At 52.5% G+C, this 138,802-nt stretch overlaps 1 protein-coding gene across 19 annotated transcripts; it reads left to right on the forward strand.

The window, feature by feature from the left end:
* Nucleotides 1-28,989: 28,989 nt before the first annotated feature.
* Nucleotides 28,990-120,663, forward strand: PTPRF (protein tyrosine phosphatase receptor type F). Of its 19 annotated transcripts, XM_032247241.1 has the most exons (37): nt 28,990-29,212; nt 36,553-36,632; nt 43,495-43,630; nt 52,184-52,329; nt 52,480-52,621; nt 67,455-67,643; nt 73,403-73,420; nt 76,281-76,391; nt 80,251-80,262; nt 85,888-86,157; nt 88,109-88,690; nt 88,948-89,084; nt 89,553-89,697; nt 94,597-94,902; nt 95,565-95,758; nt 98,930-98,956; nt 100,270-100,387; nt 100,465-101,043; nt 101,742-101,839; nt 102,035-102,288; nt 102,374-102,467; nt 103,087-103,305; nt 103,667-103,821; nt 106,199-106,314; nt 109,989-110,021; nt 110,866-110,963; nt 114,437-114,560; nt 114,722-114,897; nt 115,664-115,783; nt 116,087-116,241; nt 116,323-116,608; nt 116,715-116,893; nt 117,127-117,253; nt 117,487-117,612; nt 117,860-118,014; nt 118,111-118,246; nt 118,945-120,663. In XM_032247241.1, exons 3-37 carry the CDS (start codon nt 43,540-43,542, stop codon nt 119,011-119,013), a joined length of 5,787 nt encoding a protein of 1,928 aa, XP_032103132.1. In that variant the 5' UTR covers nt 28,990-29,212; nt 36,553-36,632; nt 43,495-43,539; the 3' UTR covers nt 119,014-120,663. The 19 variants fall into 19 exon arrangements, with proteins under 19 accessions (XP_032103132.1, XP_032103138.1, XP_032103136.1 ...); XM_032247247.1 differs by lacking the exon at nt 109,989-110,021; XM_032247245.1 differs by lacking the exon at nt 98,930-98,956.
* Nucleotides 120,664-138,802: the final 18,139 nt, after the last annotated feature.

Genomic DNA, 138,802 nt, shown 5'->3' on the forward strand with positions numbered 1-138,802 from the left:
CAGGGGAGATGGGTACTGACAGTTCCAAATTCACATATTCTCAGCTTAGCAACACCAGGGGAAAAAAAAAGAAAAGAAAAGCATTTGTTTCTCTCGGCATCTGTATATACACAGGGCCCAGACAGCTGGGGACTGCTCCAGCTTACATCCCCTGGCCCTTTTGCTCGGTCCAAAAGAAGAGAGCATTCTGATTGGCCAGGCCTGGGTGGTCCACCTCTCCCTGAGGGTCTGGGGAAGTCGGTGGGCAGGGCACCACCGTTGACCTTTGCCCCAGGATGTCTCAGAGTTCAGGAGGTATTCCCCAAAGGAAGAACAGGTATTACCAACAAGAAGAATGAAGTGTGCCACCTGGACAAACACAGTGGCACAAAAAATACCCTATGTTTTGGAGAATGGGCTTCTTGCCTTCCTTCCTTTCTACAGCCGGTGCTTTTCACATCTCCCTTCCTCTCAGCCTGTCCCTGCTGTCTTTTTGTTAGTGACTGTTTCCTGAAGGTGCTGGCCTCATGCTGAGGCTGAGCAATAGGGGAGTCCAAGCCACCCTGCACCTGCTCTACACGAAGCTACGTTCTGGGGACAGGGGCCTCAGGTGGCTTCTTTATACTTTGGGAAGCTCTGCAGTATGGGCACCATGGTAATGATCCACTGGAGAAGGCTCCACCAAGTCATTTTGCCCCCTAAGCCTGAAAAGCAGGTGAGTAGAGCCCCCCTCTCCCCTCACTCCCTGATTTCAGGTGTTGAGGAGCTAGCGTTTCACCTAGAGGGGGCTGCCCAGATACCCACTTCCCTGGCTGTGTTCAAGAGCCAAGGCACAGACTAGAGCTCCCCTTCGTGCATGCGCAGTGCCCTCGGCATTTGCTGTACCCGTTTAGAGGCTACAAGTCCCAAGGCCATGCTGTTTGAGCACACCACACACTGCTTTTGGGCAACATTGAGTTAGAATCTAGATTCAGATCATTATAAGCAGGTTTACACATTTGCATGAAAGTCCAGCACGATATTCCCGAGTCGGGCAGGCTATGGAGTGATTCTCCACTCTACAGGATCGTCCTGGACAGCCAGAGCACCCAGCGACCCTGGCCCCTGACCACTAAATGCCAATGGCACACCCCTTAATCATTGTGACCACCAAAAAGTGTCCCCCATAGTTTTCTAAGTGCTTGCTTGGGGACTGTCTCCACATGACTTCTCATCTTTGGAAGGCTTTGAACCTGGTTTACTGCTCCCCATACCCCAAGTCCTGCCCGAATCCTGAGCCACTTCACTCCCTCAAGGATCCCCTCCAGGAATTCGGCAACTACAATGCAGATCAAGGGAACAGTGACCTTTGTTTTGCTTAGAACTTTTCCAATAGTTGCTCAGCATTTAGGAAAACCACTGAGAGCAAAGCCCCTTGAGGTATTTTTGTGCCAACACATTACAGTGTCTCAGGCTGCATTTGTACCTGTGACGTTCAGGGATTGTACATCCATAAGATCAGCCTGCGGCCCCTTCATGATGTCTGCAGAGCTGTTGTGATGAGACCTCATCCTATAGCATTTCCCTTTATTTCTCCTTTGTTACGGTGGGCCCTTGTTTGGACATGTTGACATTTGAACATGTTGGATGTTTGAAACTATGTACATAGTAGGTTATATTATTTACACATTTCTTTCTTCTTCTTCTTCTTTTTTTTTTTTTTTTTTTGAGAGGGAGCCTTGCTCTGTGGCCCAGTCTGGAGTCTGGAATGTAGGGGTGTGATCTTGGCTCACTACAACCTCCGCCTCCTGGGTTCAAGCAATTCTCCTGCCTCAGCCTCCTGAGTAGCTGGAATTATAGGTGCCTGCCCCAATACCAGGCTAATTTTTGTCTTTTAGTAGAGATGGGATTTCACCATGTTGGTCAGGTTGGTCTCGAACTCCTGACCTCAAATGATCCACCTGCCTCAGCCTCCCAAAGTGCTGGGATTGCAGATGTGAGCCACCATGTCCAGTCTACTTATGCATTGATTTCAATGTGGTAAACAGAATGTTATTTGGTTTGTGCAAAACATTTGTTATAAATCCAAATTGGGTGTGCTAGACTTGAAAACAATAAGCCTAGAAGCTAGGCAGATGTCAACAACAAAAAGGAATATTTCGTGGTTGTTCAGAATGATCTTACTTTTCTTCTTTCTTTTTTTTGAAACAGAGTCTTGCTCTGTCACCCAGGCTGGAGTACAGTGGTGCAATCTCGGCTCACTGCAACCTCTACCTCCTGGGTTCAAGCGATTCTCCTGCCTCAGCCTCCCGAATAGTGTGCCACAACACAAAGCTAATTTTTTTGTATTTTTGTATTGTAATTTTTAATATATATATTTATTGGCAGAGACAGGGTTTCTCCATGTTGGCCAGGCTGGTCTCGAACTCTTGAGTTTGAGTGATTCACCAGTCTCGACGCAGTGCTGGGATTACAGGCATGAGCTACCACGCCCAGCCCAATCTTACTTTTCTATATAACAGATCCACAGCAAAGACATAGGACCTCCCTTCCACCAGGCATGTCAGCCTTTGAGACTGCTGGGGTCCCCACAGTACCATGCTTCCGATTTCTCCACCTGTTACTCTCCAAGCATCACACCGAGACATTTCTGCTTCCTGGTCGGCCAGCCCTGGAGACAGAGAGTCCTGGCAGTGACAGACTAGCCAGGTTTGGAGAGGGCCCCTCCTCCACTCAGCAGTGGCTTTATCACCTGCTCAAGGCCACTGCTTTTCCCAGGATCTCCCAGAGTCCCTCCATTTTTTCCTGAATCCTTTATAGCTGTGAAGGACTCATACTTGGTGGACATAGAATCAAATTCAAGACAGGCACTGGGGGTTCCCCAGTCCCCTTTTCCCCAGACACGGGTCCCCTGAAATATTCTCCAGACCAGGGCAGGCGGTCTGGCTGGGAGTGGTCTCCACATCAACCCAGCCCGCACTTCCCATCCATGCTAGAGAAGAGCTGGGCGCCTTCTCGGAATCCCGTAGCCGCTCTGTCCTAACCGTCCTCCCTCAGACTGCATGGAATCATGTTTGTTCTGGAAAACAGAGGAGCGGAAACAGGAGGTCTTCATTGGGATTCCAAGCACAAGGTCCTCTCTCACGTCCCACTTGAAACTTCTCTGGGTCTCGCTGGCTTATCATGTCGCCTGTGTGTGTGCTGTGCCGGGCTGGGCCTGCTCCTTCTCTGACAGCCCTGATGACAGTCCCTGCGTGTTGCTGCATCCCAAATAAATGGAATTCCAACTGCAAAGGCAGTGATGGGTCATGTGGATGTTTTACTGAAAGTTTTGGGAGACGACAGCAGAGTCATCATGCTCTCACAAGTTTGTTCCCTGACATTCCTTATCCACGGCAGCTGCACACGCCTCTCCTCACTCTCTGACCTTGCTTCCTTGCTTTCTCTTTCCGTGTGCTCCAGCCTCCTCCCTGACACCCTCTCAAAGTCAGCGTGTAAAACCTGGGCATCCTTAGCCAGAGGTCCCCTGGGAGGCCTTGGTTCATCTTCCCACCCTCTCCTGCTGGAAATACTCGTGGTCTTCAGCAAAGAGACGTGGGTGTGCTATCTCCAGCTCCAGCCCAGTCCCAAGGTACCCTCGTCCCCTCCCACCCCATCCATTGCCTTCAACTCTGAAATTTTGCTTAGGGATGTTCTTGCCAGCCCCAACCTGGCCCGCAGGGGACCCCAGTGATTACCACCAATGCCCTGGAGCCTGTGAGACTCAGTGGAGGGAAGTCCACAAGCCCTGGCATTCACCTGGAGCAGAGCCAGGCTGCCCAACCTTCTGCTCCATTCACCCACTATGGCACCACCACCCATCCCTCCCAGGGGAAGGGTCGTCTTTGCCAAGCTCTTTCTCCACGTCTTCGTCTGCCACAGATGGCTTTCACTGCCGTAAGCCATACAGGTTTGCAGGGCATGAGAAGGTGGAGCGTGCCACAAAGCCCTGGGCTGCTCTGGGCTGTCCCTGAGGCTGTGTGACCCTGGCCCCGCAATCCTAATGGACCAAACTTGCCCCCTCAGAGACGTACCAGGAGCAGTGTCCCACCAGGGCCAGGGGCTGGCAGACAGTCCTCAGAGCAGGGCCTTGTCTATTGAGATTGGGACCTGCTCACCTCCAGCTCCCCACATCCGTCTCCCCTCTGATCCCAACTCTGATTTGGGTTGCTTTCCTCTCTGCCCGCTCACTAAGGGCTGGAATGCAGGTGACCCTCCAGATTCTGGAGGGTCTGACATTGTGAGGAAACCCTGACTAAACGGTTCCCACTCCAGCTGGCTTCAGACATTCCAGATTCTCGAAGCTGCACAGTGCCCCTTGTCAAAAACGCCTCTGGAACTCGTGCACATGTGCAGAGCGCCTTCCCACACCTGCTGACCTGGGGTTACTAACTCAAGGCCTGGCCTCCCAGCCCTCTACCATCAGGGGTCAGAGCCCTCAGCTCACAGAGCCACAGGGGCAATGGCTTTAGCAGCTAGGAGGTTGATGTGGGTTCCTTCTTCAGAAGCAAATCCTGGAAGGAAGATTCGCATGCAGGTGATTTAAGAAGGGTTCCCAGGAAGAGCCAGTGGGAGAGTGAGGTGTGGAGACCAAGAAAGGAAGGGGACTGAGTAAGGGTGAGCTACTGAACAGTGTCCCACACAGGGTGACTTTGGCCTGGTCCCATCACAGGACTTGGAGGTTGGTGCGGTGCACATGTCAGATGGCCCTGTCCAGGGAGCAGTGGAGCCACAAGGTTTGTAGCCCAAGCCCCGTAGTCACTGGTAAAGGCTGCGCTTGCCCCACATAAATTCCCAGGCACTTGCACCCTCCTTGCATTTACTTAAAATGGGTTCTGGCCAGGCATGGTGGCTCACACCTATAATCCTAGCACTTTGGGAGGCCGAGGCAGGCGGATCATTTAAGGTCAGGTGTTCAAGACCAGCCTGATCAACATAATGAAACCCTGTCTCTGCTAAAAATACAAAAAATAACCAGGGATGGTGATGTGCACCTATAATCTCAGCTACTCAGGAAGCTGAGGCAGGAGAATCACTTGAACCCGAGAGGCGGAGGTTGCAGTGAGCCCAGATTGCACCATTGCGCTCCAGCCTGGGTGACAAGAGCAAAACTCAGTCTCAAAAAAAAAAAAAAAAAAAGTGTTCCAGGAGCCTGAGCTCAGCCTCTGGCAAAGATGGAGCGCAGGCTGTTAGAGGTGAAAGCACTCAAGTTGCTACTGTGCAAAACTGACCCAGGTATATAGGGGCAGACTGCAGAGAGCATTGGCTACAGAGTCACTCTGTAATCATTTCTCAGTGCAAACTCTTTCTATCCCAGACCTGCAAACCTCTCACGCTCCTCTGGCATTTCCAGCCTCCACTCTAAGTCTCTTCCCATCCTGGGAAGGGTCTCTCTTGCTTGCTGCAGGGTCTGTCCCCTGGCATCTGCCCACCAGCAGGTGAGGCAGACCTGGAGCCCAAACCAGTCCATGGGCCTCTGCTCCCAGCTCCTCTCCCCTCCAGGAAGGGATTCAATCCCTTAAGAAATGGGAAGTCTGTTGAGGTTGGAGTTTCCTATGTCCCTATAAAGGGAAATAGAAATCCCTTCCTCAATGAAGGGTAGCAAGGGCCTTGGGCATCCCACCTGCCCCACAGGAGGGAATCACTGGTCCTTCGATGCTCCCCTTTTCCTCTTCATTATATTTTGCTATCTCCAGATTAAATATGGTGGAGAGACTTTGGGAGGTTGAGGAGGGAGGATCACTTGAGGTCAGGAGTTTGAGACCAGCCTGGACAACATGGCAAAAACCCCATCTTTACTAAAAACACAAAAATTTGCCAGGTATGGTGGCACACGCCTGTGGTACCAGCTACTAAGGACGCCGAGGCACAAGAATCGCTTGAACCCAGGAGGTAGAGGCTACAGTGAGCCAAGATCACCCGACAGCACACCAGCCTGGGTGACAGAGCAAGACTCTGTCTCAAAAAAAAAAAAACAAAAAACCAAAGGGTGCAGTGGAGAGGGCTTCCCACAACCCCACAGATGTCTGGGTGTCTCACTCCAACCTGGGGTCAAGGTGTCACTGGGCTTTTATTTCAGAGGGTCACCGGTCAGCTTTGTCTCCCCATCCTCCTCCTCCCCATCCATTTCCTACTCACGCCTCATCAAAAAAGAAGGCTGGCTTTTCTTTGGTCTCATTGGGGCATTTCATGTTCAGTTTGGGGTGGGGGGATATGGTCAGTGTCCTCAGACAGGTGGATTCCCACTCCTCCAGATCTCTCTTGGGTAGCTGGCTGTTCCGACATCCCACCTTAACAGCCCTGGCCTCTGGCTGCATTTTAGAAACTGTCAGGAGTCCTGCCCCGTCCCCTCTCAGATATGGAATTTTCTCCATTGCTAAGCTATCCCTTGCCTATCTGGGGCCACCAAATCTATTTTGAAACTCAATCTCCAGTCTGCAACCCTGGCTCTACACCTGGATAAACTGTAAGAAATCTTTCAGTTGCATTAACAGAATACCAATTCAAATTATTACAGGGAAAAGGGGAGATTTACTGATTCATTCACTGAAAAGTCACAGAGGCAGTTAGCTTCAGGCTCAGCTGGATCCAGGTGCTTAAACAAAGAGTTGGTAAATGACAGCCAGCCTGTGAGCCAAATCTAGCCTGCCACTTGTTTTGCAAATAACTTTTTATTGGAACACAGTCATGCTTATTTGTTTGCATATTGTCTATGGCTGCCTATACCCCACAAACACAGAACTGAGTCGTTGCAACAGAGACCACAGGGCTCTCAAAGCTGAACATATTTACTATTGGCTCTTTATAGGAAAAGTCTGCCAACCCCGGGCCTAAACAGTACCATCAAGGATCTGCCTTTATATCTCATTGCCTAAAGGCTGTTGTTAGCCCCCTTGCCCTTGTCCCTGAATACAAAGACTGAGAGTGGCTGAAGTGTGACTCCCCAAGTGAAGACTGGGGAGAAGGATGCATGGCTTTGGAGCAGGCCAAAACAACAGGTGTCCGCTCTATGACTCTGATCTTGTCCTCTGTGCAATGACAAGCCATAAGTCACTTGGAGTTTATCCTTCAGCTTGGTGACATCCTGAATGAGCCTGTCCCTGTCTCCTTGTCAAGCCCAAAACAAAATCAACGAATGGTCGTGGCTACAGCCCAACTATCGTGATACAGAGTGCTCAGTCAGCAGCACCGTTCCGGGGGCAGCGTGTGGATGAGGACCTCTTCACACCAGCCTCACCGCCCTATCCGATCTGCATGGAGCGCGCCAAGCACATCTAATAATGTTCTGTTCAATCCCTTGGGCTGGGGAGGCCCCTTGGGGACAATCTAGCCTTGCCAATTGAAGTTCTGCAAGGAAAATAGTTCTTAAACTCTCGCAATTTTTTGGTGAGACGATCTCAAAACAGAAAATCCAAAAACTGCAAAGAACTTCTCCCATCACCGTCCTGCCACCAAGAATGCTCCTGGATCGTTGGTGGGGTAGCGGGCGCGGGAGGCAGTGCACCGTCCAGACTTTGGCTGTCCAGCTTCAGAAGACAACAACCAAGCAGGGCCATTTTCAAAGAGCATCCCACTCTGAGTCGCCTCCAGACGGACGGGTTGGTGGGCAGTGTTTTCCACGAACTGCACTGGGGCGCAGGTGTCACATTTTATTTGAACATCCTCTGCCATTTTGGGCCAGAGGAATCATGCCCTAATTAGCTCCAGCATCTGTTCCCTCCCCAAGGCCTAAAACCATCATGCGTGGACTCTGTGCCTTGAGGTAGCCTTTTTGAAACAGTACCAACTGCTTCCACAGTCCATTTATGAGGCACAAGGAATCCTGTACAATACCCAATAATTAGGGCAATTTCTGTCATTCCAAGAGAATGGCGTTCAGGCCATAAGAGGAGCTTTGTACCCTTCCTGCCAAGAGACCTACCTCTTCCCTTTCACTGTCAACCACAGCTCCACGTCTTCCTAGTAAAGCTCTTTGCCAGTTCCCCACATTCATCTGGGGCAGGGAGGTAGATTTGGGTTATATAATTCAAGGCTGTAAGTACAGCTTCTGAGTGTTGCCGTAGGCTGTCAGCCAAGCCTCTTTTCCAGACCCCTTTGCCATTCCAAATGACCTACGCTCCCTCATTAAAGATGGTCTCAGTGACCCGAGGACATCACCTTTGTAACATAACAGCTGCACCTTCAGAGCACATGAAAACAATGATGGAATTACAGGGCACTGGAGCATCCCTCCAGCATGCCTGCTAACACCCAATCAGTGCTGGTAAGTGAAGGGTGCTCCATATTCGCATTCCTTAGATGTATTCCGATAATTCATATCAGCATTAAAAATGCTGGTCTGGGCCAGATGCGGTGGCTAACACTCATAATCCCAGAACTTTGGGAGGCCAAAGCAGGAGGATCACTTGAGCCCAGGAGTTTAAGACCAGCCTGGGCAACATAGTGAGAACTCATCTCTACAAAAACTTTTAAAAAATTAGCTGTGTATGGTGGCATGCACCTGTAATCTGAGCTACTCAGGAGGCTGAGACAGAAGGATTGCTTGAGCCTGGGAGGTTGAGGCTGCAGTGAGCCATGATCAAGCCACTGTATTTCAGTATTTCAGTCTGGGTAACAGAACAAGACCCTGTCTCAAAAAAAAAAAAAAAAAAGTTCTGTGCGTGATGGCTCACACCTGTAATTCCAGCACTTTGGGAGGCCAAGGCAGGCAGATCACAAGGTCAAGAGATCAAGACCATCCTGGCCAACATGGTGAAACCCCGTCTCTACTAAAAATACAAAAATTAGCTGGGCGTGGTGGCACGTGCCTGTAGTCCCAGCTAGTAGGGAGGCTGAGGCAGGAGAATCACTTGAACCCAGGAAGTGGAAGTTGCTGTGAGCCAAAATCTCACCACTGCACTCTAGCCTGATAACAGCACAAGATTCTGTCTCCAAAAAAAAAAAAAGCTCATCTGTTTTTGGAGTATTGGGCCTTACTGCCAGATGGCCATTGATGAGTAACATCACAGCTTTATTATCTCCATCGACCTGGTATGGTATAATGCCACCTTCCATCTGTTTGTCCTAGATCAACATTGTCTGCTGCCATCCTTTCCTTTAGGGAACCACCCCTTCCTCATTCCATGTGGCTTAGGGGGCACTGATCCCCACTCAGTCCTCATCCCCAAGGCCCAAAGGTGGGTGTGTGATAAGAGCCTCCAAATCAGACTACTCTATTTCCAATCTCTAGCCATAGTGATTAGTTCAGGGATGGGTACATGACCAAGTTGAGCCAATCAGAATCTTCCCCGGGAGTTTTCTGTCAGAACAATCAAGAAAATGCTCCTGTATTCTCTGAGAATGGGAGATGGAGCTGCCTTGGTCATTTTCACTGTCCATGTGAAGAATAATTCTGCAATAGAAGAGAACGAGGCAAGCAAGCAATGTGAACCAAAGAATAAACCAAGATGAGGGATGGAGAGGGATAGAGACAGGCACAGAAATAAAGAGAAACCCCTGGACCCAGCCATTTCTGAATACCTAGTCTAAGCTTTGAGAAAATAAAATATTATAAGCCCCAGTCTATTGTTTTATCTTTGTTTAACATTGTAATTGAAACCAGAAGTTTCAATCCCAATAAATAAAGAATCTTCAGATAATGAGAAGTTATTGATGGAGTGCTTTTAAAAATGCAAAACAGGCTGGGCACAGTGGCTCATGCTTGTAATCCGAGCACTTTGGGAGGCCGAGGCAGGTGGATTACAAGGTCAGGAGTTCAAGACCGGCCTGGCCAAGATGGTGAAACCTCGTCTCCACTAAAAATACACACATGAACCCAGTGCGGTGTCAGGTGTGTCATCCCAGCTACTTGGGAGGCTGAGGCAGAGAACTGTTTGAACCCGGGAGGCAGAGGTTGCAGTGAGCTGAGATTGCGCCACTGCACTCCAGCCTGGGCAACAGAGTGAGACTGTCTCAAAAAAAAAAAAAAAAAAGAATGCAAAACATTGGACTGGACATAATTTTTTGTGTGGCAAAAATTAGGAGTAAGGTGAAAGGTACAAAGAACAGAGAAAGAGACACACACACACACACACACACACACACACACAGAATGTTAACCATATGGAGTTAAACTCTTATTTCAAATTACATTTATTCTTATTTTATACCTTGTCATCATGATATTGAGTAGTTTGTATGCATGAAGCTCTCCTCTGACATTCTACTCTAACTACAATGGTTTATTGTTTTATAACCCTTAACCCTGAGACTATGATGCTTGTTTATTGTAGAAAATGGTATTTACTCCTTGTAAGTTTGCTACAAGGAATTAAACTTTCCAGCAACCCTGTAATATTTCACCGGAGCTGAGTATGGCTTCAGTGCTCTTCTTTTATTTAAACCAACCAGCAGTATAAGACCGGTATAGTTTCTTGGCGTTGGGAAAAAAAGTATTTGTAAGGATTACCCCCCCAGCATAAGTTATACAAGAAAAACAAATACTGATTTTAACAGACTCATATTAAAAACACAATACACAATTTCAACTTTTTCTTCCACATCCTGGGCTTTTGAGTTACGTAAACCAATATACTGTCCTCTCTCATTCAGGTGCAATGGAAAGAATCCTGAGTAACGCACCTTCCGAGGGGGAGAGATGAGGGAGGCAAGGGCGAGGTGGATCAGCAGGGTGAGGCAGGAGGGTGGACTAGCTGATCCCTAGTGTTCTGGATACTCTACCCTCTTTCAGGGCCTGAGGATACCCTGGTCATTTTCAAGATTCCTGGACACCAGCTCTGAGCTAACACCGATTCCTAGAACTCCAGAATTCCACTGTGATGCACTGGTCAGAGTGGAAGTGTATGGGGTCAAGGTAAATGGAGCTGTTAACCTGAGTCCACACCACAGAAGGCCCTGTGCGAGGTCCCAACCCTATAGTGCATTCTCCTGGTTTCTGAAGGTGTGGAAATCCACAGCACCAGCAGTGCTGTATTCCTGCACCAGATCCCCAATTTCCATGGATTAAGAGCTTTTTTTTCCAGAGGAAGTACCTAGTGTGATCTCTTGCTTTCTCCTTCCCTAGCCAAACAAAACAGAAGCTATACTACCTCCCTGGGCTAATTAGAGATGTTAGTGAAACCACAAACAGCTTGAAATATACAGAATTAGTGATTCCTATCACATAACAGCTAATTCCCCAATCTGGCTGTAGCCAAAGAAAGACAGGCCTTGGAGAGTGGCAGTGGATCACCATATGGTGTGTTAGTGACAACCATTTGCAGCTGCTGCCCCAGACCTGGTTAGATCACGTGCGTCCCCATAGCTGTCTTCCCGGCTGCCTCTCCTAGAGGTTGTCTGTGGCTATCTGGTTGAACCATTGGTTCTCAACAGCCACATCCCCGGCAGCTCCAGTGCCAGGAGAGACTGCAGCCTCCCCCATGGGTAGCTTCTTGTTCCCCCTCACGCCAGATGCCCTTCGTTCCTCTGTGTGTTGCTCACCACGCCTCAGATGCCACCACGCTGGCTCAGTTCACAGATGTGATGGAATCTGGTCACAGCTGACACTGGCCTTGCTCTACACTTCTGGGTCATTTCACCCCAAGATACAATCTAAGCGTGGAAGGGAGGGAAAGTTTTCCCACAAACAACCATGTCACTCAAAAAATGCATACCTGAAGCATAGAAAAATGTACAAAATCCTGGACACAGAGGCTCACACCTGTAATCCCAGCACTTTGGAAGGCCAAGGCGGGAAGATCACTTGAGCTCAGGAATTTGAGACCAGCCGGGGCAACATAGTGAGATCACTTCTCTACAAAACAAAACAAAAAAACAAAAATTAGCCAAGTATGGTGGCACACGCCTGTAGTCCCAGCTACTCCAGAGGCTGAGGTGGGAGGATCAGTTGAGCCTGGGAAGTGGAGGCTGCAGTAAGGTGTGTTTGCACCACTGCATTCCAGCCTGGGTAGTAGAACAAGACTCTGTCTCAAAAAAAAATCAAAGAAAAATGTACAAAATCATTGTTGACATCTGACTTGCGTGTTTCTTTCAACCCATGAGAAGAGAGAAATGTTTTCAGAATGGCTGAAGCCAAACAGCACCTTCGTAAGCAAGGGCCTTTCCATGTGGGCGTGTAGTGCACCCCCAATGGCCACCTGCTCAAGGCCAGAAGGAGGAAAACCTCTTCCAACCCTCTAGCACTTTCTCTGGCTCGCCTGGTTGTCACCTCTAATCTCTTGCCTCTGCTCCTGCAGGAGTCCGCCTCTGCCTCCTTAGACTCTGGCACAAGCTATCAGTGGTTCAATCCCTCAGTTTCTCTCCAGATGAGGAAGGCCGGGGTGGAGATGGACGCCACTGGTTGGTGTAACATTGACAAGAAAGACAGACTTTTCATACTGCCAGGATCGATCCCCTCTTGGCAGGTGTCCTGTGTCATGATGTGGAAAGAGCTGTCGTCTGGTGACAAGTCAGATGACCACATGTCCCTTTTGTCACCCTGGTCGGCGTACATCCCGTGCTTCAGGGAGGCAGATATGAGCACAGAGAGGAACGTGCACCCCCATAGTTGTCATTTGTATCTCAGGGTGCTTGCCACCGTTTTCTCCTGATTTGGACTTGGTATTCCAAATTCCAGCCCCTCTCAGGCTGATCAATCTTCATTTCTTTGTGCTATAAATCTGCAAGCTTGGCAGTCCTACTGAAGTTACACTCTGGAGTTAGAAAAGAACCATTTAACGAAGATGCAACTGGGCATCACTCACAGGGAAAAATCCCAGACAAGGCCCAGCCTTTGACCCACACAAGCCTGGGTCCTTTTGAGCCATCGCTTCTGACACCCAAGACCAAACTTGGAGTCAGTCCCTACATACCATGAAATGCTTCTCAGTGCAAACCCAACTCCCAAGTGACTAAGCATTTCTTGAAGAGCTGGAGGAGAAGGTTCCGTGACCCTATGCATAGCAGAATCCCTTGAGAATCTCCTTCAAAGTCCGTCCCCCTTCAGCATCTCTCCCAAAGACATTAGCCACCCTTTTCGCCTTCTCATTCCCCGTCTCCCACCCACTGTCCACTCCACAGCCTCTCCCTGCCAGGCTGGCTCTGGCCCTCCTCTGTTTTGTATATAAAAATCCTGCCAGGCTGAATATACCATTCAGCAAAAGAGAAGCCAGCCAAAGGGTATTCTGCAAAACAAAAGCGCAGCCATCAGCTAAATAGCTCAACTAACCAAAACATTGTTCCCCGAGTGTGCCCTGATGGACCTCAGTTTATCCCACCACTCCACATCCAAAAGCCCAAATATAACTATGTTAAGCCTGTTCTATTTTTAAAAATAAAATTTCTACTCCTCTCCCCAACCCATCTTTCTGTAATGTTCTCAATGTGTGAGGTTATGAAAGTAAAGAGACAATATATGAAACTGTCAAAAAATATTGAAATTTTTAAATTCACCGTAGGCTGGGCAGTGTGGCTCAGGCTATAATTCCAGCACTTTGGAAGGCTGAGGCTGGCGGATCATCTGAGGTCAGGAGTTCAAGACCAACCTGACCAACACAGTGAAACCCCATCTCTACTAAAAATCCAAAAATTAGCCAGGCGTGGTGATGAGCATCTGAAATCACAGCTACTTGGGAGGCTGAGGCAGGAGAATTGCTTGAACCAAGGAGGTGGAGGTTGCAGTGAGCTGAGATCATGCCACTGCACTCCAGCCTGGGTGACAGAGTGAAACTCCATCTCAAAAACATAAATAAATAAAATAAATAAATTCACTGTAGGCTAGTATCCAGGACGTTCACTGTTCATGTATTATCCTCTCACTAGAAGAAATTTTTCTTAGGTCTAAGGAACTGAAAAAGCAAAACTGTTCCTTAACACCTAGTTTAGTTTAGTTTTTAATCTTAAGACACCTAGGAACCACATAATCAAGTCTGTTTCCCTTTTTCCTTTGGCTGTCAGGAAGCTCTGCCATTTTTAGAGTCCATCTCTACTATGAGTACCTTTGGATGCTAATATTACTGTTGGTTCCATTTCTTTTTTTTTACCCTGTTGTCTTTTTTAAAAAGTGTATCGTTCAATAATTTTTTTTTATTTATTTATTTTCCAAGATGGAGTCTCACTCTGTTGGCCAGGCTGGAGTGCAGTGGCATGATCTCAGCTCACTGCAGCCTGTTTCGCCTGCCCCGCCCCACCCTGGGTTTAAGCATTTCTCCTGCCTCAGTTTCCGGAGTAGCTGGGATTACAGGCACAAGCCACCGCGCCCAGTCAGTTCAGTAATTTTTAGTATATTTACAGAATTGTGCAACTATCACCACGATTTAGTTTAAAAACATTTTTATTTTTATCGTCCCCCAAAGAATCCTTGTGCTCATTTTCAGTCAGTTCCTTTTCCCAAAGTCAACCATTCATCAACTTTCTGTCTCTCTAGATTTTCTCTTCCTGGACATTTTATATAAATGGAATTATACAATATATGATCTTTTGCATCTAGTTTCTTTCATTGAGCATAATGTTTTTGAGGTTCATCTGTAGCATCTATCCATATTGCATTCCTTTTTATTGACAAATATTATTCTACTGTATGGATATAATACATTTTGTTTATCCAGTCACAGTTGATAAACACTTGGGTTGTTTCTACTGTTTGGCTATTATGAATAATGCTGCTATGAACATTCTCACATAAATCCGTCTGTGGACATATGTTTTCATTTCTCCTGGGCAGACAGATACCTAGGAGTGAAATTACCGGGTCATATGGTAAATTTTTGTGACAAATCTGACAAACTGTTTCCAAAGTATGGCACCATTTTACATTCCCGTAAGTGACGTATGAGGGTTCCAGTTTCTCTACATCCTCACCAACACGTGTTATTGCCGATTTCTTCTAGTATAGCCATTCCAGTGGGTGTGAAGCAGTATCTTGCTGGGATTTTAGTTTGCATTTCTCTAATGACTAATGATGTTGAGCATGTTTTCATGTGCTTATTGGCCATTTACACATGATCTTTGGTGAAATGTCTCTTCAGCTCTTATGCCTTATTTCATTTTATTTTATTTTTTGGGACGAGTCTCACTCTGTCGCCCAGGCTGGAGTGCAGTGGCACAATCTTGGCTCACTGCAACCTCCACTTCCTGGGTTCAAGCGATTCTTCTGCCTCAGCCTTCCCTGTAGCTGGGTTTACAGGTACCTGCCACCACACTTGGGTCATGTTTGTATTTTTAGTAGAGATCGGGTTTTTCACCTTGTTGGCCAGGCTGGCCTCAGACTCCTGACCTCAAGTGATCCACCCACCCCGGCCTCCCAAAGTACTGAGATTACAGGCATGAGCCACTGTGTCTGTCTGCAATTTTCTTAAATTTTAGTTTAAATTTTTATTTGTTTTTATATTATTTTATTATTATTATTTTTAGAAAAGTTCTTACTCTGCTGCCCATGCTGGAGTGCAATGGCACGATCTCAACTCACTGCAACCTGTGCCTCCGAGGCTCAAGCAAATCACCTGTTTCAGCCTCCCATTATTATTATTATTTTTTAAGACAAATGTCCTTCTTGTCGTCCAGGCTGGAGTGCAGTGGCGTGGTCTTGGCTCACTGCAACCTCTGCCTCCTGGGTTCAAGGGATTCTCCTGCCTCAGCCTCCCAAGTAGCTGGGATTACAGGTGCCCACCACCATGCCCAGCTATATATATATATATTTTTTATTTTTAGTAGAGACGGGGTTTCACCATGTAGGCCAGACTGCTCTCGAACTCCTGACCTCAAGTGATCCGCCTGCCTCAGCCTCCCAAAGTGCTGGGATTACAGGCACGAACCACTGCACCCGGCCGTCCCATGCAATTTTAAATTGAATTATTTGCCTTCTTATTAGTTGTTAAAAGTTCTTTACAAGTTCTGGGTACAAATCTTTTTATTAGGTACATGATTTATAAATATTTTCTCCCAGTCTGTGGTTTGTCTTTCCACTTTCCTAATGGTGTTCTTTGAATTGAGAAATTTTTAATCTTTATAAAGTCCAACTTTTCATTTTTTAAATTATTTGTGCTTTTTGGTATTTAATTAAGAACTCTTTGCCGGGCGTGGTGGCTCACGCCTGTAATCCAAGCACTCTGGAGGATAAGGCAGACGGATCACCTGAGGTCGGGAGTTCAAGACCAGCATGACCAACATGGTGAAACCCTGTCTTTAAAAAAAAAAAAAAAAAAAGAATGCTTTGCTTAACCCAAAGTCATGAAGAATTATTACTATGTTTTCTTCTAAGAGTTTTACAGTTTTGTCTCTTACATTTAGGTCTGTGACCCATTTCCAGTTAATTTTTACACATGGCATGAGACAAGAGTCTAAATTCATCTTTTTTTTGCATGTGGATATTCAATTGTGTCAGAGCCATGTGTTGAAAAGACTATCCTTTCCCATTGAATTTCCTTGGCACCTTTGTGGAAAATCAATTGACCATAACTGTAAGGGTTTATTTCTGGACTCTCATTTCTGTTCCATTGATTCGATGTCTATCCCATGCCAGTATCACACTGTCTTGATTCCTGTCCTTGTTTTCATTTTTTCTGTTTCTTCATATATTTATCTTTAATTTTATTTAGCTGGGAGAATAGGTCCTTCCCTTTCCCTTTCCCCACGTTGATATCGGCCCTTGGCAAGAATGTAATTGAGGCTCCCTAAAATCAAGCCATCAAAGCCTCCCTTGTGAAAATCATTGAGAAGTCATTAAAGGGACTATGACCATACTCTTATTCAAACAAACCCCGAAAGGGATCAAGAAACGAACAGACATCTACCCTTGCCACAATAATCGGATTTACTGATTCCCAGGGAATACAGAAGACACACTGGTAATTATGAGGCAATTAAGGAATTATTTCCTTTCTCAATATGGCTTTAGAACGTACTAGACCTAAGAAGTCATGTCTGTGTTTGTGCTATGGGTGCAAGTGCATGTTATTTAGCAGGTTCAATATGGAAAGAAGCCAATGGGAATGTTGACTATTGAAAAGAAAGCCCTATTAGTCCTCATCCATCTCGAAGGATGGGATGTCAAATGCCAACACCCTTCTCTACAAGAAGGATCTTGGGAGGAGGCTCCAGCTTGAGCATTACTGATGGATGCAACTTGACAAAGCCTGCAGACATGACTCCAGGGGAGTTATCCCGGCTAGGAGAATTACACAGGGGAAAGGAGGGATCCAGGAGACTGGTGGGGAAAGAAGGGATTTTCTGAAAGGGAAAAAACCTGCACTGGTGAGCTTGGGGGGTGTTGACGAAGAACGCAATTTGGAGAGAAGCCATCTAGCAGAGGGCAGGAGAGAGAAGACAGCACTTGATTCTCGAGGTACTTTTCTCTTTGGTCTCTGGGAAAATCCGAGTTATTACCCAGCTACCACATTCTCTTTCTGCATTATCATTCCTCTTTCAAGTTGCACTGCCCTTCGTTCAAGTAAATATGGCAGCCCAGTGTGGAGCGATGGTCTTACAGAGAATAAAAGGGGCTATGGTGAAGGGGCACAGAACCTGCCTCCTCCCCAGCTCTTCACTGGGACCCATGGAAATCCCTCCCAGCAGAGACAAACATGTGGCAGCCCTTAATATGCATCACATGCCCTTGTAATGATTTGCTTATAGAGTTTCTTATGGATAATAACCACAGCAAATATTTATTTTCTTGAGGTAGGATATTATAAGCCCCAGGTGGTGACCAGCATGATGAGATGTGATTCCCTGTGGAGCTGAGAAGAACATTGGAAATGGTGAGCCAGTTTCCAAGCGAACAACTCAAGAGAGGCAAAAGACTGGGTCTTCTACTTTTCTGTTTATGTTCCATGAAATCTGCCTCTGAAGGGGCACTGGAGAGAGGTGAACATCTATGTAACATTTCGAAGCGTATTCATCTATTCACAGCTAGATAGAGAGCCCTACTATGTGCCAGGCATCTTCTATTACATGTTTTTTTATAAATACCGAAATCTTTTCTGAAAGAAGGTAAGGTACAGAAATAGAGAGAAAGAGAAAAAAGCACTCAATAAATCTTAGTTGAATAAATGAATTGCAAGAGCCAGATGGCATGAGCCTTAAATGAGCAGGGATTTTTCCATGAGGCTGAAGGAATAATGATCTGGGAGTGGCTTTTGAGAGCGAGAAAGATGCTGCTCTGCCTCACTACTTTGTGGTTGTGGAATGGCGGCCTCCCCTGGAGGCAGCTGCTGTGTCCTCAGTGAGGCAGGAATTGCAGGGAGGAAGTTTGAATGGGCTGAGAGTTTAAGAGGCTGAGGAAGGAACACTGGGAAGCTGGATGGGGGAGGGCAGCCGCAGAAGAAGGTGGATGGATGATGAAATGGGCTCTCATCCAGACAGTCGGGGATTACCAGGATATGGGGCCTGGTGGGATTAGCTTTCAAATAGTTCTCCAAACTGGTGCTATTAGAGGCTTGATTATGCTAATTCTAATAATCATCAAATAGCTTCTATTTTCAAGAACCTACAATGTGCCAGGCTCTGATGAAGCTCTTTACAAACACAATTTCGTGTCTGTCCTATAATGCTGCGAAGTATTATCCCCTTTTTACAGAAGAGGAAACTGAGACATAGAGAAGTCCAAGACCACACAGCTAATAAGTGCCTTGGGTCTTATTCAGAGCCAGGGCCACGTTTTCCTAAATGCAAGGCCACCCTCTCGAAGCCTAGACTGCCCTCACTGAGGCCAGTTTAGCCTGAGGCACTGGGTGGTGTTGGTGGCCTGTGTGTGGGGAGGTGTCCGTGACATGCACCTATGCAGCTTCAAGCCCCTTCATACCTTTTTTTTTTTTTTAAAGAGGGAGTCCCACTCTGTCACCCAGGCTGGAGTGCAGTGGCGCAATCTCGGCTCACTGCAACCTCCACCTCCCGGGTTCAAGTGATTCTCCTGCCTCAGCCTCCTGACTAGCTGGGATTACAGATGCACGCCACCATACCTGGCTGATTTTTGTATTTTTAGTAGAAACGGGGTTTCACCATATTGGTCAGGCTGATCTATAACTTCTGACCTCATAATCCATCCACCTCGGCCTCCCAGAGTGCTGGGATTACAGACGTGAGCCACCACCACTGCCCCCCACCCACATATTTCTGAATCCCACTGCCCCCATGCCTGGATCCACCATGAGCTCCTTCCCAATTTCCACAAAGGGCTGGGGACCCACAGAAATACAAAGCCTTGGGGTGACGTCTGCTGCCTCAGAGGAGAGTTGACCCTGTATATCCCCTTCACAAGCACAACTGTTCAGGTCACATTCTGGCCCGCTGTACATACATCTGAAGTTACCTGCCTCTCACCCAGCTGAGTGCTCGGTGCATGTGCTTACTTCACTAAAGCATTCATTCAGAAAAGATGGATTGAGCATCTACTATGCGCCAAACACTGTTTTAGTGCTAGAGATCTGGTGAGGATAAAGTAGAGGAGATTTCTGCCCTCCTAGAGCTTAGAGTCTTGCAGCAGAAACAGTTATTAAACAAAAATGAAATCAAACTAACTACAGATTGTGCTAAATTCTATGAAGGAAATAGAGAGAGTGTTGTCGCTGTTATGGGAAACTATTTTAGACAGGGTGGTCGGCAAAGGCTTCTCTGAGAGGGTGACATTTCAACAGAGACACGGCAGACCCCTCAGATACCCTTCCAATCATTTTTGGTACGGGGGTGAGAGGTAGACATAGCCCCACCTTCAGCGTGCCTTGCCTTCCAGCAGCTGGCACCAGGTCTTTTGCGGATGATTGTCCTTCACTTCCTGGAGCCAATCTGTCTACATGCAAGCTAGAAAGGCACCGAAGTGGGTTCTGCGGGGCGCAGTGGCTCACGCTTTGGGAGGCCGAGGCGGGTGGATCACAAGGTCAGGAGATCAGGACCATCCTGGCTAACATGGTGAAACCCCATCTCTGCTAAAAATACAAAACATTAGCTGGGCGTGGTGGTGTGCGCTTGTAGTCCCAGCTACACGAGAGACTGAGGCAGGAGAATCACTCGAATCTGGGAGGCGGAGGTTGCAGTGAGTCGAGATCGCACCACTGCACTCCAGCCTGGGCAACAGAGCAAGACTGCGTCTCAACAGAAAAAAAAAGGCCCCAAAATGGGTTTACTCATCAGCCGCCATTCTCAGCCCCACTGTTGGCCCTCAAGAGATGACTAAGGAGGCCAGGAGGTATAAAGGCTCCAACGCCCTTGGCAGGGGTGGGGACAATCCTCAGGCATAAAATTCCACTCCGGGGTCCCCCTGAGGTCAGGCTGAAGCCACCCTTCCGAGAATGTGGCCTGAAATCCCCCCTTACCTGGCTTCTTCCCCTTGTCTGTTCCCCTTCCCCTTCTGCTTTGCCCGTTTCCCTGGGGAACGCTTCCTTAATAAATCACTGGCACATGAATCTTCATCTCAGGGTCTTCTTCTGGGGAACCTGACCTAAGACAGACATGAAAAATGAGAAGGAGCCAGCCATGCGAATATCTGGGAGAAGAGCTCCAGGTGCCACCGGAGGAGCTGAGGACGCGGCTTCTGAAGGGTGAGCCTGATAGACGGGAATGAGCGAAAGACTCACTCTCTCCCTGCTTTTCTTCTTTCCTTCCTGCTGACTGTTCCTTTTATCACTTTTTTGGGCTCTTCTGCCTTTCCTTGGTCTCCAGAGATTGAGAATAACAATAGCTAACATTTATTGAGTAGTTACTGGGCGCCAGACATTATTCCAGACACCTTATATGGATTTAACATACAGATGTTGAGTGAATGACATGGATGACAGACATCAATCCATTAAACGTGTAACAAGAAGTGTAAAGGAATGCTCCTGCAGAAAGCGACAGGGTCCTGTACTTATTCAGACTAAGGGTCAGGGAAGGCTGCCCCAAGGAAATGATGCCCAAGCCAAAAGTGAAGAATGGGAAGGAGGTGGGGTTGGAAAGTCTTCTAGAAAGAACGGGGAGAGGGAAGGGGAAGACGCAGCATGTTTGAGGAATTGAAAGGAAGCTGGTGCAGCTGCCGAGGACAGAGGTGGGAGCGGTATGCTGGAGGAGGTGGGAGGCAGGCGAAGGGAGGGCATTTCATCCACGTTGAAGAGCTGTCTCCTAATCCAGCTCCATGGAAGCCATTCAAAGGTGTTCATGGGGGAGTGGCATAACCCCATTTGCGGCTGCAGCGCGGAGATAAGATGGGAGAGGGGCAAAGCAGACGTAGTGAGATCAGTGAGAAGGCACTGTGGAGGTCCAGATAAGAGTTAACGGCAGCTTGGACCCGTGAGGCATCAGTGGAGTGGAAGAGGAGGGTGCAGATTAGAGAGGGGCTCTGCAGGTAAAATGAACAGGATTTGGTGATGGTTTCCAGGATTCTGGCTTGCCTCTAGATGGACAGTGGGGCCACTGACTGAGACCGAGAACTCGAAAAAGGAGTCAGGGAGTGAAGCTCCGGAGAGAGGTCTTGGGCATGCTGGGGCTGAGGTGCCTTCGGGACACAGGTGGAGATGTTGACTAGGCAGCTGGCCAGGCTCCTCTTCGTCAAGGGCTTACACCAGAGGTTCCCTGAATGAGAGTCATAAAGGTGTGACTCATCGGCTGACGGAGAGTACTCAGTGCTGTAGGCATGGATGAGATCACTGGGGACAGAGTCCACAGGAAGAAAGGGAAAGGCCAAGGCATGGACCTTGAGGGACGAAGCACTTAATGCATTGAGTGGAGGAGGATGACCCCGCCAAGGAGACCAATAGGAAGACCAAGGAGTTAAGAGGCAAACCAGGAGAGCATGGTGTCAAGGGAGCCAAAGAAGATAGTGTTCGAAGAATGCAATAGTCAAGACGTCTTAAAACATGCGTGCTGAAAAAAAAAATGGCCTTCACATTTTAAGACATGGAGATCATAGCACAAACATTGTGTTTGAGGGGAGATGCTGGGGGACGAGGGGGTAAAAGCCAGTTTGACCAAATGTTGGATGAAGTGAGTAGGAATGCCATCATGGCAAACAAAATACTCTCATGAAAGAAGAGGCTGGGGCCAGGCATGGTAGCTCATGCCTATAATCCCAGCACTTTGAGAGGCCAAGGTGGGCAGATCAGTTTGAGGCCAGGAGTTCAAGGCCAGCCTGGCCAACATGGCGAATCCCCTAAATCTGCTAACCAAAAAGAAGAGCAAAAAACATCAGCCAGGTATGGTGGGATGCACCTGTGGTCCCCGCTACTCGGAGGCTGAGGCACAAGAATTGCCTGAACTCGGGAGGTAGAGGTTGCAGTGAGCCGAGATCACGTCACTGAACTCCAGCCTGGTTGACAGCGAGACTCTGTCTAAAAGAAGAAAAAAAAATGAAAGAAAGAAAAAAGAAAGAAAGAAGAGAGGCCAGGAACTTAGGAATGGAAAACAAGTTTTCCGTACATCCTCACTTATAAACGGGAGCTAAGCTGTGGGTATGCAAAGGCAGACAGAGTGCGATGATGGGCTTTAGGGACTCAGAAGGAGGAGTTTGGGGGTGGTAAGGGGTACATATTGGGTACAATGTTCACTACTCAGACGACGGATGCACCAAAATCTCAGAATTCGACACTATATAATTCATCCATGTAACTAAAAAACACCTGTACTCCAAAAGCTATTGAAAGTTTTGAAATGTAAAAGAAAGAAAAGGTCAAGTGTTGTGGCTCACATCTGTAATCTCAGCACTTTGGGAGAGCAAGGTGGAAGCATCATTAGAGGCCAGGAGTTCGAGACCAGCCTGGGCAATATAGCGAGACCCCACCTCTACAAAAAATGAGATAAACAAAGAAAGTTGATGGAGAAAGGGAGGAGAAAGACAGGAGGGGGCAGCAAGGGGGCTGGAAGAAAGCACGCAGGGAGCAGTTTTATGGATGGCGCCAGTCGAGGGTTGAGGGTGGTGCTCAGGGAGAGCAGGGAGAGCAGGGACAGCGGATAGGTGAGGGACCTGAGCAGCAGGAGGGGCTAGGGAATCTAGGATTGGCAGAGACACTGGCCTGAGAGAGGAGGAGGGTGCTTTCTGTAAGGCAGCAGGAGAGAGGGCAGATGTAGGGAGGTGTATGAATGTGCCAGTAGAGAGCTGGGAAAGTTCTGTGGTGGCTTTAATCCTCTCTATAAAGAGGTGGCAAAGTCCCATCTGACAGCGAGGGGGAGATGGGCTGGCTGAAGGTGTAAAGAGATTGGGGAGGGCTGGAAATAGCGTTTACAGAGAGCGGGGTTCCAAGCTGACAGGAGAACTGTGAAGAGGGCCCCTATGCAGTGGGTGGCCCTGCTGTAAGGGCACATCTGTCTGACCTGTGGAGCCATGAGTTTGCTTGAGCACAGCCCTGTGACAGCAGACAGGAGGGCTCACTCAGAGCTGGCTTTTTGCCAGACAGATATGATAAAAAGGCAGAGAGGCCACAGGGCTTGGGATATTGACAAGAGTGTTATTCAAATGTTGGACCTTGGCATCTAAGTTGGACAGGAGAAAAGTGAAAAGGAGAGAGTTGACACACTAGGAAAACATGAGGTCACCAGCAGAGAGGTCTGATGAGACGGAGCAGTGATCGTGAGGTAGAGGGAGCAAGGTGGGAGTAGGAGAGGAACAGTTTGGGAAAAAGACAAGGCCCGCTATGGGACAATTGGAGTGGCTTGGGCAGCCTTCACGGGGCTGCCATTATGAGAGAGGTCCAGGAATTACCTTTCTGCATGGGTGCTGAAGTGACCCAGGCTGATGGCAGGGAGTAGCAAAGGCCACTAAGCTGGAAACAGAGTCCCAGCCATTGGCTGTAGCAAAATGGAGGGGAAGAGTCATTACATCAAGAGCAACAACAGGCCAGGCTCGGTGGCTCACGCCTGTAATCCCAGCACTTTGGGAGGCCGAGGTGGGCGGATCACTTGAGGTCAGGAGTTCGAGGCCAGTCTGGCCAACATGGTGAAACCCTGTCTCTACTGAAAAGACAAAAACTAGGTGGGCGTGGTGGCAGGCACCTATAATCCCAGCTACTTGGGACGCCAAGGCAGGAAAATCGCTTGAACCCAGGAGGCAGAGGTTGGAGTGAACTGAGATGGTGCCACTGCACTCCAGTCTGGGTGACAGAGCGAGACTCAGTCTCAAAAAAAAAAAAAAAAAGCAACATCAGTGAAAGCCAGAAAGCAGAGTTGTGGTGGGCTGGGGATCAAGTGGGAGATGGAGGAATAGAGGCATCCTGTAGAAATGGCTCTTGGGTTTGTGGGGAAGGAGAACAGAGAGGCACTCGAGTCTCTCCTACCCTGGAGAGGCGTATGGGGCCAAGGGAGGGAAGTTTTTTTAGGATGGGAGAGACATGCGCATGAGCAGATGGGAATGATAGAGCGAAGAGGGTGCAGCGGATGGGGGTGGAGGGCAAAGCTTGGATGCACCGGAGCACCCTGACCACAGGGGAGGCAGAACGGAAGGAGGACAGGTGTGTGGCTTTGCAGATATGGTAGTGGGAGATGAGGGAGTCTTCCTGTGGTGGCTTCTGTTTTCTCAGGAAACGTGAGGTGAGGTCATCAGCAGAGTGTTCATTGAGAAATTAACTCCTGTATCATTCCTTCTGACGCCCATGTGACTCATCAGGAAGAAATGAAAGTCATCAGCCAGGGCCAGGCACTGAGGCTCATGCTGCTGTAATCCCAGCACACTGGGAGGTTGAGGCTGGAGGATCTCCTGAGCCCAGGAGTTCGTGATCAGCCTGGGCAACATGATGAGATTTTTGTCCAAAAAAAAAAAAATTTTTTTTTTGAATTAGAAAAGCATTAGTCAGGCTTTTGTGTTCTAAGGCCTGGGCCTTTTTTCTCCCACCTCATACCTGAGAAAGTAAGCAGGCTGTTTTGTAGTTCCTGTGCCTGAGCTGAGAGGGAGAACACCACTGTGTCTTGGGGAATTGATTCTTTGGCATAGAAGAGAGGGGCAGAGGAACAGGTATTTTCCATCCCACCCTGACTGCCGCCACAAGAAAGTGATGCGAAATCCTAAGGACTAAACGCTGCAACTGTGGGGCTTGTGGGAGAGCCCCTGTTGAAAGAGCTGGAGTAGAGGGAGTAGAGGGTTATCTTCCCAAGGACCAGGTTGGACACGTGAGGCCCTGCAGATGGGAAAAGGTAGTAGAAGCCCTGTGACAGTGACCACGGATGTCTGCAACAGCAGCAGCAGCAGCTGCCTGAAAAATCCTTCCACCTTTCTTTTTAAGGCTGTGGAGCACGGACTGATCATCTCTGGGACTGTACAAACCCCTGGAGTTCATGGCTGATTGGAGGGAGGTGAAGGGTAGCCATGAGTGATAAGGAAATCTTGCTGATCTGGTGGGTGGAGACTCAAGCTGAATTTAATTTGGGTTAGACCAACTAAGGGATGACTAAGAGGTGTATTTACGTCATGAGTTTGCAGAGTGTCCAGTGGGCCCAGGACCTGGACAAAGGGCGAGCAGTGAGTGGGAGCTGACATCTGGCCCTCTCCTCACCCTGCACCCTAGGGCTGGAACACAGCAGACACAATGACCACGTGGTGCCACTCGGCCTTCACAGATGAGCACAAGGACATTCCTCCCCCCAGGCTAGGAGCAGGGCAGCAGGGCAGCCCCACAGTTTGGCAATCTGGACAGAGCCTTGGCTCTTCTCCTTTAGCAGCTATCTTGCTCTTGCAGGCCCAGCCACCTGAGCTTCTCATCCATGTGGCCTCAGCACCTAGGCCTCTGGTTTCATTACCTTGGATTTGTATCTAGTTCCAGATGCCACACATGCAGAGATCTGGGCAGGCTGCTTACAGGCATTCTCTTGCCCTGCCTCGGCAAACACTTTGCCACATGTGGGTGAATGAGAGGGCAGACACCGATGGGTTAGGATTCTGAGACCCCTGTGACCCTGTGGGGTTTGGAGCAAGAGCCTGACTGGCACAGCAGTGAGCACATCTGCTAACTTCAACCACAGGAAGCCAGGGGTCCCAACTCACCTACCTTCCAATACAGTGCTCACTAGGCTTGGCAATGCGGGGCAGAGGGAACAGGGATGCCAGAGCGTCAGGACTACCAAGGCCCAGGCTAGCAGGCACACAGGCTAGCAAATACCACAAGCTCCTCTTCTAGCGCTTGCCAGGGCCACAGAAGACTGGGGCTGGATGAGCTCTAACACTTGGTCAGGGAGCTGTTCCTTCACTTGGTCATTTACGCCTGACGGTTCCTTGAGCATAGATAGGAAAGTCAATCTTCATTCCTTTAACAAATATGTATCAAGTACCTATTGTGTGTCAGGACCCTGTGCTGGCCACTGGCATATGACAGGAGACAAGGTGGACTCATCTCTCCCAACTATGAGAAACCTGCTGTCCACAGGTGGGGGAGACAGGCAGTGGTGACAGCCAGGATGGCTTCCTGGAGGAAACAATGGCTCCCAACAGACAAAGTTGACTCTGAGGTGCCAAAACTTCACTAAAGGTAAAGAAAGTTTCTTTCTTTGAAACAGAGTCTGGCTCTGTGGCCCAGGCTGGAGTGCAGTGGAGCAATCTCAGCTCACTGCAAACTCTGCCTCCCAGGTTCAAGCAATTCTCTCGCCTCAGCTTCCCAAGTAGCTGGGATTACAGGTGTGGCCATCACACCTGGCTAATTTTTGTATTTTTTTTTTCAGTAGAGATAGGGTTTCATCATATTGGCCAGGCTGGTCTCAAACTCTTGACCTCAGGTGATCCACCCAATTCAGCCTCCCAAAGTACTGGGATTAGAGGCACTTGGCAGGTAGAGCAAGTCTTGAGGGGCATTATATTCTGACTGCATGCAAGAGGAGTTAGGACCAGCTTGGCCTTGTGTGTGTGGACTGAAACCCAAAAGCCAGAAACCCTCTGCATGTGTCCCTCATGGAGCCATGTGGTCTCTAGTCTCTATTTTTCAAAATTTGGAGGACTAATGACTGATTGGACAGTGGTTCAGGAGGGAAGGTCTCTGCATGTCAGTGACTAGGTGGCTGGGAGGCCACTGCCTGAGACGGGGAGTATCTGGAGTGGGCGGGACAGAGGAGGCTCTTAGTTAAACGGATCTGGAGCTCAGAGGAGCGCCCCAGACTGGAGACAGAGACTTGGAAGTCGTCGGCGTATGTTTGGTAGCGGTCAAGGTGGTCCAGGGGAAAGGGGCAGAGCAGGAGAAAAGAGGAGGCCTAGGCCAGAGTTCCGGAAGAGCAGAAGAGGAGGTGGTAAAGGAATCGGAGACAGTGGCCAGTGAGGAAAAGGGTGGGCCAATGAAGCCAAGGAAAGGACTGTTTTAATAACTTAGCAATGCGCAGGCTGAAAAGTATACTTTAAAAATTTGGGGGCCAAGAGGGAAATTCTAAATCCTCAAAGTTCTGGAAAAAAATGCTTAAAGATGCAGAAAAATTGCAATACCTCCCCCATGGTACACCAAAATTACCAATGGTGAAAAACCACTCACTGGAATTATTCATTTTTGATTTGTCATCCAAACCAAATTGTTTGTCCAGAATCACTGGAGCCGGTCCCATCCCCTCCTCACACACCAGGGGGCGCACATGCACTGTTTGTGAATCCAAGTTCAGGACAAAAACAGGCAGTGAATCAGGTGGTCACCAGAACTTGATCACTCAGCCCAGATCCCTGAACACTGCAGCAACCTTGCCCTGCACATGACCACGTGATCCCTGAATCCAGGCACCTCAACAATCTCCAAATTTCATTTCTCCCCTAACTCCAAACTCACAGGGTTATCAGAAAGAACCCACAGAAGAAACCCCACAGAGGAGAAACGTCATCTCTTCTTCTGCTCAGTTACCTGACCCAGGGCAGTGGGGGTAGGTTCCCCATACTTCGTAGTGAAGCCTAGCAGGGTGGGGGTAGACAGGAAAGACCTGGCGTGGCTTTGGCTGACTCTTAAGTGGTTGTAGCATGGATTGGGTGGCGCGGGGTCTGGAGGCAGGAGCTCTTGGGTTGGAATTCATCAAATCCCTCTGATCAGTAGGTCTTGGAATAAATCTTCAGGTAGTTTATTGGTTTCGCCTAGAAGTTTCTAGGATCATCATTTGAGTTTGGTATGAGGAGTCAAAACCTCAATCCTAAGATTTAAATTAGGCTTGGAGGGCATTATCACGTCTTTAGTTCAGAGGCCAATGTAAGGTTCACAGTTGGAATTGGTATAATATTGGGGTATTAGCCAGCCTCTGCTTGGGGTTGACACTGGGTCAGAGAAGGGGAGGGTGAGCATGAGGATAAAGGGGCTTTGTGTGGAGTTTCTGCAAAGCTAGTCTTATTTTGGGTTCCAAGATTATTATTAAAGCTGGGTTGGTTTAGGGTCCTAAATGGTCTCAAGGTTGGGTGGGGTTTGAGGTCAGTATCTGTGTTTAGCGGTCCTTTTCTGGTGACCCAATCTCAGCTCTGGAATCGAGAACCCCAATTCAGAGTGTGATGGTTTTGATCTGGGAATGGGAGAGCAGTACTGGAGTTTTATGTAAGGCTTGGAGTTCAAAAGAGAGAGAATTGGGGTCCATAGCAAGGTAGCTTTTGGACTTTGGGGTTCATTTACGGACTGGGGGCTGAGCATTGGTACAGGGTTCATTTAAGGTCTAGGGTTGGTGCCAGTGTCACTATCAAGGTTAGGGCAGGTAGCAGTAAGAAAGAGGTTTAGAGTCAGAATTGGTATTTGGGATCAGTACAGAGGTTCAGAACAAAATTACTACTTGTGCTAATTTGGGGGCAGATTAAGGGCTTTAGACTCAATATTGGGTTTAAGGCAAGGTATGGGCTCAGTATCAGGTTCAGATCTGTATGGGAAGTGGGGTCCTAGAATGGCATTAGGTTCATGCTAGGGCTGGGAGCCACTAGAAGGATCTGGACGTAGCATCTGAGTTTGAGCTGTCCATGTTCATTATTGGGTTTCGGGTTCAATATTGAGGTTCCGGTCGGTTTCGACTTGGCGTTGGGTTGTGGCCTCTCCAGGCCTCCGCGGCTCCGCGGCTCTATGAGCGAGAGTGCACGAGGGGAGGGGCGGCGCCGGGGGCGCGCACGGCAGGGGCAGGGGCGCGGGCGCGGGCGCGAGCGCGAGGGGAGCGCGCGGCTGGAGCTGGCGCGGGAGCGGCGGGATCGGTGGCGGCGGCGGCAGAGGCGGCGGCTCCAGCTCCGGCTCCGGGTCGGGCTCCGGCTCCAGCTCGGGTGGCCGTGGCGGGAGCGAGACCAGGTGGAGGCGGCGGCGGCAGAGGAGTGGGAGCAGCGGCCCCAGCGGCTTGCGGGGGGACATGCGGACCGACGGCCCCTGGATAGGCGGTGAGTGACCCCCGGGCCCCCCGCCAGCCCCCTCCGCACCCGTCCCTTCCCGGTTCTCCTTGCCCTCCCCCGGCGTCCACCAAGCTGAGCTGGGGGCGGTCCCGAGGGGACAAGGGAGCCGCTGAGGCCGGGCCGCGCCCCCACCTGCCGCACCCGCAGCCTCGGCGAAGCCCCCCCGCCGCGCCCCAGCCTGGCGGCTCCTCCCCGCTCACCCCGCGGCAGACGCGCCCCCAGTGCTGCCGGCTGGCTGGCTCCCCGCCGCCCCTCGCCGCCTCCCTCTCTCTCCGCCGCACCTTAGCCGCAGCCCTCGCCCCCCCCCCCCCTGCAAAGTTTCCCGTTTGCGTTCTTGCTCCCCCTCCTCGGTCCCGCCTTGTCCCCTCTTCTAGCGCGGAGGCGCTCCGGGGGCGGCCCTCAGCCCCCCCTCAGCCCTCGGCTCCGGGCGGGTCCTGGCCGCGCCCCCGCCCCCGCCGCACAGGCGCCCCCTCCCAGCCGGCGGGGGATCCGCAGCCGGCGCGCCCGGGTCTCGCTCGCGGCCCTGGCGCACGTGCGGTCCCGGGCTGCGCCGGGCGCGAGTTTGGAGCCCCCACCCCGACTGGTTCCCGAGCACGGGGTGGGGAGGGGCCGGGCAGGATGTACCCGCCCCCACCCGGCTGCAACGCCCTGGAGGCCCAGGAGCGACCTGTCCAGTGAGGACGTGGCCAGTCGGCCCCGCTCCGAAAGTTCACTCAGTGGCCGCCCCGCGTCCTGTCCCGTCCCGTCCCGTCCCGTGCCGGCTCCCCATCGCCGAGCCCACGTCGCTATCTTGACTGCTTTCTGTTTTCCTCGGCATCTCTGCCTCCCCGTGTCAGTTCCTCCCAATCTCACACCCCTGCAATCCCAGGGTCTCTCCGTTCTGTCTCCCTGGGTCGTCTTGTTCCCTGTCCCTGAGTCTCCCTGTTCTCTCCCCTTGGGTCTTTCTGTTTTCTCTCCCTGAGTCTCTGTCTCCCTCCCTAAGTCTCTCTGCTTCTTGTCTCTCACCCATCTCTTGGTGTCTCCGCACACTGTGCTAGGACCCCCCCCCCCCCATTTCTCTGGAATGCTGCCCCTCTGGTTCTTCCACCCCTGGGGGGGAGGGGCTAGACTTTCTCCCCATTTCAAGCTCCCCTGCCCCCCAGTGCGGACCCCTGAGTTGGAGCAGGTTGGGGGTGGGGAGCGCTACTTGCCTGAGCTGTGAAATGGGGGAGGGAGGCGTGGGGGTCGTCTGGATCTCCCTGAGGGGCCACAGCGCTGGGCCAGGAGGCTGGATTAGAAGTGCTGATGAGGAAGGCTCCACTTCTGAAGGAACAAGGGCAGGGATCCAGAGCGACCTGGTGCTGGATCTGGACTGAGAATCGGGGAAGTGCACTGGGGTGAGAGGCCTAGAAAAGGATGTGGGGTGGTGGTTCCAGGTGGGTGCTCCTGGGGAGGGATCTGCTGAGAAGGGAAGATCTGCTGGGGGATCCTTTGGGAGGCTTCGGGGATCTGAGGGATCCAGAAGAGAGTTCTGACAGGCTGTCTAAGGAAATTTCTGTGCTTAGCTCCTTATTAACTCTTGCTTCAGGGAGCATGAAAATCCCTGTTTTTTACTGATTATATGAATGAGCCTAGGGCTTCGAGAAAGAGCAGGTGTAACTTCCCAAGCACAGCCCCTACATTCTCAGCCCCAGGCACAGGCCACACTTGCCTTCATTTCCACACTCAGCTCACCCCCTCCGCCCCCACGCACACTCCCCATTCAGCGGCTTTCTTGCCCCTGCTCGAATACCTGGGCCCGCATGCCAGCCAGGGCTCATGAAATCTGTGCCTGCACACTCTCGCAGCACACCTGTGCACATGCACACTCATCCTTGTGCATTTTTGTGTATGTACTTTCTTGCACATTTTACTTGCTCAATTTCTCCCTTATCATTTGAAATCTTTATAGTTCTTTTTTAGTTTCCTTTATAGTTTCCTTTTCCAACTTCTCTTCCTCTTCCCTCTTTCTTTCCTTTAACAAGAAAATTAACATAATTTCTTCTTCCACCCTTCCTTCCTCTTGCAACTACTGAAACTTCCCCTCTATCCAGCTTTGTGTGCCTGTGCCGGTTGGCTTGGTGTACAGGGCTGCCAGGAGAGGAGGGGGGTTGGGTGGTGGTGATGAAATTTGGCGGGGCAGAGTTAGACTGCAGCAAATGTAAACTAGCTACAAATCTGTTATTGGGAATCGTATTGACATGCAGCAAAATACTAGTCCTGGCAGTTTGGGCACAGTCCACCCTTTTTCCCATCAGCCTGAACTATGGGAGTCTAGCTTTGAGGGTCCTCACTGGGGTTGGGGAGGAGGGGACCCAGACCTCCTGCAGTACAGTTTGTGATACACACCATGCCTCCTCCACTTTCCAGCTTCAGGCCTCAAAGAGGCCCCTTTCTCCCTGAGTCTCGATTTCACTCCCTGTAAAATGGGACAGCTAATCCAATCCGGACTGAGTCCCAGGGCTGTTGTAAGCATCCAAGGGAACTGTGTGCAGTGCATCGTCAGCAGTGGCAGTCCCTTCCCATGTGACTGACATTGCTGTGTGCTTGGTCCAAGCTCGAAGCCAGGGCCCTGCCCTCGAGAGGCTCATGGTCTCTGGGGCAGCAGGTTGCACCATGGGAATGCAAAAGCAATTCAGTTACCTGTTATTGATTACTAACGGTGTGCCAGACCCTGGAGTTGGCACTTTCGGCCCGGCTGCCTTGCTTCCTTTGGGACTAATAGCTATGTAGAAGAGGCAGCCCACCCCTAAGCTTCAGGCATCTGCTCAACGAAAGCAGCTGCAGTTCTGAGTTGGGTTAGAGGATTGGAAGAATTCCATAAGAGACACGGAAGAGTTCAGAGATCAGGGTGAGATGAGTCCCAGAGGAGACCAAGAAGGGGTGATCTGAACTGGGTTTGGAGAGATGAATAGGAGTTTAAAGAAGAGAGAAAGGAGTTGAGGTAGATAAAAGCCAGTATGAATAGAGACTGGAGGTGTTGTCACTTGTGAAGTACTCAGAGATCACAGAGGGGCTTCAGTGCCCTGTTACGAACCTATGATTTTACTCTGAGAACCCAGAGAGAAAACACCAAAGGTTTAAAGCTTGGGTAGGGAGGGTGGAGTGTGCTGTGGTCAGATAAATGAGAAAGGGATGGAGACAGGATGCCCAATGGGGCGGGAGGGTGCAGGTAAGTGAGGTGAGAGAAGATGCTGGCTTTGACAGGTGGTAGCATGGAGCTATGTTGAAGGCGCACTGGTCAGGGCACAATGATTTACTGGATGTGAGAGTGAAGGAAAGGAAGAGGAAGGAGTTCAGGTTCCTGGGAGTGGTTGGGTGAGCCTTCACTGGAGGCACTGAAGCTTCACTGAGTTAGGGACTTGGTGAGGAGGGGCAGAGAATAAGCTCTGTTGGACATGTGGCCTTTGAGGTACTTGGGGCATTTGAGGCTCAGTGGGGGAGGAACATCAGGAAGGGGCTTTGGTGTGAGGGTATGGGAAAGAAATGTGGGCCAGAGAAAGAGAAGCAAGAGCTATATGAGAGAGCATAGAGTTACGCAGATCGAGAGAAGATCACCTCCGGCAGTGGTAAAGAGCTGAGTTTTATACTGCTAGGACTGGACTCTGTTTACTAGCAGTGTGACTTTAAGCAAGTGGCTTAACCTCTGAATTCGTTTCCTCATTCGTCAGATGATTATAAAAACCCATGCCTTAGAAGGGTTGTTATGAAGATTAAAGGTGGTATGCATAAAGTGTGCCTAGCACAGGCCTTGGCATCTAGTGAGTGCGGTTATCTGTGTTTGCAGTTATTGTAATCATCCTCTACAGGGGTGTTGTAAACGCATCCTCCATCAGGGATCACACGGGGTTGCCTTTAATAAAAAGATGACTGCTAAGGTTAGGGTACCTGTCTGCCTAAGGTAGCTGCAATTCTGAGCTGAGATTAGCAGGTTGAGGAGCTCAACAAAGGGGGTGCCCAGCCCCCATTGTTATCGATGGGATCGCGTGTGTTGCTCAGGGGTTTGACTTTCAGGAGGGTTAGCGTGACAAGACTAGAGGTGAGGCCCTACGGAAGAGACTATGTTTAGGGTAGGCGGAAGGGAATTTTGAGTAGGGGCAGCCTTGGGGTGTTGAGTTCTCCATTTCCTCCCACCCTGCTTGGGCTGTGGGCTTCTGCTGAGGTTCTTTCTACCAGCATCTGCCTCTTTGGTCCAGATGCACCACATCTCTTTGTGACCGTGACTTCTAGGTCTGAGAATTCCAGTGTTAGCTCCTTAGCAGTATTTTAGCTGCTGTTTCTGGGGACTGTTCCTGGTGCAGCCACAGGGGCTTTCTGGGGGTTGCTCGAGAGGGTAGTTGTGCCTGAATTCCTCTGGATATCATCGACTTGCTCCCAACCCACTGTCAGGCCAGGTTTCAGGCCTGGCAGATGATGGGGAACTCTGCTGGGGCGAGCCCTGGGTTGTTGGTGCCAAGGGCTTTCTTTCTTGATATTGATCATGACTGTGGACTTCATCCCTTCGGAGGCCTTTCTAGGAGCCAAGCAGTGTGATTTCTTTCTTTCTTTCCTTTTCTTTTTTTTTTTTTTTTTGAAACAGGATCTCACCCTTTTGCCAAGGCTGGAGTATAGTGGTGGTGTGGCTCACTGCAGCCTCCACCTCCCAGGCTCAAGCAATCCTCCCACCTCAGCCTCCTGAGTAACTGGGACTGCAGGTGTGCACCACCACACCTGGCTAATTTTTGTATTTTTTGTAGAGACAGGGTTTTGCCATGTTGTCCAGGCTGCTCTTGAACTCCTGGGCTCAAGTGATCTGCCTGCCTTGGCTTCCCAAAGTGCCGGGATTACAGGGGTGAGCCACTGTGACTCGTGATTTCTAACCTGGGTCCTGTACCAGTCAGGCTCTTTCTGAGTAGCTTTCTAGTCGACCTTCCAGGTGTCAGCGCTGGCTCTGTTCTGGGGGTATATCTGGTTGTCCTGATTGTTCTGGGCTCCTTCCCAATGTGAGTGTAGAGTGGTTCTGGGAGCTGCTATTGGTGAATCTGAGTCTTTATTTGGTTGCCTGATAGGTTGTTTTGAGGCCACTTTGATCCCAGACTGATATGGCTCAAAGTTACAGTGTAGGCCGGGCGCGGTGGCTCAAGCCTGTAATCCCAGCACTTTGGGAGGCCGAGGCGGGTGGATCACGAGGTCAAGAGATCGAGACCATCCTGGTCAACATGGTGAAACCCCGTCTCTACTAAAAATACAAAAAATTAGCTGGGCATGGTGGCGCGTGCCTGTAATCCCAGCTACTCAGGAGGCTGAGGCAGGAGAATTGCCTGAACCCAGGAGGCGGAGGTTGCGGTGAGCCGAGATCGCGCCATTGCACTCCAGCCTGGGTAACAAGAGCGAAACTCCGTCTCAAAAAAAAAAAAAAAAAAAAAAAATGTTACAGTGTAGCTCCTCTAGGATCCTGCCCTTGTGCTGTTCTGTGTGCCTCAGGGTCTTTGCAAGTGTTTAGTCTTAGAAAATGGCCCCTGGCCACTTTGGGTACACACCTCTTTCCAGGTGTGGCTTCTGCTCCATGTAAAGCCTGTCTCAGTCTCCAAGCAGGAGACCCTGCTGTGGCCCTGGGTGTGGCAGCAGCGCCTGGCCAGCTTGGGGGTTCCCATTCCCTGGTTCCCTGCCTTGGACTCTGCCACTCTGCCCAGGGTCTCTGTGTAATGGTGTAGCCAAAAACCTCACTTGGATACTGTGAGGCCCTGCGGGCATCTCTAGACAAATGGGGCTTTAAGTTTGGGGCCTGGAAGCTGGTTTGTCTGGCCAAACCCGCTGGGCAGCCTGTGTGCTGGAAGCAGCAGCACTGGAAACTGGAGAAACTCAGCCTGGGGAGCGGGGAGGGAAGCGAACAGAGGTTCTGCTGCACAGTGCTGTGGGTTCTGGTGCAGGTAGGTGGGGCAGTGGAGGCTGGGTCGGAGAGCTGGCGAGGGCCATCTTGGGTCAGCTGGGTTGGCCTTCAGTTGCTGAGAACACCCCCATATTGGCAAAGGTGGTTAGTGCCACTTGAGGGTAATTGCCAGGTGCAGAGGTATGTCCTTGATTTCATGATGAGGGTCAGTCTTGGGTCGGTGAGGACATTCCCTTGCCCCCCCAGCCCCCGGCCCTGGTTTCTTTATGTCCATTATAGGAGAAGCCAAGGTGGCAGAGTGGTGTGGGGCGGGATCATTGTGCATGTGGGGGCTTGAGGTGAGAAGCCTCTTGCAAGGTGCAGCTTGCGTCAAGTGGGCCAAATAGCTGACCTTTGGTGAGGTGGTGATGAGGTGGTGTGGGTGTGTCTGACCCCCCACCCCCACCCAGGATGGTGCCCACGCTGGTGGGGGCTCAGTAATGGCTCTAGAAGGAAGGGGCTGGGCTCTGTCACTGCGTGTGTGCCAGCGGAGGAGGCATCCAGGGGCACACCTTTATTTTTAAAATTATAGAGAAGCAGAAACTCAAAAATAAATATTGCTTCTGAAGCTTCTTTGAAGATTGGCATGTATGTTGGGGTGTGTTCCTCCTGGCTGGGCTGTTTTCTTTGAACCCATTCATGCGTTCATCCACTCATTCAGAGTATGTTGACTGAGCACCTACTATGTGCCAGCTGTCTGCCAGGCGCTGGGGATATGGAGAGGAGCTGGGCAGCCACAGCCCATGCTCCTACCAAGCTTATGGTAGTGATTCAGTAATTGTAAAAATACATCAGTAGTCATGGTTTTGGTCACTGCTCCAAGCCAAGGTCCAGGCATGTAGTGTGGGACATTGTGGAAGGCTTCCCTGAGAAACTGCCATGGGATCTGAGATCCGAGGGTAAATTGGCCACAACAATATGGATAGCCTGCTCTAGGCAGTGGCATTCTGCACGGGCAAGGCTGGGAGACAAGAAGAAATTTGTTGGCACATTTGAGGATCAGAAGAGGAAGTTCCCATTCTGGCAGGAGGAGAACATGGGCAGGTGGGGCTGCAGAGGTGGGAGGGGCCAACTCTGCGTGGGTCCAGGGTCATGCTGAGGAGCTGGGCTACAGATTCTACTGCTGAGATCAGGAACTTGGTCTATGTGGCTCACAGCTCTATGGATGGTGCCTGGAAGGACGCCCAGCACATAGTAGGTGTTCAGGGAGTATCGAATGAGCAAGGGCATGAAGGGAAAAGATGGGCATTTTCACCAGATGGGGATGGTTCTCCATGAACATTTCCATAACCTGCTTTTTTTTTTCTGCATAAACAGCAAATTTTGAAAGTCTTTCTGTGTCAATACATATACTGCTATGATGAAATTCTTGATGTTTTCTCATGCTTTCCTTTCTGTCTAGGAAGGAGCGGAGGCCCTGGCGCCCTGCCCTTGGTGCTGATTGTCCAGCAAGAGTGACGGGGGTGAAGAAGTAAAGACCCGGTGAGTGTGCCCCAAGGAGTGGCCAGGAGCAGGGGTGCACAGGGGTCCTGTGGGCCAGGCTGAGCAGCTTGGATTTTGATGCAGGGTCAGTGGAGAGCCATAGAGGGGGTGTCAGCAGGGGGCATGACATGATCCAGTGTGTGCTGGTGAGAGATTGTGGAGGCCTGGACCAGAGAGGGAGTGACAGAAGTGGAGAGAAGGGACGTGAGTGCTATTTAGGGAGGTGGAATAGACAGGACATGCTGAAGGATTAAATGTGGGGCATGAGGGAGGGGAGGTGTCAAGGATGGTGGAGTTCCTGGCTGGAGTGGATGATAGAGGTGGGTGGGGAATGACATACAGCTCATCAGCTACTGTAGGTGTGAAATAGGCTTCTGGGTGACATCCTGGGACTTATACCAGGATCTGTCTTCTGCTTCTCCATTCACCACATTTCTGTAGAAAAGACTGTTCCCATCGACTGTAGGTTGTGGTAGAAGGAGCATGGTGCCTGCAGGATCTGAGCATATCCTCTGAAACTCTTTGAGGTTCCCTTGTCCTCCTCTCTGTCTGTTAGAAGCACAGAGTGGGTGGGCTGGAGTTGCAGGGAATGAGATTGGAGAGTTGGTTTAGTGTCAGCATCATGGGCCTCAGATGTCAAGCTAAAGACTTTAGACTTTTTCCTGAGGGCAATACAGCAACATTGAAGGTTCTTAAGCAGAGAAGCAATATCCATGCATTCATCTGTCCATTGCCCATCCCGTCATTCATTCATGGAACACTGTCTGAACGCCTGCTGTGGGATAAAGTGGCAAACAAAGTGCAGATTTGCATTTTTATGTGCTAAAACATGGTGTTGATCTGTGTGTAGGATGGGTTGGAAGGGACTAATTGGAGGCAGGAAGCCCACTGAAGAGGCAGGAAGTGATGAAGTCTTATTAACACCATGGCAGTGGGGATGGAGGCAGGACAGATTAAAACTTATTGATGGGTTAGATGTGTGGGATGAGGGCAAGAGAGCATTTAAGGAGGATTTGTGGGCTTGGCAACTGAGTGATGGCCCCAAGACTGGTCACCCTGGAGGAGGAGTGGGATTGGGGCAGATGAGATCTGTTTAGGCCATACTGAGCCAATAGCTCGGTGGGCCTGTTCACCCTCTATAAACTCCCCAAAGGCAGAGCCTGTGACTGTCTTGTTCATCACCCTTTCCACCGAGCATCTGGACAGGTGGCTGAACTAAGAAGGCTGTGGAAGAGATGGGTCTGGCCTGGGTATGGGAAGGAAATGTTCATGTCTTGGATGTCTGCTGGGGTTCAGGCCCTGCACTTGGTGAGATGGGCATTGGGGTTACATAGTGCAGCAACACGGGCTGTGTCACAGGCTAGAAAGGTCAGATGGGGAGGGTGGGTATGGGGGACACCATGTGTCTCTTCGCCTCTCCACCCTCAGATGATGGTCTGACCTACCTTGAAGCCCAGTCTTGCCAGAAGGGATACCTGAAAGTGGAGCCCTCTGTCCTCTGGGGAGGCCACACTCCGTGGGTACAAGGCCCAGGGTGCCCATAGGGGATTGGGTTCTGGGGCAAGGGCCAGGTCAGGCTCTAGTCTCAATTGGCAAAGGATCTTGTCTCTGTTGGGGTTTCTCAGCCTCAGCACTGGTGACATTTTGGATCCGATAACCCCTTATTGTGCGGGCTGGCCTGTTACTGTAGGGTATCTGGCAGCATCCCTCGTTTCTTCCCACTAGATGCCAGTAGCATCTCCCCGTTTTCCCTAGTCTTGATAATCAAAAATGTCTCCACTTGTTTGTAATGTCCCATGGGGGCAAAATTACCCTGAACTGAGAACCTCTGGTCTACATCCTCTCTTGCTGCTTTCACTATACTGTACAAACCTGGCAAACTGAGGAGGGTCAGTGGGGAAAATGGACAGTGATGAGCCATTTGAGCTGAGTTCTGAGTGAGTGGTGGGGGCAGGAGAAGAGCATTTTTCCCTGTAGAGAGAACAGCAAGTACAGAGGCCTTGAGGCAGCAAAGTTGGGGAACATTAATCCAAGAGGGACCCCAGCCCCAGGGGAAGGGGCCTGGAGGCTTAGAGGTTACAGCTGCAGGAAGATACCTCTGCCGCTCCCCTTTGGTCTTCTGCCCCCAGAGCTAGGCTCCTGCTGACTCTGCCACCTCCCAGTCTCTGTGATGCTCCTCCTCATCTCGCCCGCCAGATCTCCCCCTCCACTCCTCAGGGAGATGGAGAAGCTGAGAGCTACAGCAGGGTGGGACTCAGTCCAGCTGGTGGGAGCCCTGACACCAGCTGTGGGAGGGCGGGCTGTTCCTGGCCGTGCTCACAGATTCTGGCCAACTGGCTGGAGGAGTGAAGGCAGCCTCGTCCTCTTCCCCACAGGCCCCTCCTTCCCTGGGTTAGGGGTCCTGGCTGAGACTGTGATTTATTCCTGTCATCATCCAGTGGTTGGTTTGGTGAGAGTTGGAAACATGTTGGTTTTCCCTTCCCAAGTATAACAAGGCCTGTTTCCGCCTCCGTGGCCGCTACTGCAATGCCACGCGGTGAACTGTCCAGGACATGACAAAAGGGCTCAGTTAGCTGCCCACTGGTTAGAAGATGAACGGCTCTAAGCTCTCCCTGCCGACAGGCGCTTCCCGTTGCTCAAGCGCTGGCCTTTCCTCTTGGCCGTCTGCTCTGTGGGGTCCTGGATACCCCTCCTCCTGCTCCTGTCCATTTCTGGGCCCCAGGGTCCTGGTCTTGGGGGGTGAGGTGGGGGAGGGTGCAGGAACAGGTGGTATTTGGAGACTAATTAATATTTGTGAATAATAATGCATGACCAAGGAAAACAAATTAATCTGTTTGCATATTTATGAAGAGGACTCAGGAATGGTCCCAGCTGTTCTCCAGGGGAACCCCCCCATCGTTGGCGTTTCTTGGTTCCTTGGGCCCCCAGAGAGGCTGACAGGGTGGTTAGGGTGGGCTGCATGGAGGTGACACGGCTTCTGTGTTTTATGACATGAATATTCTGTGATGTTCACATGCGAACGCTGTGGCTTGGTCTGGTGCCTGCTTCTTCCTTTTCCCTCAAAGCAGAGATTCCCAGGCTCTTTGGTTTCACAAACCGATACGATTTCCAAAAGTACTCAAGGGCCAGACGTGAGGTTGGCAATTTTTTATTTTGCCAGGTAAAGACATTATAAAAAAACAACTGCTATCTGCTATCCCCATCATTTCATACTGAAAAGAACATTTTAACACCAAGGACAAAATTTGAGAATAAAGGACAGTTCTTCCCAAGAAAGGGCAGTTGGCAGCTTTACACTGACGTAGCAAAGGAGAAGGATATATTAAAATCATTCTGAATGTGGGAAAAATTGTGTCCAATTATATTCTGTAATATCATATGGTATGTAATTGTGTTCCTGCCCAAGTATGTCAGCTTGGCAGAACCGACGGTCCACGGCGCAATTCAGAGACGAGGTTGAGCGCCCAAGTGCTCCAGCCTTGTTTTTATCTTGGTTGGTGAAAGCCCAGGTTCACCCAGCCATGCTGTGAAGTGGGTGCTCTGCTGTGAACGCCGTTGGCATGGATTCACAAGGTGCTAAACCTTGCAACTGCAGCCAGGCTAACAGCAGCCCTGTTCCTCTCCCACCTTCTCCCCACTGGTGACTCTGGGACTCTGGGGACCGGTGTAGGGATAAGGTCTAGACTTGAGGGCAGGCCTTGGGAGCCAGGGCTGCTCTGCTCTGATGAGTGAGGTCCTGGAGCTGGGAGTGGCCTGAACTGCCTGACACCAGGGTAGGCTCTATGCCCGGAGTCTCGGGGGTGGGGGGAGAGGCAGCTTGCTCTTGCCAGGAGCTGGCGAGGGAGAGGCCCTGGCTCGTCCCACTGTGTGGTTGCCAGAGTATTTGCCTGAGAATGTGTTTGTGTATGTCCCTTGTGTTTCCCCATCTCCCTGGACATCTGTGTCCTGTGTCCATCATGGACCACTGGTAGAAGCTCTCTGTCATGCTTTCTGGATCTGAACAGTGTCCTGAGCACCACAACTCAGATACACGGGTTTGCTGGAGGCCCCCGGTTGGGGGTAGGGTTACCTGAGGACCAAGTTCTCTAACACCCATTGCCAGACTCTCATCCAAGCCTGTACCACATGGATGTCTATTCTGGGAGTTATACCCCTATGATGGCTATACTGGGGGCTCTGCCCCCATCATGATGTCTGTAGCAGCAAGTTACACCTCTGTGATAATGTACAGGGAGGTACACCCCTGTAACGTCCTTCTCAGGCAGCTACACTCCATGATGTCGGTGCCCTCTGTGTACACCACGTGATGTCTAGACCACACGGCTACCTCTCCATGATGCCTGCACCTGGGAGTTACATTGCTATGATTACTGTACCAAGGCGGCTGCAGGGGATTAAGCCTTTGTTCATTGTATTGGGGAGCTGTATCCTGTGATGACTGTGCTGTGCATTTTATTTTCATAGCAGGGAAATATGGTTGTGCTGGGGCCCTGTGTCCCTATGAAGCCTGCCTTAGGGCGGGGGGTATGTGCTTGGAATGCTTGTTCCTGGGAGTTAGCTTCTGTGACCATTATATTGTTATACCTCATGATGCTGGTATGAGGCCACTGTACCCTGTCCTTTGTTGTAATACTATTGTATTATATAAACTCAGGTGTCTCAATCAGGGGCTACAGGATGGTCCATCAGGGGACAATACCCCCATGATGACCTGGCCTGGCATGGGATACCAGATGTGCTCACAGGCCCTGGGAGGAAGAGCCACCCATAGGCCACCACCTGATGTCCGCTGGGAAGGTGCTTTATTGTTGGCTGCATGTGGCACCATAGCGCAAGCCCAGACGGGGCCTTAGTGATGTGTGACCTCCATCCCAACATGGCCTTGCAGGAGTCATGTGGTCTTAGCCACCTCAGTTCTGGGATCATGGAGCAGAACCCCCCAGCTTGGTGTAAATGGGGCTGGACACCTCTCATGCCCCTTCAACGTTCTTACTTTGGTGTTCAGCTCCTGACTCAGATTTTTGGTGAGATCCTGGGATAGGGGACAAGTCCCCTGCCTTTCCCTTTGTGTTTGGCCCCATCCCACTTTGAAGTCCTACCTGCTCTGTCCAACACCTTTGCTCACTTGATGCCCTCTGACCTCATGACCTTTGATTATCTCAGTTGAGATAAGGGTTCAAATTTCAGAAAGGACCAGAGCCACCTTTGAGCTCTGCTCTTCCTGTTCACCTACCCGGTCACCTTGCAAATTCTCTTACCATTGCAGGTCAGCGGGGACCTGGGTCTGATCACAGCTCCCCCACCAAAGTCCATAGGTGTCACTGCGGGGCCCCAAGGCATGCTTACCATCATGTACTTCCTGTTGTTCTCTGTTGTGTCTTCAGAGCATTCGTGAGGGATTGACCACGTCTCACCCCTCTGCCCAGAGCATGATGTGAGCAGAACTTGTGGGCACTTCCATACATCCTCTGGTGCCCCAGGTGAGGGGGCTGGGGAGTGATAGCAGCGTATCTCCCATGTACAGCGTAGCCACGCTAGAGGCTTCACCCAGGTGCCTGCAGACACTCCATGCCAGGAGCCTTGGGAGTAAAGGCCTAGAAGCAATCAGCCAGTCCCAGACGCCACTCAGTCTTCCCTGTGCATAGCTTCCTGCCTCAAATATCGGTCCTTGAGGTTCACATTCCATCCTCCCTATACTTGTTCAGCTCTGGGCTTCTGGGGCAAGGGCAGAAGTGTGAGGTTTGAATTCTAGGGTCCAGCACCCCCATTCCTGCCACCAGGCCTCCCTGTGGTTTCTCTGTAAAGTGGGAAGGTGCCATGGGAATTGGGTAGGACGAGGGTGGCCAGGCAGGGCAGCAGCAGCTTGTCAGGAGCACGTCCTGGCAAGCTCTGACGGGTTGTGGCTTTGGCTGGACGCCTCTGATACCTGGAGCTCGTCTTCTGCTAACAAGCCTGTGTTCTGAGGCCTGTGCTTAGTGTGCTTGTAGAGTCTGACCTCCCACCTTCTCCCTCGTGCTGGGGAGAGGAGGGGCAACAGGCTTCTTTCAGGGAGACCCCAGAGTTGGGTCTGCTTAGCCCCTCACTGCTCCCTGTCTCTGTCTTTTTTTTTTTTTTTTTTTAATGTAATGTTTATTTATTTATTTATTTTGAGACGGAGTTTCACTCTTGTTACCCAGGCTGGAGTGCAATGGCGCGATCTCGGCTCACCGCAACCTCCGCCTCCTGGGTTCAGGCAATTCTCCTGCCTCAGCCTCCTGAGTAGATGGGATTACAAGCAAGCGCCACCATGCCCTGCTGATTTTTTGTATTTTTTAGTAGAGACGGGGTTTCACCATGTTGACCAGGATAGTCTCGATCTCTTGACCTCGTGATCCACCCGCCTCGGCCTCCCAAAGTGCTGGGATTACAGGCTTGAGCCACCGCGCCCAGCTCTGTCTCTGTCTTGTCTCTCTGTCCTCTGTCCCACTTAAGTGTCTCTCTGACCCTGTTTCCGTGTCCTCTTATGGAGCTGAGTTGGAGCTCAAGGTCTGGAATGGAGCACACTATACATCCTCTGGTCTCAGCTGCTCCGTGTGTCCCCTACTCAGGTTTAGAGAATGGCCTGAAGGCCTCCTGCACTCTTTCTGCCTCCAGTGTGACTGTTGGGCTGTCCTTATGGGTGTTGGGAAATCAGTGAGGAACTTAGGTGGCCACTGGGGTCAGAAGGTCTAGGTGGTCATTGCACAGTCCAAGTGGGGGGGTTGTGTTGAACTAGGCTCTGGATAGTCAGTGAGGATGAGTGGGGGTCAGGAAGCAGCAGGGGTGGGCATTAGGGACACTGGTGACTACTAGCTAACTGGCTCTGCCCTTCTCTCCATTACAGGTTGATTGTCCTGGGCTGTGGCTGGCTGTGGAGCTAGAGCCCTGGATGGCCCCCGAGCCAGCCCCAGGGAGGACGATGGTACCCCTTGTACCTGCACTGGTGATGCTTGGTTTGGTAGCAGGCGCCCATGGTGACAGTAAGTCTGACCCCTCAAGGTGCAGATCTCCCAGCTTGAAAGGTGGCATCCTTCCCAGCAGCACTCCGGGATGGGGACAGACCAGCTACTGGGAGAGACAGAATGGCCGGAAACCCTTTAGACCTTCTGACCTAGAGAGCCCCACTGCTTGGAGAGTCTCTTTCTAAGGAATATCTGGGTACTTAAGAGCATCTTTAGGCAACAGAGCGGAGCAGTCGAATTGTGACCCTGTCTTTTGGGGCTGGGGTGAGACCTATTCTGGATTCATGTGGTCACTGTGTGATTGATGTGCCCGTGTGTATGCTGTGTCCAATGTTGCAGATCTGTGCTGAAGGCACAGTGTGAGCTACAGCCAGAGGGCGGCATGGCAATGGGGGGGAGGCACACAGGGCATGCATGCAGTTGTGTGTCCAGGATGCCAGGTGTGTCCATAGATCCAGGGAGGGTCAAAAGCAGGAACCACCAATAGGTCTTCCCCTAGGCTGGACCCTCAGGATCCAAGCGTGGGTATCTGAGCCCCTCCTTCTCCTTTCATGGGGACCTTCTAGGCAAAGGAGCATCCCCCCAACCCCAGCTCCTCAGCCCTAGAAATGGGGAGAAGATTGTGTTTGGCCGGCAGGAAGCTGAGCAATGCCCCTCTGTGTGTATTTGTGTTGGAGTGGGGTGGAATTGTCCCCATCCAGATCCAACTCTGAACTTTGGTCCCTTTCCTGCTGCCCTTCCCCCTGCCTGGCACTCTGAGACTGGCCTCAGCCCGCCCCATCACCATGGTTACCACTGCTTGGTTACTGGTGGGAGGCGGGGCACAGGGCAGATTTAGCCAATCTGCAGGCTGAGGAGGAGGGGCGAGGTCTGAGCCAAGGTCCCTGGGGGAAGGGGCTGTTCCTGGCCTGTCCAGAACCCAGGGGTGATCCAGGGCCAACCCCGGGGTCAGTCCATGGGTCAGCAGGCCATAGAGCTTCCCAACTTGCCTCTGTATCTGTGGGCACAGATCTCTTCCCTTGCCCCACCAGGGCTCTTTTTCCTAATGGCTCAATGGCTCATTAATTATTCAGAGTGGGGTGATTCTGGAGTGGGGTGGGACTGGCGTGGCCCCTCCCTTTGTCCTCAGGTGCTGGGTCCTAGGTGGAGCTAGAAGGGAAAGGAGAAGGGTCATGGGAGCACCAGGTGCCAAAGAGAGGGCTGGGCAGGTGACAGCAAGGAAGAAGACCAGTGGGGAATCACATGGGGAAGTGGGGCAGGGGATCTCCAGGCCTGGCTGGAGCCTGCATGGGCAGGTTGGAGTAGAAAGCCCTGTCAAGTGTGACCCAGGTAGTTGGCAGGAAGGTGAAGGCTTGTCCAGGTGTGGTCAGTAGCTCTTGGACATAAGTACTGTCCTTGCCCTCCACCCCCACCCCGGACACTCTCAGGGCCTTCAGACAGGAGCTCCAGGGTGGGAGGAGGATGGTCCAGCTGGGCTTCAACAGATAACACTTCCTCGGAGAAGAGCTGTCCTTTTCCTTCTGCCTCAGACCCAACACACCCCAGCCTATACCCCTCACTCTCATCCCCCAGCCTGCCGTCTTCCCGTGTTCCTCCCATGAAAGGCTTTACCACCCACCCGGTCACCCAAGTCAGAACCTGGGCCTCCTCCAGCCTCCTCCCTCCTTCATATCCCACATCGAATCCATCACCAAGTTCCGTTGCTTCTACCTTCTGAATATCTTTGGAATGCATCCACTTCTCTCTGCCGCCTTCATCCAAGCCACCCTCAGCTCTTGCTTGGGCTTTTGCACGCAACAGCCTCCTGACAGTTACCCTGCCTCCAATCTTTTCCTTCCTAATCCATTCTGCATTCCAAAGGAAGAGTCATGTCACAAGGTGAAAACATCATCATGTTACTCCTCAGTTTAGAATGCTTCATTCCCTCTGGCCCCCAGGGTCTAACCCTCCTCTAGGCTCTGCATTATCAAGCCTCTGTCAACCTCATCCCTGGCTGTCCCTGCCCCCCACACACCCGCCATGCTGACTTCTCTCAGTGGTTCACCAATTCTCGGTAGGAATTGGTAGGGGCAAGGCAGAACAGTTTTTAAAGCAAAGTCAAGAACCTCCATGCTGGCTTCTTAGGAACCAAAGCCCAAAGACCAGATCTTGAAGGTAGAAAGCAGCTGAAGAAGCTGAAATCCTGCCTCATCCAGGTGGGGATTCGGGGGACTCAGTCTTTCTCCCAGGCAGAGAGCCATGGGACAGAGCCTGGGCTGGGGGTCATGGTGACTGAGCCCCAGGAGCCAGGGTCTATCCCCCGGGCCTGTCTTACACTGCACATACTTTTGGATCTGTCCCTGCACTGTGGCCAAGCTCGGGCTGAGCTTGGGTGACTTCTAGTCAGGGCCAAGCGGCCATACATGGACAGGGCAGCTGCGGACCGTACGGTAGGCACCCCAGAGAATTGACTGCTGGGGCAGTGAAGCACGGAGAGGACAAATGTGTTTCAATAGGCCTCTTAACAAGACAAATGAATGGGGGCCCTGGCCTCTGAGGGAAGTGGAGAGAAGGGGGTGGAGAAGCAGCTGCCAAGAGTTAGTCCAGAGGCCCCAGCAGCAGTGCCACGGCAGCTCCAGTAGAGATCTGGGCATGCACTGGGGCTGGATCTCCCACAGCGCAGCTTCCCCAGCTGGGGCTTCGTGGCTTCTCAGGAGGGGAGGTTGTGGGGCCAGAGGTGTCCTGAGCCAGGGCAGAGGTGTTTGCTGATCTCAAGTGCGTGTTGGGTGCCTGCCTTCAGAGAGGACCTGCAGTGTGGAGGCACAGGGTTGTGAGCACTGATCATAGGGTATGCTGGGTGGGTGGCACTGACACAGGCCATGGCGGAAGCATCTTAAGAGGGGAGTTGGGAGGCTCCCTGGAGGATGAGTGGACCTTTGCTGATGGGGGGGATATTGCCTAATGAGGTGGGGTTGGGAGGAAGAAGCAGGAATGTGCCTGGTCTTCTCTATGGACTTAATGGGAGACCCACGGTGAGAACCTGATAGCATGGGACAGAGGTGGGGTCCCAGGACCAGGTGGGAGTGAGACCCTGGTTTTGGCCCAGTTACCCAGAATCCTAGGAGCCCAGAGCAGTATGCCCGCTGGCTGGAGGCTAGGTAGTTAGAGGTGGGCAGAGGTCTGAGGAGCTGGGCGTGTATCTGTTGTGTCATTTCCCTCCTCCCCAGAGCCTTTGGAGCACATGGGAGCTACTTGGTGCTCTCCCCTTCCTTCTATGGGGGGGGGCCTATCTAGACTCTGCTCCCTGTGGGACTTCCAGCAGATTCCGTTGCTTTCTCTCTCCAGGACTATTTTCCTATTGCACAGTGGGGATAAGCACTCCTACTTGGAAAGGTTAGTTGAGGTCACATGGACCAGGAGCCTGGAACCTAGTGTGTGCTCCCCTTATCTGAGGCCATGACCTGGGGCTCTCACTCTGTCCCTGGGAACCAGGCCTGTCTCTGAGTGGGCTCCAGGCAGCACCAGGAGCAGTTACAGGAGCTCACTGACTCCCAGCTCGTTAAGCTGCTCAGAGCCGGGAGATCTGCCTCTCCAGAAGCTTCCTGACCTGCCCTCACCAGCCCTCACTGCCCTGTGTCTGCCCTCTGCCTCCGTGTTCTCTTTGTGTACATGTGTATGTATACTCCACGGGAAAGCCACAGAATATCAGTCAGTCTCTCCACAGAAGAGCCTTGGCAGTGGCCCAGTTTGACTGTCCCTGGGGCTGGACCCCTACAGCCTCCCTAGGAGGTGTGTAGTCCCCTCCTTCAGCCAGTTCCACTTACTTCTTTCTTAGGCCACTTTCTCCTACCTTACATGGGCTTGGTGGCCCAAGAATGTTGCTGGGCATACCAGTGGGAGCTGTGTTCAAAGGGCTGTGTGGCCCATGACCACCGTGTGTGTCAAGAAGGGGGCATGCTCTCGTGGGGTGTCGGGCCAGTTGGCAGTGGGTAACTGGCAGAAAGTCCCTCCTGGTGTGCTCTAGGGACACCCTGTTGACCCCATCTCAGAAGTTGTGTTCATTCCCTTACTGAACACCCAGTGTGAGTCAGGCACTGGGCTCAGTAGTCAAAGTGGCTTGGGACCTGACACTGGGATGTGATCAGTGCTGGGATGGGAAGCCCCAGCACCTCCAGTCATGAGACACAGAGCAGGCTCCCACAGCAGCTTGGTGCGGTGGTACATTAGAGAGGGGCTGGGGTAGGCACGCACAAAAGCAGGGAGGAGCCTGTGGGCCTGCGCAGTCAGGGTGGCCTGGGTGGTGGGTCCAAGCTGTGTGCTCTGCACAGTGCCGGGCCTATACTATAGTAGGTGCTCAAAAAATACTTGTTGAAAGAGTAAAGCCGGGTGTGGTGGCTCACACCTGTAATCCCAGCACTTTGGAAGGCCAAGGCTCGTGGATCACTTGAGCTCAGGAGTTTGAGACCAGCCTGGGCAACATGGTGAAACCCTGTCTCTACCAAAAATACAAAAAATTAGCCAGGCATGGTGGTGAGCGCCTGTGATACCAGCCACTCGAGAGGCTGAGGTGGGAGGATTGCTTGAGAGGAGATGGAGGCAGAGTTTACAGTGAGCCAAGATCATGCCACTGCACTCCAACCTGGGTGGCAAACTGAGACCCCCTCTCAAAAAAAAAAAAAAAAAAAAGACTAAAGAACAGTGAGCCTGAGAGCTTAGGAGGAGCACATTTCCGAGGGGAGCGTAGAGAGGAGCATCAGGCCTGTTGGTAGCTGAGGAGAGGTGCGGTCAGATCCGTACTCCCCAAAGATCCTCTGCTGAACAAAAGGGGCAACGCCTCGTCTCTGGGGCTGTGTCCTGTGGATAGAGGTGGATTGGAGGGAAGCTGCGGGCGAGGCCTGGTTGAGGGGCGGGGGCCGCCTTCCCGGCCCCCTAGGCTGCACTGGGCCAGCCTGGCGAGTCTGTCGGGTGGGCGGGCAGGTTACGGGCTCCCCTCCAACCTCCAAGGGAGGGGAGTTGTTCAGCCTCCTCGATAGCCCCAGGCGTTGGGCAGAGCCCAGCCTCCCACGGCTCTCGGGCCCTCCCCCTTCCTGGCCGCCGGTGACCCACACCTGGCTCTCCTCCCCAGCGTCTCCTCTGGTTTCTTTGTGTAGAGTGGAGGCCCCGCCCCGCCCCGCCTCCAGGCGCACTCGCCCGGCCATTCTGGTTCAGCAGGTTCCAGCCTCCCGGTTTCTGCCACTGCACGTCCCGGCAGGAGCTGGAGGGGCACGTTCTCTCCGTGGTTTCTCTCACCTGGTGTAGCAGGGGCCGAAGTCCTCTTCCTCCTCAGCTCCGCTGTTCGGTCTTTCTTTAAATCTGCACCCCTGGGTGCCAGAAACTGGGTCAGACACTGGGACAGGAAACCAGACAAGCATGGTATCTGCCCTGCCCAGGTTATGTTCTAGGAGGGGAAGCAGCCATTAATCAACCAAAAATGTGCAAAAAGTAATAACCTCACACGTGTACATAATAAACCGTGAGTGAAAGTTATAAAAGCTCAGCTGGTACCTAACAAGCTAGGAGCAGTGCTGTGGGAGGCAAAGGAGTTACCGGGGAGTTTCAAACCAGGAACTGAGCTGATGAGCTGGGGGTAGGGGGACTCGAGGAGGTTTTCCGAGGCAGTAATATTTAAATGGTGAGCAGAAGGGTAAATGGGAGTTAAGAGGGTTTGGTGGAGGTTGGCAGAAGCAGCAGCTTATGCAAAGGCCCTGTGGCTGCAGGGAACACTGCATTGCTGCTTGAGAGGAGCCAAAGCTGGGGCTCTGGGGAGAGCAGCTGGATCAGACCCGGTGGCTTTGTCTACAGTAATAGGTATTCAGTCTTGTTTTGAGAGTGACTTGGGAGGCTTTTGGAGGGTTTTGATGAGGGCAGGGTGTCGAGGGAGTCTGTCACCTTACTCTGGACGATGAGTAGAGAACAGATGGGAGGCATGGTGCAAGCCTGGAGGCAGGGGATCCTGCATTGGGCCAGTGGGGTGCCCATCAATGGAAGGTAGCATCTGGACTAGGGTGTGGCAGCGAAGATGGAGAACCCTGAGCTGCTCTGTGGAGGGCTTCAAGTCAGCAGGGGGAGAGGGGCAGGAGACATCCCCCAGTGGGGCCTGAGTGGGAGAGTCATGTCTGAGAGGCCAACTTTGCAGACAGCCTGGAGCCTCCCGACTACAGGAGGGCACTCCGGAAGGGCAAGGCACGCTGGGGGGTTCTGGCCTTTCTGTGGTGTCCCCTTGTCTTTCTGGCCCCCACAGCCTCCCTGAGCTGGCTGCCTGAGCCTTTACCTAGGCACTCTAAGAGCATAATCAGTCAGTCCCAAGGCCTCCCCCCAGGGAAGGCCGGAGGTGAGCTTAGGAGTTAGACACCTGGATCAAACCCTGGCTCCACTCCCACATCACTCTGATTTGTCAGTCATTTCACCCTCTGAGCCTCTATTTCCCCATCTCTTAAATGGGGATAATAATACCACCTACCTCATTGGAATTGTTTTTTTTTTTTTTTTTGAGATAGAGTTTCACTCTTGTTACCCAGGCTGGAGTGCAATGGCACGATCTCAGCTCACCGCAACCTCCGCCTCCTGGGTTCAGGCAATTCTCCTGCCTCAGCCTCCTGAGTAGCTGGGATTACAGGCACACGCCACCATGCCCAGCTAATTTTTTGTAGTTTTAGTAGAGCCGGGGTTTCACTGTGTTGACCAGGATAGTCTCGATCCCTTGACCTCGTGATCCACCCGCCTCGGCCTCCCAAAGTACTGGGATTACAGGCGTGAGCCACCACGCCCAGCCTGGAATTGTTTTTAGGACTGATAATACTTCCCTCAGGGAAGGCCCACCATGTGGAGCAGTTTACAGACATCTCATTCCATCTGTGACGGAATCCTGGGTCACTGTGTTGCAGACGGGAAAACAGAGGCCCAGAGATGATGACTGACTTGCATAATAATTACATAAAACCCCCAGAGCCCCTGGAATTCTCAAAAGTTCCTTCCCTGCTGGTACCTGCAGCTGCCACTCCCTACCCTGCTCCCCTACACCCTCTTCTCCTGGGAGACTCTGCCCCATCTTACATCCCTTCTCAGCTGGATCAGCACCTTCTCCCTCTCTGCTAGCTCCCATCAGTATTTAAACATTGCCTTTCATATCTGTCTTCAAGAAAAAAAGAAACAAAAATTCACAAACCTCCCTCCCCCCTTATCCTTTCCAGCCGCCTGCTGTAAGTCACCTGTACTCTCCTGTCTCTCATCACCTCCCAGTCATTCTTAGGCCTTCTTTGGTCTGGCTTTGGCCCCCACCACTCCACTGACTCTGACCTTGACAAGGTCCCCGACAATCTTGTGTGATCTGTTTTGTACCAGGTGTTTTGCAGTCACACATGCCTGAATTCAAACGTCCCAGATGTGTCCCCCCCTGGTATGTGACCTTGGACAAGTGACTTGACCCCTCTGAGCCTGTAAACTGGGGATAATAGCAATAAAAGACTAAAGATAGAGCCTGGTGCAGAGGGAGTGCTTGGCAAAGGATTGTCATCATTGCACACGTTTCTGTGCCAGGGACCAGGCTGGGCCTGGGCTCCTGGGCACCGAACAGGTGGTCTGAAAGGTCATTTCTCATGGCACTACTGGCCTCTTTGGAGCTGTTCATTGGCCTGATTAATAGGAAATGGATCAGCTGTCAGGATTAAGGAGCTATTGCTACAAGATTGTAGCAAGTGGGTCGGGTTTCTCTGGGTTCATGACTCTAGGTGGTGAAATTCTTAGGGATAGAGGGTGCGAGTTGTCCCTGGTATGTGTACCAAGGGGATGAGGGTGCGGCAGTGCTGTGTCTGAGCCTCCACCTTTCTTTTCCTCCCTCTGCCTCCCTGTGGACACCTTGGGGAAACCGTCAGAAAGCAATAACCAAGTCAGTGGAGGAGGGGTGGGAGGGGCAGATTTACAGGAAAGTGTTCACCTGGGAAGACATCCAGAGATACTTAGGAGCTGGACTGTCTAGGCCTTTGGGACTGCTGCTGGTATGTGGGGGCCGGGAGAGAGGGAGGAGTCACGGTTCCTGGCTGGAGCCCCGGGGTGGATGACGGTGCCATCACTGAGATGGAGAGCAGGGGGAGGGACAGCTCTCAGAGAGAGCTGGAGCTCTTCCCAGCAGCTCTCCAGGACGCCTTTTTCCTGGAGCTTGGAATTGATGGGGGGGTGGGCAACAGAAGGGTGCAGTGGTCACAGTGCTCTCTAGCTCCCTCTCTGTTCAGAGGGAGCTAGAGAGGTTTTTGTGTTAAAACAAAACACCTGGGTTGAGATCTGAGCGCTGCCACTTACTTACCAGCTGTGTCATATTGGACAAATCCCTTAACCTCTCTGGGTCTCTAGAAACAAATACAGTTATAGCACCTGCCTCATATGCTTAAAAGAGTTAAGAAATGTGAAACTCTCCGAACAGTGCCTGGCACACACTAAGTGCTACATAAAGGTTAGGTGTCATTGTTTTCTTTGTAGGTTTTTCTGCCCCCATGACTGTCACCTACCTCATTGGCCGCTCCTGTAGTGATTGTGCTGTGGCATCTCCATCTCTTCCAGGCAAACCTGTCTTCATTAGAGTCCCTGAGGACCAGACTGGGCTGTCAGGAGGGGTAGCCTCCTTCGTGTGCCAAGCCACAGGGGAACCCAAGCCACGCATCACATGGATGAAGAAGGGGAAGAAAGTCAGCTCCCAGCGCTTTGAGGTACGTCCATAATGGAAAAGGGTAGGCAGAGCTCAGGGTCTGCCCACTCTGAGGTCTGGTCCCCCATCCTCTCCTTTCAGTCTCCCTCCCCCTGGGCCTTTGGGTCCTGTGTCCTGAGTGGGCTGTGACCCCATGTCTGTCCTCTGACAGGTAATTGAGTTTGACGATGGGGCAGGGTCAGTGCTGCGAATCCAGCCATTGCGGGTGCAGCGAGATGAAGCCATCTATGAGTGCACAGCCACCAACAGCCTGGGTGAGATCAACACTAGTGCCAAGCTCTCAGTGCTCGAAGGTACGTGCTAGGGAGACATGTGGCACAGTGGGCTGCTGGGCTGAGGTGTGGGAAGAGCCAGCCAGCCCTGATCCTGCCCTGGACCCATGCGTCTTTGATAGAAGGGGACTGGCCACCTTGGGGTTGGCAAAAGTCAGTGGTAGACAGGGATAGTCGTTGGATCTGGTCCGAATTGTGTGGCTTATGCTGAGGCCAGCTGTGTGAGGCATGGTGCCTTTGTATTATACTGCTAAGCCGGCTCTTCACTTGGGTGGGGTCTAGGGTCTGACTGGAGGTGTGGAGCTGCAGTTGTGTATCCCTTGTGTTACATGGCTGTGGCTGTGGCAGTGGACCTGATTTCCATTTGGAGCCTGGCCATAGGTGTCAGGTATGTTCCTTGTTGCCCGTGTGAGCTGAGGGCTGGGGCTCTCTGTGTCTGTGGATTTTAGTGTCTTCTCTCACTTGGTGGCTTCTCCATTCATTCACAAACACTACCTGGACCACCTTGAAGTCCTCTGAGCACTGAGGAGGAGGGAGCTGTGTCTAAGCCAAGTCTTGAGGACAGGTAGGAGTTGGGGGTGGCAGTTGGCAGCTAGGCAGGTGCCTAGGCCCAGAAACAAGAGAGAATGGAACTTTCAGAGAACTCTGAGTAGTTCAGTTTGGGTTTTCTGGAGGGCAGAGGGGGAGCTAGAGAGCACAGGAAGAAGGGGAAAGCAATTCAGCATGAGTCTGGAGAGGTTGGAGGCCAGATTACACAGGATCTGGCTGAGAAATGAACACTGTACTGGGGACATAGGAAGCCACAAACAGGGCAGGGGTGACATGATCAGACCCCAGCCGCAACAAATTCATCAGTCTGAATGTGTCTGTATTTTCTAAATATAGCATCAATTGTTGCTTTCCTTTTTTTGAGGAGTGGGAGTGGTTGGAGGGGACAAAGTCTTGCTCTTGTTGCCCAGGCTGGAGTGCAATGGCTTGATCTCGGTTCACTGCAGCCTTTACCTTCCAGGTTCAAGCAATTCTCCTGCCCCAGCCTCCGGAGTAGCTGGGACTACAGGCGAGTGACACCATGCCTGGCTAATTTTGTATTTTTAGTGGAAATGGGGTTTCACCATGTTGGTCAGGCTGGTCTTGAACTCCTGACCTCAGGTGATCCGCCTGCCTCAGCCTCCCAAAGTGGTAGGATTAAAGGCGTGAGCCACTGTGCCTGGCTGATTGTTGCTTTCTTTTAAATGTGATGTCAATACCTGTTCCTTTTTGAAAAATGGAAAAGTATAGAATAGCGCAGAAGAAAATATTAAAATGCCTCATTACCCTACCTCTACTAATAACATTTGGTTATTTTCTTGTGGCCCATTTTCTGTGCATGCATATATGCATATGTGAACAGAAATGGGATCACATACTGTTCAATGATTTGTAGACTGACTTTTAAATAAAACATAGGGCTAACATCTACCTTACCATTAAATATTCTTCCGTATCATTATTCGCTTTTATTTTTTTGAGACAGAGTCTGGCTCTGTCACCCAGGCTGGAGTGCAGTGGCGTGATCTCAGCTCACTGCAACCTCCACCTTCTGGGTTCAAGCAGTTCTCCTGCCTCAGCCTTCCGCGTAGCTGGGACTACAGGTGCATGCCGCTACACCTGGCTAATTTTCATATTTTTAGTAGAAATGGGGTTTCACCATATTGGCCAGACAGATCTCGAACTTCTGACCTCAGGTGATCTGCCCGCCTCAACCTCCCAAAATGTTGGGATTACGGGCGTGAGCCACCGAACCAGCCTGTATCATTATTCTTAATGGCTATGGGTAAGCTGTCTCATGGAAGTACCCTAATTTATTCAGCCACTCCCTTATTGTTGGACACATATGTTCCCAGTTTTTTGCTTCTATAAATAAAGTGCCATACACGTCTCTGCAGATGGATGTGTTCACCTTCCTGATTATTTCCTTATTCTAGATTCATGGAATTAAATTGCTGAGTCAAAGGGCACATGCATTTTTAAGCCTTTCAGTGTTTCCAGAAGATTGTGTCAGTTCATTCTCCTGCCAAGCAGGGCAGAAGAGGGCCTCTTTCCTGCACATCATTTTATCATTTTTAAAAATCTTGTTTTTTTTTCGTTTTGTTTGAGACGGAGTCTTACTCTGTCACCAGGCTGGAGTGCAATGGCACAATCTTGGCTCACTGCAACTTCCACCTCCTGGGTTCAAGCAATTCTCCTGCCTCAGCCTCCTGAGTAGCTGAGACTACAGGAGCGCACCACCACACCCAGCTAATTTTTGTACTTTTAGTAGAGATGGGGTTTTACCATGTTGGCCAGGATGGTCTCCATCTCTTGACCTCATGATCCGCCCACCTCACTCAACCTTCCAAAGTGCTGGGATTATAGGGATGAGCCACTGCGCCTGGCCAAAGAAAATCATTTTTGCCAAATTAATAGGCAAAAAATGGCATCTCAATTTAATTTGCATTTCTTTGATTACAAGAACAGCTGAACGTCTTTCCACATTGGCCATTTTTAGTCCGTGGCTTTATCTGTTCATACACGCATCTCCATTCGGTTACTCTTTTGCATCTGTCTCTCGTATGAGTCCATGGGTTCTACAAGTTTAGAGGGGCCGTGGAGGACAGTGGTTAAGACTCTGGACCACTCACTTCCCATGTGACCTTGGGCCAGTAACTATGCCTTTGAGCCTCATTTGCTCTATCTGTAAATGGATGTCATGCCTACCACCCAAGCTGATTTGGAAGGTTGAATGTTATGTATGAAGCTCTTCCCAGGAGTGTGAATGGTGGTTGCTGTGGGGCTGGAAGCTGTACATCTTGAGGCCTCACCATGTGAGCTGAAGGTGGTTGGCCTCTGTGCTGCCTGGCATCATCTGGTGGTGCAGCCCCACCGTCTGCTCCCACGGGGGACTTACCTGTGGAACAGGAACCCAGAGAACAGGCCCTGGGCCAGGATCACTGATGGCTGAGTGTTTTCAGGCTCCTCCCTGCCACTCCTGACCTCAGTTTCCCCACTCATGACCTGGGGGCAAGTATTTCGACACTGCCCATCCTCCTGTTGGCATCTGTCCTAGCAGGGAGCCATCTGCCCTGCCCTGGCATTTTGGAAGTGGCAGAAGGACCAGATGCCCCAGAGGGCTTATTTTCAGGCTCTCAGATTGGGGAACAGGGCCTCCTTGTTAGTGTTCAAAGAGAAGTCCTTAAAAAGCGCCTAAGCCCCAGGTCCTGTGTCAGGAGCTCTCTTACCTCTGCCACTGCCCTGGGCAGGCCTTATCTTTCAAAGGGTTGAGGAGGATGGAGGTAGTCTTTCAGGCCTGGGGTGAGAAGGACCCACTCAGACTGACAGGAGGGGGCTGGATGCGGTGGCTCACCCCTGTAATCACAGCACTTTGGGAGGCTGAGGCAGGCAGATCACTTGAGGTCAGGAGTTTGAGATCATCCCAGCCAACATGGCGAAACCCTGTCTCTACTAAAAAATACAAAATTAACCTGGCGTGATGGCACATGCCTGTAATCCCAGCTATTTTGGAGGCTAAGGCAGGAGAATTGCTTTAACCCAGAAGGAGGAGGTTGCAGTGAGCTTAGATTGTGCCACTGCACTCCAGCCTGGGCAACAGAAGACTCCATCTCAAAAAAAAATAGGACTGGCAGGAGGTGTCTCCATTGGGTTTCTCTACCAGGGACCAGCAGTATGTGTTTGTGCTTCTGGTGTGTGAGATGAGAAGTGTCTGATGAGGCTGGGGAGAATATGGGGCAAGTACGCAGACTCTGTCCATGCTCCGGGGAAGGGTGTGGAGCTGTGGGCCTGAGTGAGCCCCTCCTGCTTCTGAAACACAGCACCAGGAAGACAAAATGCTGACTTATCCTGTTGGTCTGTATAACCTTGACCAGCATGGGGCTTGACAGAAAGGCGTGCCAGGGGAGGGCCAGAGGGAGGCAGCCCAGAGGGTGAACACCTGCCCCCTGCCCGGCCCCACTCCTCCCCTGGTGGGAGGTTTGCCCTCCCTCCTAGGAGGGTCAGGAAAGCAGGGAGCCTACAGGAACTGGGTGAAAGGATGGCTGGACTGGAACTCTGGGGTGGCGATGGCAGGAGCCAGGGCCATTCTTGGGAGTCCACCACCAGTCTGAGGAGGGCTGGGGAGAGGACGGAGCTGGTTGGGGACTGAGGAGTAAGAGTCCAGCCCCCCTCCTGAGTTGCACACAGCTCTCCCTGTGAGCTGGGCTTCTTGGAGAGTGACTGAGGGCTGTCTGGGGTGAACTGGCTCAGGTGAAGATCAGTGTACCCTCAAAAAGGATCTCAGGCCTACAGTCTGTTCTGTGACCTCTGCTCTTGCCTCATGTCACACCAGGCCAGACTGCTTTGACTCCAGGGCCACTCCCACCACAGCCCGTGGGAGTGCCCCCCCCACAGCCATGTCCTTTGCACCCCGCTTCTGAGCAGGATTGTCATTCCCAGTGTGGCCTCCCCTCGACACCCCCGCCAGGACTGTACGATGTAGGGGTGCCCAGCACAAGCTGGCCGAGGTGAGCCCGTCCTGGCTGTGATGAGCTCGGGGCCCGCCGCCCAGTGTTCCTGTCTGAGTGGTAATTGAAGCCATTAGCGCGCCAGCCTCTCCCTCGCCGGGTAATGGCAGGAAAAGCTCTTCTCGCTCCGCACTCTTGAGGCGGCGGCTGAATCACTCCCCCTCCAACCCGCCCGCTGCCGCCACTGAGACAGGGAATCTGACATTTTCCCTCACCAGGGAGGGGGAGCCATGGGGGAGGGGAGGCAGGCCTGGATTCCTGGCCTTTCCATACAGGAGGCTGGGGGCCAGTGAAGGTCTTGGAGCCCAATCTGTAAGTCATGGGTTCAGCTGGTGCCACAGGTTTAAGGCCTGGAAGTACTGGCCAGGAAAGCCCCAGGAGGCCGCCAGACATTCAGTTGTACGGGGAGGGCACTGGTGACTTTGGGTAGGTTCTGGAAGGGACAAGGAGGCGGGAAGAAGAAAGAGGCCGTGGAGCAGGGATGAGCTGTTTTGGACTTGTCCTGGGGGGCCTGGCTCCAAGGATTCTGAGTGCAGGTGGCATTGTTTGTCTTGGGCTCATTGATAAGGTACACTGTGTGTGGTGTGGGTGCCCTGTGTGCTGTGTTTAAGGCACTGTGTGTATGAAGTGTGTGGTGCAGTGTATACAGCAGGGGTGCTGCTTTGCAAGCTGTGTGCACAGAACAGGATGTGCAGTAGACTGCACACATGAGTATCAGGCAGTGGGGAAGGGGGCAGTGTGTGCAGGAGGTACTGTGTGCTTTATGGGCTGCATGTGTAGCAGGCAGTGTCTGTACACACATGTGTGCTTCAGGCAGTGCATTGGGTGTACAGCAGGTGGTGTGTGCATCAGGCAGCGTGTGGGTGTGGTGTGTAAGTAGGTAGTGAATACCTTGTATACAGCAAGGGGTGTGCATCAGGCAGTATGTGGGCAGTAGGCAGTGTGTGTATGTGTGCAGTGTGCCCTGCAGCAGGCTACCTGTGTTTGTATCAGGCAGTGTGTTTACGTGCAGCAAGGGTATGCAACAGGTGGTGTGCAGTAGGCTGTTTGTGCAGCAGGCAGTGTGCATATATGTGTACAGCAGGGTGGTGTGCAGCAGGCAGTGTGTGTATGTATCATGCAATGTGTGATGTGTGTTTATGTGCAACATGCAGCAACTGTTTGTGGGGTGTACAGCAGGTGGTGTTCAGCCTGTGTGTATCAGGCTGTGTGTGTGTGTGTGTGTGTGTGTGTGTGTGTGTGTACAGCAGGTGGTGTGTAGCAGGCAGTTTGTGTTTCAGGCAGTGTGTGGTGTGTGTATGCGTGTTTATGTGCAGTGAGTAGTTTGTGGGGTGTGCAGCAGGTGGTGTGTAGCAGGCTATGTGTGTATGTGCAGCAGGCAGTGTGTTTGTGTGTGTGTACAGCAGGTGGTATGTACCAGGGTGTGTATGTATCAGGCAGTGTGTGCATGCACACACACATTTGCACAGCAGGTCGCTTGCAGGGGTATACAGTAGGCAGTGTTTGTGTGGGGTGTACAGCAGGTGATATGCAGCAAGCAGTGTGTGTGTGTGTGTGTGTGTGTGTGCGCGCGCGCGCAACAGGCAGTGTGTGTACAGCGGGTGGTATGCAGTGGGGCTGTGTGTGTGTGCACACGCGCGTGTGCGCAGCAGGCTGTGTGGTGTGCAGCAGGCTATGTGTGTGCATCAGGCTGTGTATGAGTGTGCAGCAAGCAGTGTGTGTGTACATATGCAGCAGGCAGTATATTTGTGTGTATAGCAGGTGTTGTGCAGCAGGCTGTGTGTGTAGGTGTACCACGGCAGTATGTGTGGGGTGGGAGTGGACAGCAGGTGGTGTGCATCTTACAAGCTGTGTGGACAGCAGCAGGAGTGGCCAGCAAGCAGCCCAAGCTGAAGTGTGGTGGAGTCAGTCTAGCACTGGCAGGAGGTCAGAGATGCCGTGTCTGGGCTTATTGTCTCTGGGACCTCGCAGGATCCCTGTTTGGACCTGTTGGTCAGCCAGGAAGCTGGACAGAGTTGGATGTGGCCAGAATGGTCTCGCTGAGCTGTTCTCTGCACCTACAGTGGTCCCTCAGCAGCTCCTCTGTAGCCAGGCCAGGAGGTGGGGTGCACCAGATAGGGATCCTGCCCAGACCTGCCTGCTGGAGGTCTTGGGACCCCTTTCCTCTCCCTCCCCTACCTCACCAAGCCCACAATCCCTTCTGTCTGTTCCCACCTGGCCTCAGTGTGCCAACCTGCCAGGACCATACCACCTACGCCATGCAGGCCAGGGAATCCAGGTGTCTGGATGGAGTTGGTGTTGCCAGCCTTGGAGCAGGCTCTGGGGAAGGGTTATCAGGCACATGAAGTAGTGGCCAGGGTGGGGGCAAGTCAGTGCTGTACTGGGCTTGGACCTCTGGGTTCTGCAGGAGCTCTAACCCTGACTGGCTTTGGGACCTGTAGGATGATGAGGGACCTCTTGCAGTACCCCCTGACCACTCCCTAACACAGTCCCTTTGGAAACAGCCCTAGGGACAGAGGGCCAGTGATCGACATATGACCCTGTCCTGAGGTATCCAGGAGCAGAACTAGTAAGGGAGCTTACATTTGTGAGATGGGTGCATGTTTTCTCAAGGAGTCATCTCTCTCTGTTCCACCTCCTTCCCTTCTCCAAACTTGTGTATTCCTTCCACCCATGGTGGAATGACTTGGCCCAGGCCTGACTTTGACAGCTGGGGAGTCTAGGTAAAGGGTTATTGCAGGCACAAGATGGCTTCCCAAGGGGCAAGATGTGAGCCCTTTCTATTGTCTACATGTGTGTCTACGTAACAGTCTGCTTTGGCAGAAGCTGGGCCTGTCACTCACCTGATTTGCAACACAGAGGATGTAGAAATGGCCCCAGAACCTGGAACCCAGGCCAGTTTCTACCCCCCTTAGCAACTGAGGCATGACCTGTATACCCCTGGTCCAGTTGCTGTGGTCCTGTGTGACCTGTCCTTCCACCCCCATGACCACAGTAGATTTCAGATCCACGCAGATATGAGGTTCTACAATCAGTTCCTGGAGGTTCTAGGCCCCAGGCATGGGGACGGAAGAGGTATTAAGTAAGTAGGCATTGCCAAGAGGGCCTTGAAGGTCAGACCCTGGTTTTCTTGGTACCTGGAGTTTCCTATTTTTATTAGCTGTGATCTGCCTTCAAGCGCCCAAGTGGACTCCCTTCTGAATGGGTGCTGCTGCTGAGTAGGTGGTACTCTTGCCTCTTCTGTTAGCCATCGACACTGGATACATCCCCTGCACCCAGCCTGGGCCCCTGCCCCTATAGTCATAGGTACTTGTAAGGCCTACTGTGTGTGTGGCCGTGCATCCTCTCCTCTTCCCTGGCCTCATGACCACAGTAGATCCAGTGGCTCTGGGAATAGGCTCACCAAGTTGGAGATTTAAATGCCCAAATGCCCTGCGTGTACACATTCTCCATCCTTGGTAAGGTGCTCCCTCTCGCTGCACTGGTTTGCTAAGAAGAAAGGACTGTTTTTTTTTTTCTTTTCTTTTCTTTTCTTTTTTTTTTTTTTTTTTTTTTTTTTGAGATGGAGTCTTACTCTGTCACCCAGGCTGGAGTGCAGTGGCCTAATCTCTGCTCACTGCAACCTCCACCTCCTGGGTTCAAGCGATTCTCATGTCTCAGCCTTCCCAGTAGCTAGAATTACAGGCATGCGCCACCACACGTGGCTAATTTTTTGTATTTTCAGTAGAGATGGGGTTTCACCATGTTGGCTGTTGGCCAGGCTAACCTTAAACTCCTGACCTGAAGTGATACACCCACCTCGGCCTCCCAAAGTGCTAGGATCACAGGGATGAGCCACCGCTCCCGATTGAATTTTAATCAGAGGAATGACACGATCAAACTTAAGCTTCAGAAAGGTCCCTGTGGGTGCATAGTTGGGGGTGGAAGGAAACCAGTAACAGGTTGTAGCAGTTCAGACAAGAGTTGGCATGGGTGCACATCTGGGTATGACAGGGGAAGAAAGGGGAATAGTTTACTAGAAGATTAGAAAGAGGCCAGGCACGGTGGCTCATACCTATAATCCTAGCACTTTGGGAGGCCAAGGTGGGCAGATCACTTGGGGTCAGGAGTTCGATTTGAAACCAGCCTGGCCACCATGGTGAAACCTTGTCTCTACTAAAATAAAAATTAGCTGGATGTGGTGGCATGCACCTGTAATCCCAGGTACTCGGGAGGCTGAGCATGAGAATTGCTTGAACCTAGGAGGCAGAGGTTGCAGGGAGATAATGGCCCCACCACACTCCAGCCTGGGCGACAGAGCTAGACTCCATCTCAAAAAAAAAAAAAAAGGTTAGAAAGAGTGGAGGACTGCCTGGCTACCTGTAGGATTGGGGAGGTGCAAGGCTCCAGGTTCCTGACCTTGGGGCTGGGTAGGTGGGGGTGCCATTTCTAAGATTCACGTATTGGAGGAGGACCAGGTTTGAGGAGGCGAGTTGGTGAGTCCCGTTAGAAATCTGTTGAGCCCCGTGTGCACAGGCATCCAGGGGAAGTGTTAAAGAGGCCTCGTACACATTTGCCTGGCACTCTGGGGGACATCTGGAGTTGGCATCTTGCAGGCTGAGAAATAGCAAATCTCAGGGAGCCAGAGCCAGGACAGGAGTCCCAGGAACCGACTCTTCACGTTGGGAGGAGGTTCCTGAGAGACTGGAGGGAAACCAGGCGAGTGTGTGAGGCCAAGAAGGTCAAGAGAAGAGTGCAAAGGAGGAGTGGTGAGCAGGGCAGGGTGCTGCTGAGAGACCTGCATGTGTCCTTAACAGTTAGTTTCGTGGAGCCATCATTGGCCTTGGTGTCAGGAGGCAGCAGGGTGCAGCTGGGCCTCAGGGCTCAGCAGTGAGAGGGAGGCTATCGGTGTCTAGAGTGACTGAAGCAGGGCCTGAACCTAGGGAGTGAATGGATGACAGGAGTCTCCCTGGAGTAGGACTGAGCTGGGAGAGCCACTGAAGGAGAGTCCAGTGTGGGCCCGAGTCCGGAAGTGCAGCGTGGGGCTGGTGTGTGTGCAGGGCATGGCCATTGGGTTCATGTGGTGGGGAGGCCTCACCAACCAGGTTGAGTAAGGCAATGTGGGGTGCCAGGGAAACCCGAGGAAGAAGGGGGAGATGACTGGGAACGGGAGGCCGCGCCTGCCAACGGGCCCCAAACAGCTCAGATTTAAAAACAAAACAGGCTTTTAAGATGCCAAGTTTGATGAAATCTGAGTGCTGGAAGAGGTGGGAGTTTGCTCTTGGAAAAACAGCTGAAAATCGAGACTGAAAGCTGCGAAGGGAGATGGGCCCAAGGCTCCCCAGGCCCCCCTTACTGCCTGAAAGCCTGGGGGTGGGGCTGGGCTCTCTGAGAGAGTGTGGGAGCCTGTGGATCTGGCAGCCTTTGACTTTTGGGGGGCATCTGGCCCTGGCCCTGCTGAGGATGGAACTGCTGGAGGTGGCCTTGGCTTCTGTGGAGAGGCTGAAGGGCAGGGGAAGCCAGCAGCCCTGCCCCCTACGAGGTTCCCACATGTGTCTCGTCCCTGCATGTGTCTCCTGGCGCACGTGTCTCGGCATAGGTGTGTCTGGCTCTGCATGTCTCCACATGTGTGTTTGCGTGTCTCTGCATGCACCGCCTCTGGATCTGCTTGCATGTGTCTGTTTCCACAGGTGCTTGTCACTGCAGGTGCCCCTCCATATGCACATGTAGGTTTCTGTTTTTACACCTGTCTCTCTCTCCATGTTTATTTCTGTGGGTTCCTGGCTGTGCATGTTTCTAGGTGTCTGTGTGTTGAGATACAAGGTGAGGCCAGGCCTAGCACTCACGCTTAGGGGAGGCAGTCAGGCTCACAGACGGTGCCACCCTAGGGAGCCTGTGTCTGTGTGTGCGGGTGCGTGCCTGCGTTTGCACGGAGACGGCACGAAGCTGGGTAAACACGGGTGAGAAGGTCATACTGACAGACGGTGCTGCCTGCCCCGGGACCCTGCAAGGCGTCTCCATCTGTCAGCTTCCCTGGTTCAGCCCCCTCCCTCTGGCCCAGAGACTCCCCTTCAGGCGTCCAAGGCTGAGCTGGACAAAGAGACCTATGTGTACTTTGTAGGGGGCCTCAGCAGCCTCCACCCCCATCCTAGGCTCATCTGTCAGGACCCCAACACATGCCCTAGCTCTCATCAGACTCGCCTTGCTACTGTTGTCCCACCACTCTCCCCACAGCGTTTACAAAGGCAGTTTCCACTCCCCTCCCTGGAAAGCTTTCTGCCTCCCATGCTCACGTGTTTCCTGTTCTTGAATCCCCCTCCTCCAGGAAGCCACCAAGATGGCAAGTGAGCTGTGGAGTCTAACTGATCAGCTCTAACACTGCTGTGGAAGGTTAACCCAGCTCCCACCTGCCTCTGAACCTTAAATTCCCGCCACCCTCCCCCCCTGCCCTGTCCCCCCCGCCCCGCCCTTGTCATCATCTTCTGCCCATGGGGCAACTGAACCTGTTCACTGAAGGGGACAGGTCTCCTTGCTGCAGTGGCTAAAGGCCAGTTAGGTGCAGGAGGCATTTGCGCACATGTGCACACTCCCTACCTCGCACACGGAGAGACCCCAGGGAATGTGTGTGCACGCTGCCGTGCATGCAGGTAGAATCCGCAAACGGTGTGGATATTCGGGCCCCTAGGTACCTCTGAAGGCCCCGTGGGCTTCTCTTTTCGTCCAGGGGATCAGGTGATGGCCCTGAGACGCATAGTGCGGATGCCCCCAGCGCTGAGGTTGCGGAGGCAGATGGCCCCTCCCTGCGTGGTGCGGGGCGGGGAGGGGGGGCACCCAGTTGGGGGTGGAGGGGAGGGCCGTTGTCGGGGAAGCGGGAAAGCCTAGTAGGAGGATTCCCTGGAATTTGGGAGCCCTTGCCTGGGTAGGGGTGCGGAGGCTCCACCCAGGCGGGGGCTGGAAGGGCAGCGCCCGGGCGGACAGCGGACGCGCGCGCCTGCCTGCACGTACTCGGGCACACGCAGCTCTGCCGCGGCTCCCGCCGCTCCGCCGTCGCCATGGCTACCGGCTGGCCTGGAGCGGGGAGGGGCCTTTCCTCCCCTTCGGCGCCAAGAGGATGTGATTTGAGGGGAATCGGCATGACTGGTGCATCCCGGGGTTGGAACGTGGGTGCGTGACTGCGATTGTCCACATGTGGGGGACCCGGGGTTTCGCTTTGCGGTAAACGCAAACGCCGTGGTGCAAGTGCGGGGCTCTGCAGTGAAGCCTGAGCCCCGCCGGCTAAGGGCGTGGTGTGGGGGAGGGCTGCCGGCCCTCGCTCTGCGGGGAGGGGGGTGTCCACGCCTAGAACGCTGAGGCTGGGGGCCTGCCATCTGGTCTCCTCCCAGCTCCACCTCTGATATAGCTATTTGACCTTGGGCAGGTGTCTAGATGTCTAGATTTCTCTAAGGCCGTGGTTGCTTATGTACCTCATAAGGCTTGGTAAAGATGTAAAGCATTTTAACGTAGTACTTGGAACTTAGTAAATGCTCCCTAAATCTTATTCTCCCTCATACCTGGGTCTCAGTTTTCCCAGTTGTTGATGGGTTTGGAGTGATCATGTGACATCAGCTGAGGAGTTGCCCAGGTCCTCAGCCTGAGTGTTCAGGCCTCGGTGGACCCAGCCCCTGCAGGTGCCTGTTGGGGAAGCTGGTCAGTGTGCCAGTCTGGCTGATAGGTCAGACACCAGGATGCCCAGTGCTCCACCGGGCCAGGCACGTGGTGGGTATCAGGAAAGGGCTGCTGTACTTGGCTGTGTTTGAATGTTCCAAGGCGCCTGGGCAGGAGAGAAGGAAGAGGCAGCAGTGGGTTGCTCCTGAGAGGCTGGAGCCGTCCTGTGAGACCCACTTTCCTCCCTGGGTGGCAGAGTGGCAGCCTTCCGAGTGCTGCCTAGAAGTCTAGTTGGCACAGGGGACTGGCTTTTGGGTCCCGCTGTTTTATGGACGGCTCTTCACACATGCTGGTTTTAGGCTCTGGCGGCGGTGCCTGAGGGATGATCTGAGCCAAGGACAGAGCCACTGAGGGTGTGATAATTGAGGGAAGAAAATTAATTGTCCCTAATTTGGCGTAAATCCCAAAGACCTTCCCCGTGTAAGGAATTCAGAGTAGATTCCGAGACACGCGGCTGCACACATTTGTACTTCCCTTCCCTTCCCTATCTGCGGGTAGAGATGGAGGCCACTTGACTCCTGGAGCCTGACTCTAGCAGGCCATGGCCATATCCTCCCCACGAGCTGAGCAGGTAGGAATGAGGTCTTAGAAGAACTAGACTGGTGCCCTGGAGGTCAGGATGGCCCTGGCAGCCCTGAGTGTCCCCAGCTCTTGGGGAGATGAGACCTGCACCTCATGGAAGCAAGCAGCAGCTGGGCCAAAGGAGGCTGCTCCACTGCCTGGTGCATCCCAGTCCTCTTCATTTCCGAGCTCCTTCCCTTCTCTTGCTACTGTTTAACATTTTACTTTTAAAAATCAAAGCTGAAAGGGCACTATGGGATCATATTTATAGCCAAGGAGACACTGGGTTTATATCCAGAATTTCTAGGGCTGTAGGTGGAGAAACACACAGCCAGCTCCCAGGAAAGGCTGGGGTGGCAAAGCCGTGCTGGGAGTCCTACTGCTCGCTAGCCTGAGACCCCTGCTCCTGATGGGCCACAGTCCCTTTGGGATGCCCCTGGCAGCTGGAGCCTTGGGGAGCACCCCCTGGGATCTGGCAGCAGGTAGGTAACTTGCTCCCACCTATTGGGGTTCCTCCAACTCCCTCTTCACCTGCCTACCAGTCGCTCTCCCCAGGTCTCCAAGAGGCTCCAGGGAGGGCTAGTTTCTGCCAGCCTTTAAATTATTCACATCCGAGGATGCCACGTGCCTTTTTTTCTGGCATAGAAGCCTGACTTCCCTTGGCACATGTTCCTACACACCCAAATTGTGCTGGGCTTGTGGAAGGTAGGTACAGAATGTTACTGGTCTCCCCCACCATAAGCCCAGCTCTCCCTACCGAGGAGACAAAGGACACATTTTCCCCTTGCCCCACATTCGTTGTACCTGGTGTCCACAGTGGGAGAGAGGCTCTGCTGAGGCCTTGAAAAGGCTTGGTGGTTTGGTCCTATTGGGAAGGGCCTGTCACCAGCCTAAGATGGAAAAGGGAGCTCCTAGCTCTAGTCTCAGCATCTGTCTGCCCCTTACTAGTTACACCAGCTAATATTCACTGGATGTGAATTCCGCATCAGATGCTCCACAACACTTTGCATGCGTGATCAGATATAATCCTCACAATTGCCTTGCGAGGTGGGCCCTTGAACCCCGTGTACAGATAGAAGCAGAAACACAGAATAAGTAACATGCCAGGCGCTAAATCTAGTTCATGGTGAAGGTGGGAGTCCCATTTGGTCTACACCAGTCCCGAGCCTGCCCTAGATTTTCATGCTTCCAAGGGGTGGGGAGTGGACAACCTTGCCCCACAGTCCCTCAGGGCAGATATGGGAGCCCATGTGCAGTGGGAATGGGTTTGCTGCTGACATCTGTTCCTGCGACTCCATGGCAGTGACTCCTTTATGAGCCGCCAGCCCCTGGCAAGCTGGGAGACGGCAGCCAGGAAGGGGTTTTGCCTCCCCCTACCAACTTTTGGTGTCTTTAGAGCTTTTTAATCTCCTTTGCCTCTGCATGCTCAGATGTGGTCCCCAGCCCTGACCATGACTCCCAGGGTCAGTACTGAGTGAGGGAGAAAGGTCAAGGTCAAGGTTGCAGTAGAAAATAGGTCAAGGTCAGGATCAGAGTTAGAAGGGGACCATTGGTAGGGCTGGGGATGCCCAGAGTCAGGGCTAGAGACCAGGCGGTGCCATGGTCATGGAGGAAACACTGTGTGTGCGGACAGGGGAGAAGGGACTGGACAGCACAGGGGCCCTCAGGCTGAGCTGTGGCTGTTGGATGCTACGTGAGCTCCCCACTAGCCCTCCCACCCACTGCAGCCCAGAATCCATACAGGGCTTTCTGCTGTGACCAGCAGAGCATTGATTCTCGTTCTTCTCAGAGCCTGGAGAGATTAAGTGCTGACGCCTTCAGTCTGAGGCATTGCTTCTCAGACCTAGAAACTCCCTGACATGGCAGGGATGGGCCCCACTGCAGCCTTTGCCCTGCCAAAGAGGCTCAGGACCCTGGTTCCTCACATTGGGGTAGGCTTCATGCTTAGAAGTCTGGGCTGGGGGAGGGGAGTCTTGAGGGCCCTGGCAAACCTGGAGCTGGGGAAGTTATCCCCAGAAGGGTTCTCAGGGGCAGGCAGAGCCAGCCCTAATACACACACTGCTCTTTGTCTGCAGAGGAACAGCTGCCCCCTGGGTTCCCTTCCATCGACATGGGGCCACAGCTGAAGGTGGTGGAGAAGGCACGCACAGCCACCATGCTATGTGCTGCAGGTGGAAATCCAGACCCTGAGATTACTTGGTTCAAGGACTTCCTTCCTGTAGACCCTGCCACGAGCAACGGCCGCATCAAGCAGCTGCGTTCAGGTGAGCAGAGGGCAGGGGTCAAGGGGCCATGCAGACCTCAGGACAGGCGTCTTGCTAAATCCCAGCATAGCCTACCCTCTTGGACCTGTGACCCTCCAAGGCTGACCGGAGGGCACCTGGTGGGGTGGGCTGGGTCTTACTGCAGGTGTGCCTGGCCCAGGGAAGAGAGCTCGTGGTTGGCTGTGCCTCTTTACCTTCTTGGGATTGTCAGACTCCAGACTTTGGGCCAGTTTGCCCCTCTCAGCACATGTAATGTGCCAATGTAGCAGACTCTTCTAGGGTGCTCTGTGGATGTCCATCTTTCGCTTTCCCTGTGGCCTGGCCTGAGACAGGGCCTGGATGATGATGCTTGCTTCCTCAGACAGCAGGGCTTAGATGGGAGAAGAGGCCAAAGGTGCCTGATTCTTTAGGCTTCAAAAGGCTGGATCTCAGGTGCCTGGAGCCAGGGGGACTTGCTGTTGTCCCTCAACAACCAGAGCCACCTGTCTCCTCTGGATGTCTCCGTTGAGCCAGCTCGGAGTCCTGGAAGCAAGGATGCCATTGTGTGGGAGGGAGGTGTCGCCCCACTGATCGATCTGCCTGTAAGGCTCCCGCCAGGATAATTGATTCAGTTTTTTGTGGGAACAGAGCAGGCGGGAAAAGAGGTTCAGAATCAGCTTGGCTGCATTCTGCCTCTGCTGCCAGCACAGCCTGGACCATAGTCTTTGCTTCAGAAGCCCTCCTGCTAGCTATGGGATGGTGGGCCTCCGGCAGGATGGCCAGCGCCGGCCAGAGCTCCTGCTGCCTGTCAGCTGTGATGTCAACACTGAAAAGCAGGACATGACTCCTGCCCCTTTCAGAGCCCTGCAGGCTTCAGAGGTGCTCTGCCACTCCCTGAGATGCCAGCCCCTCCCCATCAATTCCCATCAGGCACACAGCCCCTTGGTGCCCAGCAGGAGGAGGGAGAGACAAGCTGCCCAACAGGGCATGATTCTGGCCCCAGCTACGGCCGCCTGAGACAGCCTACGAAGTGTTAGCTCATTTAATTTAATTAAAACTCAACAAGATGGAGGCAGCTGTAGTGCAGTTAATTAAAACAGCCATAATCAAGGCGGCAAACGGCCGGCTGTGTTTGTGGCCGCTGCCCAGCGCTGCACATCAGCCGGCACGGTTCGGCTCCTCTGCGTTTCCTCACGGTTCCCCCAGGCAGGCTCCCAGGCGGCCAGACGCTCCTCCCTGCAGTCCTGGGCCCCTCCCCGGAAACACATGGAGTTGTCTGGCAGCAGCTCTGGGAAGACTCACTCACACGTTGGTTCAAGTAGTATTTATGCAGGGCTTGGGGTGCCTGGCCCTGGGCCACCCCTTTCTTGACTGTCAGTCCACTGGATGCCACTAAGGCCCCATCCTCCTCATCCTCTCGGCAGCAGCTAACATTCCTCCCTCCTTCCCAACCACTCTCCCATTTTTCCCTAGCCTTCCAGGGCCCTGTCTCTTGCGACTTCCCTCTTCCTAGAGCCCCTTCCCTATAGCAGCATCTTCCCTTCCTTCAACCAAGGAGCCTGGGAGCCCTGCCCTTGCCCCATGGACACAGCCTTGCCCTGGATGAGCTCAACCCTCCTAAAGTTCCAGCTGCCATCTCCTCACCTGCAGCTCTAGCTTCAGTCTTTCCAGCCCAAACCTCTTGCCTGAGCTCTGGATCCAAAAATCAATCTGCCTTCTGGTTGTCACCCTGACCAGTGATGACGAAGTGATGAGTGATGACCTTCCCAGACAGCCAGCCATACTCTCTTTCTGTAAGTGGCAGCCCCCAACCTAAGGAACTTGGCTCTCAAGTTGGTTTGATTTGAGAGCTCTCAAATTTATCACCCTCGTGGCTCTCAAATTGGTCCCCTGTCACCTCCTGCTGTGTCAGTCCGATCCCAGGCACCAGACGCTATTTTCCCTGTCTCCAGACCCTGCCGAGAAGCCACCGCCCTGCAGGCCAGGTTTGCTGCTCACATCCTGCCCGTGCTCTGACCACCTCAGTGGTGTTTCCTTGCCTGCCTGGTCAAGTACACACCCCCGCGTCTCATCAGGTCCTGGCTACACCCCTTACCGGCTCTCTGGCCTTGGTGGCTTAACTTTTTCATGTGTCAGTTTTCTCATGTTTGAAAAGGAGCTACAGTAAGCAGTGAGTGAGACAATGGCAGTCAAAGCTTGAGTTGGCGGCCTGGCCTCTGGTTAGGGCTTCATGGAGCTCTTTCTATTTTCTGTGCCCCCCACCCTCCTAACACCAAGCCATGCTGGCCTGTCCTTGGTCCTTGACCACCTCGGGCCCTCTGCTCACCTTCTGGCTGCTCCACTTGAAAGCCTCCACCCTGCCCAGCCTCTGGCTGCTTCCTCAGGCCTCACCTTGCTTTACATTGTCACCATCTGGGTCCGGTTTTGTTCAGCTGGGCCTTGCAGGGAGGGCCTGGGTCTGACCCCACTTGGTGAGGTCAGCTGTAGGACAGATCTTCTGAGCTCTTGAGTGAATTTATGAACTTCACCTTTGGCCCTTGTCCCTGTAGAGTAGTATCGGCTCTAGTGCTCCTGCTTTCCAGGTCCAAGGAAGACTTCCTTATTTGACTTTTCCTGTCACCTGGAAATTGTGACCTAAGGGTCGTGGGCCCAGGGTCCGGCTCCTGGGATGGAGCCAGATGGCACCTAAGAGGTCTCAACCATCCCACCTCTGTAGTAACAACTGGGCTCTCTCCCCTCCCTGCCTGACCTGGCCTGGGACCCTTGGCCTGAGTTGCTGCTGTCTTTATCCCATTATCATTTAGAAGGGTACTGAGGCTATTCCATGCACATGGCCCTTCATGGAGTGGACTCAGGCCCCTGAGCGCTCGGCTGTTTCCAGGGACCTTCACGGGTTTACGCATCACCGACAGTTTACAATAGAGCTTTCCCCCTTTTTGTTGCAGCTGATTCTCTTGCAACCCTGTGAAGTAGGACAGGCTGTGATTACCATGCCTCCTTCACAGCTGAGTTAAGGGAGTCACTTGGGGTCACACAGCGAGACTCGGCCTAGGAGCTCCCCTGGGAGATCACCCCAGGACCTAGTATCACACATAGCAAACCTGGGGGCCTGAGGAGCAACTAACCCTGCTGGGCTTCAAAGGTGCACATTCCCAGTTTCTGCAGACCCCAGGCCCCTACTGACCAGTACCCAGAAGTCCTCCACCATCTGTGACCCGAGCCACAGCACATCTAACCAGGCATGCCCCCCCACCCCAAAGCAGGAGCTGGACAGGAGGTACCTGGCAGCATGCACTGCCCAGATGTGAGCTCTGCTTGGCAAGCCTTTTCTTCTCTGTAGTGACATGACCTGCTGCCAAGACCGCCTCCTAGAGAATTTGAACTTCAGGTTGGGTTAGGCCCAGGAGGAACAGGAACAAGCTTGGAGAGTGGAAATGGATTAGTGAGCAGGGACTCAGAGGTCCTGCTGGGTCCTGAGAGGAGTTGTTGGCCTCAGGCTGTGGCCAGGCAGGACAGGGCCTGAGGAGATTCCCGCACTCCTGCTGTGGCCTGAGCATGTGAGCTGCCCTTGTAGAGGACAGCCTAACTCACTGAGTCCATGTGCTCATCCAGAGAGCAGCCTCTTCCCCACCCCCAGCACCCTGAGGCGAAACCTGAGGGTCTTAAAAGAGATGCAGCATCTGACTGCCAGAGGAGGCCTGTGGGTAGGATGCAGGGGGCTTGCAGCCCATCACCCTGCTTGACTGGCCCCAGCTCTGGCTGGTAGAGCCTGTCCCTACCCCACCCTGCTCCACCGTCTGCTGGGCCTGCCAGGAGGGTGCACTGCCAGTGCATGCTCACAGTTTCCCTTTGGCCCAGAGTACCCAGGCACCTCTTGGGCATGAGCACACCCCAGGGATGCTGACTTCTGGGCCCTGTCAGTCCCCCACACCCATCTTGTGAAATCTAAAAGGTAGATTCTCTGTTTGATGGGGAAATTACTGTTAGGTTCTTTCAGAACAGGTTAGGCTTTGGAAGAGCTGAGGTCAGGAGTGAGGGGTGCCAGTCCTGGACCATGTCCACTGCCCCCACCCACCACCGAGCCCTGGCCTGGATGATGGGAGATCAGCATTGTCAACTTTTTGGTCTCAGGGCCTCTATTTGTAAATATCAGAGAATCTCAAAGAGCTTTTGTTTGTGTGGGTTATTTTTGTTGATATTTACCTTATTAGATATTAAGACTGGAATTATTTTAAAATATTTATTAATCCATTTTAAAATAATTTAAAAACCCATTATAAGCATAAATAACATTTTTTAATGAAAAATAATTATATTTTCTAAAACAAAAAAATTTACCAAGGACATTGTTTTACCCTTATCACAAATCTCTTCAATTTGGGGCTTTATAGAAGGCAGCTGGATTTTCCTAGCTACTTCTGCATTTGGCCAATTGTGATCGCATGTGTCATGTAGCCTCTGAAAAACTCATGAGAGAAAGAGAGTGCGTAAAGCAAATAATTTCTGAATATTATAAAAATAGTTTTGACCTTGTGGACCTCCTGGAAAGGTCTCAGGAGGTCCCGCGATCACACTTGGAGAATCACTGTGCAGATTCTTCTCAAGTAACCCTCTTTCCCAGGTCCCAGCCTATGCCCTGTCCCCTGCCTCTGCATCTGCAGGACTGACAGCCTCATCCTGTGGGCAGGCTATAAGTTAGATGGACCTGGTCAGGTCCTTCCACTTCACTTACAGGCTGGTATGACCTTGGGCTTTGGGCAATTCCCTGAATGTCTCTCAGCCTGTTTTCTCATTTGAACTTAAAGATGAAGAATTCCTCTAGGTGCTGTTATCAAGTCCCACGAGACAGGGATTGGTGTTAGTTTTTCTGCACACTTCCCAATCCCTGGATGTGGGCAGGAAGAGGGCAGCGGGGCAGGGTAGATAGAGCTGGACCTGGGCCCGCCTATGGGCTGCTTACTCCTCTTGGGGAGGCATTGGTTGCACAGTGGGGCTTGAGCCTCGGAGAAGGTACCTGTTGGGGACGAAACCTGCCCAGACCCCGTAATAGGCCTGGATGTGGAAGGTGAGCACCTGGCCTTCTGGGTTACCAACCCTCAGGGTTATAAGGTGCTGAACAGGCAAAGGGTGGGCACTGGTCTCTGCCTCTTGCCAGCCAGGCCAAAGGAGGGAAGCTCAGTAGTCCCCCAGTTTTTAGCAGGATTGAGTGGGCGTTCTAGGGAGTCCGCCCCTGGGCTGTGACTTTGCTGCCCTACTGCCCGTTCTGCTGGGCTTGGCTGCGTGTTGTGGAAGGCCCAGTGTGCTAGTAGCCCATGGGCAAGCCCTCCCTTCAGCCTCTGTCCTTCTGCCTTAACACCAGGCTCTGTTTTGGTAAGTGCTTTGTTTTGGAATCTTACCACTGATGGGATCTGGGTGGCCCTGTGGGGTGGGGTTGCTACCTCTTTTCTTTACCTTCCCCCTCCATTGGCCCCAGCCAGTGGGGTCCGAAGGAGTCCTGACTCACCTCCCTGATTCCCATCAGCCCCAGCACCACTGCACCCCCTCCTTGTCCTCAGAGCAGAGCCAGTGACCTGAGACACAGCTTCACCCACACTCAGCCTGGCTCTGCCTGGTGCTTGCTCACACATCATCCGCGTCGGCCTAACTCAGGCCTCAATTTCTCCATGTATTTAAGGCCCTTTCTTATGTTTTATTTTACCTGATTTGGCTTTGTGTGGCTTTCCTTCCTTTTGTACTAATGCTTCTCTCTGATCTTATTTGCATTCAAATTACCTCGCCAGGTGGTTCACCAATCAGAGGTAAGAATGCTGTCCGTGCCTCTCGCCACACCACGCCTTGCCACTGCCGTCACCTCCACTCCATCCCGTCCAGTCTGTCACCTCCCCATCCCCATCCCAACCTCTTCAGCCTCCTCATCTCCAGCTCCAGCCCCCCAACACCACCGGCCACCACACACATCCACTCTCAGTCATTCCCTCTTGTGGACTCATCCATCGCCAAGTCTGAATTGTGGAGATACTCGCCGAGCCCCGCCCTGGACGGCAAGCCCTGCTGCTCAGGCCTTCCAGGCCATCCCCACAGAAGGGACCCCATCAGCTCCCACCGTGAAGCTTAGCCTGTCCCCAGGCTTCCGTAGACAGAAAAGCTTCCCTTGAGGTTAGGCAAGACTAAGCCCTGCCTTTTCTCTTGAGTCTCCTCTTTTGAGGGGACCTTAATTACTACTTGACTTTCCCTTTAGTATCCTGGCTCTGTAATGTAGTAGAATGAGGACCATCCCTTCAGCAGGCAAGGATTAGGGGGAACATTCACTTAAGACTTCTGTGTAGGCGCTGGGATGACAACAGGGAGGTAAACAGGCTCATGTGTAACTCCATCACCTGACCTCTCCGCTCAGACTCCCCGCTGGGCTGCCTCCATGAAGCAGGGCCCTGCAGCCCGCAAGTTAAAAGCAGAGATTTTGGACTCAGGAAGATCCGGGTTCAAGTTTGACTTACCACCTTTGTGATCTTCAGAAACTCAGTTCATCTCTCAGAAGTGTGTTTCCTCTTTAAGTTGGGGCACGGCCACCTGCCGCACAGGGTCATGAGAATTAGAGGGAAGGAGGATGTGTGTAGTGTCTGGCGCAGAGCAGACACCTGTAAAAACGGTGGCTTGTCTATTCACATCATTTTCTCCCCAGTTCTTTCAGTGTTATTCTGTGGGCACATCTAGACCTTCAGTGCTCAGGACCAGGATGGTCTCAGGAAAGAGCAGCTCCCTCCCTGGGTGGTATCTTGCCCATCACCCTGAGGCTGGCTCTCGCTTCACCTGGCAGCCCTCCAATCCCCCTGCCCATCCACTCAGCCTGTGCTGACTCTTTCCTGTCCCGGCTGCTGGTCCTGGTGTTGGTTCCAGATTTGGGGGATTCTGTATGCAAATAGGCACCCGGTCTTTGTTAGGTCTCCCGACCACTCTTAGGCTCTTGTTGCAGAGGAACCTCCTGTTTTCTAGGTCAAAAATTTCAGCCAGGCACCACTTTCTGCTCCAAGTCTATGGCACTAGCCACCAAATCTCCCCCACCCCACCCACACCCCCCTGCCTCACTGAGCTGACCTTAGGGCAGCTTCTCCCAGTCAGGGGCCTGAACCCCATCTGCTTAAATGAACATTTTCTGTAACAGTGTCCATCCATCCCATAAGCATGACCTGTTGGGTACCCGTCAGGGCTACCTCCTCTTGGAGGAGCTGGGTATTTGGCATGTGCACTGGGCCCTGATGTTCCCTGGCACCTCAGGGGAAGGGCTGAGGCCAGCACCGCAGAGGCAGGCTGGTCCTGCATTGGTGGCCTCTCATCTTCCTTCACCTCTAGCTCCCAGCCCCTCCTGCTGCCCTGGGTTAGATGGTGGAAGAGGGACGTCAGGCAGTGAAGGGACTATAGGTCAGGCCCTGGGTGGGCCCCAGCCATGAGAGCATGACTTGGAACTCTTCCTCTGGCTCCTGTCCAGTCCAGGCGGGGAGTCCGGCAGGTTCTGTCCATGTCCTGTGTGGGTGTGATGGTCCATCAGCCTGGGCCCTGGGAAGGTAGGGGCTGTCAGGTCAGGCTGGCTGTTCTGTGCAGGAGGTGGTTTTGTCAGACTGTGTCCTGTGGGGGTTCTTAACTGTTGGACTGTCCTGTGTGGGTGTAATTGTCTGTTGGATTGTTCCAGGGAGGGGTGTGCTGCCTGTGCTCGAGGGTATTTCTGTCACAGACAGCTTGCCCAGTGTGCTTTCGCAAGCAGTTTTTTCAAGTGTTTATTGATGGGGCCGGGGGATGGCCAAGTTGAGTGGGTCCTCCCCATCCCTGCCACTCTGCCTTGGCCTCCCCCACCTGGACCTGTCAGAACTGGCCTCAAGCCCAAGATTCCTCCACCCTCTGTGAGGGTCCTTTTGCTACCCACCACAATCCTGGCTCCTGTCTGTCCGTCTGCGGCCAGAGCAGCCCCTCAGGGCACTGGCCCGAGTGGGAGCCCCAGCCTCCATTAGCCTCCTGAATTATGCAGGAGCTGTGGTGGGTCGAAGCACTTTTGCAGGAGCAGGCTGAGGAGAGGAGCCGGAATGGGTGGGGCTGGCGGGGAGTGGGTGGAGTGGGAGGGGAAGATGGTGCTGGGAGCAGAGGCTGCTGGGCACCAGACCCCTAGGGCAAGCCCATTCCTTTCTGGTGGGCGGCACATTCTCAAGCTCCAGCCTGATGAGGGCATGACATGCTTGTGAATCCCAGGCCTGCCGTTCTGCAGTCTGCTCACACACCTGGCTCTGACGGGCCTAGCGGGGCTGTAGGGCCGGGAACACTAATGGGGACGTTGATTGGGAAACAGGCTCCAGTACTGACTGGCAGGAGTGTGGTGGAAACTGAGTGGAGCAGGGGGTTGGGGTACGGTCCCTGGCAGAGCAAAGACAGGTCTTGCTGGACTTTGTGGGGAACATGGGATTGTGCTCCAAAGCACAACCCTTGGTTCTAGCCAGGAGGCCACTGGGCTTATCAGCAAGAGCTTTCTGGAAGCAGCACGGCTGCCAGGGTGTGGCTTGGAAGAGCTTTGACATCTGGTCAACATCAGCCATAGGTGCTGTCAAGACCCCTCCCCGTGTTCCAGGCCACACTCAACATGGGCCATGCCTGAGCTCTTGCTTCATGTCCCTGCAGGTGCCTTGCAGATAGAGAGCAGTGAGGAATCCGACCAAGGCAAGTACGAGTGTGTGGCGACCAACTCGGCAGGCACACGTTACTCGGCCCCTGCGAACCTGTATGTGCGAGGTAAGGACTCAGGCAGTACCTGGCCCCTGTCACCGCGGAGCTGTGTTGCACCTGCCGGGCTTGCTGCCCAGAGCCCTTGGTGCAGACACGCAAGGGACTGCCGTAGGTCCAGTTTTTCCTCCCTCCTGCTTTCTGCAGCGGCGATAGCAGCAGCAGCTCCCACTGGGCAAGCTCCTGGTGTCTGCCACTACTTTGCCTTCCTTCCCTGCAGGCCCATGGGGAAGCAGCCACTCTTGGGAGCATTTGTATCTCTTGTAGGTCCCGCCGCGTGGGCCCAGAGCCTCATGGGAATTTGGAGCCTTCTAAGCAGACTTCTTGGTGTATATGCGTGTGTGTGCACACACAGGCACACTTACCTGTGTGTAAATGCATGCACACCTGGCCTGGCTTTCCTTTAGTATGTCCTCCTGCCTGCCACAGCACGGTGGGCTCCAGAACCACCCTGGCTCTGGGCTTTAGGGAAGTCAGGCCTCAGGAATGGACCGGGCCAAGGGAGCCTATCCTCTGGCCAGGTCTGCCTGGGGCCTTCCTGGAGGACCTCTTTTGTTCAGCTGTGAGCCGCCATGGTTATGTTGCCTCGGGTGAGCACCTGCTGTGTTCTAGGTATTCCTTGCTGGGAGCGAGTGGACAGTTTGCTTTCCGGAAGTCCAAGTACCGAGCAGAGAGGGGCCTGGGACTGTTTGGGTTTTTCCAGTGTCTGCTATGCTCACAGCCTAAGGGTGACTAAAGTTGGCCACCTTGCCCTTTCCTGAGAACACACTGGATCTAGCATACACATGCCCAGGAGGGGTCCTGGGAGCCCTTCTACCCTCATACTGTTCCCTCACTTAGCTCTCCTGCACAGGTGGATGTCATTGAAAGTTAAACTGTCTCCACCCAGGGGATGTGTAAAGGAAGGTGGACGTGGCTCCTTGCAGTGATGATTCCATCACGCCACACGCTTAGCACAGCTTCCTGAGGGCTGTTGTCTGACTCGCCACCCAGTATACTCGATGAGTGACAACAGTTCCCTGTCCCACTCTGAGGCCATGTGGTCAGACTTGCTTACTCAGAGCAGAGAGAATTAGGCTGTCAACCAAAACAAGGGGTTGCTATCTGTCAGGGGAGAGGGTGGTTCTGGAGAAGCCACAGAGTGCCAGCCCATTTGGTGACCAGTTGAGCTGTAGAGGAGCTATTCATGGTGGGCAAATTTTCCCTCAAAGACTATTAATGATGCTTCATGGGGTTCAGGGGCATGGGTGGGAGGTTCCCTCGCTTACTGTTAGGTGTCTTGCTCATCAAGGCTCAGGCCCCAGGTCAGCTCAGCTGTCTTCCGGAACAGGAGCCCAAAAACTTCCCAGATGGCCCAGAGGAGTGGAGTTGTAAATGCCATAGCCTTCACCCCACCTTGCCCCATGCAGAGTGTCTGGCAGGCACGGGGGCTGTCGAGTCCACTCCAACAGAGGAGCAGCTGGAATGACCCTTCTCAAAGACCTGCCTCCTCCCATCCTGACTATCCCAAATGCTGTGCTCTCTAGAGCTCTGCTCCCAAGACTGTAAGGTCGAGAGTGTGGCAGTTCAAGGCCTCAGCAAGGAAGCCTTTATCTGCATGCGGCTGCACCAGGAAGAGGAGGGGCCCAGCCAGAGCCACTGTCAACCCAAGCCAGCTGCAATGGCGTGACCTATGGGCACATTTCCTAGGGCAGAGCTACAGGAGGCAACATGAGGCAGGAGCAGGCCCAGACGTAGATGGACCCCTGAATTGTTCTCTTGGCTAGGCAGCATTCTCTGAAGTCACTGTTACAGTGGCCCTAGCCCTGGAGGCAGAGCAGTGGGTCTGTTTGGAGATGAGCTGAGCTCACTGCTGTGGCTGGCAGCTCGGGCACTGCCCAGGGAGCTCTTATGTGCAGCCCCTTGGAGCATCCCTGTCTGTGGGGCTCCCTGTTTACATGTGGTAGACTCAGGCAGGGCCCTGACTGGCTCCTGCCATGGCCCATCCCCTACCCCTACCAGCTCTTCCCGAATCTACTCTCCTGGCTCCATCCTCACATGCCTTTTGGTAGGAAACACAGGGGTTCCCTTAGTTCCAGGCTCACTTGCCAGGGACTCTAGAACAGCCAAACCTCTGACTTCTCTTGTCTCTATCACAGACACATACAACGTTCCTGTGGGCCCTGAAGTCTCAGGACCAGTTCTAAGCTCTCCCCAGGACCTGCCTCATATCTAGACCCTATCAGAATCTACACCTACCCTGCTTTGCCAAGAGCAACCTGCCCCATAGTTCCAGGATAGGCCCTACTGTCATAAGGACAGGACTTCTGTACACCTGAAAGGCCCTGCTCCCTGGGTCCCTTGCCTCTGGTGCCCCCACCCCTCCTCGTCTCATACCTGGCAAAGCCCCTGCCTTCTGCCCTCCGCAGTAGTAGGGGCCCTTCAGCCCCAGCGCCTGGGGACAGCCTGTGCTGGGCTGACCACCAGCTCTGCATCCTGAGCTCTACTTGTGGGTGGATGGCCATGGAGGAGCCCTCAGTGCTAGCCTGCTTGCTGGCCTGCACCCCGACCATCTCCCAGCAGAGCAGCTTTGAGGTTTCCTCCCACGGCAGGCTCCTGAGCCTCAGCCAGGTTGGCATGGGCCCTGGCCCTGGGCTTCTCAGCCGCCTCAGCACTGTTGGCATTTTGAGCTGGATGATTCTTAGTTGCAAGGAGCCATCCTGTGCCTTGTAGGATGTTTAGCAGCATCTCTAGCTCTCTAGATGCCAGTAGCACCCCTCGGTCAAAACCAGCATTGCCACATGTCACCTGGGGGAAATACTGGTAGCCTCCCGTTGTCATTGTCTTCACCCATCTGACGCTCTTCTCCTGTGTCCACGGGCTCCAAGGTTTCATCTCCTCATCAGATTTAGCTTCAGTGTCTACCTCACATATCCCTTCTGTCCCCCAAACTCTCAGGGCTCCCAGTGTCTCTCCAAGGCCATGCGGCTGCTACATTTGATGAGACAGTACGCATAAAACCCGATGTGGTGCCAGGCACGCAGGAAGCACTTGCTAGTCAGTAGCCTCTGTGGCCATCCGGATAGCGCTGTGGGGGGGATGTGTCATCCAGTTACATCTGACTTTGTTCACAGTTGCCCGCAGCTCCACCCACGGTCTGGCAGGCCCAGGCATGCTGGGTGGGCCAGCGCCTTTCTCCGTCACCACCTAACTCTCTCCCTGAGTGACTCATTCTCTCCTTCCATCCACAGCTCTCTGGGTGTACAGCTGCTGGGGCCAGGGTGGAGCCCTGCCCTCCTCAGAGCCTGGCCTACCTGTGCCAGGGCTACCAGCTTTCCCTTTCTCTCCAGGGACCTGGCTGCAGGGTCACCCCTGTCTAAAACAGGAACAGTGCCTTTCTCCCCACAGGTGCCCAGACGTGCTCCTCACGCTGGTGGTGTGTGTATTGGTGGGGCCTTCCCCAAGGTGGCCGGGCTCTAGTGGCTCGTGTACCTTGGCAGGTTTGGGGGCTGGGTGGGCCTTAACCCCAGAGCCCAGTCCACAGGGTTTGTCTGAGCTGTGGGGTGTGTGTGAGGCATGGGGGCCTGCCTGTGCCCCATTTCCACCCACCCCGGCCCCACTCTCAGCCCTCCTGGCACCTGCTGGCAGGCCTCAGCCCTGTCCACCATGTCCTCCATGAGTCCTGAGTCTTTTGTGAGCGATGTGGTTCGTGTGCTCCCGTGTGCATGTGTGTGCGCGAGGGGGCACAAGAGTCTTGTCTCGCCTCCATGCTGTGTGGGCAGATGAAGGTTGGCCTGTTTTTACTCTCTCTGTGTTTCTCCTTGTCTTTTTTTTATTCCCTCCTCATCTTCATCGCACTCTGCCATCAACCCAAACTCTCATCTCTCAGATCAGCGAGAAGGTTGGTCCTTTTCACTTCTTATCCATCTACAGTTCGCCCGTCGATGGGACGCGCCCGTCAGTAGGGCCCAGCGGGCTCGGTCAACTCCCTCAGGCTCGCTGCAGCCGTGCCTGCCCGCCAGTGTCTTGTTTGGGCCGGCGGGCAGGCAGGACCAGGGGTGGGTGGGCAGCCCCCTGACCTGCATGTTCCTGCTGCTTGAGTCCCTGGTGCACTATGTATGTGCATGTCCCCTTAGCCTGGCTCTCCAGCAAGGGTGGTGGGTCGGGCATGCTGCATGGCATGACACTGCACCCCACCTTTGCACCCAGGCCAGGCCAGCTGTCTGATCCAGGTGGTGCTCAGGGATGGTTGTGGGGGGCTGTGGTCAGAGAGGTGTAAGAGCTGTAGTGGTTTCTGTGCACCTGTGGGACCTTTCACCGTCCTCCCCTCCTAGAGACCCAGGCTCAGCCGAAACCACTGGAACACGAAGGGAAGAGGCTAGAGTAGGCTGTCCTCCCAATATCCTGTGGCACAGGTCAAAAGTCCTGCAGTGTCTACCCTATCCTTGAGGCCCTCAGGTCCTCCATCAGGGCTCAGTGGGGCAGCCAGCCTTGGTCTGCCTCAGGGAGCTTGGTGTCCATGGCACAGGGTGAGTAGCGTCATCTTGGCACACTGAGGAAGTCTCCCATAAGGTTGTCTTTTCCTTCTCCAGCCAGATCCAAATTAAGATCCTCCTACCTGCCCCAGGCCCCTCTGCCCAAGCTTCCAGCTAGCTCCCGTGTCTGTCTGAGGGTGGAATTTATTTAGCCCACCAGCCAGCTAACTGACATTCCTTAGCTTGGTACTTTGCATTCAGACTCAGGTTGCCTCTACCTGGAGTGACTAAATGGTCAACTGCAACTTAGCAAGGTCTATGTAGGAGCCTACAGGTGGCCCTTGACCACTGGTTGGGAAGGGTTTCCTGGAGACTGTCCTTGAGCCCGTTCCAGAGCAGACCTGTTTGGAGCTTGGTCTTCAGCCCCACCCTTGGAGCCAGACCTCCACCGCTGATGCTGGGGTTGGCAGCAGGGGCTAGTGGTCATTCATCTATCACATGGCCTGTGTGGTCAGAGGAGACTCGCCTGTCCACTGGGCTTTGGGGGTTCAGGGCAGAAATGTAGGACAGGCTGAGTGCCAGGGAGCAGACCCAGGCCATCCTGGTTCCCTCTGCCACATCCTCTGTGGCTCAAGTTTCCTCTGTGAGGGTGAGGGAGCCAGTCGAGAGGAGGGCTGCAGCCTCGACTCAGATATCAGCCCTGAGCATCCATCCTATGCACTCCTGAGCTCTAGGGCATTCGTTATACCATTTTGCTGACCGGGCAGATCTGCCAGGGTCTTCTGAAAACAGTCATCAGCAGAGACAGCCCCTGGCCCACAGCGGCTCCTTCCATGCCCCTTCCTCCACCCTCCTGGTCCCTCGTGCCCACCCTTCCCCCACCCCACCCCACCCTGTGGTCCCACCAAAAATGAGCACATGCACAAATATTTAGCGGGAAGGCAGAAAGGAGTTGCTAAGTATTCTGGGGGGATTTGCCGGGCTCGTAATTTGTTTGGTGCTGATAATTGCATCTTACATTTTTTCAGCTTTACTTAAAACTGTGTGCTGGGTATGCCGGCATTTAATTACTGCTCTGCGGCAGCCACAAGGTTATTTATTAAAGAGTTATTTTATCTTGATACAGTGGATCCTGCCCCTCATCCCCTCCTTAATGTTGTGTTATTTTCATCAGAGAAATTTCCCCGAGTGAATGCAGATTGCGGGGCTGCCTCCCCCTGCGATTAGGCTGTCACTCCACTGAATGCTGATGCCTCTGGGCGCCGCACCGCCCTATTATAGGGGGTTGTCAGCGCAAATAATTAGACTTAAAAGTTACAGCTGAAATATAATCCAGAAATGGCAGGGCCCTGTTTTGGAAATTGTCTATAAAATGTCAGTACTAAGGATGCACGGGGAACAGTAATAGACCGGCATTGTTGGAGCCTAAGATTAGACCCTAAGTGCATTTTTCCCAGCTCTAGTTTTTCCTTCCCTGCTGTTGCTTCTGTCAATAGACTGTCCAGGGTGAGGCCTGCTCCTTTTCGGAGGCCTGTGCCTGCAGCAGTGGGCGGAGGATGGTTGGGGCTGCTGCAGTGAGACGCCAGGCACTCCTGCCTATTGGCACGGGGGTGGCTGTCTGGGCAGGTCTAGGATGCAAGGCGCCATTGGCACTTGGGATCCCAGGAGGTTGTCCCTTGCCTCTGTTTCCCCTGCTCTTCCTCTATAGGCATACCGTGACCTCCCTCACATGGAAAATGTCTCAGCTGCAGGGAAGTGTCTGCATGGCTGAAGCCCAGGGTCCTTGTGAGAGTGAAGGTGGTGCACCCAGGAGCCTCTGGCCCTGAGGTCCTTGCCTGGCATTGCAGATGGCCCTAAAGACCACTGTTGACCTCTCACACTCATCCCTAGCCCCTGGAGTTCTCCCTGCCACCCGCATCTAAGAGGGAAAAAAATAAACACAACTGTTCTGTGTTCCTGAAGCGCCTCAATTTCCTGATAGCGTCAGGAGTTGGAGGCTTTAGAAGGCGTGGCTCAGGGCATTGGCCTCATCTCCAGGGCTGATGCATGAGGTCTGCCTTTTGGCCTGAAGACCCTGCCCTCCAGGGACTCTTTAGGGGTAAAGTCCAGTCAGGTTTCTAGGTTGGTGCCCAGAGTTTATTGGCCAAAGACCTACTTCCTTCTGCTGGGGCTCTTTGTCCTGGTATCCAACGACCTGATTAGGCCCCAGGATTCCACCACTGACTAGGGTAAAGCCTGCAGTCATGACCTCTCCCCTGGCACAGGCTGTCTAAGCGCCATCCTTCTGCCTGCTGGAGTAGCTTCCTCTCCTGCCAGCCTCTGCTAATTCTGATGCTTCTGCCCCTCAATAAAGAGTTTCTGGGTCTTTTTTTTTTTTCAGGCCTGTCAGCCAGGGCTCAAAAGTTTTTCATCACACAGACCAATTCCTACTATGTGTGGCTTGGTTTTAAATTAGTTCCCTTGACTATGAATGGGTGACGATAGCATCTACAGCATGGAAACCTTCTGTACCTAGTAGGTGCTTAAGAATAGCTTCCCTTCCCATGAAGAGAAGGAGATGGGGCACCCACTGGCCGGGATGACAGGAGAGATTTGGTTCATTAAGGCTGCTTGCTTCTCTGTGCTGCCCCCAGCCCCCTTCCGTGGCAGGCCTGAACCTGAACTGCAGGGAGACCTACCTGCCTGTGCCCGTCCCTGAGGCCCATCTCCAGAGCAAAGGGAGGGCACACACCGCCAGGCTGGGTGGTGGTCCTGGCTGAGCCTCCTGCTCTCACCTTGGACCATTTAGGGAGCATGCTCAGAGAGTCCTCTGTTGCCATGAGACACTTGCCAGCCATGCCCCAGGATCCACCTGTTCTGCCATAAGAACTGTGACTGTGCCATGCTGTCATCATTGGTAGAGACTGCTGGCACTAGAACAGATGACAGAAACCCACTTATGCCAGTATAAGCAAAACAAGGAACTCTTGTGTTACAAACCTGAAAAATGTAGTAGCCTCGGTGTTGGGCAGGGTGAGATCCAGGGACTTAAATAGGTTGACCAGGCATTTGTCTGTCTTTGTCTCTGAGCTCTCCTCTTGTCTGCCGACATCGTTGTTCTCAAGCAGCTTTTCCTGTGTGTTGGAAGAAGCAATCCCCAGCTGCTCGAAGCTTAGCTACCTCAGTAGAGAGAAGGCCGCTTTTCTAATAGTTTCTGCAGAAGTCCAAAGGCTGTTTCTCCACAGTCAGATGTCGGTCACACACCCCATGTACCAAGAATGGGGGTAGAAGTGGCTCCCTAAAGAAAATGGGGATGCTGATTGATTTGCGGAGAAGGCAGAACCCTGAATGTCTACAAGACACTCTCAAGCCCTAGGTGACCCTGGGGCACAGATCCAGCCCACAAGCACCGGTCAGTCAGGCCTGGCCTACTCGGGGGCGGGCAGTGTTTGGGTTCTGTCTGCAGCGCCGAAGTAAGGCAGGCTGTGGAAGGAGTCGAAGCAAGTGCTAAGTTAGGTAGGGGCTCGTAGTCTGGGCCGAGGAGTCACTGGGAGCCATGCAGGAGCTTGTTAAACAGGGAGTGGTATCAGATTTGCACCAGCTGTTTGTGGAGGGCCCATGAGCAGGAATTGAGGCAGGGGACGAGGCAGGACCACCAAGGCAGAACCCATTGCAGCAACCCAGGGAAGGACAATGGTGGCTTGGACTTCGGTAGTGGCAGTTGCCTGTGTGTCTGGAGAGATACATGGATTTGAAAAGTGTTTTAGACCACCCCGCCGACAGGACCTAGTGACATGCTGAATGTCTCATCTCTGGGCCTCAGTTTTGACCCCTGTACAGTGAGGTCAGACATTGGACCAGGTGGTCTCTGCAGTTGCTTCTAGCCCTGGTTCTGTGATTTGGGGCTGTGCGAGCCGCATAGTCTGGTACTTATAGTGGAGATGCTCCCAATGTGGTGCTGTGGGGTCTTTGCATGTCTGGGCTCCCTAGCGAGGATCCTCAGAGACCAGTGCTCTCAGCAGCGCTCTCAGGTACTGACTAGCCTACTGCCTGCCTCCTCCGGCCCTGCGTGTGAGAGTGCCCGTGTAGGACACACCCTGGCCTCTGCTCACCAGCTGCATGGCCCATCTGCATGCCAGGCATGCCTGTCCACGGCTGGGTCTTGTCACCTCCCTTCCCTCTGCATGCGCCTGCATCTGTGCCTCGCTTACAACTTCAGGGGGGTAGTATTAGTCTGTACCCTGGACTGAGAAGCTCAGAACAGCTTCTAGCCAGGGGAGTACAAGGCTGGAGGCTGTGGCCAGGCACAGCCACCCCTCCTCCCCTTGAGACCCTTGTTTGTTGGCGCAGGAAGCCGTCTGTTCGGCGCCCTCATCATGTTACTGCCATCGTCATGCCCATCCTGCCCGCGGACCACGTCCCTGGCCTGCCCTGACCCCTGCCCCTGCCCAGCCCTCCTAAAGGCAGCCCCTTTGCTTGGGTTCCCAGGTTGTGCCCTGAGCATGGCTGAGACCCGGGCAGGTGGCCCTTCCACTTCCCTTATTTCTTCCCATTAGGCCATGGCCTGGAGGGGGGAGGCAGTGACTCCACAGCAGATGGCTGTGTCCCTCTGGACTGACCTTCTGCCCCGCCCAGCCATGCTCTGAGGACCCTCCACCCTAGGGCCTGCTTTCTCTCCCTGGTGCCCCAGCCAGGAAGGAGGAGGCAGAGATGAGCCATAGAGGACAACCTGGGTTGTGGTCCTGACAAGGCCTGGCTTCTACTGAGTCCCTGTGTGACCCTGGGCAGACAAGACCTTCCTGGGCCTCAGCTTCCTAGGCTACAAATTGGGAGCTTGGTTGCAAGATCTCTCATTGTGTTCCAGACAGTCCCTCAATGTGGGAGCCACTTCTAGGCTGGAGTGGGTGGGGTAGGAGTTGATGGCGAGCTGGGGTCCGGCGGTGCCACCCCTCCTGTCTCTGAGTGTGGGTTTAGCTCTGCCCAGAGGGGCTTCATGGATGACGGGCCCCTGCCCTTCCATGCAGCCGCATGTCCTGCCCGGTCTGTGAGTGCCTCTCTCCCTCCTCCTGCAGTGCGCCGTGTGGCTCCTCGTTTCTCCATCCCTCCCAGCAGCCAAGAGGTGATGCCAGGCGGCAGCGTGAACCTGACATGCGTGGCAGTGGGTGCGCCCATGCCCTATGTGAAGTGGATGATGGGGGCCGAAGAACTCACCAAAGAGGATGAGATGCCAGTTGGCCGCAATGTCCTGGAGCTCAGCAATGTCGTCCGCTCTGCCAACTACACCTGTGTGGCCATCTCCTCACTGGGCATGATTGAGGCCACAGCCCAGGTCACAGTGAAAGGTGAGTGTGGCAGGTGCTGTGACCAGTGCCCTCCCTGTCATCCGGGAGGTCCTGTTGGCAGGTGAACCTGAGCTGGCTGCCATGAGCACAGGCATGGCTGAGGAATTCTTACCCTTTCCTGGGTGTCCCTTCCCTGGGGTCTTCCAGCCCTTAGAGGGAGGAATGGGTTTCCATTATTAGCCGCCTTAATGATAATAGTTAAGGCACATTGAGTTCCTCGGGCAGACGTCATGCTAGCAAACACAGTTTATTTTGTTTTTTAATATGTTACCCTGGGAGATAGGTGCTCTTATTATTTCCATTTTTCAAATGAGAGAACTGAGGCACAGAGAGGGTATATCACTTGCCCAGGGCCACACAAAAATAAATGATAGAGCAGGGAATTAAACCCAATGTGGTCTAGATCCATAGCTTACCCTCCTAACCACTACATAGCACCAGACCTTCAGGTTTAATAGCCTCCCAACAAGAAGGATGTGGTAAAATAGTAGGGGGAAATGGGTTGTCTCTGACCGAGGGGAACAGGCAAACATACATTACACATATGTTGCATATATATAACAGATTCTGGCCGGGCGAGTGGCTTACTCCTATAATCCTAGCACTTTGGGAGACAAGGCTCAGAAATTTGAGACCAGTCCGAGTAACATAGTGAGACCCATCTCTACCCAAAAAAAAAAAAAAAAAAAAAAAATAGCTAGGCTTGATGGCACACACCTGTGGTCTCACTTACTTGGGAGGCTGAGACAGGAGGATCACTTGAGCCCATGAGGTTGAGGCTGCAGCGATGCAGTAAGCCATGATCACACCACTGCACTCCAGCTTGAATGACAGAGGCAAGACCCTATCGAAAACCAAAAAAAGATTCCTTCCTGGTCTCCCTGCTTCAATTCTCAACAGCCTCTGATCCATGATCTATTTTGCAACTTGAGTGATCTTCAAAAACTGTAATTCAGGATCATGTCACTCCCTGTTAGGAAAGGGAGAAACGCTGTCCAGTGGCTTCCCGTTGGTTTTAGGACGCAGATCAGGGTCCTTACTGGGTCTCCCAGGGCCCCTGGCCTCCCACCCTGTCATGCACCAGCTGTGCAGACGCACGCTGCTTCCAGTTTCCCTTGATCCTTGCCCAGCGCCTTCTGTCACTGGCTCCATGTACCCCTCCAGGCCTCAGCTCATTGATGCTTTCCTTCCCTCATCACCCCATCCAAGGAGATTCCCTGGATTTTACTTCACCTCAGCACCCTAATTCCTGCTGTCCTTGCACATGCCAGAATCATGAGTACGACCGTCTCATTTATTGTCTGTCATACTGAGGTATAAACTCTGTGAGAGCAGGGATGTGACTATGTGGCATTGTAGCCCCAGCCCCAGTGCAGTGTCTGGCATTGAGTGAGTGCTTGTTCATTATTTGTTGAGTGATTGTGGACTCGGAACCTTTCCACTTAAATTTCAGCCAAGCCACAGGGTCTATGGGCCAGCATCCCTATCACTCCTCCTAAAACTCAGAGTTAGTCCCTTAGGAAATACCTCCCTTTTCCCTGCCTATTACACATACGCTCTACCAGGTGGGCTCAGGTGACCTGCAGAGACAGATATCTGCTACCCAGTCTGGGTGCCTTTCATCTGCATGGGACTGCAAGGGCCATGTCACCTCCAAGTCTATTTGTTAGATGAGTCGTGTGCTGATGTGAGGCTCCAGTGAGTCCCATTGATATGTGTACATACTCAATGACCGAAGGCCCAGGGGGCACTGACGGGCCTGGCTACCTTCTCCCACTTGTGCCTTCAGAGGTCACCATAAGCTTTTCCGGCCATTTTTCAAGGTAGGCTGTGTGTATGAACCACACTCCGGGGGACACCCCACCAGGTGTTGTGGATAATCCCCAAATATAGAGTTGGTTCCTGAGGATCTTGACCTCAGGCAGCCTTTAGCCTTCCACTTTCTCCCCAGCTCTGCCGAAGCCTCCAATTGATCTTGTGGTGACAGAGACAACTGCCACCAGCGTCACCCTGACCTGGGACTCTGGGAACTCGGAGCCCGTGTCCTACTATGGTATCCAGTACCGCGCAGCGGGCACAGAGGGCCCCTTCCAGGAGGTGGATGGTGTGGCCACCACCCGATACAGCATCGGTGGCCTCAGCCCTTTCTCAGAATATGCCTTCCGCGTGCTGGCGGTGAACAGCATCGGGCGAGGGCCGCCCAGCGAGGCAGTACGGGCACGCACAGGAGAACAGGCGCCCTCCAGCCCACCGCGCCGCGTACAGGCACGCATGCTGAGCGCCAGCACCATGCTGGTGCAGTGGGAGCCTCCCGAGGAGCCCAATGGCCTGGTGCGAGGATACCGTGTTTACTATACTCCGGACTCCCGCCGCCCACCGAGTGCCTGGCACAAGCACAACACTGATGCGGGGCTCCTCACGACCGTGGGCAGCCTGCTGCCTGGCATCACCTATAGCCTGCGTGTGCTTGCCTTCACCGCCGTGGGCGACGGCCCTCCCAGCCCCACCATCCAGGTCAAGACACAGCAGGGAGGTAGGTGGGGGCATGCTGGCTGGGCAGCCGATGGCAGAGGGAGTAGACTGAGATTGTGGTGGTGCCTCTCCTCCGCCCTCGGCTGTGAGGTTGGGGGCCCTTGGGAGGACCAAGGCGCCATATTCCATAGATGTGTAGTCTTTTGGGATGTAGGATAAGGGTGCGAGGTTAGGGCCTGCCTTCCTGGGCCCCGTCGTCCCTAGGCACCCCTGAACTCACTCAGATGAGGCTGACCTGCCTGGTGTGTGGTGTTGCAGTGCCTGCCCAGCCTGCGGACTTCCAGGCTGAGGTTGAGTCGGACACCAGGATCCAACTCTCGTGGCTGCTGCCCCCTCAGGAGCGGATCATCATGTACGAGCTGGTGTACTGGGCGGCAGAGGACGAAGACCAACAGGTGTGCAGCAGGCAGGGAACACAGGGGCTTCTGCGACCGGCTTAACCCAGGACGATGTTCTCTGGATTCTGTGGCGGGTGTGGGCACAGCCTCTAAGGTTTCTGCTGGATGCTTTGTGGCTCACGAGTACCAGGGCCCACGCAGCTTGTGCGATTCTGGAGTCATTGTTACCCAGTGCTAGGGGCAAAGTTCCCAGGGTCTGCCTTGGGTTTCCTAGGCTCTGTGGCTCGCATGACTGGCAGCGCCCTAAAGTTTCTCCAGAAGCCATGTGTCCCAAGTGACTCCTGTACCCATGTGGTCTGTGAGGCATGGGCTTAGCCCTGAGTTCCTTGGTGTGGGCTTATGGTGTGGAGCCAGTCCTGGAGCCATGGTGGGTCCAGAGGTGTCACATTGCAGCCCATGTTGGGGAATAACCTCTGAGTGATTTTTAAGCTCAGAGCTATCAGTGAGTGCTCCCTGCTCTTCCAGCACAAGGTGACCTTTGACCCGACCTCCTCCTACACACTAGAAGACCTGAAGCCCGACACACTCTACCACTTCCAGCTGGCTGCACGCTCGGATATGGGGGTGGGCGTCTTCACCCCCACCATTGAGGCCCGCACAGCACAGTCCAGTAAGTGTCTCCCGAGTCCACTGCCTGTTACACCTGGGCTGGGACACACACACACATACTTTCCTCTTGACCATATGGGTGGGATGGTCAGGTCTGCTGGGCCCCAAACTGGACTCTGGCCTGGGCTCTGAGCCTGGACCTCGGGAAAGGGCCAGGTAAGTGCCTCCCAGTCTGTCCAGTCCAGGCGGCTGCTGCCCTTCTTGCTCCCTGCCCAGCCTCCTGCCCCTCTTCCCGCCCTCCCCCACACGCTGCCCAGGTAAGTTCTGTGTCTGTGCCTCATCTCCGTCCCCACTCTGTGCTGGTCTACTATCTGATGGGCCATCCTCGGTGGGTCTGCCACATCCCAGACCTGCTTTGGCGACTGTTTCTCATCCCCATGGCCCTGCATCTCATCTCCCCATCACCCACATTCCCTTCCTCATACTCCCAATGAAAGTTACCTGGGAGCCATGTGATCACCTGAGCTAACTGCACTCGGGGACAGGTCTGAGAATGCAGCCGTGTGACCCAGGCTGCTCACATGTGCATTGCGACCATGTGTCCATGCAGGAGATTGTCTGCAAGGCTGTCTGTGTGATGACTCTGGTGTTGTGTGTTACCGTGTTCCTCGTATGTAAGACTCCGATGCTGCAGCTGTGTTGGTGGCACTGCCCGTGAGTGAGTGAGTGTGTGCGTGTGTGAATGTGACTGTACCTGACCACCTGGCCATGTAGCACCTGTTTACACACGCATCAGTGGATCTTGGGCAGGACCCTTGTCTTTGTGGGTGACTTTGTGGCCTGACCCTTTGACCGTGTTTGTGGGTCTCTGTAGCCCCTCAGATGGTAGACTGAGTGTGTGTTTGACTGAGTGCGTGTGTGGTTGCTGCTGGGCAGCACGCAGCCACAGTCAGCTGCTATGTGAGACTCTTGTGACTATGGCTGGGTAGCATTGTGGGGTTGAGATGGTGACCACATCTGATGTGGCCATGTGATGACCATGAATGTGGCGGTGTCTGAAGTGGTCCTTACGATGTGGGACCATGTGCATGTACCAGTGATGTCAAGAGTCTCTGTGTGTCCTTGTGTTCATGGATTCATTCCAGAAGCACCTGCTGTGCTCCTGCTGGGGGCCAGACCCCATGCACAGTACAGGGCTGGCAGCATGACCAGACACATGGCTCTTTGCCCATGGGGATCTCACAGTCCAGCAGGGCAGACGACATTACACCTATAATTACTCAAATGAACTTTTTAATTTTATTTTATCATTTAATTTTATTTATTTATTTGAGACAGAGTTTCACTCTTGTCACCCAGGCTAGGGTACAATGGCACCATCTTGGCTCACTGTAACTTCCACCTCCTGGGTTCAAGTGATTCTCCTATCTCAGCCTCCCAAGTAGCTGGGATTCCAGGTGAACACCACCACACCTGACTAATTTTTGTATTTTTAGTAAAGGCGAAGTTTTGCCATGTTGGCCAGGCTGGTCTCTAACTCCTGACCTCAGGTGAGCCGCCTGCCTCAGCCTCCCAAAGTGCTGGGACTGTAGGTGTCAGCCACGTCACCCGGCCTGCAAATGAGCTTATAGTGACATTTGTGTAAAGTGGGATGGAAGAGACGGGGTGGAGAAATGATGAGACCTCCTTTTGTCTGAGGGGTCAAAGAGGGCTGCCTTGGGGAGGTGACACTTCTCCGAGGCCTGAAGGAAGGCTGGGAGCCAACTTGTAAGTGAACAGGAGCAGGGAGCACACAGGCCTCAGGTAGAGTCTGCAGGCCTGAAGACCCTCCAGCTGCAAGGCATGTGGCTATGGTCACGGGGCAAGGAGCAGGCCAATGTGGCTGCAGTGGCTGCCAGAGGTATGGCAGTCAGGGCCTTGGCGACACAGGGTAGGCAGGAAGGCCGACTCTGGCTGCTCTGTGAGAATGGACAGAGATGGTGGCCCAGGTGAGGCGATGGCAGTGGATCTGAGAACTATCAGGGATGCTGACTGGTCAGACTTGGTGATGGGTTACAAACGGGGGCCCCGGGGGAGGGAAGTGGAGATGAATCTTGTTTCTGGTGTATTGACCAGGGAGGAGAATGGTGCTGGCATAGGATAGGAAATGGGGCAGAAGCAGGTGTGAAGAATACAGCTGGTGTCAGATACCCAACTTCAAGATGCGTGTGCCATCCACATGGCAGTGCTCGGCAGGCTGTGGGAATCCAGGGCTGGGCTCGAGCTGTAGGACCCTGAGAAGAAAGACTGCAGATGAGAGGAAATCAGGGGAAGGGGAAGGGAGCAACTTGGAGGTTGGAAGGAGAGAAAGTTTCAAGAAGTAGGTGAGATGCTGCTGCTGAGCGGTCAGGAGTACCTGTTGGACTGAGCAACGTGTGGCCCTGGACACGAAGCTTGGTGGCTGTTTCACGAGGCCTGTGGGTGATGAGGAAGTGGAGGCAGCAAGCCCAGACATTGCCAGAAAGTGTAGCTCTGAGCGAAGGAACCACTGTGGCTGTAGAGAGCTATGGGGCTGAGGGTGGGATTTTTCTTTTTTTTTTAATGTTTGAGACAAAGTCACTGTCTCCCAGGCTGGAGTGCAGTGGCACAATCTCAGCTTGCTGCAGCCTCTACCTCCCAGGTTCAGGTGATTCTCCTGCTCAGCCTCCCAAGTAGCTGGGACTATAGGCATCTGCCACCACACCCAACTAATTTTTGTATTTTTAGTAGAGACAGGGTTTCACCATGTTGGCTAAGCTGGTCTTGAACTCCTGACCTCAGGCGATCCCCTCCGCCTTGGCATCCCAAAGTGTTGGGATCACAGGCGTGAGCGACCGCGCCCAGCCTGGGGTTTTTCTTCTAAGATGGGGAAATCTCAAGCGTATTTAAATGCTGTTAGAAACAGTCAATAGGAAAAAAAGAAACCACGGAAAAGAGGGTAACTGGTGGAGTCTCGGGAGGTGGAGAGAAGGGGTGCGGTGTGGGCGGTGTGAGAGCTTAGCCTTGGACAGGGTGGCTCAACTCTCCATTCTAGTGCGTGGAAAGGAGAGAATCGCTGCAGATGCAGGCAGGGTGGGTGGTGTAGCAAGAGCTGGAGGGAGAAGCTGTGAAAACTCGGTCCTCTCTGCAGAGTGGGAGACGTGGCCATGCGCCGAGAGGAGGGAGGCAAAGGGAGCTGGAGATCTGGGGAGCGTGGGGGAAGGGAGACTGTGTTTTGTGTAAAGTGGCAGAGTGAGCTGGGCATGGGGCAGAAACAGGCAGCATGGAGGGTCCTGGAGGAGGAGGCCTCTGGGGATGTGTGCATAGGGTGCCAGCCTGCCCCAGTGCCACTGTAGAGAAGGCAGGGGAGAGTTGGATTCATCTAAGGCTTGGCACAGGCCAGAAAGGAGTATGGAAAGATCAGGAGGCGAGGGAGCTTGGGATATTGCTGAGAGTGTGGTAGGTGGTGGGCTGTGGAGGCTGAACATGGAGGCTGGAAAGGACAAGGTTGACAGACAGGCATCCCAAGGAGCTGGTGAGCAGGCACAGTGCTCCGGCCTTGAGTGAGTGACTGAGCTGGGACAAGGGGATGGTGCCGGCGAGTCCATGATTCTGGAAGGAGGGCCACCCCTGGTACTGGCAGCCTCCAGGGCATGACCACAGCTGTGTGGGGGAGGAAAAAGCCTGGAGATGAGGGGGCTCTGGTGCCAGTGGGTCAAGGACCTGCTGAAGTCCCCATGGCAGAGGGTGGTGACAGAACTTGAAGAGGAAACCTGTGCATTGCAGCAGAGTCCTCGGTGGGGGTGGAGTCTGGAAGTGTCACTGGGCACAAGGCGACACATGCCTGCCTTCTAATTCCCAAGGAACCTGTTGAATGAGGTCACCTCTTTTGGTGGGTGGTACTTCTCCACATGAGGCCATTGGCATTCATGTCTGGCCTCCAGTCAGTGGTTACCTGTGGCTCTGGCAAAGAGGCTGTGTCCAGGCAGGCACAGGGGAAGGCTGCCTTATGCCAAAAGGGCCGCTGGGGCCACTCCTCCTCAGAATAGCAGGACTGCAGGCACAGCAGACGGAGCAGTTCTCCATATGAGGCTGTGTGTGCAGGTGGCAGTGGGCTGGCCATGTGCTTGTGTGTATCTGCTATCGTGTATGTTTTGTGTGAGATGGTGTGTGTGTGGGAGAGAACCTGTGTGAGATAAACTGTGTCAGAACTCTGAGACACTGTGTGTGTATGAGAGACTGTGTGTGAGAGACACATGTGAGACACTGTATATGGCACTATGTTTATGTGTGAGACTGTGTGCCTAAGACACTGTGTATGTGACACGACGGATATGTGTGTGACTGTGAGACACTGTGACATGTATGTTTGTGAGACTGTAACTGTATGTGACACTGTGTATGTGATGTGTATGTTTGTGAGTCTGTGACTGTGTGTGACTGTGTGTATATGACACTATGTGTATGTGCGAGACTGTGAGAGACACTGTGAGACTCCAAGACAGTGTATGTATGAGACACCCTGGGTGTGTGACACAGTGCGTGACAGTGTGAGAGACGTGTGTGAGGCACTGTGTATATGACACTATGTGTGTGAGACTGTGAGACACCAAGACTATATGTATGAGACTCCCTGTTTGTGTGACATAGCATGTTACTGAGAGACGTGTGAGGCACTGAGACTGAGACACTGTGTGTGTGAGACCGTGTGTGTGAGAGTGTGTGTGATTGTGTGTATATCACCATGCGTGCAGGGGGCAGGGCAGGGAGGGAGGCAGTTCAGAGGGAGTCAGGTGTCCTTGGCGAGAGTGGTGGCAGCCTGCCTGGAGGGACCCTGGGATGGCCATTTCAGCACCTGAGGGGTAGCTGACCCGGGTGAGTCTCTAGTCCACTGTGACTCAGTCATTGTGCCTGTGATCCCCACCCTCCATCTGCTTGCTTCCCCCCCATTTGTCTTCCCCAGCCCCCTCTGCCCCTCCCCAGAAGGTGACGTGTGTGAGCACGGGCTCCACCACGGTCCGGGTAAGTTGGGTCCCGCCGCCGGCCGACAGCCGCAACGGCGTTATCACCCAGTACTCCGTGGCCTACGTGGCGGTGGACGGCGAGGACCGCGGGCGGCATGTGGTGGAAGGCATCAGCCGCGAGCACTCCAGCTGGGACCTGGTGGGCCTGGAGAAGTGGACGGAGTACCGGGTGTGGGTGCGGGCACACACAGACGTGGGCCCTGGCCCCGAGAGCAGCCCGGTGCTGGTGCGCACCGATGAGGACGGTAGGCAGTGCCACCGGGGCGGGAGGGAAGGCGTTCTGCCTCAGACACCACTCCCTAAGCACCCCAGACCTCCTTTCCCTCACACAGGCCCAGGTCGGCTCATCTTTCTGGTTCAGGCCTAATGGTCCAAAGTGAGAAGATGTCACTTACGGGATAACTTATGCCCAAATCCCAGCCTTTGGGGCTGTCTCCAAAGCAACTGAAACCTTCATAGGCTAAGATAGGAGAAGCAGCCTTAACTGAGATTTAAAAGGTCAAGATTGGGAAGATTGGTGTAAAAGATACTCAAAGTAGAATCAGCAAGATGCTGTTGGCTGGACAGTGGCATGATTTGGGGCCTAGCAAGTGTCAGGACAGGTTGCGCTGACTGGGGGTGGTCAAAGACCTGGTGCCCCACCTCCACCTGTTCTCCCATGTCGACCCTCCCCACCAAGTGAGAGGCCTGGGCCAGAGGGGTGGGCGGGGCCGGTCCTGGGCTCTTACTCCTGGCAGGCAGAGGGAACCTTCCGTGTTCCTCACCAGGGACAGATGACCTAAGGAAACTATATCAGGGCCTTTCCTAGGGGAGTGGGGTGCAGAGGCAGGGCCCTTGAGTTTGCTGTGACCACCTGAGTCAGGGTTAGTACCTCCAGGCCTGACTTCCTTCTCTGCCTGACCCCTAGTGCCCAGCGGGCCTCCAAGGAAGGTGGAGGTGGAGCCACTGAACTCCACTGCTGTGCGTGTCTACTGGAAGCTGCCTGTCCCCAGCAAGCAGCATGGCCAGATCCGAGGCTACCAGGTCACCTATGTGCGGCTGGAGAATGGCGAGCCCCGTGGACTCCCCATCATCCAAGACGTCATGCTAGCCGAGACCCAGGTGCCTCATTGGGTGGTGTTGGGGGGCAGGGTGAGCACAGACCAGCATACACAAGTTCCTTTTTGGGGCCCAGATATGTCCCTCTACCCCGTCTGCCCTCAGGAGTGCGGTGACGGCCTTACCTTGGTTGTGAGACCCGAGACGTTTGGCAGTGTCAGGGGTTAGGCTGGGGTTGTTTTTGTTGTGTTGTTTTGTTTTTGGAGGCAGAGTTTCACTCTTGTCGCCCAGGCTGGAGTGCGGTGGCATGATAGCTCCCTGCAACCTCCACCTCCTGGGTTCAAGCCCAGGCTAGAGTGCAGTGGTGCAATATAGGCTCACTGCAACCTCTGCCTCCCAGGTTCAAGCCATTCTCCTGTCTCAGCCTCCCGAGTAGCTGGGATTACAGGCATGTACCACCATGCCTGGCTAATTTTTGTATTTTTAGTAGAGACAGGGTTTCACCGTGTTGGCCAGGCAGGTCTTGAACTCCTGACCTCAGGTGATCCACCCTCCTCTGCCTCCCAAAGTGCTGGATTACTGGTGTGAGCTACCGAGCCCCACCAGGCTGGGTTTTGAGATGTGCCTTTTCCCTAGACAGTGCTGGGCTGGCATCTGCTTCTTCCACAGAAAGGGTAGGGAGAGTGCTCCGGGGCTCTTACCCCACTGCCAGCCATGGGTCCGTGGCTGCTGCAGACCTCTGTAAGTAGCCAGGCAGGGTGTTCCTGCTCCTGCCCCCCAGAGAATGGCTCAGCTCCCGATGTTCACTCCCAAGGGCTAGGCCTGCTGGCCAGCCTCACATCTCCCTCTTTATGTGTCTGTCTTCCTGGGAGGATGGTCCTGCTCGTGGGCTTAGGGTGAGGTCCCTGGGCTATTCTGAACATTGGTTGCTATTCAGATGAAGAACTTGGAATGCTGGGAGGTCATGAGAGTCGTTTGGAATTATTCAGCAAGTAGGTGGCTGCTCTTGGATAAGAAGCCATGTCTATGGACCCCTAGGAAACCCCTAGGAAAGGGCACTCGCAGCTGCTGTCATGAGCCTCCTCCCAAAAGACCTTGCTGGAGAGTCTCAACACCTGGTGTGGTGCTCTCAAGATCTCCCCATCCAGGAGTAGGGCCTGAGGGACCTACACACCCTCCCCATCCAGCCTTTCACCCCTGCCTAGGCGGAGAGCAGGGGTGCATGTACCACTCCATGCTGTACACATTGTGCAGAGGGGCGGGGCTGCCCACATAGACAGATGGGAGCCTCACCCCTCCAGCTGTGTTTAGCCATCTAAAGCAAAATTCCTTTCTGCCCAGAGGGTGCTCTCTTCCCCCTCTCAGCCTGCCCAGTACTAAGGTACCCAGGATGGAGGAGGCGGATGTGTGCACCCGCCTGCATTCCTGGGGCAGGTTGAGGGCTCCTCATGGAGCCTCAGTGAACACACCTACCCAGAAACATCCTGGGAATGGGTTCCCCCAGCTCCTCCTCTCTTAGGGGGCCAATGGCCACAGCTGTGGCCAGTGGGGTTCCAGAGAAGCCACTTCGAGTGCCCCCTTCTGGTCCCAGGAGGTTTGGAAGGGAGCTGGGCCAGAGGCTCAGGGACGCTGCTGTTTTAGCCTCAGACATCCCATCATGGGGGTGAACTAGAGTCTGGGCTCATGGAGGACACTGAAGATGGAGGCCTGCCCTTGTAGCCCCCTTGGGACTGGGTCATTCTGTTCCTCGCCAGTGGGAGAGCAGATGGGGCCTGGTCCTGAGCCTGGCCACGGGGCCCAGCTGTTCTGAGCTTCCATCAAGGGCACCACATCCTGTCCTTCACCCAACAGCACCATCTGCTCAGCTCAGGGCCCCCATCAGGCCTGAAAGAGCTATGTGGTGTGTGCCCTACCTCCACCTCGGAAGTGTGGAGCCAGCCCTGTCTCCTTTTATGCCTGATTCCATCTCCCTGCTTCCCTTCCCCTCTCATGGCCTTCATTTCTCTCCTTGCAGCCTCTGTTTTTCTTTTGTTTATTCTCTTCTCTCTTCCTCCTTCCCTCTTCCCTCTGCCATTCCTCTGACCCCTTCCTTTCATCTCCATTTGGTTTCATCCTCTGTCTTTCCCTTCTTTCTTGCCCTGCCCCTAGTGCAGGACAGGTTCCATATGAGAACCTCCGCTTGGTTGGGACAGCCCAAGTCTCCCCCCAGGCAAGGAGACTGGAACAGGGGTGGGCCAGCCGCACCCTATAGAGTCAGGACCATGCACTGTCCAGAGCCTCCTCTCATGTTCTGTTCCATGCTTCTCTCAAGGACTTTCCAACAGAGTGTCCCAGGACAGGAGGAATGTAGGCCACCCAGCATGGGGACCAGTGGACAGAGGCCACACTGGCACTGTGGGGGCGGTTGGGCCGGAGGACCCCAAGGTACCTCCAACTTGGAGACATCATGGACCGTCCCGTATGATGTTTCATGGAGACCTCACAGTCCCTCCACCTGTCCAGCCAGAATACCAACACGCACCAATGGCCTGCAACACTGCCAGCCCCGAAACGTTCCTTCCTGCCTTGATTCTCAGACACCCCGAGGAAGGAACAGGGTTATAGGTGGTTCCCCTTGCCTGTGGGCTGCAGCCCAGGCTCTAAGCTTGGCATTCACAGCCTTCATAGTCTTGCTGCTTGGCTTACCCTTTGGCCCACCCTAGCCACAGTACAGCTCTCACTGTTGTGGGACACTTCTGCTGCCTGTGTGATTATATAATGTATGATCACATCTGGGATGCTTTGCGGGGTGGCAGGAGACACTGAGTAATCATTCCATGGCTGCAAGCATAGGCCAGGACTGTCTGAGGCAAACCAGGGCATACGGGCACCCCATTCATCCCTCAGTATCTTCCTTCCCCTCAATCTGAGCTATTGAACCCACCCCCCACATCTGGCAGCTCCTCCTTCAAAGCACCTCTAGCTGCTTTGTGTTCCTGGGCCCCTCAGTCAGCAAGTCCTCTCCCTGGAGGCTGCCTGCCCTCCTGGTCTCCCTACCCTCCTCAGCCCTGGCACACACAGTTGGTGCCCAGTGAGGCAGGGACTCGAATCTTTGAACTGGGCATTGTCCTGGGGTGCTACCCCCATGGGTACTTCAAGACCCAAGCTCTCCCTCTGCTCTCCCTGGGCCAGTTCCCCTCCAGGTCAGAGTCCTTCACCATCCTGTCTCCCTTTCTCTCCCTCTTCCGCGGTCAGTGGCGGCCAGACGAGTCCGAGGACTATGTAAGTAACAGGTGTGCGAACGTGGACAAGACCTGGGTCAGGCTGGGCTCATGGGACACTCCCCCTCTCCCTCCTTTCCTGCCAGCCTGTGCTGCCAACATCCACAGGGCACCAGCCACATCTGGAGAAAATTGGCGTTTAGACGCCAGCACTGAGCTGAGCAGCGATTGGCATTTCCTCTAATCCTTACTTCTCGCCTGTCGAGCAGCAATTTGAGGCCAATGTTCATGATCGACCAGGGCCCGGCCCCTGCTCGGGCTAGACAGGGATGGAGTTAAATCCGATCCTGATCGTTAGGCCTTATTGATCCCTGGAGTGAAAAATCACCTGCTTCAGGGCCCAGGCTGGGAGGGCAGTCTGGGGAGTTGGGTTCTGGCATTGGTGCATTCTGGGGCCCCAACCCTGGGACTCTCCAGCTGGGGCAGGAGGGGCCCATGAGGGGGTGGTGGCGACTGCAGGGGCCCCACCTAAGGCCAGAGCTGGAGGGATACCAGGGTTGGTGACAGCTCTGTTCCCACTGCACGGTGGTCCCGGCCCTGCTTCCCACTTTTCTCTCTGTGTGGTGTGGCTTAAACCTCCCATGGTGTTTCTTGGCATGTCCAGAGATAATGGGTTTGCTGCAGAAGGGTATATGGGCAGGGTCTGCCAAGGTGGGAGGACATTGCCTGGTTGCTATCTGAGGCATCACTGGAAACAGATGTGGAAGCCAGTTCCCCAGGTGTGAAGGTTTTCTTATTCTCCTGGCCCCTCCCCCACCTTTCTTGAGATACTGCAGGGTGTAGATGTTCACAGAGTTAGTGGTGTATATGGTGGCAGGTGGAGTCCTGACTGGGTCCTATAAGATGGCACCTTAGCCCACCCCACTACCTTGCTCTGTGTGTGCATGCATACAGTCGTGTCCACAGGTGGCCTTACGCCTGCTTACGCAGGAACTGTAGGCTATGTTCATGTGGGTGCCAAGAGCCATGCAAGGTGCTGGGTGCGTGCGAGGCTGTGCCCTGTGTGTATCCTCAGCCACTGTTCCCAGTGGAGTGAGGGAAACAGTCTGGCCCTTTGTTCTTGTCTGAAAGGAATAATGAGCTGTCTGCCCCAGGCGTGCGGCTCCTGGGGTGGGCGGGTCCTCCTAGGCCTGTATCCCACCTGCCTGTTTCCTCTCCAGCAGAGACCAGCCTTGTACAGCCCCACCTTCCACAACCCCTGGCCTTGTATGTGTAACCAGGGGCTCCCCTCGAGCTGGGGTCCTGGGGTCCCTGACAGGGTCTGGCCTCTCTCTGCATTCCTGTGATGGGAATGGACCCCTCCTCCTCCCTCAGGAAACCACTATCAGCGGCCTGACCCCGGAGACCACCTACTCCATTACTGTCGCTGCCTATACCACCAAGGGGGATGGTGCCCGCAGCAAGCCCAAAATTGTTACAACAACAGGTGCAGGTGAGTGAGGGGTCAGGACAGAACTGAGGGCGGGGCAGCAGGAGGGCAGCGCGAGAGCCCAGCTCCTGGTCCTTCAGTCCCAGGCCGGCCCACCATGATGATCAGCACCACGGCCATGAACACTGCGCTGCTCCAGTGGCACCCACCCAAGGAGCTGCCTGGCGAGCTGCTAGGCTACCGGCTGCAGTACTGCCGGGCTGACGAGGCACGGCCCAACACCATAGATTTCAGCAAGGACGACCAGCACTTCACAGTCACCGGCCTGCACAAGGGGACCACCTACATCTTCCGGCTTGCTGCCAAGAACCGGGCTGGCCTGGGTGAGGAGTTCGAGAAGGAGATCAGGACCCCTGAGGGCCTGCCCAGCGGCTTCCCCCAAAACCTGCGTGTGACAGGACTGACCACATCTACCACGGAACTGGCCTGGGACCCGCCAGTGCTGGCAGAGAGGAACGGACGCATCACCAGCTACACTGTGGTGTTCCGAGACATCAACAGCCAGCAGGAGCTACAGAACGTCACGACAGACACTTGCTTTACCCTCACTGGCCTCAAGCCAGACACCACTTACGACATCAAGGTCCGCGCATGGACCAGCAAAGGCTCTGGCCCCCTCAGCCCCAGCATCCAGTCCCGGACCATGCCTGTGGAGCAAGGTGTGTGCTGTGGACATGGCAGCCCTACCCGAGCTTGGCTGCACCTGGGGGTCTCTGCTCTCCTTGACCCACTGACTTCTGGCAACCGTGATCCACCAGCCTCTGGGGTGTGACCTCCAATCTCTCATGACTGTGACCACTAACCTCTAGTGAATGGGCAGCACGTTCTTGATGCCCTGACCTCTGCTGTCCTTGACCTACTGACCTTTGCTGTGTGACCTTCTGATCTCTCGTGACCTTGACCCACTGATCTCTCTTGACTGTGTCACTATTCTTGGGTTGCAACCTTCTGATCTTTGGTGTGTGACACTAATCTCTTGGGGCCATGACCCGCCACCCTCTAGTGAACATGCTCTAGGGTCACATGCTTCTCATGACCGAAACCCACTGACCTCTGATCACTCTGGCCTGGTGTCCATCGGCTCAAGCTTTCACAGTCGTGTTTCTGGAGATTGTGACCCTGGTTGCCGTGGCATTCCCCACTCTGTTCACTGCTTGCTGTGGAAGAGCTTGGGCTGGGAGTTCAACTGTGCCATTTGAAGCTGGCTGGGAGTGGGGCACTTGGTACTCTGCAGCCATCCTTCAACCCCCCATTCCCCAACTGTTATCTCCTCCTGGCCATTCACCTTCCACCCTTCAGCCCATTCACCCCACCTCCTATACCCAGTAGAGCTGACACTCTCCTTCTGCCTCTGCAGTGTTTGCCAAGAACTTCCGGGTGGCAGCTGCAATGAAGACGTCTGTGCTGCTCAGCTGGGAGGTCCCTGACTCCTATAAGTCAGCTGTGCCCTTTAAGGTGAGTAAGGGCCATGGCCTGCTGAGCCCAGCACACACACAGGCCTGCTGAGTGCTGTCATTCCAGTCCTAACCCACGTGCACCTGGCTGTGGAGCAGGATTGTGGTTGTGGTTGTATATGCATGCACTGTGTCTTGCAGCCCATGGTAGGTCACGTCACCCAGAGGCAGGCATTGTCCCTTCTGTCCCCCACAGATTCTGTACAATGGGCAGAGTGTGGACGTGGATGGGCACTCGATGCGGAAGCTGATCGCAGACCTGCAGCCCAACACAGAGTACTCTTTTGTGCTGATGAACCGGGGCAGCAGCGCGGGGGGCCTGCAGCACCTGGTGTCCATCCGCACGGCCCCCGACCTCCTGCCACACAAGCCGCTGCCTGCCTCTGCCTACATAGAAGACGGCCGATTCGCCCTCTCCATGCCCCATGTGCAGGACCCCTCTCTCGTCAGGTGTGCACACGAGGCGTCAAAGGAGGCGGGGCAGGGCTGGAGGCGGATGGTGGTGACAGTCCTGATTCCTGCCCTGCCTACCCAGGTGGTTCTACATCGTGGTGGTGCCCATCGACCGTGTGGGCGGGAGCATGCTGGTGCCAAGGTGGAGCACACCTGAGGAGCTGGAGCTGGACGAGGTGCCTGGGGAGGGGATGGGGACACTGACAGCCCCATTGCAGTGATCGGCTGTGGCCTTCCTGCCCTGAGCACTGGGCCAGTGACTCCCAGATCCACTCCCCCAATTGAAATCTCTCTCCTGGCAGCTCTGGCTGTCAGACCAGCCCTCTCTGGAGAGAGAGACTCTGGGGAAACTGCCTAGGAGTATTCGCAGAACTCCGGGGGGCTTACCGAGAGGTGGGCATGGTGGAGATGCCTCTGCAGGTCTGGAGAATGCCTGCCCTGTAGACTTCGCAGAGTCTCGCAGATCTAGAGGCCATGGAGGGCTTGGTGAGCCCTGCGGCCAGGAGTCCCTGAAAGTTTGAAATCCTTTAGCCCTTTCTCACAGCCAGTGTGGAAGCAGCCTTCTCTGGTTAGGTTGGGGCAGCTTACCCACAGGGCTTTTTCTCGTGGGCTAGTGGGGAGGAGCGGCTTTGCAGTATCTGGCATTACTCTCTGGGGGTAGTGGGTTGGGCAGGTGTGGGCTCTTACACAGAAGGTGAGCCTTGATCTCGGCCCAGGGAGCCGACATCCCAGGCCACGGCTCTAGGGCCAGCATGCTCCAAGGCCCCGCATGACCCCCGTGCTCTGCTCTGCCAGCTTCTGGAAGCCATCGAGCAGGGCGGTGAGGAGCGGCGGCGGCGGCGGCGGCAGGCAGATCGTCTGAAGCCATATGTGGCTGCTCAATTGGATGTACTCCCCGAGACTTTCACCTTGGGGGACAAGAAGAACTACCGGGGCTTCTACAACCGGCCCCTGTCTCCGGACCTGAGCTACCAGTGCTTTGTGCTCGCCTCCTTGAAGGAACCAGTGGACCAGGTCTGCCTGAGCCACCTTGGCTCTCAGCACCCTGAGACCCCAGGCCTGGCCTGAGACTAGGCCAGTCTCAAACACCACCAGATCCCAGGTCTGCATCAGTCCGGGGGCTTCAAGATCCCCAGCCTGGGGCCAGCCCCAAAGACCCAAGACCTGTCACAGAGATCCTAAGATACACCCCTGGGACCCAAAGGCCAGACTTAGTGTGGCTCCAGAGACCCAGTCCTGCCAGGTCCACCTTGTAGGGTCTGGGAGACCAGGCCCAGGGTAACCCAGACCCAGAGCCCTTTCTCCAGGGATGGCAGGCAGAGGGTGGGGGACCTCCCTCTGAGCTCACAACTTGCTGTTCTCCACTGGGCCACAGAAGCGCTATGCCTCCAGCCCCTACTCGGATGAGATCGTGGTCCAAGTGACACCAGCCCAGCAGCAGGAGGAGCCTGAGATGCTGTGGGTGACGGGCCCCGTGCTGGCAGTCATCCTCATCATCCTTATTGTCATCGCCATCCTCTTGTTCAAAAGGTGAGCACTGCCCTCAGCGCTCCGGGGAGGGCCACCTGCCCTCGCCTTTTGGGCCCTCTCCGAGGGTGGTGCCTTGCATCCGGGACCCTGGGCCTCAGGCTCAGCAGGAAGGCAGGAAGGGTAGAAGCAGTGTGTGTCTCCCTACGTCTGCAGGCCTGCATCTGTCAGGTGAGGGAGCTTTTGTGTGGCAGTCTGGGTGTGAGGAGCTGAAGCCTCAGAGGGTTGTCCCATGTGCATCCCTGGCACGTCTATCTGTCTGTGTTACATGAGTGTGTCTGTCTCCTCTTCAGTTTTAAGACACCACCATCTCCTGGGCTCCTACCTCGAGTCCCTCCCTTCTGCCACCATTTCTGGATGATTCCCTGGCCCCGCTCTCCCACTTAGGCCTAGAGAGGTCGAGCTGTAGACCCACAGGCTGCGGATGCTCACTTAGCAGACATGATGGATGGCCTGCTGTGACCATGCCATTCGCTGCTGTCTCAGCCTCAGTGTGTCTCTCCCACTCAGTTCTCTCCCTCGGTAGTTGCAGGCACCCACCCTAGCAGTCTCCCCTTCCTATCCGTGCACCTCCAGCCCGAAAGGGATTTCCAAAGATTTAACTTTGTCACTCTTAGTTTAATACCTTTTGGTGGCTCCCAACATAAAGCCCAGCCTCTTCAGCTTGACAGCCTAACACCTGGCTAATCTGACCCGTCACCACTCCTGACACTCCTGACACTGTGACACTGAACTAATTCAGTGCTCAGGCCCACACAGGCTGTGCCCTCTGAGGATCTGCCTCCCCCTGCCCACCTGGCAACAACAACCTCATCATTGAGGACTCAAGTCCAGGCTCTGGTGCCTGCAAGGCCTTGCCCAGCCCCTACCCCTTCCTAGCACAGCCTTACATCTGCCCCCTATGGTGCTCACTGCAAACACAGCTGGGCCTGTGTGCCAAGCCTTCAGCCCCCAGCACTGGGCTGATCCCACAGGCATGTCAGTGAGCACCTGGCAGATGAAGACAGGCTGGTCTATGTCTGAGCACATCTCTGCGCCATGCAGGAGTGCCTATATTCTGTGCTCCTACCCTGGACCCACTGCCCCTTCCTCCCAGGGTAGATGGACCTGTGGGCGGGTCCCTGAAGAGCGTCGCACAGACACACTCATCCTTCCCACTTCCACCTGCATTCTGGGTCTGTCCAGAGAGGTGGATCCCCTCCCTGTGAATGTCACGTGGGTACCATATAAGGGGCCTGCAGGCTCCCCGTGTCATTAGAGGGCTAAGTGCTTGGTGGAAACTGTGACCGTTCCTTTCTTCTGTCCTTGCTTGTCTTTTGGGACCTAGTAAACAAGAAAGGTAGGAGTCATTCCTTCTCTCTTCACACACCTCCCCTCTACTTCCAATCCTTATGCACTTCTTGGGCCAACAGGGAGGGATGACGCTTTGACCAGAAGTCCCCCAACCTATGGCTTTAAGCAGCAAAATGTCCAGTCAGCTCAGCTGGCTCCCCGGTCCAGGACTGAGTCCTCATTGGTATGAGGAGGCAGGTTCTGTCTCTCTCTTGCCAGTTTAACTCTGCAGAGGATGCTCCTCTGGGGCACATGCATAATGCAGACTGCATTGCTTTCCCTGACCGTACAGAGCTCACCAGAGCTGCCACCGGGCTCCCAGTTCTCGGAGAAGCTGCCTAAGTGCTGCAAGAAACAGTCTTGCCTGTGTGCAAAGAGCACTCACTGTGTGGAACAGCAGAAGGCATGTCCTGGTTCACATCTGAGCACACTCACTCAAATTCTTCCCCAAGCACACACGTCTGCAGACCACAAGTGGCCTCTGGATCTTTGTTTGCAGCTGAACCCTATGATCTGTCTCTGACTCTGCCCTTGTAGCTGAGAAAACAGGCCAGTGAGAGAGGACTCTGGCCAGCTAGGGTGACGCCTTCCCCGTCCCTCCCCTGCTGCCCTGGGCATTTACCTTGATACTTTGAGGGCCAGAAAGCTGGGGTCTCCTGTGCTGTTTGTGTATTTTATGTGTCATTTGCATGTTTATTCTTCGTGGCTCCTGCTATTCAGCTGGGTGGCCTTGGGGATAGCAGCCACTGTCCTGCAGGACCTGCCTTCTATCCAAAGGAGCCGCCCGCCCCTGCGACCCATTCCTCCCTGCTGCACTGCTCCTCTGCTCACGCCACACTCCTGCTCTCCCCACCACTTCCCTGCCCTGTGTTCTCATGTCAAGGCTGCTCTGGTCCTGGCTCCTCTGTGCTCAGAGATCCTGGGAAGAGGTGGGGCAGTAGGAGGTCAGAGCCGTGGACATGGGGGCTCCTTGACAGCCAGCCATGCCATGCATCACAGCCTCAGCCTGAACCTCAGGTTCTCATCAGCCTCCCTTCTGTCTCTCTAGGAAAAGGACCCACTCCCCGTCCTCTAAAGATGAGCAGTCGATCGGGCTGAAGGACTCCTTGCTGGCCCACTCCTCCGACCCTGTAGAGATGCGGAGGCTCAACTATCAGACCCCAGGTAGGGTACTCCCATGGCCTGCGTGCCCCCAGTCCAGACCTGGCAGGCCTGTGGCTCCGTTCTGCAGGTCTTGGGGTCTCCACTGAAGTTCCTGGGCCGCATGCACCTGTTCCTGCTGCTTTCCCTCCTTTCTGCCCTTCTTTCTGTGCTCATCCACTTTGGATGGAATGACTGAGGGGCCCCCATATCCTGCAGCTAGACAGGTGCCCCAGGCCCAGAAGCCTCTCTGGTGGCAAAGCCACTTAGCCCCTGCCTCGTCTTGTCAGGGCCTCTGAATGTGGGCTGAGGACCTCCCAGAGCCCACATCTCTGCCACAGGGTGGCCAGTGTCTGGCCCGTACTCTGGCCCCTCCACATGAAAGAGGGGCTTGTTAGCAGTGGGAGATGCCTCCCTAGACACTCGTGGGGAGATGAAGTGCCTGCATCTGGGCCTTTGTGGAGGCCAACCCCGAGTTTACTGTGCCGTGTACCTGCCCCTTCTCCCAGCCACTCTCACAGGGCTGCCCAGCTCTTCTTTCTACTTGAAATGTCACTTCTCCCCACACCCAGCAGACAGAGCTCAGCCCTCCTAGGAGAAGCCCCCGCACAGGATTGGGTGTCTCCCTTTGGCCCTGGGACCCTCCCTCCTTCTTCTTTTTGATGCCTCTCACAGTGGGCTAGGATTGCCTTCGTGACATCTCTGAGCTCTGTGGTGCCAGGAACTGTGTCTTGTTCATACCCCATCCCTTGTATTCAGTACATGATGGGTTCTTGTTGAATGCCTGTGAAATGAACACACAGACAAATGAACGAATGAGTGAACTAATGCATACACACAGGGTTTGTGTATGTATGAGCTGGTTATTATTGCATATCAAATTACCCCAAAACTTAATTATGTATTATCTGTCACAGTTTTTGTGAGGCAGGAATTCAGACAGGGGCACAGCAGGAACAGCTTGTCTTTATTCCAGAAAGTCTGGGCCCTCAGCCGGAAGACTTGAAGGCTGGGAGTTAGAGTCGTTTAAAGCAGGGGTTGGCAAACTGTGGCCTCTGGCCAAGTACAGCCCACCACCTGTTTCTGTAAATAAATTTTTACTGGCCAGGCATGGTGGCTCACACCTGTAATCCCAGCACTTTGGCAGGCTGAGGTGAGTGGATCACCTGAGGTCAGGAGTTCAAGACCATCCTGACCAACGTGGTAAAACCCCATCTCTACTAAAAATACAAAAATTAGCCAGGCGTGGTGGCACCTGTAATCCCAGGTAGTCGGGAGGCTGAGGCAGGAGAATCATCTGAACACAGGAGGTGGAGGTTGCATAAGCCGAGATCGCGCCATCGCACTCCAGCCTGGGTGACAAAAGCAAAACTCCCTCTCATAAATAAATAAATGAATTAATTTTTACTGTAATAACCACACCTATTTATTTATATGCTATCTATCTATGGTTGCTTTTTCACTATAAAGGCAGAATTAAATAGATGTAATAGATACCAGATGTTCACAAAGCCTAAACTACACTCTGGCCTTTTATGGGAAAAGTTTGCCAACCCCTGGACTCTAAAGCCTCTTTCATTCATGTGACTGGTGGTTGATGAGCCAGCTCTGAGCCTTGCTGGGGCTGTCGGCTGGGATACCCACATGAGGCCTCTTCAGGTGGCCTGGGCTTCCTCACAACATGGTGACCGAGTTTCAGGAGTACATGTCTGGAGAGTGTGCCAGGCAGACCTAGCAGGCTATTGCAACCCAGCATGATTAGACCTCTGAAGGATCAAGCACCAGGATGCTGGGACCTGGAATGTAGAGAAGGCTCTTCGGAGATGGGATGCTGAGCCATGTGGGCAATGGTCAGGAGAAGAAGGGTGGGAGAGAGCTTCTCTCCGTGGAAGCATGTGCAGAAGCTTTGGCGTGTTGCGTGTGTATCCCGTTACGAGCACCTGAGTTTCTGCAGCATGACAGTTAGGGGCTGGGGGGAATACCGGGCCAAGAGAAGACTGGAGGACTAGGCAGAGGTCCAGTCAAGAGGACCTTGAGTGTCAGGCTAAGGGGCTTAGACTTCCTCTTGAGGATGCCAGGGAGGTATTACTTTCAGCAGGGGAGCCACATGGTCAGAACTATGCTTTAGAAATGTCACTATTGGCCAGGCACGGTGGCTCATGCCTATAATCCCAGCACTTTTGGGAGGCTAAGGCGAGTAGATCACCTGAGGTCAGGAGTTCAAGACCAGCCTGACCAACAGGGTGAAACCTCATCTCTAACAATATATATGTATATATATATACATGTTTCCTTATATACATATATTTCTGTATATATAATATATATATCATATATATAGACATTTCTATATTATATATTATGTATACAGAAATTTCTTTTTTTTTTTTTTTTTTTGAGAAGGAGTTTTGCTCTTTTTACCCAGGCTGGAGTGCATTGGCGCAATCTCGGCTCACCGCAACCTCCGCCTCCTGGGTTCAGGCAATTCTCCTGCCTCAGCCTCCTGAGTAGCTGGGATTACAGGCACGCGCCACCATGCCCAGCTAATTTTTTTGTATTTTTAGTAGAGACGGGGTTTCACCATGTTGACCAGGATGGTCTCGATCTCTTGACCTCGTAATCCACCCGCCTCGGCCTCCCAAAGTGCTGGGATTACAGGCTTGAGCCACCGCGCCCGGCCCATATACAGAAATTTCTATATTATATATATAGAAATGTTTATATTACATATATAAATTTCTATATAAAATAAATAGAATTTTATAGAATTATAATTATAATCTATAGAAATTTATATATAATATCTATATATATAGAAATTTCTATATTCTATATATAGAAATTTCTATGTTATAGAAATATATATATAAAGAAATATATGTAAAGACATTTCTTTATATATATATAAGGAACGAGGATGAGGACGGGAAGGAGGCAGGGACCAAAAAAGGAGCCCAGGGCAGGGAAGATGGTAAAGCGTTAAGGAAAGACAGATGAAGAGCAGCTAGGGAGGTGACGAAGGAGCAGCCATGGTGAGTGAAGAGCAGGGCCACAATGTCCCTGATGCCAGGGTGGTGGAAGTTGCACAGGGAGGAGAGGACTCAGTGAGCTAGGGCAGTGGGAGACCCAGTGGGAAGACCGTTGGCTTTGGCACATTGGGCCTTGGAGAGAGGGTAGTGGCCGTGTCCTGTGGGCAGAAGTGTTTCAGTGAGCAGTGTGGCGAGGAGGGGTCAGAAAGTGGAGAAACCCCTTTCAAAGACCCTGGGAAGAGGGAAGGCGGCAATGGGCAGGGCACAGTGAGAGAGGGGAGGGTGTGGGATCCAAGACAGAGGGCTCTTTTTTCCAACATGGAAATTGTCTGAAAATCGTCAAGGCCATATTTTGGTACCAAAAGGGGCAGGGCTGGTTTGGACTTAAGGATTTAATCATAGAAAGAGCCCCCCGAGGCTGCCTATGCCACTAGGCTTTAGAAGTGCTTGCCTCTGGGGGGTGGGACAGCCATCTGCATTACTGGGAGACAGGAGCCTTGACAGAGCTTGTCCGCAGCCCCAGCCCCTCTCCGCCCCGTCCTCTTCCTCCGCCAGCCCCTCTCAAGCCCACTCCACCCCTCCACTACATGTGACAGCTCTGTAAGCAGAAAAAGTTAACGGGCTCTCTTTTCTTGCCCCGTTGTTTTTTTGTTTTTGTTTTCTCTGCAGGTTCCAGTGTCCCCAGTTGCCCGAATACCTCAAGTTAGTTTTCAAAGTTCCCATGTTTGGGGGATACTTTGGCTTCTGTGTCTGTTTCCACCCCTTACTTTTGTTGACTCATCACCTCTGTCCTTCCTTGAATTCTCTCCACTTTCCACTCTTCTCCCACGTCCTGCTGTCTCCTGACCCCTTTCCTTCCCCACCCTCCCCTCTGCCCACCTTGCTTCCTCCAGGCCTGTTTTCTCTCTCACCAGGCCCGCCTCTGTCCCTGCCTCTCCGGCTTCCAGTCCCGGCCGGACACCCTTCCTTCTGCGTGCCTCTCCTCTCATCTCGTCTCTGTCTCACGCCTCCCTCCTGATAGCTGCCTCTCTCTCCGGGTTTCTCTGTGTTGCTCTGCCATTGTCTCTGTACTTTGTAACCACTCCATCTACACACTTGGGGCCCAGGATGACGACAGCCGTGAGTCTCCCATGGTGACTGCTGCCAGTAAGGGGCAGGAGGGCTCTCTGCAGGCAGGTGCGATGGAGCCCAGCCTCTGTCACGTCTGCTGCTACCAACCTGAGCATCCTGCCCCTCCTGGGAGGAAGGAAGCCTCTCCTCCCTCTTGAGAGACCTGCCAGGCAGGGCCTAGTGCCCCTACTCAGCACCACGCCAAGACAGGCTCCACGTGCTCATGGCATACCACCGCCCTCTGTCCTCTCCCACCCTCCAGCCACCTTGTGCTCCGTCATCCCTGTCGCCGCATGTGCTGCCGTCTCCATGCCACCACTGCCAGTCTTCCATGGTTACCTGTGTTCACATGTGCACATACATGCATCGGGGCTTTTTCTGCCACCCTGCTCAAGCCTCACGCTAACGCTGCCTGTGTGTGCCCTGCTTCCCCCAGGTATGCGAGACCACCCACCCATCCCCATCACTGACCTGGCAGACAACATCGAACGCCTCAAAGCCAACGATGGCCTCAAGTTCTCCCAGGAGTACGAGGTGAGGCGTTCCTGCCCCCAACCATGTGCCTGGCCCAGGCCTACCCCACGCCAGCTCCTGTGCTGTCCTAGATCCCGGCTGTGGTGGGTGAGAGAGGGGGTCCAGGTTTTTCAGGTGCACAGAGAGGAGGCTCGGCAGTGGCAAGGGTCAGCTGGGAACTGGGCACCTCAGATGCTGGGTCTGACCATAGCCTTGCCCAGCACCTTCTTGTGGTCACCCTTAAGAGATACTTGAGAAGGCTGTGAGTGCCGCCAGGGTCTGGACACTCAGACACATGCCCACATGCTCAGAGGCAGACACAAGACCACAGGCATGCGGACACAGATCAGTGAGAACAGCCACAAGAGCTGGCATCAAGAGCTTCCTGCAGGCCAGCGCCAGGCTAGGCACTTGGCATGCATTAACTCCTTTGGTTCCCCTCCTCCATCTTCTGAAATGGGGGCTGTTATAATCCCATCTTCCAGATGAGGAAGTAGAGGCTCAGAGAGGGGAAGTGACTTGTCCGAGGTCAAACAGCTGATGATAGTGGCACCAGGATTCAAACCCAGGCCTGCCTGCTGCCCCGTGCTCTGCATATGCTTGTGCTCACGCGTGCACTCACAGAGGGGGAGTCAGGGCCTCGAGACTGGCTGCTCAGGCTCCACAAGTCCTGCTTGGAGCCCTCCACATGCTCACCTTACTCTGGACTTAACTCCTAGGAGCCTGCTTTGGGCTCAGCCTTCAGAGTCTGAGGGTTTCCCGCCCACAGCTAGTGTCGGGGTGACTTTGAGCATCCCCAGGCTGCCCATCTAGGAAAGGGCTTTGTTAGAGAAGGAGGTGATTAAAGAAGAGACCCCTGGCCAGGCACAGTGGCTCATGTCTGTAATCTTAGCACTTTGGGAGGCTGAAGCAGGTGGATCACCTGAGGTCAGGAGTTCAAGACCAGCCTGGCCACCATGGCAAAACCCTATCTCTACTAAAAATACAAAAATGACCCAGGTGTGGTGGCGCATGCCTATAGTCCCAGCTACTCAGGAGGCTGAGGTGCCTCCCAGGGTTAAGGAGAATTGCTTAACCCCGAGAGGCAGAGGTTGCACTGAGCCAGGATCATGCCACTGCACTCCATCCTGGGCAACAGAGCGAGACTCCCTCTCAAGAAAGGAAGGGAGGGAGGGAAAAAGATGCCTAACCAAGAAAAAAAGAGAGACACCCCCCCCCCACCTTCTCTAAGAAGCAGCCTGTGCTTGTCTTTCTGCTCACAGTAGTCCCCTTCCATCTTCTACCTACTTTCCTCCTCTGATCAGAGCTCTCCTTACAAAGACCCTCCTCCTCCAGGAAGCCTTCTCAGGCTACCCAAGGTTGCCGTAGGCTCTCCCTCAGCCGGGATCCTGTAGCTCTGTGGTCTTTAAAGTTCAGTTAGTCATTGAGCATACATTTTCCATGTGTCATCCCCGTGTTGAGGATATGGAGACACATGCCCTCAGGGAGCCCAGTGGTGGGGAGCACGTGCAGACAGATAATCCGCATTGAGTCTGTGACTCTGACAGCATGCCCCGGTGCTGAATAGGACCGACAGGCGTGCAAAAGGTAGGCTGACAGCACCAAAGCAGCCGAGGGATGGGGTGTGCTGTAGGGTCTCACGGAAGCAGTCCTGCGGAGAGTAATGAGGCTGGGGACAACATATGGAGGACATCGCGTGCTGTGCTGAGAACTTGAGATTGTATCCATCTGGAAAATGTGAAGATAATAATGGAACCTGTCTCATATGAGAATTTGAGGAGGGAATACTTGCAAAGTGCTCACAGCGGTGCCAGGCACACTGCGGGTCCTCACTAAGGCTTTGCTATCATCATTATTGCTCTCTGAGGTGATGAAGAGCCACAGAAGGCCTTTAAGCAAGAAGCTGATATTCAGATCTGCATTTTGGAAGGATTGTCCTGGCTATGGGGCTGAGTGGGTCGGAGTAGGGCAAGAGGAAAGAGGCGGAAAGAGGCCAAGCCTGAATTGGTGCAGCCTGGCCCAGGGCAGTGGCAGCAGGTTGGAGAGGGCTGAGGGGGTGGGGCAGCACCAGAACCTGGTGACCGGTGGGGTGGATGGGATGGGGGGGACTGCAGGAATTTTGAGGTTGACTTGTAGGTTCTGGCCTGGCTCCTGGGTAAAGGGGTGATGGTGCCTTTCACTGAGGTGAAGGTGGAGTCCCAGCAGCGGCGCCAGGTTTGGAGGGGAAGCTGAGGTTGGGAGTTCGAGACCAGCCTGGCCACTATGACAAAACCCCATCTCTACTATAAATACAAAAATTAGGCTGGGCGCGGTGGCTCAAGCCTGTAATCCCAGCACTTTGGGAGGCCGAGGCGGGTGGATCACGAAGTCAACAGATCGAGACCATCCTGGTCAACGTGGTGAAACCCCGTCTCTACTAAAAATACAAAAAATTAGCTGGGCATGGAGGTGCGTGCTTGTAATCCCAGCTACTCAGGAGGCTGAGGCAGGAGAATTGCCTGAACCCAGGAGGCGGAGGTTGCGGTGAGCCGAGATCGCGCCATTGCACTCCAGCCTGGGTAACATGAGTGAAACTCCGTCTCAAAAAAAAAAAAAAAAAAAATACAAAAATTAGCCAGGTGTGGTGGCGCACACCTATAGTTACAGCTACTCGGGAGGCTGAGGCAGGAGAATCGCTTGAACCCAGGAGGCGGAGGTTGCAGTGAGAGCCAGGATCATGCCACTGCACTCCAGCCTGGGCAACAGAGTGAGACTCCCTCTCAAATAAATAAGAGACCCCTAACCAAATAGAGTGAGAGGGACCCCCACCTCCTCTAAGTGAACTCAGCTTTGAAAGGACTAAGGTTGAAAGACCTCCCGGTGGAGGTGTCAGGCTGCCGATTACTTAGGGGAGAGCTCTGGGGCTGCTGCTGGGGTTATGGGCAGCTCCAGCATATGGTTTAAGAATCAGGTGAGCAAATGAGGTCACCCAGGAAAGGCTGTAGAGAGACAAAAGGGCCTGGAAGGAACCCTGGAGGAGCTCTGTGTTCTGCCCACGGGAGGGGCAGGGGAGGGAGAGGAAACAGAGGAGCAGCCGGAAAGGGAGGAGGAGAGCCAAGCAGGGAGGCGCCCTGGGTGCTCAGAGTCCTGAGCAGTGTCTGGACTGCTCGAGAGGGTCCACCATCCCTTCCATCTGTCCTAGCTCATTTCATTAGGCGAGTGCAGGGTTTCAAGAGACCCTTCCCCTGCCCCTGACCCAGCTCAGACCACTCTCCCAAGCAAGGGCATTTGGTACCACGGTCAGAGGAGTCCCTAGTCCATCGCTTTTCTGATAGGTGATGGTGATGTGGCAAACTGTGAGCTCCATGGCTGGCACCATGAGGTAGAGGGCCTGGCTGTGGCATGTGGAGTGAAGGCAGGATGTGAACATCACCCGGAAGGCTGGGTCCCCTGCAGGAGAAGCAAGTCAACCTCGGCTCTTAGCCCACCCCACCTGCTTTCTCTGTTCTCTGTAGTCCATTGACCCTGGCCAGCAGTTCACATGGGAGAATTCAAACCTGGAGGTGAACAAGCCCAAGAACCGCTACGCGAATGTCATCGCCTACGACCACTCTCGAGTCATCCTCACCTCCATCGATGGTGAGCCAAGAGGGTGTCGCTCCTTTCCCCTTGCTCTCCTCCCCGTTGCTAGCTGGGACATGTCATCCTCCAGAGAATGTCCACAAGTCTCAACGGTGTACTGAGGCATGGTGGTTGGGGACCTTGGAGTAATGCCCTCCCACCTCCTTTTTTATCCATAGGTGTCCCCGGGAGTGACTACATCAATGCCAACTACATCGATGGCTACCGAAAGCAGAACGCCTACATCGCCACGCAGGGACCCCTGCCTGAGACCATGGGCGACTTCTGGAGGATGGTGTGGGAACAGCGCACGGCCACTGTGGTCATGATGACACGGCTGGAGGAGAAGTCCCGGGTGAGACTGCAGGGCCCTGCCAGGAGATGCCCATGGCCACAGGAGTGCCCATTTCCTGGCTCATGGCCAGGGAAATGCCCAGCCACAAGGCAACACAGAGCACCTTCTTCTATGCCTCCTCCTCCTGTGCAGGAAGTCACTCAAGGGATTCCCTAGATGCTATTACGTTTCTGGGGGGATTAAGCTCCCCAGATACTGGGGTGTTTCTGGGATAGAGCATGTTCCCCAGATGCTAGTGGGTTCCTAGGATGTTAATATGTTTCACCAAATGCTATCATTTTCTGAGAATGTTAATGTGTTCCCCGGTTGCTGGCATGTTCCCGGAGTGTTCACGTGTTCCCCAGATGCTGGCGTGTTCCTGGGGCATTAACACATCTCCTAAGTTAATTAGTGCAAAGAGCTGCTGTTATCTGTTTTTGCACTGCAAAGCATTGACTGGAACGTAAAATTTACAGAGCTTGAAAATGGCACATAAACATTATGGGTAAATTTGGCAGAAAATGTGCCTGGTGCGATCTGGCCTTGAATAAATAATTTTCAATTATGTCACTTACTCCACTAGCTAGGGCAGAGTGGTGACATAGCTTGAGGACCTGATGTGGCTTGTGGAGGACAAGGGGCAGTGGATCTGAGAGTTCGGGGCTCGGGGGGGCCTTTGTAGCCAGAAAGGGAGGTCTACAGTCAGGGAGTAGGCCAGCCTCCACTGAGGCCAAGCCCATCTGAGCCAGTGGGCTCACTTCAACCTGCCCTGTTTATCCCCCTGCAGATAAAATGTGATCAGTACTGGCCAGCCCGTGGCACCGAGACCTATGGCCTTATTCAGGTGACCCTGTTGGACACAGTGGAGCTGGCCACCTATACTGTGCGCACCTTTGCACTCCACAAGGTATGGCCCTTCCCCAGTGCTTATCTCTTGCCCTGACGCTATAAGGACAGTGGCTTGGGTGTGGTGTGCTGGATTGGGGGCAAGCCGGAGCCTGGGTGTTGAAGAGTCAGAGGCTCAGGTGTTTGAGTGTGGTGTGATGATCCATGTTATGGGAACAGTGCTAGGCGCTCCTTCAGGCTACTCTTTGTGGCTTCTGAGTCCTATCAGGGAGTGGCAGGTCTGACCTCGGCGTCAGGTCATTCTGCCCTGAGTCTGTGGCAGGCAGGCTCCTAGTTGCCACTATGTCCCCACTTTGTCCCCCAGAGTGGCTCCAGTGAGAAGCGTGAGTTGCGTCAGTTCCAGTTCATGGCCTGGCCAGACCATGGAGTTCCTGAGTACCCAACTCCCATCCTGGCCTTCCTGCGACGGGTCAAGGCCTGCAACCCCCTAGACGCAGGGCCTATGGTGGTGCACTGCAGGTGAGAGGGTACAGTGGCGCACAGAGGGGTGGGGTGGGAGGTGGGGGGGCCTATGCCTCAAGCCGAGCCGGTGTCCTGCAGTGCGGGTGTGGGCCGCACCGGCTGCTTCATCGTGATTGATGCCATGCTGGAGCGGATGAAGCACGAGAAGACGGTCGACATCTATGGCCACGTGACCTGCATGCGATCACAGAGGAACTACATGGTGCAGACGGAGGACCAGTATGTGTTCATCCACGAGGCACTGCTGGAGGCTGCCACATGCGGCCACACAGAGGTGCCTGCCCGCAACCTCTATGCCCACATCCAGAAGCTGGGCCAAGTGCCTCCAGGGGAGAGTGTGACCGCCATGGAGCTTGAGTTCAAGGTGGGGATCGGGTGTGCCTGCTTGGCTCCAGGGCCTGGACTGGGTCATGGGGATGACCCCCACCGCCACAGGAAACTTGGCCTGACCAACCCCTCCCTCCCAATAGTTGCTGGCCAGCTCCAAGGCCCACACGTCCCGCTTCATCAGCGCCAACCTGCCCTGCAACAAGTTCAAGAACCGGCTGGTGAACATCATGCCCTACGAATTGACCCGTGTGTGTCTGCAACCCATCCGTGGCGTGGAGGGCTCTGACTACATCAACGCCAGCTTCCTGGATGGTTATAGGTCAGCATGCTTGACACTACCCCACCATGTCCTACAGGGGCTAGGCCTGTGCCTAGGTGGTGGGGGTTGGCAGTAGAGTGGGACCAGCCTAGAAGACCAGAGGGCTGGGCAAAGCAGTGAGTACTTCCTGGAGGAGGGATGATCTGAGCAGGGCACCAAAGGGCTACGCAGCCTAAGGGGAGACTCTGGGGGCAGCAGCACCTCCAGCATGTCCAGTCTTATGTCCACCCCAGACAGCAGAAGGCCTACATAGCTACACAGGGGCCTCTGGCAGAGAGCACCGAGGACTTCTGGCGCATGCTCTGGGAGCACAATTCCACCATCATCGTCATGCTGACCAAGCTTCGGGAGATGGGCAGGGTGAGCCCACCCTTTCCCCCAGGGCCCGTGTCATACCTGGGAGAACACCAGCCACCCTTGGGAGAGCTGCCCCCTGTGTTACTGTCCCCTTTTGCACCCCAGCTGCTCATCAGCATAGCATCAGGCCCCCATTATTACCATCTGAGGTATCTGTCCCATAATCCTGTGAAGCCTGGCACCCCTTCCCCCATTCTTCCTCACCTGATCATGGGGGCCCGGCCGTCTATCCACAGGAGAAATGCCACCAGTACTGGCCAGCAGAGCGCTCTGCTCGCTACCAGTACTTTGTTGTTGACCCGATGGCTGAGTACAACATGCCCCAGTATATCCTGCGTGAGTTCAAGGTCACAGATGCCCGGGTGAGTAAGTGTGCCCATAACACTGCCCATACACACACACAGCAGGTGGCTGCCTGCTCAGTAACTTGGTTCAAGCTTCAGGAATCTGAGGCAGGGAGTGGGTATTAGGGTATGAGCATGTCTCCCCCTGGCCTTGGGTGCAGTGACACAGATGCATGCCTCTGTCATTGTACTACTCTGGTCTAGTCCAGAGGGGTGACAGCCTAAGGCATGAATCCTAATCATGTCCCCCACCCGTCTTTCCCAGGATGGGCAGTCAAGGACAATCCGGCAGTTCCAGTTCACAGACTGGCCGGAGCAAGGCGTGCCCAAGACGGGTGAGGGCTTCATAGACTTCATCGGGCAAGTGCACAAGACCAAGGAGCAGTTTGGACAGGATGGGCCCATCACGGTTCACTGCAGGTGGGGCTGTCCCTGTGGAGGGCTGGGGTGGGTGGGCCTGGCAGACCCACTGCGTGAGGCAAGCAGGACTCCTGACCCAACTGTGTTTCTGAGCAGTGCTGGTGTGGGCCGCACCGGGGTATTCATCACTCTGAGCATCGTCCTGGAACGCATGCGCTACGAGGGCGTGGTCGATATGTTTCAGACCGTGAAGACCCTGCGTACACAGCGTCCCGCCATGGTGCAGACAGAGGTAACGCAGAGCAGTCTGTAGGGCCGGGGTCTCAACAGCAGCCCTGCTGGCAACCCTAGGCTCCAGCTGCAGTTGGATGCACACAGGCCGTGTGTTCATTCATGCTGCCAACCCTTAACATTGCCTGTGATAGGCATGGTGGTGTGTGCTTGTGGTCCTACCTACTTGGGAGGCTGAGGTGGGAGGCTCACTTGAGGTCAGAAGTTCGAGGCTGTAGTGAGCTGTGATTACGCCACTGCACTCCAGCCTGGGTAACAGAGCAAGACTCTTTCTCTGAAAACAAAACAAAACAAATATGCTACAACATTGTGCTGCCTGGGAGCTCAGGGAGAGATGAGTGAGATGTTTTCTTTCAGCAGCTCTCTACTGAGCCCCAGTGGTGTGCCTGGCTCTGGGGCAAGGTTGTACATAATAATCCTTATGGGGTGCCCAGTCAGGAGCAGAGAAACATGATTGGGATGGCAGGTGGAAGGCAGGTAGATGTGGGGGCTTGGGAGAGTGAAAGGAGAGAGATGAGCCTTCAGAGGCTCTTCCAGGCTTCCCCGCATGCTGCCTGATATAGCTGCCAGGGTCCAGTGCCTGCTCTTGGCCAGCAGAGGCTAACTCCGTGGCCTGTGGCTGCAGTGTGAGTGTCCTCAGCTGTGTGGTGGGGCTGTCCACTGGCATGACCCATGCTGACCAGCCCCCTGTCCTGGCAGGACCAGTACCAGCTGTGCTACCGTGCAGCCCTGGAGTACCTCGGCAGCTTTGACCACTATGCAACGTAACTACCGCTCCCCTCTCCTCCGCTGCCCCCGCTGCGGGGCTCCGGAGGGGACCCAGCTCCTCTGAGCCATACCGACCATCGTCCAGCCCTCCTACGCAGATGCTGTCACTGGCAGAGCACAGCCCACGGGGACCACAGCGTTTCAGGAACATTGCCACACCAATCAGAGAGCCTAGAACATCCCTGGGCAAGTGGGTGGCCCGGCAAGCAGGCACTGTGGCCCTTCTGTCCACCAGGCCCACCTGGAGCCCGCTTCAAGCTCTCTGCTGCGCTGCCGTGCTTCTCATGCTTCTTCTCATGGGGTGGGGTTGGGGCAAAGCCTCCTTTTTTATACATTAGGTGGGGTAGACTGAGGGATTCTAGCCTCTCCCCTCTGATTTTTCCTTTCGTAAATCCATAACTGCAGAATGGGCCACTGTAGGGGTTGGGGTTTATTTTGGTTTTTTTGAGTTCACTTTGGATCCTTATTTTGTATGACTTCTGCTGAAGGACAGAACATTGCCTTCCTCGTGCAGAGCTGGGGCCGCCAGCCTGAGCGGAGGCTCGGCCGTGGGCTGGGAGGCAGCGCTGATCCGGCTGCTCCTCCAGCCCTTCAGACGAGATCCTGTTTCAGCTAAATGCAGGGAAACTCAATTTTTTTTTAAGTTTTGTTTTCCCTTAAAAGCCTTTTTTTAGGCTGCATCGACAGTGGTGGGCGGGGAGAAGATAGGGAACACTCATCCCCGGTCGTCTATCCCAGTGTGTGTTTAACATTCACAGCCCAGAACCACAGACATGTCTGGAAGAGCCTGACAAGGCGTTCCTCATCACCATCGTGTTTGCAAAAGTTAAAACAAAAACAAAAAAAACACAAAAATAAAAAACAAAAAAACAAAAAACCCAAGAAAAAAAAGAGTCAGCCCTTGGCTTCTGCTTCAAACCCTCAAGAGGGGAAGCAACTCCATGTGCCTGGGGTTCCCAAGGGAGCTGCTGGCTGGCCTGGGCCCGCAGAGCCTGGCTTCGGTCCCCAGCATTGCAGTATGGCGTGGTGTTTGTAGGCTGTGGGGTCCGGCTGTGTGGCCAAGGTGAATAGCACAGGTCAGGGTGTGTGCCACGCCCCATGCACCTCAGGGCCAAGTGGGGGCGTGGCTGGCCTTTTCAGGTCCAGGCCAGTGGGCCTGGTAGCACATGTCTGTCCTCAGAGCAGGGGCCAGATGATTTTCCTCCCTGGTTTGCAGCTGTTTTCAAAGCCCCCGAAAATCGCTCTTTTCCACTCCAAGATGCCCTCATAAACCAATGTGGCAAGACTACTGGACTTCTGTCAATAGTACTCTAATCAGTACTTATTATCCCAGCTTGCTGAGGGGCAGGGAGAGGGCCTCTTCCTCTGGGCAGCGCTATCTAGATAGGTAAGTGGGGGCGGGGAAAGATGCATAGCTGTTTTAGCTGAGGGACGTGGTGCAGACGTCCCCAAACCTAGCTAGGTGAAGTCAAGATCAACATTCCAGGGTTGGTAATGTTGGATGATGAAACATTCATTTTTACCTTGTGGATGCTAGTGCTGTAGAGTTCACTGTTGTACACAGTCTGTTTTCTATTTGTTAAGAAAAACTACAGCATCATTGCATAATTCTTGATGGTAATAAATTTGAATAATCAGATTTCTTACAAACCAGGCCTCTGTCTCAGCTGTTTCTGGAACCAAAGAGTCTGGGCCAAATCAGTAGCTAAGATGGGTTCCAGAGATTTCCTGCTCCTGAGGGGATGGGGAGGGCATCCTGAATATTTGTGACAGAGTAGTCTGCTGGCATGCTACCCACTTTCAGAAAGGAGTGGTTATAAACCCTGAAGACCGGGCCACCAAGAGCCAGCTAGGCGTGAGCCACCACTGCATGTGAGGAGCACCCTAGGCTGGGGAACATACCTTTTGCCTCTCTTCCCCCTTAAGATGCTCCTCCACCTTAGAGGAGAGGGATGGCCCTGTGGCAGTAGAAACTGTATGTGAATTGTTTAGTGAGGCCTCCTGTAATTCTTGCAATGTGGATAATGGTCACGGAAAACACAGTGTGTCCATCTGGCCCCTGGACACACAGGTGCATCACTCATGGAGCTGGACAGCTGCTCCACTGGTGAGCAGACAAGTCCTACCAGGTTGTCAAATTGTGGAATTCTAAGGATACAGATGAAGGAAACCCACAACAACCAGGGAAGAGAAATGCATAAGTCAGCAATGACTACACTGGAGAGAGTTGTAGCAGAACCTAACTCAGAGGTGCTGTGGGTACACTGAGACAGCACCTTCCCCAGGGAACGCTTCCTGGAGGAGGTGACATTCAGAGTGTTCCGTAGAATGAGTAGCAGTTAAGTTTTGTTTGTTTGTTTTTGAGATGGAGTCTCTGTCACCCAGGTTGGAGTGCAGTGGCGTAATCTTGGCTCACTGCAACCTCCACCTCCCGGGTTCAAGCAATTTTGCCTCAGCCTCCTGAGTAGCTGGAATTACAGGTGCGCACCACCATACCCGGATGGTTTTTGTATTTTTAGCAGAGATGGGGTTTCACCATGTTGGCCAGGCTGGTCTTGAACTCCTGACCTCAGGTGATTCATCCGCTTTAGCCTCCCAAAGTACTGGGATTACAGGTATGAGCCACCATGCCCAGCCAAGTAGCAGTTAAAAGGTAGGAAAAGCTTTTGCAATGGAATATGTTCAAAGCCTTGGAAGCATGAAACAGACCAACTCTGTGAGAAACCCCAGGAAGTGCATTATGACTGGAGTAGAGAGACATGGCTAGGAAGGTGGGCCGGATGGAGCCAGATAGTGTAGCTAAGGGGACTGAGACGGTGGTCAGAGGGCTGCAGGTATCCCTGGCAGATGAAGTGCTTCTGTTGGCAGCCATCTCCTTGGGGGCTGTGAGTGACTGAGGCCTGGCACCAAGTCTCTTCTGGGTATCCCCAGCACCTAACTCAGTGCCTGGCATATTTCTATTCAGAAAAAAGGCACCATCACATGGTTGTGAATGGTAGTAAATTTGATTAACTTTGTTAAATAAAAGAACAAGCCATTAAACATTTTCAAGTAAGGGATAAACACCAGGTGTTCACTTGAAGAAGGGCACTCAGAACTACCCCAGGTAGACTCTGTGCCAAGGGCGCATTGGGCCCACTCTCCAGGCCTCAGGAGCAGCTGACAGAGGATCCTGCTCTCCACTCACAGATGAGGAAACAGACTCATCAGAGACCACAGGGCAGGTAAGCGCCAGAGCTGGGGTCCACGTCAGCTATATCTGCTAGAGTCCCTGCCCTTTCCACTGCCAGTGTCAGCCTTCCCACCTAACTCCTCCCTGCAAGCCTGCTCCTCCTCCAGGGCCCCCCCTGTAGCGGTTGGCACCCCACCCACCCAGCATTCCAAGCAGGCATCTCTCGTGTGCTCGCCCCACCTACACTCACCACCATACCCTGCCTGCTTGGCCTCCACGGCTATTGTCTGCATCTCCACGATTGTCTCCCAGGCTGCTTTCCCTCTCATCTGGACTGCCACCGTGCTTCCTACCAGGCAGCCTGCCTCAGCACTGCCTGGGTCAGCCTGTTCCCAGTACAGCAGCTAGAGTGATTCTGCCTTGCAGGGCAGACATGACCAAGTCACTGTCCCAAGGAGACCCTGCTAGACCCTCACAGTCCCCATGGTTTTCCAGGCTGTGCAGGACCTGGCCTGTGTAGCCTCACCTTCCTTCTCCCCTTCGCCCCTGCCTTCCAGTCACACAAAGTCAATTCTTTAAGTTTTGTGCCTGCCTCACCTTTTTTTTTTTTTTTTTTTTCCTGAGACGGGAGTCTCGTTCTGTCACCCAGTTTGGAGTGCATTAATGCGATCTCAGTTCATTGCAACCTCTGCCTCCTGGGCTCAAGTGATTCTCCTGCTGCCTCAGCCTCCTGAGTATTCAGGATTACAGAGTAGCTGAGATCACAGGCATGTGCCACCACACCCGGCTAATTTTTGTATTTTTAGTAAAGATGGGGTTTCACCATGTTGGCCACACAGGTTTTGAACTCCTGACCTCAGATGATCCTCCTGCCTCGGCTTCCCAAAGTGCTAGGATTAGAGGCGTGAGCCACCACACCCAGCCTGAAGACTTAATATTTTAATTTAAAAAAACTTTTAAAATTGTTCAAGTGATCTTTATCAAAGCAACAACAGAAACCTTTTGAATAGGATCTGGGTGTGCAACATTGAAGTCCCCATTCTCTTCCCCCCAGCTCCCTGGAGGAGAGTCACTGTTAACAGTTTAGTCTGTATCCTCCTGGGCGTTTTCTATGAATATACAAACATGTATAAGAAACTTTATTTTTGGGCCGGGCGCGGTGGCTCAAGCCTGTAATCCCAGCACTTTGGGAGGCCGAGGCGGGTGGATCACGAGGTCAAGAGATCGAGACCATCCTGGTCAACATGGTGAAACCTCGTCTCTACTGAAAATACAAAAAATTAGCTGGGCATGGTGGTGCGTGCCTGTAATCCCAGCTACTCAGGAGGCTGAGGCAGGAGAATTGCCTGAACCCAGGAGGTGGAGGTTGCGGTGAGCCGAGATCGCGCCATTGCACTCCAGCCTGGGTAACAAGAGCGAAACTCCGTCTCAAAAAAAAAAAAAAGAAACTTTATTTTTTATGTAACTAGAATTAGATATTCATATATTGCTGCAAATTGCCCATTTCATTTAAATACATTGTGTACTACTTTCCATGTCAGGAGTTCATTTTTTTAACTGCTACATACTATTCTGTAACGGATGTCCCATAATTTTAAAAATGGTTATGATTATAGCTTTCTTTTTTTTATATATATATATAATTAAAAAAAAAATAAAGACGGGGTTTTACCATGTTGGTCAGGCTGGTCTTGAACTCCCGACCTCAGGTGATCTGCCCGCCTTGGCCTCCAAAATGCTTGGATTACAGGCGTGAGCCACCGCACCCGGCCTCTAGCTTTTTTATTATAGAAGTGGATGCACATGATAAAACAAAAATGATTCAGTCTTGAAGGGTCCAAAATAAAAGGTCAGCTTTTCTCCCTCCTCTCCCCAACTCTAGTTTCATTCCCTGCAATTTCTGATTTTAATTCTTCCAGTGGCAGCCATTCACATGCTGTTAGTGCCTGTTGGCTCCTTGGCTATAAAACGTGTGGAATTTAGTCAATTTACATATCTACCTCCTGATTTTGTTAGATATATTATTGCTTTTAATTCTTCTAGAGTTTCTTTCATGACTTTAAGCACTATATTTAAATATCCGTTTCTTGATTTACCACTTTTAGGCAGTATCTATTGATCGCCCTCTGTAAAGAATGAGAAAATTAGCTCACTTTCCTTGATTCTCTTCTCTCCCTCCTCCAACTACCATTTTTTGTTATTTCACATTGTCAAGGCTTCTAATACTTCTGTTCTGTTAACTAAGTCTTTCATTCTAAAAATTGAAAACCAATAAACAGCATTTTAATTGTATGTTTATGAAAAATCTTTCAAGCATCAATTTCAAACAAGTCCTCTTCTGATTTTTTCTCTATGTTCCTCACTTCTGGATCACGTTCAGCTGCCACCGCCACTCGCACCCTGTGTTCACCTTCCTTGGATGCTTTGCTCATGTTGGTAGAGTACTCCCCTTCACGTAATTTTTTCACAGAGCATTATAAACTTTCTGGTTCTTGCATGTCTGAAAATATCTTGTACATTCACACTCCATTTTAACTTCTTCTGGTCTGGGCTTCTTTATACAAGATAATTTTCCTCAGAAACTTTTGAAGACATTGTTCCTAGTTCTGTGTTAACCAGTTGTTGAAGGAGGAAGGTTGTTCAGCAACAAATCACCCTGATGTTTGTCCCATGGCCCACGCTGATTTTTTTTTTTTTTTTTTTTTTTTTTTTTTTTTTTGAGACGGAGTCTCGCTCTTGTTACCCAGGCTGGAGTGCAATGGCGCGATCTCGGCTCACCGCAACCTCCGCCTCCCGGGTTCAGGCAATTCTCCTGCCTCAGCCTCCTGAGTAGCTGGGAGTACAGGCACGCACCACCATGCCCAGCTAATTTTTTGTATTTTTAGTAGAGACGGGGTTTCACCATGTTGACCAGGATGGTCTCGATCTGTTGATCTCGTGATCCACCCGCCTCGGCCTCCCAAAGTGCTGGGATTACAGGCTTGAGCCACCGCGCCCGGCCTTTTTTTTTTTTTAGATGGAGTCTCACTCTGTCGCCCACGCTAGAGTGCAGTGATGCAATCTCAGCTCCCAGCAACCTCCGCCTCCCAGGCTCAAGTGATTCTCCCTCCTCAGCCTCCTGAGTAGCTGGGATTACAGGCACCCTCACCACACCCGGCTAATTTTTGTATTTTTAGTGGAGACAGGGTTTCACCATGTTGGTCAGGCTGGTCTCGAACTCCTGACCTCTGGTGATCCGCCCGCCTCAGACTCCCAACGTGCTGGGATTACAGGTGTTAGCCACCATGCCCGGTCCCATCTTGATTTTTTATTTGTAGATTCTGAGCTTTAAATCTGTTCAGGCCACTCTTGGAAAGAACCACCTTTGACTCAGATATCTTGGGTGGTGGTTTTCTCAGCTCTGATTTCTCCATCCATCTCATTCCATCTGTTTACTACGTTCCAGGATTCTTACTTTCAAAAATATTTTTGATGTATAGTTATGTGAGAATCTAAATTGTATGGTTTTGATTTTTTTTCCAAATAATTATTTATTGGGTCACATTTCTCCCTGCACTGATTTATAATACCACCTTTGAAAATCACATATGAGCTGGGCGTGGTAGCTCATGCCTGTAATCCCAGCACTTTGGGAGGCTGAGGCAGGTGGATCACCTGAGGTCAGGAGCTCGAAACCAGCCTGACCAATACGGTGAAATCCCGTCTTCAAAAAAAAAAAAAAGAAAGAAAAAAGAAAATCACATACGAAATTATTGGTCAGGTGTGGTGGCTCACACCTGTAATTCTAGCACTTTGGAAGGCCGAGGTGGGCGAATCACTTGAGGCCGGGAGTTCAAGACCAGCCTAGCCAACATAGTGAAACCGAATCTCTACTAAAAAAGACAAAAATATTTTTGGTGTATGGTTATGAGAGAATCTAAATTGTATGGTTTTGATTTTTTCCCAAATAATTATTTATTGGGTCACATTTCTCCCTGCACTGATTTGTTTTTTGTTTTTTTTTTTTTTAGTCTTTTTTTTTTCAGTTGTGGCATATACCTTTGCAAATAAGGTTTTAATACCTCCTTTGAAAATAACATATGAAATTATCGGTCAGGTGCGGTGGCTCATGCCTGTAATCCCAGCACTTTGGGAGGCCAAGGCAGGTGGATCACCTGAGGTCAAGAGTTCGAGACCAGCCTGGCCAACAAGGCAAAATCCTGTCTCTACTACAAATACAAAAAAATTAGCCAGGTGTGGTGAGGGGCACCTGTAATCCTAGCTACTCAAGAGGCTGAGGTAGGAGAATTGCTAGAACCCTGGGGGCAGAGGTTACAGTGAGCCAAGATTGCACCACAGCACTCCAGCCTGGGCAACAGAGTGAAACTCCATCTCAAAGAAAAAAAAAAAATAAGCCAGGTTTGGTGGCAGTTACCTGTAATCCCACTTACTTGGGAGACTGAGGCAGAATAATTGCTTAAACACAGGAGGCGGACATTGAAGTGAGCTAAAATCACACTGCTGCACCCCAGCCTGGGTGGCAGAGTGAGACACCATCGAAAAAAAAAAAAAAAAAGTTGTTATATGTACAGAGTCTACTTCTGGGCCACGAGTCCGTTTCATTCATCTCTCTGTTCAGTCTAAGCCAGAACTTACTCATTTAACTTTTGTGGCTTTATTACCTGACACAACTAATTTTTATTTTTTTATTTTATTTTATTTTATTTATTTATTTATTTATTTTTTTTTTGAGACAGAGTTTCGCTGTTGTTGCCCAGACTGGAGTGCAATGGCACGATCTCGGCTCACCGCAACCTCCGCCTCCTGGGTTCAAGCAATTCTCCTGCCTCAGCCTCCCGAGTAGCTGGGACTACAGGCACGCACCATCATGCCCAGCTAATTTTTGTATTTTAGTAGAGATGAGGTTTCACCATGTTGACCAGGATGGTCTCGATCTCTTGACCTCGTGATCCACCCACCTCGGCCTCCCAAAGTGCTAGGATTATAGGCGTGAGCCACCGCGCCCGGCCCTTTATTTTTTCAAAATTAGTGCCATTCCCCTATTTTTCTTCGAAATAGACATTAGATTACTTTTTGAAAATTTGCTTGTCAATTTTTATTGCAGATTTTAATTTTACTCAAGAAAATTGGCATATGTGTTAACATAAAACAAAGAAAGCAGGTTGGAGTCTAAAGGAAGCTTAAAATTTCTGATGAAGGCCGAGCGCGGTGGCTCAGGCCTATAATCCCAGCACTTTGGGAGGCCAAGGCAGGTGGATCACCTGAGGTTGGGAGTTCAAGACCAGCCTGACCAACATGGAGAAACCCTGTCTCTACTTAAATTAAAAAATTTTTTAATTAAAAAACATTTCAGATGAAAGAGAAGCTGCGTGCCTCCAGCCCTGCTGAAAGGAAGGAAATGTTGTCTGACGTAAGCAACCGTCACAGGTTCTAGAGTGAGAGCTGTGATGTAATTCAAGGATACTTGAGACCTGTCCGTGGTCCCCCAGTAACGGCAGGCTGGCACGTTAGACACTTGGTGCCCTTGTCCCTGCTGGTCTAACTAACCTTAGACACATGGTCCATCTCTCTTTTTCACTCCAGCCTTATCTAAATACTTGTGGTTTCCTAAGCACATGATGTTAAACATTTGTGACAATCGAAGGGTTAAATAACCCTAATAGATAAGCTTTCTTTCAAATCCATAAGAAGAAAAGAAAACACCCCGAGAGAAAATGGACACAAATAGACAATTTCAAAACAAGATAGACAAATTCCAGTAAAAATTCAAAAGTTATTCTCACTACTAATAAAAGAAGTACACATCAAAACAAGAATGAGGTACATTCGGCCCTCTGTATACATGGGTTCCACATCCATGGATTCAGCCAACCTCAGATCAAAATTATTCAGGAAAGGCTGGATGAAGTGGCTCACACCTGTAATCCTAGCATTTTGGGAGGCCAAGGCAGGTGGATCACTGGAGGTCAGGAGTTCAAGACCAGCCTGGCCAACATGGTGAAATGCTATCTCTACTAACAATACAAAAATTGGCTGGGTGTGGTGGCACATGCCTGTAATCCCAGCTACTTGGGGGGGGGGGGGCTGAGGCACAAGAATTGCTTGAATCCCAGGAGGTGGAGGTTGCAGTGACCCAAGATCGCACCACTGCACTCCAGCCTGGCCGACAGAGCAAGACCTCATCTTTAAAAATACATATATTTTTATATATAAAAAATATATATTTGCCGGGCGTGGTGGCTCAAGCCTGTAATCCCAGCACTTTGGGAGGTCGAGGCGGGTGGATCACAAGGTCAAGAGATCGAGACCATCCTGGTCAACATGGTGAAACCCCGTCTCTACTAAAAATACAAAAAATTAGCTGGGCATAGTGGTGCGTGCCTGTAATCCCAGCTACTTAGGAGGCTGAGGCAGGAGAATTGCCTGAACCCAGGAGGCGGAGGTTGCGGTGAGCTGAGATCGCGCCATTGCATTCCAGCCTGGGTAACATGAGTGAAACTCCGTCTCAAAAAAAAAAAAAAAAAATATATATATATATATATATATATATATATATATTTATATATTTTCTCACATATATATGCGAGAAAAAAACGTTCGTCTGCACTGACCATGCATGGACTTTTTTTCTTGTTAGTTTTCCCTGAACAATACAGTATAACAACTATTTACATAGCACTTACAACGTATTAGGTATAAGTAATCTAGAGATGATTTAAAGTTTAAGAGAGGATATGCCTAGGTTATATGCAAGTACTACACCATTTTATGCTGGGGATTTCAGCATGGGCAAATGTTGGTATCTGTGGGAGGTCCTGGAAGCAATCCCCCATGGATACTGAGGGACAACTTTTTAACTGTTTGACTATCAAATTGTCAAGTGTTATCTGTCAATATCGATGCAGGGAATTGGGGACTTATAAATTGCTAGTGAGAATATAAACTGGTTCTACATTTTTGGAGGAGAATTTGCGGTATCTATCAAGCCCTTAAATTATGCTTTACTTTGACTCAGCAATACATGTTTAGGAATTTATATAAAGAAACAGTTGGACAAATAATTTACAAATCTGTAGGGAAGATTCAGTACATCATCATTCATACTACTGAAAAATTGAACATATACACACACACACATATAGGCTACAACCTTGCTGAAGTGAATCAAAAGACCATCAGTGTCTGTATCACCTGGGAGCTTAGAATCGGCCGGGCGTGGTGGCTCACACCTGTAATCACAGCACTTTGGGAGGCCAAGGTGGATGGATCACTTGAGGTCAGGAGTTCAAGACCAGCCTGGCCAACATGGTAAAACCCTGTCTCTACTAAAAACAAAAAAAAATTGTCCATGTGTGGTGGCTCACGCCTGTAATCCCAGCACTTTGGGAGGCCGAGGTGGACAGATCACCTGAGGTTAGGAGCTCGAGACATTCTGGCTAACACTGTGAAACCCATCTCTAGTAAAAATACAGAAAAATAGCTGGGTGTGTGTGCCTGTAATCCCAGCTACTTGGGAGGCTGAGGCAGGAGAATCACTTGAACCCTGGAGGCAGAGAATGCAGTGAGCCAAGATAGCGCCACTGCACTCCAGCCTGGGCAACGAGAGCGAAACCCCATATAAAAAAAAAATACAAAAAAATTAGCCAGGCATGGTGGTGGGTACCTGTAATCCCAGCTACTCAGGAGGCTGAGGCAGGAGAATCCCTTGAACCTGGGCAGCAGAGGTTGCAGTGAGCTGAGATCGTGCCACTGCACTCCAGCCTGGGTGACAGACTCTCTCTCAAAAAAAAAACATAGAATCTAACTCAGGCTTGATGGCACTGCTCTCGTAGAAATGTAGAATCTTAGGCCCCACCCCAGACCTGCTGTATCAGAATTTGTATTTTGACAGTTCCATATGGCATTTGTATGAGCATTAAAATTAGAGAAGCACTGGCAAGGATAGACACCAAAATGTTAGCAAATTTCTGGGTGGTTATGTTCTGTCTATTTTAAATACATTTTCTAATTTTCCTACCTCTGATATGCACTTTTTTCATAAGCATGTGCCACATAGAAAAACACAGCATGCTGGCCAGGCATGGTGGCTCACGCCTGTTAACTCAGCACTTTGGGAGGCTGAGGCGAGTGGATCACCTGAGATCAGGAGTTCGAGACCAGCCTTGCCAACATGGAGGAAATCCCGTCTCTATGAAAAATACAAAAATTAGCCAGGTGCAGTGGCACACGCCTGTAATCCCAGCACTTTGGGAGGCCGAGGTAGGCAGATCACAATGTCAAGAGATCAAGACCATCCTGGCCAACATGGTGAAACCCCGTCTCTAGTAAAAATACAAAAATTAGCTCTGCATGGTGGTGCACACCTGTGTCCCAGCTACTCAGGAGGCTGAGGCAGGAGAATCACTTGAACCCAGGAGACAGAGGTTGCAGTGAGCCAAGATTGCATAACTGCACTCTAGCCTGGCGACAGAGCAAGACTCCGTCGCAAAAAAAAAAAGAAAGAAAGAAAAAGAAAAAAAAGGCCGGCGAGGTGGCTCACACCTGTAATCTCAGCACTTTGGGAGGGTGAGACGGGTGGATCAAGAGGTCAGGAGTTCAAGACCCAGCCAGGCCAACATGGTGAAACACCATTTCTACTAAAAATACAAAAATTAGCCAGGTGTGGTGGCGGGCGCCTGTAATTCCAGCTACTCAGAAGGCTGAGGCAGAGAATTGCTTGACCTCGTGAGGCAGAGGTTGCAGTGAGCCGACATGGCACCGCTGTACTCCAGCGTGGGCAACAGAGCCAGACTCCGTCTCAAAAAGAAAAAAAAAAAAAAAAAATTAGCCAGGCATGGTGGTGAGTGCCTGTAATCCCAGCAATTTAGGAGGCTGAGGCAGGAGAATTGCTTGAACCCGGGAGACAGAGGTTGCAGTGAACCGAGATCATACCACTGCACTCCAGCCTCGGCAACAAGAGTGAGACTCCGTCTCAAAAAAAGAAAAAGAGAAACAGCATGCTATGGTTACAGGTTATCCCCTCTGGCTGGCACCCTTTCTGGCACAACTCATCCGAGATCAGTCCTCCAGGAGTCCTTCCTTAGCCTCTTCTTTCTTGCTAGTCTCACATCAAGCTGTGTTGTTGGTCCAGTAACCATAGCACTGGGCTGAAATTATTATTTGTGCTTCCTCAGCTGTTCAAATAGTAAAATAGGGGGAAAATACCAAGAAAATTATCCAGGCTGCTGTGCAGAAAGGAAATGCAAATTGGCATTATAATTATGGTTTGATTCATTTGTCTCCTCTACTGAGCTGTGAACTTACTGAGGGCAAGAACCGTATCTCACTTGCCTCCCGGTAGCTGGGAACATGGGTGCATACCACCACCTGGCTGATTTTTGTATTTTTTGTGGAGACAGGGATTTGCCATGTTGCCCAAGACAGGCTGGCCTTGAACTCCTGGGCTCCCGCGGTTCGCCGGCCTCAGGCTCCCAAGGTACTGGGATTACAGGTGTGAACTACCATGCCCAGCCCATTATTTTATTCCACATGTGTCCTCAGGCTGACTGCTCATTTCAAATCACTTAACTCCTTGCGGTCTAGTTTCCTTAGCATTAAAATGGTACAGTAATAATGTTACCTTCTAAAGTTCATTGCATGGATGAAATTAAGGAATATCATTGGCCGGGTGCGGTGGCTCAAGCCTGTAATCCCAGCACTTTGGGAGGCCGAGGCGGGTGGATCACGAGGTCAAGAGATCGAGACCATCCTGGTCAACACGGTGAAACCCTATCTCTACTAAAAATACAAAAACTTAGCTGGGCATGGTGGCGCGTGCCTGTAATCCCAGCTACTCAGGAGGCTGAGGCAGGAGAATTGCCTGAACCCAGGAGGTGGAGGTTGCGGTGAGCCGAGATAGCGCCATTGCACTCCAGCCTGGGTAACAAGAGCGAAACTCCGTCCCAAAAAAAAAAAAAAAAAAAAAGAATATCATTCATTGACTCAACAAATATTTAATGAGCACATACAAGGAGCCAGGGCTTTTCCAAGGGCCAGGGATGGTGGTGAACAAAACAAAGGTCCTTGCCCTCATGGAGCAGACATTCTAATGAAGAGAACTAAACAACAGAAACATAAAGGATATAGTGGTGGTCAGGGAAGGCTTCACTGAGGTGGGGACATTTCAGTGAGACTCTGAAAGGTAAGGGAGCAAGCCATTCAGACCTGAGGGGGAACAGGGTACTAGAAAAGTGAGCAGAGAGCAGGTGGGGGACGGTTGTCTGTAGGCTGTTAAAAGGATTTGGCTTTTCCTCTAGGAGCAGTGGCTCACACCTGTAATCTCAGCACTTTGAGAGGCTGAGGTGTGGGTGGATCACTTGAGGCCAGGAGCTCAAGACAAGTCTGGCAACATGGCAAAACCCCATCTCTACTAAAAACACAAAAATTAGGCCAGCCACAGTGGCTCATGCCTATAATCCCAGCACTTTGAGAGGCCAAGGCAGGCAGATCACTTGAGGCCAGGAGTTTGAGACCAGCCTGGCCAACATGGTGAAACCCCCTCTCTACTAAAAATACAAAAATTAGCAGGGCATGCTGGCACATGCCTGTAATCCAGGCTACTTGGGAGGCTGAGGCAGGAGAATTGCTTGAACCTGGGAGGTGGAGGTTGCTGTGAGCCAAGATCATGCCATTGCACTCCAGCCTGGGCAAAAAAGCAAGCAAAACTCAGCCTAAAAAAAGGAAAGAAAAGAAAAGGCTAGGTGTGATGGCTCACACCTTTAATCCCCCCAACACTTTGGGAGGCTGAGGTGGGCGGATCATGAGGTGGAGACCATCCTGGCCAACAAGGTGAAACCCCGTCTCTTTTAAAAATACAAAAATTAGTGGGGTGTGGTGGTGTGTGCCTGGGGAGGCTGAGACAGGAGAACCTTGAACCCAGGAGGTGGAGGTTGAGGTGAGCTGAGATTGTGCCACTGCACTCCAGCCTGGGTGACAGCAAGATTCCATCTCAAAAAAAAAAAAAAAGAGAAAAGGATTTGGATTTTCTTCAAAATGAGGTAAGAAATCCTGTGACGGTTTTAAGAAGAGGAGTAACATCTGGCTTCTAGTATTAAAGAATCACTCTGGGCTGGGCGGGATGGCTCACGCCTGTAATCCCAGCACTTTGAGAGGGTGAGGTGGGCAGATGGCTTGAGTTTAGGAGTTTGAGACCAGCCTGGGCAACGTGGCAATACCCCTTTCTCTTTAAACTTTTTTTTTTTTTAGACGGTGTGTTGCTCTGTTGCCCAGGCTGAAATGCACTGGCAAGGTCTCAGTTCACTGCGATCTCCACCTCCCCAGCTCCACCTCCCAGTGATTTTTCTGCCTCATCCTTTTCAGTAGCTGGGATTACAGGCAGGTGCCACCACAACTGGCTAATTTTTGCATTTTTAGTAGAGACAGGGTTTCACCATGTTGGCCAGGCTGGTCTTGAAATCCTGATCTCAAGCAATCTACCCACCTCAGCCTCCCAAAATGCTGGGATTACAGTCGTGAGCCACCATGCCCAGTCTAGAAAACAATTTTTTTTTTTTTTTTTTTTTTTTTGAGACGGAGTTTCGCTCTTGTTACCCAGGCTGGAGTGCAATGGCGCAATCTCGGCTCACCGCAACCTCCGCCTCCTGGGTTCAGGCAATTCTCCTGCCTCAGCCTCCTGAGTAGCTGGGATTACAGGCACGCGCCACCATGCCCAGCTAATTTTTTGTATTTTTAGTAGAGATGGGGTTTCACCGTGTTGACCAGCATGGTCTCGATCTCTTGACCTCGTGATCCACCCGCCTCGGCCTCCCTAAGTGCTGGGATTACAGGCGTGAGCCACCGCGCCCCGCGAAAACAATTTTTTTAAAAAATTAAAAGGGGCCAGGCGTGGAGGCTCACGCCTGTAATCCCAGCATTTTGGAGGCCAAGGCAGGCAGAGCACCTGAGGTCGGGAGTTCAAGAGCAGCCTGACCAACGTGGTGAAACCCTGTCTTTAAAAAAAAAAAAAAAATTGCCGGGCGCGGTGGCTCAAGCCTGTAATCCCAGCACTTTGGGAGGCCGAGGCGGGTGGATCACGAGGTCAAGAGATCGAGACCATCCTGGTCAACATGGTGAAACCCCGTCTCTACTAAAAATACAAAACATTAGCTGGGCATGGTGGCGCGTGCCTGTAATCCCAGCTACTCAGGAGGCTGAGGCAGGAGAATTGCCTGAACCCAGGAGGCGGAGGTTGCGGTGAGCCGAGATCGCGCCATTGCACTCCAGCCTGGGTAACAAGAGTGAAACCCCGCCTCAAAAAAAAAAAAAAAAAAAAAATTAAAAAGGCCAGGTGCTATGGCTCATGCCTATAATCTCAGCTCTTTGGGAGGCCAAGGCGGGCATATCACCTGAGGTCAGGAGTTCAAGACCAGCCTGGCCAACATGATGAAACCCTGTCTCTACTACAAATACAAAAAATAGGCAGGCATGGTGGCAGGCACCTGTAATCCCAGCTACTTGAGAGGCTGAGGCAGGAGAATTGCTTGAACCTGGGAGGCTGAGGTTACAGTGAGCCAAGATCATGCCATTGCACTCCAGCCTGGTAGACAAGATCGAGACTTCGTATCAAAAATAAAATAAAATAAAATGAATCAGTCTGCTGTGTTAAGGAGACTGGAGGAGGCAAGGGCAGAAATAAGGAGACGTTAGGAGGCTGTGGCAATTATCCTATTCAGGCTAAAGATGGACATATTTTAGGGGCAGAACAGAATGATGTAAATGTTAATGTCAATGTACCAAAACCACAATTCATAAAATGAACTTATAAATTGAACTTCATCAAAATGAAAACTCTTGTGCTTCAAAAGACACTAAAGAAAAGGAAAAGGAAAGCCACAGAATGAGAGAAGATATTTTTAAAACCTACACCTGATAAAGGATCTGTATCCAAATATATAAAGAACTCTTACAACTCAATAATAAGAAGATAACCCAATTAATACACCGACAAAAGGTGTGAATAGACATTTCCCCAAAGAGGATATATGAATCGACAAAAAGCACATAAAAACCATGCCCAACATCATTAGTGATCAGAGAAATGCAAATTAGAACCGCAGTGAGATACTACTTCACACCCACTAGAATAGTTATAATCTGAAAGATAGACAATACCAAATGCTGGCAAGGATATGGAGAAATGAGACTCCTCATGTATTGTTAATGGGAATGTAAAATGGTATAGCCACTTTAGAAAATAGTTTGGCAGTTTCTTAAAAAGATAAACATAAATTTACTATACAACCCAGCAATTATTCCACTCCTCGTTATCTACCCAAGAGAAATGTAAACAGATATTCACACAAAGGCTAGCATGTAAATGTTCACAGCAGCACTATTCCTAATAGCCAAAAAGTGGAAGCAACCCAAACATCAATCAACACTACAATGGGATACTATTCAACAATAGAAAGGAAGGAAATACTAATGCATGCTACAACATAGATGACTCTCAAAAACATTATGCTCCATCAAAGAAGCCAGACACAAAAGACCACATAGTGTGTAGTTCTATTTATATGAAATGCCCAGAAAAGGCAAATCTATATAGACAGAAAATAGACAGATGGTTGCCTGGGGCTGGGGGTGGGAATGGAGACTGATTAGAACTGGGCTTGGGTAATCTTACTAAACTAAGGTGGTAGATTTTATTGAGGTGATGGAAATGTTCCAAAACTGGATTGGGCAATAGTTGCATGACTTTGTTTTTTTTTTGTTTTTTTTTTTTGGGACGGAGTTTCGCTCTCATTACCCAGACTGGAGTGGCGCGATCTCGGCTCACCGCAACCTCTGCCTCCTGGGTTCAGTCAATTCTCCTGTCTCAGCCTCCCGAGTAGCGGGGATTACAGGCATGCGCCACCATGTCCAGCTAATGTTTTGTATTTTTAGTAGAGACGGGGTTTCACCGTGTTGACCAGGATGGTCTCGATCTCTTGACCTCGTGATCCACCCGCCTCGGCCTCCCAAAGTGCTGGGATTACAGGCTTGAGCCACCGCGCCCGGCAGTTGCATGACTTTGTAAATTTATTTAAAATCATTAAATTATACTATTAAAAAGAAAAATGTTGACCAGGCATGGTGGCTCACGCCTGTAATCCCAGCACTTGGTGGGAGGCTGAGGCTTCAGATCACCTGAGGTTGGGAGATCGAGACCAGCCTGACCAACATGGAAAAACCCTGTCTCTACTAAAAATACAAAAATCAGCCAGGTGTGGTGGTGCATGCCTGTAACCCCAGCTACTCTGGAGGCTGAGGCAGGAGAATCACTTGAACCCAGGAGACAGAGGTTTTGGTGAGCTGAGATCACACCATTACACTCCAGCCTAGGCAACCGGTCAAACTGTCTCAAAAAAAGAAAAAAAAGTGTTAATATTAGTATATATCTAAATGTAAACAATTTTGTACATATAAAGCATTTTGCACAGGGTTTGAAATGTAACAGCTTAATAAATTTAGTTAACTATGTTTTTTGTTTTGGGGTTCTTTTGAGATGGGGTTTCACTTTGTCACCCAGGCTCGAGTGCAATGGTGTCATCTCGGCTCCCCGCAATCTCTGCTTCCTGGGTTTAAGCGATTCTCCTGTCTCAGCCACGGAGTAGCTGGGATTACAGGCACCTGCCACCACACCCAGTTAATTGTTGTGTTTTTAGCAGAGGCGGAGTTTCACCATATTGGCCAGGATGGTCTCTAACTCCTGACCTCAGGTGATCACCCGCCTCAGCCTCCCAAAGTGCTGGGATTACAGGCGTGATTCACCGTGTCTAGCCATAGTTAACTTTGTTTTCTTTTTGTAATTAACTTTTAAAACTGAATAGTATTGCCATTATGATTACTTAGGTCGTGCCTTCCATGTGCTGAGTGCTGGCTACAGCGAAGCTCTAGGAAAGGAACCCCCAGGCTGGGAACATAGGATACACTTTATGCCATGACAGTTTTATTTCCAAATCCTGCTGCCATTGGTGGCAAGTCATCCTACAGGTGTTCTCCCGTTTTTTTCCTTCATAGCGAGCACAACTTATTGGTATTTTTTCTTTTCTTTTCTTTTTTTTGAGATAAGAGTCTCACTCTGTCACCTAGGCTGGAGTACCGTGGTTCCATAACAGCTCACTGCAGCCTCGAACACCTCAGTCTCAGGAGTAACTGGGATTACTGGCGTGAACCAAACCCAGCCCATAATTTTCTTTGTGCAAGCACTTGCTTCATGTCTCTCTCTCCCACTAGATTATAAACAACATGAGGGCAGGGATGGGTCTGTTTCACTCATTACTGGCAGGTGGGCAGATTCTGGTAGTCTTTTTGTTTGTGTGGTAGAAGAAACAGGACACTGTCCCTGTCCTGCTTCTGGAGTTGCAGCAGTCACTTTACAATCACGAGTTGCACAAGAGGGCGGCCAAAGCCACGTCATTACCAAGGATGCTAGAGAAAGAACGTGCCTGTAGCTTTGATGACTTCATTGAGCACTGAGCTAAGGCTCACCACTTTGAGACCTCTTCTCACATGAGAAAATAAACTTGTATTTAAGCCACTTTTGCTAGAGTTTTCTATTTTTGGCAATGGAACACATTCCTAAATGGTATTACCAATAAGACCAAAATGATATTCTCCAGAGACTTTCATCTAATGGGGACAGATGGACATGTAAACAAATCCATGCATTTGTAAAATACTTGCTTTGTGGAGCTCTGTACAGGGTGAGGTAATGGACTGCACTCAGCTTAGGTGATTAGGTGATGGCTCTTCCACTCACTAAGATAGGAAACCTAGGAGGTACAGCTTATTTGTGGGACAAGAGTAGTTCTTTGTTGGTTTTAAGTATCTGTAGGTCAACTAGGGGGAGGGATCAGGGATCCGGAGACAGCAGGATACATGGATCTGAGCTCCGGGGGGATGTGCTGGGGTATATAATGGCTGTCATCAGTGTGCACGTGACTGCAGCCTAAGAGTGAAAGTGTATTGAGCGCTTGTTTCAGGCTCTGTGCTGAGAGCTTTGTACCATCAACATCATTTACTGAGCAAACATTTACTGAGTACTTACTACTTGCCAATTAGACTTCTAACTGCTTCACTTCATTACCCCATTACTTCATTTATTTCGTTAAATTTTCCACCCAGAAAGGGAAGTACTATCCTACTATCCCAGTTTTAGTTATAAGAAAACTTGAGGATTAGGGAAATTAAGTTGCTAGTGAGTTGTAGAGCCAGAAACACCTGCATGCGGGCAGCTATATAAAAAAGACAAAACCCACCTGGGCAACATGACAAAACCCTGTTTCCACAAAAAATTACAAATATTAGCTGGGCATGGTGGCGTGTGCCTGTAGTCTCAGCTACTTGGGAGGCTGAGGTGGGAGAATCGCTTGAGCTCAGGAGGTTGAGGTTGCAGTGAGCTGTGAATGCACTGCTTCACTCCAGCCTGGGTGACAGAGGGAGACACTATCTCAAAGAAAACAAGGCCGGGCGCGGTGGTTCAAGCCTGTAATCCCAGCACTTTGGGAGGCCGAGGCGGGTGGATCACGAGGTCAAGAGATCGAGACCATCCTGGTCAACATGGTGAAACCCCGTCTCTACTAAAAATACAAAAAA

The sequence above is a fragment of the Sapajus apella genome, unplaced genomic scaffold (assembly GCF_009761245.1).
Source record: "Sapajus apella isolate SASKATOON/1434 unplaced genomic scaffold, GSC_monkey_1.0 scaffold62, whole genome shotgun sequence".
Classification (NCBI taxonomy): Eukaryota; Metazoa; Chordata; class Mammalia; order Primates; family Cebidae; genus Sapajus; species Sapajus apella.

What these genes read in the sequence shown, in the direction of transcription:
- PTPRF (XM_032247241.1), top strand. Translation starts at nt 43,540, where the DNA reads ATGGCCCCCGAGCCAGCCCCAGGGAGGACGATGGTACCCCTTGTACCT. An exon ending in AGCTTCGGGAGATGGGCAGG is followed by an intron (nt 117,254 to 117,486) that starts GTGAGCCCACCC and finishes GTCTATCCACAG; the next exon opens with GAGAAATGCCACCAGTACTG. An exon ending in TCAAGGTCACAGATGCCCGG is followed by an intron (nt 117,613 to 117,859) that starts GTGAGTAAGTGT and finishes CGTCTTTCCCAG; the next exon opens with GATGGGCAGTCAAGGACAAT.